This window comes from Pelobates fuscus, chromosome 13 (genome assembly GCF_036172605.1).
Source record: "Pelobates fuscus isolate aPelFus1 chromosome 13, aPelFus1.pri, whole genome shotgun sequence".
In the NCBI taxonomy this organism is placed as follows: Eukaryota; Metazoa; Chordata; class Amphibia; order Anura; family Pelobatidae; genus Pelobates; species Pelobates fuscus.
Window position 1 is genome coordinate 63,025,959 of NC_086329.1, and position 144,179 is coordinate 63,170,137.

General features: G+C 42.9%; 1 protein-coding gene across 1 annotated transcript; it reads right to left on the bottom strand.

Annotated features, from left to right (window-relative positions):
* Nucleotides 1-14,559: 14,559 nt before the first annotated feature.
* Nucleotides 14,560-97,070, bottom strand: MAX (MYC associated factor X). Its single transcript, XM_063439424.1, has 4 exons — nt 96,787-97,070; nt 53,365-53,472; nt 29,405-29,528; nt 14,560-15,840 (listed from the first exon to the last, which is right to left on the bottom strand). Exons 1-4 carry the CDS (start codon nt 96,820-96,822, stop codon nt 15,653-15,655), a joined length of 456 nt encoding a protein of 151 aa, XP_063295494.1. The 5' UTR covers nt 96,823-97,070; the 3' UTR covers nt 14,560-15,652.
* Between the last annotated feature and the right edge of the window lie 47,109 nt (nt 97,071-144,179).

Genomic DNA, 144,179 nt, shown 5'->3' on the forward strand with positions numbered 1-144,179 from the left:
TTTGCTTGTTTACATTGCTCATATAAACTTGCCCACAATTGACTATCTGTATAGCATCTATTAAACACAAAATCAAGTTTACTTTTCTCTGCAATTTCAGTAACAAAATCCATTATTACTCACCAGACAAGTTAATCTTTACTGCACGTCCGTCTGCTTTTAGTCTGCCTTTTACTCGTACAGCTGCGCAGTATTGGGCTTGATTCTGGATGCTTGCCAATCTCTGCCACGTGCTTGCTTCTAGAATACACGTTGTATCTTGTGCTGCTTTCTTTATAACACGTGCTATTGTCTGTTGTAGACTATAATCTTGGAACAGTCTTTGTGATTTGAAAATCTTTGTATTCTGATTAACACACAGAAATCTGCACACAGTTTTTTTTTCTGTATTTCTGGCTGCACACACTTTCAACCAGGGCCGGACTGGGAAAAAAATTCGGCCCGGGCATTTTTCAATCACAGCGGCCCCCTGAGAAGGGGGCGGGGCCAGAAAGGGTGTGTTTTGTCATCATTAATGACAAGCACACCCCCTTTCAAAGTTAGCATGTTAGTTCAATGCACAGAGCCCTGCTGAAGAGCTCTAGCATTAGAAAAAAGCCCTGTATTTGGTCTGCGCAGCGCAAGCACTTTAATAACATGCTTGCGCTGTGTTTGCTTTTCACTTGTCTCTGGTGTCTCAGTAAGTGGGATACCAGAGGACAAAAGGGCCAGGAAAGCGTATCATGCTAGGGGCTGTAGAGAGTGTGTGTATAGGGGGCATAGTGTGTATTGGGGATGTAGCGAGTGTGTGTAAGGGTTGTAGAGAGTGTGTGTTTAGAGAATGTAGCATGTGTTTGTTAACAAGGAATGTAGTGTGTGCATAGGGGATCCAGAGTTTGTATGACAGGAATGTAGTGTGTGTAGGTGGTGCAGTGTGTGTGTGTGTATGTAGGGGATCTAGTGTGTAAAGGACCCAGAGTGTGTATAGGAGATTGTGTGTGTGTGTGTAGAGGATTTAGAGTGTGTATAGGGATCTACTGTGTGTATGTGTGTGTAGATTAGATGATCCAGAGTTGGGTAAGGGATCTAGCGTGGAGCGTAATGTGTGTAGTGGTGCAGTGTGAGGGATGCTATAGTGTGTGTGTGTATATATATATATATATATATATATATATATATAGATAGACATAGCAGAAATGACCGCACTCCAAGGACATGATAGAGATTTTCAAATAAAATGTAACCTTTAATCAATCCATTTAATAAAAGTGAAATTTTATTCGAAAATCTCTATAAAGTCCTTGGAGTGCGGTCATTTCTGCTATGTCTACATGATCCTTGCCAGGCCAGCACCGGGCACCACAGTATTACACCAGGAGTGCTATATATATATATATATATATATATATATATATATATATATATATATCTCCAAATAGAAGGGGGGGGGGGGTGTTGTGTGCAGCATGTGTGTGTGAGGGGTGCAGCATGTTGGGTGTGCTGTGTGCAGCATGTGTGTGTGAGGGGTGCAGTGTGTGAGGGGTGCAGTGTGTTGGGTGTGCTGTGTGCAGCATGTGTGTGTGAGGGGTGCAGTGTGTTGTGTGTGTGTGTGGGTAAGTGTGCTGTGTGAGGGTGCTGTGTGTTTGTCTAAAGGTGCTGTGTTTGTGAGTGTGCTGTCTGTTTGAGTGTGCTGTGTGTTTGAGCATGCTGTGTGTGTGTGAGGGTGCTGTGTGGGTAAGTGTGCTGTTAGTGTGAGTGTGCTGTGTTTGAGGGTGATGTGTGTGTCTGAGGGTGCTGTTAGTGTACTGTGTAAGTGTCTAACGGTGCTGTGTGTGTCTAATGGTGCTGTGTGTGTCTGAGGGTTGCTGTGTGGATGAGTGTGCTGTGTGTGTGTGTGTGTGTGAATATGTCTGGAGGGATTGTGTGTGTGTGGGGGTGGGGGGCAAGGTGTAAAAGTATGATTCTTTTTTTTAAATTATTATTATGATTAAATAAATGTGTGATAAAAAAAGATTTTTAGAAATAGGGGATAAAAAAAAAATACAAATAATTAACTTCATATCCCCCCCCCCTCCCCCTCCCTTCTTACCTTTAGCTTGGGAGGGGAGGGAGCCGTGCGTCCATGGAGGAGTCCCTGGTGGTGCGTTCCCATGCTGCTGTCCCTGGTGGTCCTAGTGGAGTTAACTCTACCCTGCAGTTCCTGGGGTAGAGTTCACTCTCGCGAGATCTGAACGTTGCCGCGTTACCGCGGCAACGCTCCGACCTCGCGAGAGGAACCCGGCGGAGTTGCAGGGTAGAGTTCCGCCGGTCCTCTCCTCCCTCCCCAGCCGGCATAGCAATGTTATAGTGCCTCTGGGCCGGTGAGGGAGATCTTTGATCTCCCCACCGGCCCATGGAGGCACACAGCGGGGCCGGCGCTCGGATAGCGCAGGGGCTGGCAGGGGAGATCCTGTGATCTCCCCTGCCGGCCTCAGCCCCTGGCCATCGCGGCCCACCGGGCATTTGCCCGGTATGCCCGATGGCCAGTCCGGGCCTGCTTTCAACACAGAGTAATTCGATCCGTCCTCTCTCTCACTTCCTCTGCTCAATATCCCCCCTTAATGGAAGTGTGGAATGCCAGAAAAACAGTCTGGCTGGCTCGTCAATGTAATAACTGCCTGTGTGTTTATTTAGTTGAAAAATGCTCGCCACAATAATATATGTCTATATTATTGAAAAGTACTAATACGCAATCTGACGTTATTTATAAAAAATAAGTATTTATTCTACTTCAATAGCAAATCATAATATACTTAACAGATGGTATGTCTTAACGAAGTTACAGAGAGTCGTCTTGGTATCAGCAATTCAGGACATCAGAGAGTAGAACAAACAGGATCGTAGCAGGAAGGGCAAGAGAACGTGGTCCTTTGTCCTCTGCCCTTTATAGCCCAAATTACGTCATAACATTTAGTTTAGAATAGCCATATAAGGAAATTCCCCATATAAAGACCACCCCAAATCTCTTATACAGCAAATTCCAGAGACCTCATGGTACAGAATAGCAAACACCATCTGTTCTGTTTAACCCATTATACAGCCACACCTTAATATGTATTTGAATAGGAATATACAGAATATGCAATATTCTACACACAGACAGTCACTCACACACACAGACACACTCACACACATACACTCACACACAGTCACTCACACACACAGACACTCACACAGTCACTCACAGACATACAGACAGTCACTCACACACACACACACACACACACACAGACACTCACACACATATGACGTCATATTCCAGCTTCCGCGGTATCAGCAGAAAGCGCGCAAGGGAGCAGAGCGGTGAGATTAGAGCTCCCTCACCACGTCTGATCTCAGCACTGCCGCACGCCGCGCCGGGGGTCCAGAAGGTGGCCTGGCAGGAGGGAGAGCTTCCCTCCTGCCGGTCACTGAAATCTTGCTCCCCCAGAGCCGGTGCACCCTAAAGCGGCCGGCCCTGTTTGGAGTGTTCTTTTAAATTATTGTTTTGGTTTACCTATACATTGTGTAACACCAATGTTACATTTCTGCATGGATTTTTTTTTACATCCACTCATTTTTTACTTACCTGATTCCAGCTCCGATGTCCCTTGGCCCTGAGTCAAGGCTCTGCTTTCTCCAACATCACTCGACAAGGGGACACTAATGCGCATGCGTGGCGAGTGCGGTGTGCGCATTATGCCTCCCCATAGGAAAGTATTAAACCAAGGCTGTCCCGTGGGGAAATAGCTGATGCTGGATGTCCTCATGCAGAGCGTGAAGACATCCAGCGTCAGTTAGCGGATCAAAAGTCTGGTAACATTCCGGAAGCACCTCTAGTACCTGTCTGTCTCTAAAACTGCAATGTTATACATTGCAGCACTAAGTGCAATAGGGACACTGTTCTCAGACTACTTAAAGGGACTCTCCAGTGCCAGGAAAACAAACCGTTTTCCTGGCACTGCAGGTCCTCTCTCCCTCCCACCTCCCATCCCATGTTGCTGAAGGGGTTAAAACCCCTTCAGTGACTTACCTGTAACCAGCCCCGATGTTCCTCGGTGCTGGTTCAAGCTCCGCCTATGCTCATCCCCCGCCGACGTCAGTCGGTGGGGGAGACCAATTGAGCATGCGCGGCCGGCGGCGCACATGCATTAGACCTCCCCATTGTAAAGCATTAAATAATAATTTCAGTGCTTTCCGATGGAGATTTCGGCGACGCTGGAGGTCCTCACATAGCGTGAGGACGTCCAGCGTAGTTATAACACACAGACAGCCAGTAGAGGAGAACTTAACCCTTCAAGGTAAATATTGCAGTTTATGAAAACTGCAATAATTACATTTGCAGAGTTAAGGGTAGTGGGAGTTTGATTCCAGACCACTCCAATGGGCAGAAGTGGTCTGGGTGCCTGGAGTGTCCCTTTAAATGAGCTGAAGTGGTCTGGGTGCCTATAGTGTCCCTTTAAGCAAAGCTTGTTTTGATCCTCTTAATCAGGCTTCCCCAAACTCCGGCCCTCCAAATGTTGCTGAACTACAACCCCCATGATTCTCAGCCTATCTATTTCATTCATAGAATCATGGGAGTTGTAGTTCAGCAACATCTGGAGGGCCGGAGTTTGGGGAAGCCTGCTCTCAATGCTCTAACTCAAGGGTTCCCAACCCAATCCTCAAGTACACCCTACCAGGCCAGGATTTAGGAACTACCCTGTTGTGCCTATAGTGTTTTTTTTTTCTTTCTAAAAACACCTTAGACACAAACGGATAATCCCTAAATCCTGGACTGTTAAGGGGTACTTGACGACTGGGTTGGGAACCACTGCAACTCATACAGGCTCATACATACTCATACATGAAGTGAAAAAGAACATTATTTGTACACATCTCTTCAAGAATACATATATTAACAACTGTATGATATTTTGATTTGATTACAAATAATGAGATTTTAAAACAAACTGAGCTTTGTTGCCTTTTATCACTTTCCCTTGCAGGCTAGGAGATCTGAGAAAAATCATTTCTGATCATTTCTTGATACATTCCACGGTCAAGTTACCCTGCTTGTGCAGTACACAGAGCACATTCCTAATTTCCTATTGATTTGAATCTCCTGCCCCCTATTAGCTATAACAATCTGCACCATGTGCCCCCTACAATTACATAATTGCAGTAACATCACAGTGCCTACAACTGGGTGGGAAGTGGGAACTAGTCGCTACCTATAAATTCCAGGCTCAGTGGTGGCTTTAGCATTATTCTGGGATTGATTTCTTGGTAACATGTTTCTCCATAGAGCTGTGATTGCTTTTGGGGGCTCTGCTTTTGCAGTTTTTGCCTCTGTGGCTGTGGGAAAGAGTGGTGATGATTCTGGTTTTCTATGTCCACCTATAATCCCTGGGCGCTGGGACTGGAACTGGGATTGGTAAGTATAGTGCTGTAGACACCTGCTTTGAATAACACAGTAGGAATTAAAAGGGTTTTTATATATTTTACTCAGCTGGGGAGTTCCAGGAGCTGATCATATCATAGATGTGACTGTCAGGGTGGGGAGCGAAGAGACTTTATCGTAGGACGGTTTGCCTGGTTTATGACTGATACAAATTGTGATCCATTTCACATTAAAGCAGCGGTTCCCAATAGTCCTCAAGTACCCCCTTAACAGTTCAGGATTTAGGGATTACCCAGTTGTGCCTGAGAAGTTTTTTTTAGAAAAACCTTTACACACACAATAGGGTAATCCTGGACTGGTAGGGGGTTACTTGAGGACTGGGTTGGGAACCCCTGCATTAAAGGAACACTCAAGCATTGTAACCACTAGCATGTGCTGTAGTGATTATGGTGCCCTCAATTTGTAAGCAGTCAAACAAGACTGGTTTGACTTGTTTCATGTGGTCTGCTGGGTGCTGTTTACCGCCTTCACTACTTCTGATGGAAAGCTGGAAGCTTCTGTTGGCTGTCCTGAGCTCAACCCTGCATGGGCAGGCTTTCAGCTCTTTGCTGGAAACGGGGATCAGCATGTGGTGGACCCGGGGTAATTCAAACTGTTCTAAAATGTCTGACTACTTACGATAGGTTGGTTTCTGGGCACTCCTGATACCATAACAAATACAACATGCAGTTCATTTAACTGTTCCAGGGATAACTGCAGTTTATTTAAAGGGACACTATAGTCACCTGAACAACTTCAGCTTAATGAAGCAGTTTTGGTGTATAGAACATGCCCCTGCAGCCTCACTGCTCAATCCTCTGCCATTTAGGAGTTAAATCCCTTTGTTTATGAACCCTAGTCACCTAGACCCTACAAGAGCCTCCTGTATGTGATTAAAGTTCAATTTAGAGATTGAGATACAATTATCTAAGGTACCGTATTTTTCGCTCCATAAGACGCACCTCACCATAAGACGCACCTAGTTTTTAGAGGAAGAAACCCAGAAAAAAAATATTCTGAACAAACTGCCCCATAGTGTTTCTTACTATGGGACAGTTTGTTCAGAATATTTTTTTTCTCACCTGTCCCATAGTGTCCCCTCTCCCATAGTCTTCTCCCCTCTCCCATAGTCTTCTCCCCTCTCCCATAGTCTTCTCCCCTCTCCCATAGTCTTCTCCCCTCTCCCATAGTCTTCTCCTCTCTCCCATAGTCTTCATCCCCCCTCCCCATAGTCTTCATCCCCCCCCCTCCCCATAGTCTTCTCTCCCATATTCTCCTCTCCCATACTGTCCCCCTCCCCTTGTCCCATAATTACTTACCTGTCTTGAAGCGTGGGCCGGCAGCACAGGGCATACCGCGGTACTGGAACTTCAATTTCAGGTTCCGGCGGGACTGAAAGGAAGTGTGCACACTGAGCTGAGTGCGCACTTGCTTTCAGTCCCGCCGGAAACCGGAACCTGGAATTGAAGTTCCAGTACCGCGGTGCGCCCTGTGCTGCCGGCCAACGCTACAAGACAGGTGAGTAAAGCTTCATATTCGCTCCATAAGACGCACAGACATTTCCCCTCACTTTTGAGGGGAAAAAAAGTGCGTCTTATGGAGCGAAAAATACGGTAAATTACATGTGTTTGAAAGTGAAACCAGTTTTTTGTTTTCATGCAGGCTCTGTCAATCATAGCCAGGGGAGGTGGGGCTAGGACTGCATAAACAGAAACAAAGTGATTTAACTCTTAAATGAGAGTGAATTGAGCAGTGAGATTGCAGGGGAATGATCTATACACTAAAACTGCTTTATTTAGCTAAAGTAATTTAGGTGACTATAGTGTTCCTTTATCCTTTCTTCATAGCTGATATGTTCCATTCCTTTTATTATTTTTGTAGCCTGCCTCTGCACTTTTTCTAGTGCCATAATATCCTTCTTTAGAACAGGTGCCCAAAATTTCACAGCATATTCAATATGTGGTCTTACCAGTGATTTATAAAGAGGCACAATTATATTCTCGTCCAGAGAATGAATGCCCTTTTTCATGCATGACAATACCTTACTGACCTTGGCCACTGTGGATTGACATTGCACATTGCATAGTTTGTGGTCTATAACAATTCCCAAGTCCTTTTCGTGTGTTGTTATCCCGAATTCGATTCCATTCAAACAGTACTCAGTTTGACCATATTTCAGAACAAATTTAGTTCAAAACTTACTACTTCAAATGGTGAGTAGTAGGCTAACCCGTAGTTAGGCTTCATCAGTTACAATTTTATGGCAAGACAGGAGGCTTCATATTTGCTTTTTCTTTCTTTACTGAACCTCCCAGCAGCAAAGGCACAGTTAACAGTAATGTAAAAAGTTCAACCAATCAGATAGTATAACAGTATTATATGATGTCATCAAACTCCTCCCATATCCTCTTTCTTTGCTGCTTGCCTCCCAGGTGAGTCTACTCCAATTATATTGCTGTATCATTTAACCTTTAATACAATATTTCAATTAAAAAATGTCTTGCAATGGTCATATACCTTTAACACTTTATTCACTTATCACTTTAACAACACTTTCTGTGGAAACATTTATGCTCTATTTATTTTAATTTCATTCTATTCAATATTGGACTACTTTGTCAATTTCCTATTAAACTTTATTTAGGTGTTTCCCCTTTAAATCGCAGGAGGTTTTTCCTCCTGCGACTCATTTCTGCTTTTTACTATTCTCTGTTTGTTCGCTGCGCTTCTCCCCGCGTTTTCGAGGGAGACCGCGGTCTTAGCCGTTCAGGCTCAGTTTCGCGCCCTCGCGTTACCCCGTCCGTTCGCATCAGCACTTAGCAAGTGCATTGTTTCCCGCTCTTTTGCTGGCAGCAGCCATTTTATTCGCGTTCCAGTCACCAGAGCAGCGATCAACTCGCCTGACTTCGGATCTGGTAAGTACTTTTTTCCTCTTCTGTTTATAGCACCTTAAAGTGCTTATACCTTAATTTCTTTTAGTGATTTTTTTCCCCCCCTTTTATTTCCTTCTCAGGATTTTTTCCAACACCTGCTGTATTATCATTGTTGTTACTAAATAAAGGAAGGCCTTGTTGGTGACCCCCACCATTTTATCATCTGCCACTTCATTATATTGAGTGTCTTTAATATCAATTCTTAAGGTGTTTTTAACACCATTATTACTGTTAAGGGTGACCCCCTTATACAAATGCACTATAATTAAAGTGATACAGCACTTTAATATCAATTCTTAAGGTGTTTTAACACCAATATTACTGTTAAGGATGACCCCCTTATACAAATACACTCTAATTAAAGTGATACAAAACTTTATTACTACTCAGTGGTGAACCCCACTATCTATGGTTATAATTAAGTGGTTAACCCCACTGTTTAATATCATAGTGGTACAACCCCTGTGTACATTTTAGTGGACAACCCCACTAAATATTGAGTGCCGCCTACGTATTAAACTACACAAATATTTTGGGTGAACCCTATTCAACTCCATTCTTTCAAATTAATATACTTAACTGTTTGGCAACCGCTCTAAGACATACCATGTCTGACAATAATGAGCCCGCTATATCCCAGGTACTCAGAGCCTGGTTGGTTTCAACCATTGCAGATTCCATCCCCAAGGCGTTAGCAGCCTTTCATGAGAAGACTTCAGCCGAAGTCACCCCTACTGCACATCAACTCTCTGATTCCGAGGACTCTCAACCCTCGGATCAGGAGGTTACACGCAAACGCCCCTGGAAAGGCTCCTGCCAAGTCCCCAAAAAAAATTGCCACTCGCCCCGTTCAAGCTAACTTTAACCCCTTAGAGGGTTCTACTTCTCACATGTTAGACGGGTTGACGATTATTTCCTTGGATATTCTGATGAGGACCCCTCTGTGAATGCGCTAGGGGATACCCCATCGGAATTTGTCAAGGAAACCTTTCTCACACATAAAGATCTAGATGCTAAACTACCTAATCAAAAGGAGCCGATTCAGACATCCTTCTGGATGCTTCGGGTGTCCCTTTATTTGACCCAAGGGTCATCAGACACCCACAGTCGGCAGAATGGGCTTCACCAGAGCACATTTCCAACTTTTGTAAAATGTGGTTACGCAAACCACTGGACAAAGAAATTAGGGCAAAACTCAGAGCCGAGTGCCCTCGACCGACCATTCCAAACAAGTTAGCTCTCACGCCAGATTTGACCCAAACACAGTTAGAGAGTGGGCCCAGAGAGCCTTATGCTTACTAGGCAACGCTAATGTGGCCATGTCCACCGAGAGATGCTAGGCGGCACTGTACAAACTGGATGCAAAATTAGCCGATCTGAGCTCCCGAGAACTGGGACCAGAGGCAAATGGATTACTGTTTGGGGACTCGTTCATGAAAGACCTTTCCAAACATGTAGCGGTGTTCACCACACTAAATAAGGCCCAATCCTCCTTGCGCAGGGTTTTTTCGTTCTCAGTCAGGCCGTTTTTCTGGGAGAGCTGGACGTTATAGAGGCCGAACGAACAGCAGAATCGCCTTCACAGGCTACAGGCCTCGCCCCTCTGAAAACTATTGTCAATCGGGACAACCCCGACCCTACCACAGGCAACTATTCACTAATAGAGGGTCTATCCGGGGACGTGGATCTGCCTCCCTACGCGGAAGAGCTGCTCCAGGTAATCTCCCTTCTTTCAATGTACCTATAGCAGGTCGATTAACCAGTTTTTTCAAATCAAATAGATTTCCTTTCCACCCCCTTCCAGGACACCCCACCTACATTACTACAGATGTCTGCAGCAGACAACCTGACACTACAAACCGAACTGCGCAAGCTAGTAAAAAAAAGGGCCAATAGAGAAATCCCCTTTCCCGCATACTGTTCTAAGCAACATTTTTTTGGTCCACAAAAAACTGGAGACGTACGCCCAATTATCAACTTAAAAAACCTGAATCACTTTGTCAGGTATCGCCACTTCAAGATGGAGGGCATTCATCTACTCAGGGACCTCCTTTGCGTGGGAGATTGGTTCTCCAGATTCGATCTCAAAGACGCATACCTCACAGTTCCTATTGCTCGCAACCATCGAGCTTTCCTTCAATTCCTCTGGCAAGAGGAAATCTGGCAATTCACATGCCTCCCGTTCGGACTATGCTCCGCACCATGATGTTTCACGAAACTGATGAAACCAGTGATGGCGCTACTCCGATCACAGGGGATTCGATCCATCATATATTTGGACGACATACTGATAATGGCACAAGACATTCGCAAATTGTTATCAACCCATCAGATTCGCTTACGCGATCTGGCCCATACTATAGGCCTACTGTCCGCCTCTATCCAAGCCATTTACCCAGGACCTTTACACTACCGAGCCATGCAACAGCTCAAGACATACTACCTACACTGTTCCACCTCCTACGATCAGTACATCCAACTGACAGACGAAGTTCATATAGAACTTCACTGGTGGCTTCACAATATGGAAGCCTGGAATGGCAAAGCCATCTTCGGATCACAACCAGATTTCATTCTGGAATCCGATGCCAGTCTCCTGGGATGAGGCGCCACATGCGCCCAAGGGTCCACAGGGGGACTTTGGTCCCCATCCGAACAAGCACTGCACATCAATTGTTTGGAATGGATTACAGGATCTTTCGCGATTCGCAGTTTCGCGAAAGACTGTTTCAACTGTTCACTAGTACTGCGCATGGACAACGTCTCTGCAGTGCACTATGTGAATCGGTTAGGAGGCTCCCGATCCAAGCTACTATCCGATCTGACCAAAGATCTTTACCAATTCTGTCTAAAACGGAACTTCTCTATCAGAGCGGAATATCTCCGGGCACGGACAACCTAGTCGCAGATTGGTTCTCTCGCCATTGGAGGGATGTAAGCGACTGGCAATTAGACCCTCGCGTGTTCCACCAAATTCATTGCCTTCGCAGGCCCCTTACACTGGACCTGTTGCATCCCGTCTGAACCGCCAGACGGAAGCCTTTATCAGCTGGCTCCCAGACCCCAGTCATGGGCAGTCGACACCTTTCTACATCCTTGGCCGGAGACAGGAGCCTATGCGTTCCCACCTTTCTACATGATCCAACGCACCCTCTAACGGGTCAAAGCCCGAATAGTGATGATAGTGAACTATCCAATTCTTCTACCTCGATCACCCGACATCCTCAGGAACCCAACAGGGCACTTTCACCCACTCGCCCTTCAGGACCGGCTCCAGCTTGTAGCTTGGACCGTTTCAGGGGATCTTGGAACGTCTCAGGACTTTCGGAGACAACTCAGGCTCTCCTATGGGACTCCTGGGCCCCAGGCACTAGTCGAGCTTACATCGCTGCATGGAAGACATGGGTCAGCTGGTGTTTGGAAAGGGACACCGATCCCTTTTCAGCAACTCTGACGATCATCCTAAATTTTCTGTCTACCCTATTTGATCAAGGCAAATCCTATCGATCAATAATGTCTATAGATCCGCTATCTCTGCGGCCCATAATCTCATTGACAATGCGTCAATAGGGAAACATCCTTCAGTCTGTAGACTTTTACGAGGGATCAGGTTAGCCAGACCCCATCTTCCTAAGTACTCCTGTTTCTGGGATATCACTCAAGTCTTTTCCCTTTTAGAATCCTGGTCCGCTAATGAAAATGTGTTGCTACGTCAACTTTCGGCCAAACTGGCCTTACTCCTATGCCTGGTATCCTTCCGTAGGGTCTTGGATATTCGAGCATTTGATTCCCACGCAGTAGTCTTCTCGCCTGAAGACGTTAAGTTTCACATCACCAGACGTACAAAACTAATTCTTCCTCCGTATTCTACCCTTCCTTTCCTAATAGACAGTTCTGCGTGGCACTCTGCGTAGGGCATTATTTAGATGCCGCCACCACCACTCTACGCCCCCCTACGGGACCCCCCCCTCGTGTCTTATGTAAAACCACACAAACCGGTATCCACACCCACTGTCGCACGGTGGATCAGATGGATACTAGCGCAAGCAGGCATTGACTCAAATTTTGGCGCACATTCAGTCAGAGGAGCAGCCGCATCCTCAGCCTTTCGCGCGGGGAGCTCCCTCTCAGACATTTTGTCATCTGTAGATTGGTCCAGAGAGTCCACATTCCGTACATTTTATTCCAAACCTATGACACATGCTGCATCTTCTATCATATAGGAGCGTTAAAACAGCAAACATGAAGCCTCCTGTCTTGCCATAAAATTAGGGATTATTCTAGCTTTAGTGACTGAATAATCTAAATTTTATTAACGACAGGAGGCGAATATTTTCCCTCCCTTCTTTATTTTCACTTTCTAACACCCGCCCAGGTAAGTTACTATGCATTCCAGTCTACTGGTTACACACACTTTATACACCATCTGCCATAGGTTCACGCCCTAACATTTCTAATCTAGTGTTTGAAATATTCAATATTATATTCAAAGAGTAACTACAATTTGTTCTTAACATACATGCCATAAATTGCATTCACCTAGTATGAGAACCTATACTCTCACGTCTTTTCTCTATTCCCTTAGTGTGAAAAATACCTACCTTGTATATACGGCTCCTTCAAGCACGCTGAAGATTCCACATGTTGACTACTTCAGGACTCCAACTTAGTCCGCAGTTCATCGTTACAGTTTACACGGTTGACACAGACATATCGACCACAGCAAGAAAGAGGATATGGGAGGAGTTTGATGACATCATATAATACTGTTATACTCTGATTGGTTGAACTTTTTACATTACTGTTAACTGTGCCTTTGCTGCTGGGAGGTTCAGTAAAGAAAGAAAAAGCAAATTTTCGCCTCCTGTCGTTAATAAAATTTAGATTATTCAGTCACTAAAGCTAGAATAATCCCTAATTTAATTACAATGATTCATCAATCCTCACTCCTTTTACGGACGGCAAATCATGTTTTGGTATAACTATGTAAAGTTATGATGGGATGTTTTCTATTTCTGATTTTCAAAAAAAAAAAAAAGTTATCGCACAAAGGAACCAGAAAAGACACTGGTTTCAGCAACGATAAAATCTGCTGTGACATAATCTTTTTTACAAAATAGCACCAGCATACTAAGATATGAGAATAAATAAGATGTACCATAGGATACTGGAAGATAGCAATAAAGAAAACAAGGATAAAATAAGTCTTTATTTATAGTTTTATAGTAAAGGTGAGTGTTAACTTTGATATGACCATTGGGCTTATGTACATGGCAACATTTCATGGTGTACAAATGAGAATAAATAGAATGGATTATTTGCCAGGCAAATGGATTTTTGACAAGTAAAATTTAAATTCTGGTGAAGAGATGCATTGTATAAACCAAGAACTCATATCATATGCTAACATGCCCATTTTACACGATCTAATGCCTCGTTTCCACTGAGCGGATCGGTTCGGTTCAGTTCGGTACGGTTCGCTATTTTGGGTGTTTCCATTATGAAAGTGGTCCATACAAGCGAACCGTACCGATCCATTCAGGGTCCTGCTTCAGATGTAGGGCCATAAGAAATGGAACGGTTCGGTTAGGGCGGAGCTACTATACAATCCATTGATTGGTGGACAGGAAGAGCATTTTTTCTAAACCCTGCATGGCCCTGAAAGGTCTGACTTGCAGTGGAAACGCTCACCAGAATGGGCTGGTCCATTCTAAACCTTCCAAACTGTACCAACCCGAACCGATCCGCTCAGTGGAAACGAGGCACAAGTGAACTCAAGTGAGTTTCCAGTCTTTTAATCTTTGAAAATGAAAAATGAGGGAGGGAAAAAAAATGCATCATCACATACTTCATTTTTGTTTAAGCTATAAAAGGCTGTAAATCATTTCTGCACAACATTAATATCTTCTAGAAAATAAAATGGTTATGTTAACGCATTATTTGTATTCAGTGTAGTTATATCTGCTTCCTATAAAACACAATGTAAATATCCAATGTTTACTTGCCCTAACACTTCTAGAAAGTATTTGCAGGATATGTTTGTAAAATCTGTTTCCTTATTTTCTCCAGAAGATAGATTTAGTGGGAGAGAAACAAAAGAAGCACACCTCTAAATACTATCATCGGTTAGTCATAACTGGCAAAAAAAATAGTAATAAAGTAAACTTAAATTTTAAAAAAAAAACAATTAAATAAAATAAAAATCCGACAAATATAAAATAACTAAAACAAAAATATAAGAGCCACCACGATTATCTGCTTATCACATATATATATATATATTTTTTTTACAACAGGAAAACAAATAACTGGGGAGCACCAACAATAAAACAAGTACATCCCTAATATGAAGTGTGAACTGCTGGTATTCATTTGGCAAATACATACAAGAAAGGAAATATCTGCTTAAACAACTGGTCAAATTGCAGGTTTCTCTTGGTCAGTAGTAGAATAATAGTAACAGTTTTCAATATCAGTCCTTTACAAACGGATTTAAGGAAGATGTAGTTCTTGCATCTTGGCATTATTGAAAGGTGTGTCTGTGGGATCATGGGGAGAGGGGGGGGGGGGGGGGGGAGAAATAAACAAGGCCACCAGGTCACCCTGTTTTAAGAAGAGTGGAATTTATCAACACTCTACAATTGACTTTAAGTCACTATCCCCATGAGTTATTTTCAATTTCACATAAACAGATACACATACAAAATGTGCATATATAAACAAAGAATTTAAAGATAAAAATGCTGTGAAATTCATTATTGAATGCAAATTTGAGCCCAGAAAATCATACCAAAGTAAAGCACCAAATATGTACCTATTTAAAATCTCGTGGCACATATATGTTTCTTAGTAAAAATATCCAAATTGATTTTGTATCACAAAAAACAAAAATAATTAAATGAGTGCAGTTGCATGACTTTGATTTGCAGGCTCCAATGCCTGCTTCATTCATTCACTGTGGACACCTACCATACAGTTGCCATACTGTAGGCAAGGCGTATTGGGAAAATACATGCAACTCAACACACAAAATAGTTTTTTTTTTTTTTCCTTTTTTGTACTTCTATTGATATGAGATACAGACGTTGCCTTAAAATTTAAATAACAGAAGGGGGAAAAAAGTAGAGGAAAAAAAAAAAAAAAAAAAAAAAAAATTACAAAATTATAATTATTCAGTCCAAGAGCCTAATGGAATTGTAAACTAATAAAAAGAAGTCCTTAATCTGATGGATAGGGCCTAATTATAAACTATAACAAGGTTTAAGCTCGTAGAGGCTGTTCAATTATTGCTGGGTTCAGCTTAGCTTGCTTCCATCCGTATTTTCTTTCTGCTTTGTGGTTCTTCAGGTTCTGATTCAGAACTGGAGTCAGAACCACCATCAAAGGCTGAAATGGTGCTGCCCTTGGGATTGGTGTAGAGGCTGCTGTCAGAAGAAGAGTAGTTAGTCTGCAGCTGAGAGCTAGATCTTGCTTTCTCCAGTGCGCGAACTGTGAAAAGGAGGAAAATCAGGAGAAGATCATCAAGCTATGAAACAAACATATTACCAATGTCCATAAGCATACCAGAAAGACCTTTTGAAAAGCTTTACACACCTGGAGAACAATAGAAAGGTCAATTTGAAGCATATAGAACTTTGATATGTAGTCACCATATTCCCTACAGAAAATATGAGAACATTGAGAACAGATGTAAATACCTTGAAAAATATGTACACCTTGCCATCCAGATAGTCCCACTTAGGTCTCATGCAAGTCACTTGCGGCAAGGACCCCTCCCTCCTTTGGCATGGAGGAGTATCTGGAGTCCCTCACTAACAAAGTCCAAGAAAAACAAAATCACCTAAGATTTCAGATTTTTATGTGCACTGTATTTTGGTAGTGGATTGGGTTAGGAACAATCTGTTAAGGTTACCTCTGTAATAGCAAAAGTAAGCTAAAACTTGTGAGCGTAAACACAGTTCTGCTTAATTTAATAATAATGTGCACATTCCTTAGTAACCTCCTCTTTGCCACCATAGCAAAATAAAAAAATAATTTAAAAAGTTACTTGCGCACTAACCCAAATACCTATGCACATTTAAATAAGTGGAGATTTTTAGTATAACTCCAATGGCCATTTAAGTGTAAGCTCACCTGCCACATCAAGGTAAGCCCTCTTAGATGAGTCCTACACTAACAATTCACCTTGCTGTTTTCAGCTAAAATGTAAAATCTCTAATGAGACAGAGAAGGATATTTTTTTTTTTTTAAAAACCCTTATTAACCCTTAATAGGGAACACTCGGGGTGGGTGTCAGCACTGTAACATGGCTGTGTATACAAAAGCAAATACAAATCTACAAAATTAAGCACTGCACTCAAACTCCAAACTCCCCTCCCCGCAAAAAAAACACAAAAAAAAACCCCACTACACTGAACACTATTCAGTTATATTTTGATTTTCTAATAAATATTTGCAAAACACAACACTGTGATCTTAAAAGTGAAACATACAATATCTTTGAACCCTTTTGTTAGCATTAACCCCTTAAGTACCGTGGACGTATGAGGTACATCTGACAAAAAAAATGGTCCTTAAGGACGTACCTCATCTGTCGCTTTCAGCCGCTCTAAGGGTATTACTCAATATCGAGGCATCATGGAATACCCCCCCACACTGCCGGGCACCCGAGTGAGCGCTCCTCTCCGGAGCGATCACTTCCGGGTTGCCACACGTGGCGCCCGGCAGTTTAGGCAAGAGCATCGGAAGCCTTCAGGCAGGCTTCCGATGCTCTGCCTGTACTGAGTGCCTCGAGGGGTCGAGGCACTCAGTTAAATTTTTTTTTTGAAAAATGTAAAAAAAAAAAAAATTAACTGCTACCCCTCCCTCTCTCTTCCCATGTACTTACCGATCGCCGCCGTTCCCCCGCCGGCGATCGGTCTGCTTCTGAGGGGGACTGTGTTGGCTGAGCCCGGACAGCCCCCCCTCTGCAATTTAGGACCCCCAGGGGTCATCTGTCCACAGTGCAGCTAGCAGGGGGACTGTCTAAGCTGTCAGGCAGTCCCGCAGGCTGCTAAAAATTAAAAAAAATTATAATCAAATAAATATATTATACATATACAGGTGGTCCTCATTTAGCGACCTACCTGTTTTACGATGGCTCGCACTTACGACCAGGCATAAAGCGGGGGTGGGGAATTCCTTGCTCCGGGCCCCAAAAGTCTATGTTCGGGGTTTACGGCAAGGTAGGAAGGGGAAGTAGCGTTTATATAGGAACGCTAATTCCTCCCACAAATACAGGCCTTAAACATATATATATATATATATATATATATATATATATATATATATATTTTTTTTTTTTTAAACACATTTATAAAAAAACAAATAAAAACGCTAATTTTGGCTAGCATTTGTGACTAAGTGGCTACTACAAAAGACTGGACATACACCATTTTGAATACCCTGGGTTGTCAACATTTGAAAATGGTATGCCATCATGGGGTTATTTCACATTCCTGGGATACCATATGGTCTTAAAAGGCAACACAAACCCAGCAAACCAATCTGGCAAATTTCAATGTGCAAACATGGAAAAGCCCTACATTTGACCCCTGTAAGTTTGCAAAAACCCATAAAACCTGTACATTGGGGGCACTGTTGTACTCTGGAGATGTTGCTGAACACATATTGGGGTGTTCTTTGTCAGTAACACATAACAGGAACTGAGAATCCATGCCTAAAGTACAATGTGAGAGAAAAATGACAAAAACACGTCTATCCAAAAGTTTAACAAAGGCTGGTGGTAGACTTAGTGCATGGAAAGTGTTAACATACGACCATTTGAAATACCCTAAGGTGTCTACTTTTCAAAAATATATGGTTTGATGGGGGCAAATAACATTGGCTGGCTTTAAAAAAATTTCCCAAATGGGACATGGGTGCATGATGACAAGCTGTGAAAATTACAAGTTGGAAAACTGGAATTTGCACCCTCTAAATAAGGTCTTTTAGCCCCCAGAGAACCAGACACACCTATACATGGGTGATATCACTGTACTCATGAGATGTTGCTGAACACAAATTGGGGTGTCTAATGGCGAGAAAAACTGTATATAATATGTATTGGTACAGTAAATGAGTAAGAGGAAAATTACAGCTAAACACAAACAGAAATGTAAAAAGTGCACTGGTTCTTAACAGTAAGAAAATTGAAAAACGGTCTGTCACTAAGCTCTTTGGAGGATTATGCTACATGTATGCATCAACCCATAACACCTTAACCCCTTTAAGGACAGAGCTTCAGAAGCTTGCCTTTCACTTAATGACAACGGCATTTTTTGCATTTTTTGCTGTTTGCGTTCAACTGCAATTTACATTTTACTCATTTATTGCACCGACGCATATTATATACCGTTTTTTAAAGGACAGAAAGGGTTTTAATTTGATGTAACATATCTACATAAATGCTTATTTATTATAAAAAAAATACAGAAAAATGCAAAAAAAAAATTTTTTTTTTTTAAAGTTTTTGCAATAATGTTCACAATTAGTGCAGGTTAAGGAAAGTAATTAAAAATAAATTCATTTAGTTGTTCTGAATTACAGAATATATAATGTGTCTGGGATTTTAAGTTTTTTTTGGTAGTTACAGGTCACAAAGCACAAGGAGTAAAATAAACTTTAAATGTGGAGCGATTTTAGAATTTGGTATGTTTGTCGTGTAAGCTTAATAGCCATAAAAGAGAACAAAATTGCCACACAAAAGTATATATTTATATAAAGTAGACACCACAGGCTATTTACCTAAGGTTGTTTTGACACTTTCTACGTAGCCATTTCACCGCCAACCTCTGCTAAATATTCGAGTAAAATTGTGTTTTTTGGGGATTTTGGCACACAAACTTATAACAAAGAACTTCTGATGTGTATTTTTGTAAAGTTGGTGTGTGCTATTCCTGTACAAAGTTTTATTTTGTGTTCAGTTACATCTGCTGAGTAAAATGATATCCCCCATTGTATGTCTTTGGCACTATTTTGTGAAGCTACAGTGCCATATAGGAGACCTTTTCAGTATTCACAGTCAAATTTTTTATTTTTATTTTTTTTATTCTTTATTTTGTTGTGCTTAGGTTTCAAACAAGCACTTTGCTGCCATTTCAGTGGTAACAAGCTTATACATATGTATACAGATAATGTTAAACGAGATAAAACATGGCATAAGGTTAAAAGCACATTTTCAGATAAGGCGTAACAGGAATGGGTAACAGTGAAAATTAGTCACAGTGGGGTTGGTCTAGCTGTGTGTGGTAGTCGGTTAAGTAGGCTGTGTGATGCGTTGTAGTCTACTATGGGACTAGCTGTTTGTGGTACGGCTTGCATGCTGGGCAGTCTGTGTGGGTTACAGGCCCTACAGTAGCCTCTGTCAGCAGTGTAAGAAATGTGATAGGTTCTAGCGTGTTAGGGCTTTGGATGGTGTCGTGGTGGTGCGCTCTGCCTCGGCACGGGGACAAGACACCCCTGACCATGGGGGGGGTTGTGGGGGGGGGGGAGGGGGTTGTGTTTGTTGGACTATGTGTCCAGTTGGGTGCTTTTAAGGCAACCAGTCTTAGTGGTAGTATAACTCAAGTAGCGTCAGCGGAGTAATCCGTCCTACAGGTAACGATATAGTAACTTAAAGTAAAAGGCATAATAAACATCATAGAACTTAAAGTCCATCGTAATTAAATCTTGTGTTTTATCAACCGGTTAGTGTTCATGTGCCCAATGCCCCCAGTTCACTTGTTCCCGGGGTATCGGGAGAGGCGGTCATGCGTTCCGTGCGTTCTCCTTGCTGTTTCGGGGTCTGGTGCTGCAAGCCGAGGGGTTTTCAAAAATTTGGAGGCTTCCTCAGGCGATGAGAGGACGTGTGTTGTCCCTGCGCGGGTGACTTCCATAGACCCTCCTGCTCCCCACTTGTAGGCTATGCCTGCGGCACGTAGCTGTGTTGCTGTTGGGCCGTATGATTTGTGCCACAGTAGTGTGGCCCTAGATAAGTCCTGATAGAAGGTTAGCTCTGTGCCTTCAAAGGGCAGTGGCGTTCGGTCTTTAAGCGCTGCCATAATATGGAGCTTGTCCTGAACTGTGACGCACCTTAAGATGACGTCTCGTGCTGCCGGTGTTTTCAGATGAGTGTATGTCGGGAGCCGGTAGATGCCGTCTATGGCGATTTTCTTTGCAGCTGCGTGGGGGAGTATGCTGGCTAGAAGACGCCTTACGTAATGAGGCAGTTCTTCTGCAGTGATTGCATTTGGAATTCCCCTGATTTTGATGTGCATTCTCCTTTGTCTGTCTTCTATGGTCGCCATTTTAAGTGCCATAAGTTTTTGGTGATGCTGTATAGTGAGTACTTGTTCATCTAGTGTTGTCAGGTGTGTTTTAACCTCCCCTACTTCTTGCTCTGTGGTAGTTACCCTATCTGTAACCAGTTGTACCTCTGTCTTGAGGAGGGCAGTGTCAGCTGCTAAGAGCTTGTGAATGTCAGCAAGCAGGAGTTTAAGGTCCCCCTTAGTGGCTGGTGCTGCATCTGCAGGGGATTCAGGCTGCTGTACCTGCGCTGGCCGTGTGGCCTGGGGGGTCTCCTGTCCCCTCCACTCCTGGTGGGGAGCGTGAGCTGGCTCCTGTTCTCCGCCCACGGGCATGAGAGCGGGGCGCGGTGGCGCCGGGCGTTGCAGCAGCGCGCCGATATCCCCTCCATCAGGTGCTGGTTTTTGGGATCTGCGTCCCATTGCAGGTATGAGCGCTGGCGTTTCAGTGGGTGAGGGGGGTGCTGGAGGTCCTACCCTCTCTGCTCGCGGCCGGAACAGAAATTCCTCCAGGTCCCGGATCGCCGGCGAGGTGTAGGCCCCGGTTTTGCGTTTCCGCTTGGGGAGCTTGTGGGGCTGCAAAAAAGGCATCTGCCGGTGCCTCTTGCCTTGCTGGTTCCGATTATGTGGGTTGTTGGGCTGGATGGGTGCCCGTTTCGCGGATTTTGCCTGGATTAAGTTTTAGTATCGGGAGAGATGGAAAATGGCGTCTGGTGCCGTGTGCTAGCAGGCTCCGTCCCCCCTTCACAGTCGAATTTTGAGAGACAGATTTAATGAGCCTATGCTTCCATTTGGGGTATTATAGTAGTTTGACTGTTCAAAAAAAAACAAAAAAAAAAACAATGGCCTACCATTTGTAAAAGTAGACACTCCAGGGTATCTCATATGGTGCATATTGTGCCTTAACATGCCCCCATTTTTTCACCAATATATGCCAAAGTGTGTGGTAAAAAATAATTTTTTTAAATTTTTTTTTTTTTTTTTACATACGGATTGCATTTTTGCCGGGCATTTTGTATATTTCGTATGTGCCACTAAGTTCAAAACCCCCAAATTATGCTCAGCTAAGTCTTCTGAGTAAAAAGACATCCCCAATGAATGTCTTTGGCACTATTTTGTGAAGCTACAGTGCCATATAGGAGACCAAGCCATATCAGTTTTTACCGAACTTTGACGCTGGGCCTATGTGCAATTTCCAAGCATCTTCGCAGGTTTTAAATTCAAACTACCCCACCATTTCTTAAAGTAGACATATTTTGAACCTAAGCGTGGGATCATTTTTCCGCTAGCTTATACCAAGTGTAGTGGTAATAAGCGTTTTTTCTGCCTTTTTGACACACAAAGTGAGTTTGCACAGTATATTTTGCAAACCGTATGTGTACTACCACTGTATAATACTTCATATGCTGCTCAGCTATGTCTGCTGAGTACAAAAATACCCCCGTATGTACCTTTGCCAGGTATATGTGGACATTGGAGGGGAACATTTGGGACACAGCCATTCCATTTGTTTTCAAACTTACATTTTATACGCTGTGCCCATGTCCCATTTTAGAGTATTTTACCAGGCTATATAATCCAAATACCCCATAAAGCCATACCATTTCTTAAAGAAGACATCCCAGGGTTTTTCAAAAGGCATATTTTGAACCTTAGCATGGGATCATTTTTCCGCTAGCTTGTACCAGGTGTAGTGGTAATAAGCGTTTTTTCTGCCTTTTTTTTAATTTATTTTTTTAATTCTTTATTTTTGTAGTGCGTTAATAACAAACAGTTGAGAGGTACCCCAAAGACATTCCTCCAACGTAATGTTGACAGATGAACATAGAGGTACATGTGAAAGCGAACACAAATTTTAAATTTAAGGATTCTCTCTAGAGACAAGCTAGACATAGATTGAGGCTTATATCAAAGAGATGACACAGTGAACACATGTCAGTATTCAGTAATGAGACAATAGATTAAACTCTAACTATTCTACCTGACAGCATAGAGGTGTATGCATTTTAGGTTAAGGCATGTAACTGAGAACTTCAACAGAGGTATAATGCTATCACACACATCTCCATGTAAGTAGTTGGGTTGCAGGCTATTCGTGTATGTCTGATTATGTAGAACAATAGAGTCCACTTTGAGTTATCTAGACATGTGAGTGCGTAGGTGAACATAGGGTTAACAACGTGCTTTCAGGATGTGAGGTGAGTGTAGATAGTGTGAGACATAAGGTCATACGATTATATCTTACTAGGTAGAGTGGCCGCTGGAGGGCATTTTAAACTTTGCGGCATGGTATAGTATCAGGGTAATGTGGTGGCCATCAATATCAGTTAGGCAACTCAGGCAGTGTCCTTAGCTCAGCCGATCCCCTTATTTGGGAAGCTCTTGGGGCATATGAAGAGGTGGGCGGCTTCTCTATTCTCCTCCGTAGGGGGTCCCAGCGCTTGACGGGTGGCCCGTTGACAGGAGTGGTTGCTCAGATCTCTCTGCTTAGCCTCCGCTTGTTCTGGATGGTCAGAGGTAAGTTTGTAGGGTATTCTCCTGTGCCGGCTGCGTGCGGCTATTCTCCACCGCTTCTTAATTGCCCGCTGCTTTGTGGGGTGTCGCCTGGTTGGTTTGAGTGCGGCGGTTTTTAGCCCAGTGTGAGCCATGTCCCCTGGATTCCATGGTTTGCGAGCTGCCTTCCGACTGGAGGGGTGGCGGAGTGGGTGGACACCCACTTGGGTCCCTCGTCCGGGGTGGGTCGGGCGGGCCTCTGCCGGAGCGCTCTCCCGCTTCACATGTGAGACTCTGGGAGGAGGCCTGTGCTGTATGTTTCTCCAAAATGCTTGGCAGATTTGATTGAATCTGTTCTCGAAGCGCCATCTCCATTGCTGGAGCTCCAGATCCTCCTTAGTTTGCTCGGAGCTTGGCACGACGGCCATCTTGGGCGCCTCGCGTGGCTTGTCGTCGGACAGTGATTCTCCCCGTCGGGCAAGTATGCGTCTCCAGTGGGGACCGGGATATCCCCCACCGGTCCATAGGTGGGGGTAGCAGGGGAACACTAGCGCTGCCATGCGATGCTGGCCCTGAGCCAGATCGGCCGCCTCCTCCGGCGATCAGGTTGCTTGGCATGCTAGGCCTCAGATGAGGTTACCGGTCAGACGGCTGCGATTGCGTCTTGTGTGGTATCAAAACATTCAGCGTTGCTTCACCTTTCTGCCGGTGACCCGGTTTCTGGCTTCTCTGGTCTGTAACCTGTCGTTTGTCCGGTTTAAGTGTCGTGTAGAGCGGGAGCTATGCCTGCATGCGTCCGCTCCGCTCTGTGCTCAAACCCCGCCCTTTTTCTGCCTTTTTGACACACAAAGTGAGTTTGCACAGTATGTTTTGCAAATCTTATGTGTACTACCACTGTATAATACTTCATATGTTGCTCAGCTATGTGGTCTGAGTACAGAAATACCCCCGTATGTACCTTTGCCGGGTATATGTGGACATCGGAGGGGCACATTTGGGACACAGCCATTCCATTTTTTTTTTTCAAACTTTAAATTTTTAGAGTATTTTACCAGGCTATATAATCCAAATACCCCATAAAGCCATACCATTTCTTAAAGAAGACATTCCAGGGTATTTCAAAAGGCATATTTTGAACCTTAGCATGGGATCATTTTTCCGCTAGCTTGTACCAAGTGTAGTGGTAATAAGCGTTTTTTCTGCCTTTTTGACACACAAAGTGAGTTTGCACAGTATTTTTTGCAAATCTTATGTGTACTACCACTGTATAATACTTAATATGTTGCTCAGCTATGTGGTCTGAGTACAGAAATACCCCCGTATGTACCTTTGCCAGGTATATGTGGATGTTGAAGGGGCACATTTGAGACGCAGCCATTCAGTTTTTTTCTAACTTTGAAGTTTTACGCTGTGTCCATGTTCCAATGTGGAGTAGTTTAGATGGTTGGTTATTGAAACTTCCCCACAAACACATACTATTTATTGAAGAATACACCCTGGGGTAATTCAAAAGGCATATTTTGAACCTTGACGTGGGATAATTTTTTCTCTAGTTTGTTCCAGGTGTAGTGGTAATGAGCGTTTTTAAATGTATTTTTTTTACTTTCTAAAACTATTTTTTAAACTTTTGTTTTGCTTATTTTTTTTTTAAAGTTTCCTAAACTTTCTTAAAACTTAATTTTTTGTTTTTTTACAGATTTAACATTTTTCTAAGCTTTTTTTTTTTACCGTTAACCCATAACTAGCAGTAAGCAGCACTAACAGTAAATTCCCCATTTTCCCATAACTCCCACCCACCCCAGCTAGCAAAATAATTATACAATATTTAAATTAGTTAATTAAATAAATTGAACCCCTGAGGGTTAAAAAATAAATAAAAGTGAATCGTCAGGGGTTAAAAAAAAATTAGATCGCAGTATAATACTGTGATCTGTATTTTGATCACTGTAGGCAGTGATCGGCTGGCAGGGAAGGGGTTAATTTTTATTTGGACTGGGTAAAGGGTTTTTTTTTTTTTTAATTTTTTTACTTAAACATTATTAAAACTTTTTTAAACTTCATTTTGGAACTTTTTTAAACTTTTTTAAAAACTTTTTTTTAACGTGAACCCCTAGTTAGCCTAACACTAAATCCCCCAATTCCCCAAAAATCAGATCATAGTAAAATGGAATCTCTGCCAATTGATCACTGTAGTCCGTGGTCAATTGGCAGGGAAGGGGTTAATTTTTTTAAATTAAACTAGGTAAAGGGGGGTGGGATAATTTAACTTTATTTTTTATTTTTTTACAGGGGGCAGGATCAGTGAAGATCCGTCTCCCTGCACTTCACAGTGAACCCGGAAGTGCAGGGAGGCGGAAGGCAAGTATACACAGCACATGTGCTCGCTCTGACATGCTGTCAGAGCGGGCACATGTGCTGGGACAGCGCAAGTCGGTGCTCCCAGTCTGCCTCTAATACAGAGGCAGACTGGAGCACCATTAACCCCGCGATCGCGGCGATCTGGGGTTAATTTTAACGGGTGACGGACGAGGTCCGTCACTCGTCGTTAAGGGTTTCCCCTGAGTGACGGACCTCGTCCGTCACTCGTCGTTAAGGGGTTAAGGACAGAGACAACTGTACACTAAACAAAACAAAATGTAAAACCCTAGAATTTGAGCTATATATCTGTTCAACCATAATTTACCGCTTTCATATTAAGTGCACACACACTAATTATATGTCATTTTGTTCAGCAGTAACAGGGCTTTCATTTCACATCAAATATTTACATATTAAACATTTTAATACCTCAGGAGTACAACAGTACCACCCCATGTACAGGTTTATGGGGTTTTTGAAAGTTACAAGGTCAAATATAGGGCGTGCAAATGAAATTCTCTGGACTTTTTGCCCGGGTTGACAGGCAGGTCCCTTAACTTATAATTAATAAAATAAAAAGCACTCCTATGACTTATGTAACGGAGCTCCGTGTACTCCGACCGAGTACCCTCCGTTGATGGATGCTCCTAGCGCTTACAGAGGACTCCAAGCACTGCAGACGATACCACAACCACCGCAGGCTCCACAACCGCCGTAGCTTAACTGGAGCCTCGCCGTCTGCCTTCCACCCTGGATCGGATTCTGTCCTCCAGGACCGTGTGGAGAAGACCTCTCCTCCAGAGCTAAGTGATTAAGCTCAGGGGAATATGCAGAGCATAGCAATCCCCAGTGTGATAGCAGTTCCCTCCAATAACGAGACAAGGCTACGTATTGAGGGTCAGAAGAGGTCTGAGGTCTGGAACACCCAGCCTGCTTTTTATTACAGTCAGGTACAAACAGACCACACTCAGGGGGAGGTATAAAACAACCAATAACATAATAGTACAGCCCACAGTTTCCCTCCCCTCTGCTTGGGAGATAATTGAGTTTCCTACTATATCAACTCAATTATCTCCAAGCAAAAACGTATACATTTTTATGCACTTTTATAACTTTCCCATTTTACATAGTACATTAATAAAACTTACATTTTTATAATCAATCCATTCAGGGGAACAACATATTAAAAAATGGCACGAATCAGACCAGGGGTTCAAAAGTTAAGGGAAAGTCCCCTTTTACACATAACACACAGACATTTCACATATCCCCAGATAGCTGGGATCTGAGCGCACAAAACTACCGAATAGCGCGCAGATCCTATTCACACAGTTCAATTGCCATGGAGCCGAAGTCTTTAACTACACGAATGGGCTCCATGGCATAGCTATCTGCGTTAACACATTCCCATAAAGTCTGGTCCATAGTCCCAAGGCAAGAGGCGGGCACTCAGCCCCCTCCAAGGACACGTGGCGAGGTCGGTTTCGCCACACCCAAATGTAAGTTTTACAGGGCAATACAGTCCAGGGCCATAGTCACAGGGGAGGAGGCAGGCAAGCAGGCCTCTTAAGGACAAAGTGGCGATGGGCACTTCGTCACACATCTCCCCTTTTGGCGGAAGACTAACCAGGCACCTGACCTTCTGTCGGTCAGTGCCTCCGTTAGTCGATCCACCAACCCACAATAAACAGATGCCAGAGTAGCCCCCCACAACAACAAAGTACAAGAGCAGCCCACCCACAACAAACAGTTACTGCACCTGAGTATTTTGCTGTGCGATGGGGCAACACGCTGAGGGGACTGGAAGGGCAGAGGCCAGCGGCGCTCTACCCTGATGCCAGCTCTTCTGCTGGGATAGCCTGCAGGACATCAGGATCTGGACCAGGGACAAAGGTAGGGCAGAGGCCAAATGCACTCTGCCCAGCTGCCAGCTCTTCTGCTGGGGTGCTGGTAACATAGTCTGGCTCAGTAGCCAGGGAAACATAGGAGTCAGTGAGGGTTAATGTCGCCTCTGTTAACCCTGGTGCCACGCTAGGAGCTAGCTGGGGAGGGGAATTTGTACTTACCCCCTCCTCCTGTTGTCCCGGTGAGGGTAGTTGGGGACCTGGAAAGGCTGTCCAGAATCCCTGTAGGTCAGGCACAGAGACCACGGTCCCATCTGCGCCGTCTGGGAGATTGGTGTCTCCCCTTGTTAGGGTAAGCTGCCGCTGGGGAGAGGGGGTGCTGTGCTCCTCTCCCTTAAACACGGGCTGCCGCTGGAGAGGGAGACCACCTGTCTCCACTCCCGTTACATTGTCCTGCTGCTGGAGAGAGGGACCAACTGTCTCTGCTCTCTGTAGGACACACTGCTGCTGGGGGGGGGGGGGGGGGAAGGGCGACACCTTCGGCCCCCTGTAACTCACACTGCCGCTGGGGAGGAAGGACGACACCTCCAGCTGCCTGTAACACACACTGCCGCTGGGGAGGAAGGACAAAACTACCTAATAGCACGCAGATCCTATTCACACAGTTCAATTGCCATGGAGCCGAAGTCTTTAACTACACGAATGGGCTCCATGGCATAGCTATCTGCGTTAACACATTCCCATAAAGTCTGGTCCATAGTCCCAAGGCAAGAGGCGGGCACTCAGCCCCCTCCAAGGACACGTGGCGAGGTCGGTTTCGCCACACCCAAATGTAAGTTTTTATTGCTTCACATATAAACAAAAAACAACGTTTCAGTTTGACATTTTCAAACGTACATCACAATCACATTGCCTGCGAGGGCTGGTCTGGAAGCAGAGGGACTGCCTGGCTACACTTTGTGTAGTGTGGCTTGGAACATCCTAATGGTGTTAAAATCATCATGGTCAAGTGAAAAAAGTATCTGTAAACCCCCACTACATTGGGTTGTGTCCTGTATCTCCCCCCTTATCCAAAATCATATAGTCCATCACTTTTTCACACAACATTTCTTCAAGGACTAGTTTTTAAAAAAATATATATAGTTAGTCTTTCTTTGCACACTTTCAATTTGATCAATTAGGAGGCAGGACTATGCTAGAGAAAAGATTAATAAACAGTGGCATCTTACAGTCAACAGAATTTAGAGGAGCACCTGAAGAAGTTTAAAGGAAATAATGGATTGGCCACAAATCAATATCTAAGCAGATATAGCAATAAAAACAAAAAAAAAAAAAAAAAAAAAAACATTTTAGAGATAGATAGCGTATTATTAATGATGTGTTTTGGTTCTTTGCACGATAGTAACTCACCACTACGATATGAATTATGATGCTCTTTATCATAGAACTCACATTCATATACAGGACTAAAATAAATAAATCAAAACAAATGAAAACCCTACTGCAAAATTACAATTCTGACAAAGAAACAAATAGGCTTGGCAAGAATCACCATAGCTGTAATGAAGAAGCAGGAACAGCTTAGTGTTCGAAGATATAAAGTATAATAATGGTCATGTAGGTAGGGTAGTGAGGACAATGTCTACAAGTCTTTCTGGCCTCCCTATCTGAAGTCATCTTTCAAATGAACTGTCATAGTTAGAGGGAGAAAACCAAAATCCAAAAACAATAGTGCTTAGGTTAATAGTAGCTATTAATTACATGACTGGAGTTATATAAAGGCCAGGCTTTAGACAAACTCCTGAAGTAATTTTGAGAGCTTTATCATTTATCTGAGATAATTTATTGTTTCCTGGACATATTCTACTGGATTTCAGCCAAAGTCGAGATTTGTACACCCTCTGGAAAGTTAGCAGTTTCCTCTTGTTACTAGTCACAGGACTGGCTGTTTTTCCCACAATTAAACTGCAAAATGTATAGAAGCCAAGTACAAGTAACAATAGTTGATAAAAGAACAATTGCATTAGGTTTTACCTTGTTGTTCTAATAAAGCATTCTGTCTCTTTAGATCGTCAATATCTTGCTGGTGTGTGTGATTTTTCCTCCTCATGTACTGGATGTACTCTGTGGCTTTGTCCAGTATTTGAGCTCGTGACGCCTTTGATGGAAAAGATAAAGCAACCAAAGTCTTTTAAAAAGGACAATATAGCTAGAATCAAATAATAATGATACTTTATTGCAAAACAAGTCAAAGTAATTTAACGGTGCACTATAGGGGAAGGAACACAAACATGTATTCCTGACCCTTTAGTGCTAAAATCACTATCTAGCCCGCTGCCTCTCTTAAATAGGGTAACATCTCACCTCATTTATAGCACCGGCATTTGGCTCCGCCCCGGACCCACCTCCTTGGCTGTCATCATTAGAATTGATGATCTCAACAAATCACAATGCTTTCCTATAGGAAAGCATTGAATTGGCTGAGATACCTAAGGAGGCGGGCCAGTGGTGGGGCCAAAAGCTCCGCTGGCCAATCAGCATCTCCTCATAGAGATTAATTGAACCAATGCATTGTTATGAAGAAAGTTAAGTGTCTCCACGCAAAGTGTGGAGACGCTGAACGTCAGTGCTGCAGGACCACCTCCAGTTGCCATCACAGGAGTGGCCAATAGGTGTACCTAGGCACCAATGTAGACACGGTCTTTTCTTTAAAAAGACCGTGTTTACATTAAAATGCATAGAGGGACTGACTTCAACAGAACAACTACATCAAGCTGTAGTTGTTCTGGTGACTATAATGTCCCTTTAATTTTAGGTTACACCAGGGCTTGACAAATCCAGAGTAGTAAATCCCACCATAGCTGGGTGGCCATTACTAGGGTAAGAAAAAACTGAGCTTCTTTGAATGAAGTATGCATTGGCTACAAGTATAGAAGACACTAGCCTCCACTGTGCTTCTGGTAAATGGAGCAGACATCTGCCCTGGATGCAGGTCAAAGATATATTATGGGATTATATGACATCAAATCAACAATGTACGTACGGGCAGCTTCATTAGGAAAACATTCTCAAAATGTTGGTTCTGTTCAGCTTACCTGACTGGAGTTTCAAGAGTCCAGGTGCAGTTGGGGTCTTTAAAGTAGAGGTCTACTATTTAATTGATACCCTAAGCAACAAAACCACTACAGTGCTCTGTAGCAATCATGGTGCTAGTTGTCTCAAAGCAGCATCTGTTGATAACCTAGTATGCTGTTTACAAACAGTTGTACACACACCTGGTCGTCTGGCACCTGTAGTCCTTGAGTTGGTCTGATAAAGCAGAAGTATATGCTTCTGAGTTATCATACCAACTTTATATCACATTCTTTGTATGAGAACCAGTAGGTGACACAGTCAGCAAGTGAATACTGTAAAAAAATGAAATAAAACAAAGAAAAAGACAATACAAAATGTCTCAGTAATAGCAACTAAAATGATAACTATGTATCATTATATTTAAGTGGTTTTAGTAAGTGTTGTATCACCCCAAAATGGCCAGTAGATGGTAGTAAAGCCCTATTAATTTGTATGTGTGATACAGAATGAAATAAAGAGTAAGGGTAAAGTAAACCTACAAGTGCAGAAGTCCCTCCTGATAGTATTATGTACAAAGCAGACACAAAGACAAACGCAATTACCGTATATACTCGAATATAAATCGAGACCCCTAATTTTACCCCCAAAAACTGGGAAAACTTATTGACTCGAGTAGAAGACTAGGGTGGGAAATGCAGCAGCTACTGGTAAATTTCTAAATAAAATTAGATCCTAAAAAAATTATATTAATTGAATATTTATTTACAGTGTGTGTATATAATGAATGCAGTGTGTTTGTATGAATACAGTGTGTGTGTTTGTATGAATACAGTGTGTGTGTTTGTATGAATACAGTGTGTGTGTGTTTGTATGAATACAGTGTGTGTATATGAGTGCAGTGTGTGTGTGTGTGTGTGTGTGTATATATGTATGTATAAATGCAGTGTGTGTATGTGATGCAGAGCCTTGGTGGGAGTATGGCATTTTTATTGTTATTTTTAATTATTATTATTTTTGTTTTATATTATTAATATTTTTATTTTATATTATTTAAATTTTTATTTATTTATTTTCGTGCCCCCTCCCTGCTTGTTAGCTGGCCAGGGAGGGGGGCTCTCATTCGCTGATGGTCCAGTGGATGGGCTGTGTAGGAGGGGGGCTGGCAGCAAGCTATAACTTACCTTTCGTGCAGCTCCTGTCAGCTCCCTTCTCCTCCAGTCCGGTCAGCTCCCTTCTCCTCCACTGTAAGTCTCGCGGTCTGACTGCCACGCGTAACGTTGCCACGGTAACCCTCTGAGCCCCCGGCTCTCGAGAGATTTACAGTGGAGGAGAAGGGAGCTGACCAGAACGGAGGAGAAGGGAGCTGACGGAAAGGTAAGTTACAGCTTCCTGCGAGCCCCCAACAGGACCGCCGGGCTTGTAATGAGCCGGTGGTCCTTGTCTGTATTATGGCAATGTAATGACATTTGGAAAGATGAATAGCAGTCGACCTTGTTTGGTTTCAGCAGGGAATGTCATCTTTCATGCCAAAGCATGAGTTGGCATTTGATATATGCCAAGAGTTGTTTTTGTAAACGTTGGGATAACATTTATTGTAGGTTTTGAGTTAGAAACATAGAAACATAGAATGTGACGGCAGATAAGAACCATTCGGCCCATCTAGTCTGCCCAGTTTTCTAAATACTTTCATTAGTCCCTGGGCTTATCTTATAGTTAGGATAGCCTTATGCCTATCCCACGCATGCTTAAACTCCTTTACTGTGTTAACCTCTACCACTTCAGCAGGAAGGCTATTCCATGCATCCACTACCCTCTCAGTAAAGTAATACTTCCTGATATTATTTTTAAACCTTTGTCCCTCTAATTTAAGACTATGTCCTCTTGTTGTGGTAGTTTTTCTTCTTTTTAATATAGTCTCCTCCTTTACTGTGTTGATTCCCTTTATGTATTTAAATGTTTCTATCATATCCCCCCTGTCTCGTCTTTCCTCCAAGCTATACATATTAAGATCCTTTAACCTTTCCTGGTAAGTTTTATCCGGCAATCCATGAACCAGTTTAGTAGCCCTTCTTTGAACTCTCTCTAAGGTATCAATATCCTTTTGAAGATAGGGTCTCCAGTACTGTGTACAGTACTCCAAGTGAGGTCTCACCAGTGTTCTGTACAATGGCATGAGCACTTCCCTCTTTCTACTGCTAATACCTCTCCCTATACAACCAAGCATTCTGCTAGCATTTCCTGCTGCTCTATTACATTGTCTGCCTACCTTTAAGTCATCAGAAATAATCACCCCTAAATCCCTTTCCTCAGATGTTGAGGTTAGGACTCTATCAAATATTCTGTACTCTGCCCTTGGGTTTTTACGTCCAAGATGCATTATCTTGCACTTATCCACATTAAATGTCAGTTGCCACAACTCTGACCATTTTTCTAGTTTACCTAAATCATTTTCCATTTGGCTTATCCCTCCTGGAACATCAACCCTGTTACATATCTTAGTATCATCCGCAAAAAGACACACCTTACCATCAAGACCTTCTGCAATATCACTAATAAAAATATTAAAGAGAATGGGTCCAAGTACAGATCCCTGAGGTACCCCACTGGTGACAAGCCCAAGCTTCGAATATACTCCATTGACTACAACCCTCTGTTGCCTGTCACTCAGCCACTGCCTTACCCATTCAACAATATTGGAATCCAAACTCAAAGATTGTAGTTTGTTGATAAGCCTTCTATGTGCAACAGTGTCAAAAGCCTTACTGAAATCTAGGTAAGCAATGTCTACTGCACCACCCTGATCTATAATTTTAGTTACCCAATCAAAAAAATCAATAAGATTAGTTTGGCATGATCTCCCTGAAGTAAACCCATGTTGTCTCTGATCTTGAAATCCATGTCTTTTTAGATGTTCAACAATCCTATCCTTTAACATGGTTTCCATCACTTTCCCCACTACTGAAGTAAGGCTTACTGGCCTATAGTTGCCCGACTCCTCCCTATTACCTTTCTTGTGAATGGGCACAACATTCGCTAACTTCCAATCTAAATGACAGTTGACTAACACAGACAGTAACGTGAGTTTACAAAGTTCTCTGAGGAACAGAGTTTTGTAGAAAAGTCGACGAAGATGGGATTCAAACCCATGCGTGCAGAGCACAAGGGATTAGCAGTCCATCGCCTTAACCACTCGGCCACCTCGTCTGACAGTGGCGCACTAGTTGTTATTGGACATGTTAGGATAACATTTATTGTAGGCTTTGACCTTACACCAGGCCTAAGCCATAAAACTACTAGATAACCATCACCAGAGCTGGACATAGGGCATCGTAAAAGGTATTGGTGCATATGCTTGAACTTTGGGTTCTTCAAAGGACAACATAATTTAAGAAAATATGGAGTGGGCAATAAACTGCCAGGCCCCTCTGATCCACCCAGGGGTCTGCCCACTTAGAAACAAGACGTTTAAGGTATATACTGAGGATGTTGGACTATCCAGTGAGAGTTTTTATTTTTTCAACAACTACTTGGAGACGTGTAACAGCTCAATCTCCCACAAAAATTAAATATATGTAAGGATCTCGTGTTTTCTCCCATTTTATTTTATAGACTGTTTTGCAATTTGTGATCTGTATTTCTGTATGTCATTTATTTCTGTATTTTTGTACCCAGCAATGTGAATCCTTTTTGTCAGATTAAATGTTTACTTAAATCAGCTTGTGTCTTTGTTCTTTATGAGCTCACTCTTCTGAGGAAAGCTCAGGTAGACACGTTACAAATCATATATGTCTAATCAGTAAAGTAAGGTTGTGATACTAAAATTCTAGTGTGTGTGGGGTAACCTAAGAGGCCCCCGGATATAAAGTCTTGGTGGTGGCAGTAAAGTGTGTAGAAGGGATTGCAGGCGTTTATTTAGTGGATGCTGGGACTAACAATAGGTAACCAGGGGTCTGGTGTCATTAAACCTTTCATTTCCACACTCTGCCAACTGTCTCGGCTGGGCCAATAGCCCACGTACGTGACAGTATCCTTCCTAATACATTACATAGTAACATAGCTGAAAAGAGACTTGCGTCCATCAAGTTCAGCCTTCCTCACGGTGACAGATCCATCTGTATAGACTAGTATTGCTGGTTCGTCTGTTTGCCTTTATTTTCGCTGGATTTCCTGTCCGTATGATACCGATTGAAACTACCGAACAGACGGCCACCCAGGAGAGGAGTGTGCTGCTGGTTAACCTCTTGGCCCCAATTAGAACGTTGTGGTTAACCGCAGACACCTCTCAATTCCATTCGTACGGGTGGTTGTCGTTCGTATGCCGACCACGATGCGGCGGCCATTTTGGGACACGAGGAAGATCAGCGGTGTTCAATGTCAATCCTATGGAACTAAAAACGGACACTTTATCTACCGAACACCGCTGGAAGCTGCCGCCCGCCTTCTATTTCGTTGAAGCGTACGAACACCGGTCAGTTCGGAAGTTTTATAACATTCGTATGGACTTTACCCAGATAGCCGTCCCATGGAGTCATTCGTATACCGAAGGACTTGTGAAAGACTTTGACTCCATGGCGATTGAACTAGGTACATCGGATCTGTGCGCTATTCGGTAGAAATATGCACTCAGATCCAGGCTATCTGGGGATACGTTACACGAACCATATTTATTCTGTATTTCTTCATTTATGTATTTTAATGTATTTTTCTTACTGTATTTTAACCCCTTGAGGACGCAGGACGGTTCAGGACCGTCATCGGCATTTTTGCGTTGCCGACCGCCGACGGTCCTGAACCGTCCTAAATTTAAAATGTACTTACCCGATCGCCGTCGTTCCCCCGGCGGCGATCGGCGGTGCTCCCGGTGTGGGGAGACTGCCTGCAGCCCAGACAGTCTCCCCATGGCGGTTTAGGACCCCTGGGGCCATGTGATCGCCCAACAGGGCGACCACATGGTCACAATAGGTGTCCTAGACTCTGCCTGCAGGGGGACTGTCTGTGCTGACAGGCAGTCTCCCTGCAACTGTAAAATCATAAAAAAATGTAAAGTTAGTTAATAAAAAAAAATAATATTATTATATATGTGTATATATATGATATATAGACATATATTATACCTATATAATATATGTCTATATATCATATATATAATGTCATGCTAAGTGTATTTTTATATTAATATGTACATATTTTAATATAAAAATACACTTATAATTAATTTGCACACGTATATATATAATATATATAATAACTATATATATTGTATATATATATTATTATAAAATACGAATAATAAATAATTTAAATTAAATTAAAAAAATTAAAAATAATAATAAAAAATTGAAAAAAAATTATATATCTATACGAAATTTTATTCTAACTGTATTTTGATATTAATATATATATATTTATATCAAAATACACTTAGAATGAAATTGTATATATATCTATGTATATTTAAATAAATAAAAAGAATGCGAACTATTCATATGTCGATATACAAAATTACATAAATAATTATATAAATATACACGTAGACTTCAAATATATAAATATGCATATATATTTAAATTCTACGTGCGTATTTAGGTAATATTTTTACATAATTAAGTTATTTTATTGATTGCAATTTAGGGGACCTGCCTGCCAACCCAGGCCGAAAGACCAGAGAATTTAATTTGCTATCACTGTATTTTACCCTGTAACGTTCTACGACACCCTAAAACATGTACATGGGGGGTACTGTTTTACTCGGGAGACTTCGCTGAACACAAATATTAGTGATTCAAAACAGTAAAACATATCACAGCGATGATATTGTCAGTGAAAGTGACTTTTTTTGCATTTTTCACACACAAACAGCACTTTTACTGATGATATAATTGTTGTGATACATTTTCCAGTTTTGAAACACTAATATTTGTGTTCAGCAAAGTCTCCTGAGTAGAACAGGACCCCCCATGTACAGGTTTTATAGCGTTTTTGAAAGTTACAGGGTCAAATATATAGGTCAAATATTTTTACATTGAAAATGGCCAGGTTGGTTACGTTGCCTTTGAGAGCATATGGTAGCCCAGGAATGAGAATTACCCCCATGATGGCATACCATTTGCAAAAGAAGACAACCCAAGGTATTGCAAATGGGGTAAGTCCAGTCGTTTTTAGTAACCACTTAGTCACAAACACTGGCCAAAATTAGCGTTCAATTTAGTTTTTTACTTTTTTCACACACAAACAAATATGAACGCTAACTTTGGCCAGTGTTTGCGACTAAGTGGCTACTAAAAAAGTCTGGACATACCCCATATTGAATACCCTGGGTTGTCTACTTTTAAAAAAATATGTACATGTGGGGTGTTATTTAGCAATTTATGACAGATAACAGTGTTACAATGTCACTATTGATACATTTTAAAAATGTATGTTTTGAAACCGCAATATCCTACTTGTACTTATAGCCCTATAACATGCAAAAAAAAAGCAAAAAGCATGTAAACACTGGGTATTTTTGAACTCAGGACAACATTTAGAATCTATTTAGCAGTTTTTTTCATTCGCTTTTGTAGATGAGTAAAAGATTTTTCACATAAAATTCAAAAAACGTGTATTTTTTTCAATTTTTCATCATATTTTTTCATTTTTTTAAATTAAATTAGATGAGATTATATAAATAATGGTATGTAAAGAAAGCCCCTTTTGTCCTGAAAAAACCAATATATAATTTGTATGGGAACAGTAAATGAGAGAGCGGAAAATTACAGCTAAACACAAACACCACAAAAGTGTCAAAAAGATGCCTGGTCGCAAATGTACAACATCGCAAAAAAAGTCCAGTCCTTAAGGGGTTAAAATGGCGATTGTCTCTATCCTTGGAGATAATTAGGTTTCTTCCTAATTATCTCCGGGATAGAGAAGAAGGATTTATGGGTAAGATGGGAAGGGCTTATGTTGAAGCCACTGCGATTGGCTACTGTCCAATATGTTTTACAATCTTCCACAAGGTCCCCTAGGGGAGTGTCCACCTTGTGGAGACCTGCATAAATACCGGGCAGGTAGCCCCCATTAAACACATTCCTGTTTGACCCTCAAGACGGAGCTTGGTCTCGTTTGTGGGGGGAATTATTTTTGGGACAGCGCTTTTCTTTATGTCTAGCTGTGGAAGGAGTTCGACTGTTTTGCTGATCGGGAGTTGCCGCGTTCGTATTCTCCGTTCGGGAGTTTGACAATCGGCTGTATGAAATCTGTATTTCTGGAAAAGAGGATTATTTACTAAACGGCGGCTTCATCAAATTTTGCTGTTGATCCAAAAGAAGGAAAAAAAACCCAGTTTGAAACACTTTAAATTTTGCAACAAGCTAGGAAAAAATTCCTTCTTGACCCCAGAATGGCAGTCAGATTTATCCTTGGATCAAACAGTTATTACCCTACATTGAAAGATTATCAGTGCATAAAGTCATCTGGTTGCTGTTCCGTTTTAAATACACCGCTATTTTTGATTGCCGGTCACATGGGCGGAAGTTCGGGTGGCCGGCGTCTGACATCACTTCCGGTATTTCGGCGCTCATTTTCCAGTTTGATTGTGTTTAGTGCGGTTGCCCATTTGAGGCCGGAGACTCCATTTTGTGAAAGGGCATCTCTTATAGTTCTTAACATACTCATATAGGAAAAAACTTGCGATATTGGAAGTGGCACAGTAACATACAAAATAGCGGTACCAATGCAATGTTATACATGAAAGGACATTTATAAATACATAATGTGAATACACAAGGTGCAATATCAGTATGAAATTAGTTAATACATTTGTCCCGCTAGAAACATATCCTATTAAGGATGGACATCTATCATATCTTAAGAAAAGTATCCATATGGACAATAATTGCTGAGATACAATAAAAAATTATAAAAAATTGCTGAAATATAATAAAGTAGAAAATGTTAAAGCAACAGCAGTGGTATGGTAGTATATATACAAAAAGAAAGAAAACATGTATATACATAAAGCAGCATATGGGTATATGATACAGAATAATCCCATCTAAATGGTATGAATATAACCCATATAGAATAAGATTGGTGGGTGGAAAAAGGAGACTACAAAAAAGAGTCTTTATGAAAAACTTAAAAATATACGTATAAAAATATGAATATACGCATATGAAAATTAGAACATATGAAAAATAAAACAAGTAAAAATGTTTTATAAAAAATGTACCAACTCAAAATCTTAATTTAGGCCGTAGGGGGATAGAGTATTCAATTCAAAAATCCACCTACTTTCAATTTTACAGAGTTCTTTAAAATTATCTTCACCCCTCCAATCTTTTTTCTTTTGGGCAATAGCAGTGAAATTGACACATGAAGGGTCACTGTTGTGACATTGTGCGAAATGTGCAGAGACACTGTGTTTGGTATACCCCCTCTGTATATTGCCCAAGTGTTCCAGCATGCGGGTTTTTAAAGTCCTCGTGGTCATACCCACATACTGGAGTCCACAGGGGCATTTTTAAGTTTTTCATAAAGACTCTTTTTTGTAGTCTCCTTTTTCCACCCACCAATCTTATTCTATATGGGTTATATTCATACCATTTAGATGGGATTATTCTGTATCATATACCCATATGCTGCTTTATGTATATACATGTTTTCTTTCTTTTTGTATATATACTACCATACCACTGCTGTTGCTTTAACATTTTCTACTTTATTATATTTCAGCAATTTTTTATAATTTTTTATTGTATCTCAGCAATTATTGTCCATATGGATACTTTTCTTAAGATATGATAGATGTCCATCCTTAATAGGATATGTTTCTAGCGGGACAAATGTATTAACTAATTTCATACTGATATTGCACCTTGTGTATTCACATTATGTATTTATAAATGTCCTTTCATGTATAACATTGCATTGGTACCGCTATTTTGTATGTTACTGTGCCACTTCCAATATCGCAAGTTTTTTCCTATATGAGTATGTTAAGAACTATAAGAGATGCCCTTTCACAAAATGGAGTCTCCGGCCTCAAATGGGCAACCGCACTAAACACAATCAAACTGGAAAATGAGCGCCGAAATACCGGAAGTGATGTCAGACGCCGGCCACCCGAACTTCCGCCCATGTGACCGGCAATCAAAAATAGCGGTGTATTTAAAACGGAACAGCAACCAGATGACTTTATGCACTGATGAAAACTCGGACTGAGTTGAAACGCGTCTGCATGACTGATTTCGTGAGTCACCATATGGGACCTGCACAGTTATTATTTTAATTTATATTTATAATAAATCTACTTTTTTACCATCATTCTGCTGCTGTTCCTTCTACCCCTGGGGGATACCTTTCAGGACTCTCCAGTAAAGCCTTCTGAGGCACCCTTGGGCACTAAATACAGAGCCTGGCACGGCTCTGGAATCCGTGAGTGTATCTAATTACCTCTGTATTCCGTTTATTGTATATACAGTCTATACTATGTACCTTTTCTATTATTGTAGGTACTGACTACATGGGACATCCCTTACATATACCTGCATATGCATAAGTATTGTTTTATATCTCTATACACAGGGAGTGCTGTGTGTATTTTGGCACTTGTTGCTTTTAATACCTTCTGTACATTTTGTCTTTAGGGTGTTGGGGAACACCTTTCTCACTCCAGTACTGTGTTTTGATTTTTTCTGTGTAAGCGCCATTCACTTCTTTTGTTTTATTGTGTTTACTTACTATTCCCCACAAAGTGTAGGCTGCTCCAGCCCATCAAAAGATGAAATTATTTGAAAAGAGAAATAATTGGCAGGATAAATTGGCCAAGAAATTTCACTGTGAATCAGAACCAATCAAGTTTCGTGAATATGATTTTGACTATACTTGTGATTCATTGCAAAAATTACTAATTAAAGAAACAAAAATCAAATGGGAAATTTTCACCATGGAAAAATACCTAACAGAGAACATCACACCAAGGGGTTTAAGGTTTTTTAAGAAACCTACCTTTGATCAGGACGATGATGAATTCATGGAGATTTGGAATTCAGCATTGGAATCATTCTCCGCTCGTATGATGTCCATCATCGTCCAACAAAGAAAACGTAATCTTGTTAAATTGGATAGGGAAATCAATGAGATTAAAGAAAATCTCCAACCAATAATAGGCACCGAAGAGGTTAATGCCTCCCTTAAAAAAGTCCAAGAAAATATAGACAAACAAGAAGAAGAGGTGGTTGCCATCAAAAAAAGTAAATATATTAGGGATAAGCATGATTATGCTTACAATAGAGTTCGCTCATTCGCTAGGCATAAAAGAAATCAGTCTAACCCTAGATTTAAATCCAATGGGTATAATAGGAATCCCAATGTAGACAACCATAAAACAAATGTAAATACATATAAAAAACCCTACTATAAGGAAGGTAACAACCCAACCCTTAGAGATTCCCCCAAAACTAGCGGTACAAATAGGATCCAACTCCCTAAGCGAAACCAACAATATACCCCTAATTATGGAAGTAGATACAGATCCTTAACAGATGAGACTACTAACGATTATCCTACTAGAAGTAAACCCCATGCCTACCAATCATCCCATTCTTTTTTAGTCCAAGACCAACCCCCCCGCCCACAAAGGTCCAAAAGACCGTGGGATCAGGGAGAAGGGGATGCCGAGCAGGAAGACATTTGGACATTGAAAAAAAGAGGGAAAAACCACCACTAGGTATCTTCAACCTTTCCAATAAAGTATTAACGAATAAAGAATTGGAAGTCCTTGATAAGGGCCTAAAATTCGCACCAACTAACTCCAATAAACCATTTAATACTTTCATAGACATTCACAAGTTCATCCGGAAACTTTGTTTAAAGAAACATTTTTAAAAATTCCCCATTAATGAATCAAGAGAGACTAACAGTGACAATTTCATACACACAAATTTGAAAGACAAATCTCAGTTTTTTTCCCAAGAACCACATTAGCGGTGAAATGAAGGTTTTTGAGAAATTGGTCACAAATGATGTGAGACGGATATCCAAAAAGAAAAGAAATAACTTAAACTATTCCCAAACCAAAGCACTGAGAGATCTCCAACAAGATCACAACATTGTTATTAAGCCAGCAGACAAGGGTGGAGGCATCGTTGTGCTGAACGTTGCGGACTATATGGAGGAAGTATACAGACAGCTCAACGATGCCTCCACCTATACCAAACTTAAAGTGGACCCTACCCCAGAAATAAGAAAGAAATATACATCATTGCTAAGTAAGGGTATGGAAGATGGAATCCTCAATAAGCAGGAATACAAATATCTAAATGTCTCGGTATGCCGTATACCAGTTCTCTACATCCTCCCAAAAATCCACAAGGATACAAAAAAAACCCCTGGAAGGCCCATAGTATCCGGGATAGGCTCCCTACTAAGTAGGCTATCTGAATATGTAGATAAACTACTTCAACCCTTGGTGATATCCCAACCATCCTATCTCAGGGACTCTACACAACTAATAAAGACCTTACAGAATATCCAATGGGAAGGGGACTATTATCTGGTCACATGTGATGTGACCAGTTTATATACCATCATTTCCCACGAGTTGGGCTGTACGGCTGTCAAGCATTTTTTGACACATAGCAATAAGTTTGCTGAGAGTCAGATCAATTTCATCATAGACAGCATCCACTTGATTCTGACCAACAATTTTTTTTGGTTTGATGGTTCCTTTTTTTTACAGTTAGTCGGTACTGCGATGGGGACCAGATTCGCTCCCAGCTATGCTAATCTCTTTATGTCTCACTGGGAGGGGACCTTCCTCCCAGCTCGAGACATTATGGGAGCGGGTCTGGTCCTCTATCGCAGATATATCGACGACATCTTCTTTATATGGAAGGGGTCCAGAGTGTCCTTGGATCTCTTCCTGGAGGGTCTTAATGACAATCAGAACAATATCATTCTGACCAGTCAAATCAGCCAAACATCAGTTCAGTTTTTGGATTTGGATATTTATGTCTCACACAATCATATTTCCACCAGAACTTATTTCAAACCAGTTGATGTTAATGGGTACATTGACACCACGAGTTGTCACTATGATCCGTGGTTGCGCAATGTACCCAAGAGCCAATTCAACCGTATTTTTAAAAATTGTAGTGACATCAAAGAATATGAAGAACAGGCGGGACGCTTGAAAAATTTCTTCATTGAAAAGAAATATGATCCAAGTATTTTGGACCAACAAATTCAAGAAACCGGACAGTTAAATAGAGAGTCCCTGTTGGAATATAAGGATAAACAAATAATTAAACAAACAGAGGAGCCTCTTCTAATCTTAGACTATAGCGGTGACGCTAAACACATAAAATCTATTATCCAGAAGTACTGGCATATTCTGAGAACTGACGAGGGCCTCAATAACATCATTGGTGAAAAACCAAAAATTATATATAGGGGGACTAAAAATCTACAAACGCTGCTGGTTAGAAACCATATAAAAACATATACTGCTAATACCAACGTTTTTAACCAAAAATATGGTTTTTACCCATGCAAAATGTGCACAGCCTGTAAAAGAACTAATTTCAAGAAAGACACACAAACCAAATTTATCTCCAATACATCCAAAAAGGAGTATAAGATCAATTCTATTCTCACTTGTCATTCTAGTAATGTGGTATACCTCCTCTGGTGCCCCTGTGGACTCCAGTATGTGGGTATGACCACGAGGACTTTAAAAACCCGCATGCTGGAACACTTGGGCAATATACAGAGGGGGTATACCAAACACAGTGTCTCTGAACATTTCGCACAATGTCACAACAGTGACCCTTCATGTGTCAATTTCACTGCTATTGCCCAAAAGAAAAAAGATTGGAGGGGTGAAGATAATTTTAAAGAACTCTGTAAAATTGAAAGTAGGTGGATTTTTGAATTGAATACTCTATCCCCCTACGGCCTAAATTTAGATTTTGAGTTGGTACATTTTTTATAAAACATTTTTACTTGTTTTATTTTTCATATGTTCTAATTTTCATATGCGTATATTCATATTTTTATACGTATATTTTTAAGTTTTTCATAAAGACTCTTTTTTGTAGTCTCCTTTTTCCACCCACCAATCTTATTCTATATGGGTTATATTCATACCATTTAGATGGGATTATTCTGTATCATATACCCATATGCTGCTTTATGTATATACATGTTTTCTTTCTTTTTGTATATATACTACCATACCACTGCTGTTGCTTTAACATTTTCTACTTTATTATATTTCAGCAATTTTTTATAATTTTTTATTGTATCTCAGCAATTATTGTCCATATGGATACTTTTCTTAAGATATGATAGATGTCCATCCTTAATAGGATATGTTTCTAGCGGGACAAATGTATTAACTAATTTCATACTGATATTGCACCTTGTGTATTCACATTATGTATTTATAAATGTCCTTTCATGTATAACATTGCATTGGTACCGCTATTTTGTATGTTACTGTGCCACTTCCAATATCGCAAGTTTTTTCCTATATGAGTATGTTAAGAACTATAAGAGATGCCCTTTCACAAAATGGAGTCTCCGGCCTCAAATGGGCAACCGCACTAAACACAATCAAACTGGAAAATGAGCGCCGAAATACCGGAAGTGATGTCAGACGCCGGCCACCCGAACTTCCGCCCATGTGACCGGCAATCAAAAATAGCGGTGTATTTAAAACGGAACAGCAACCAGATGACTTTATGCACTGATGAAAACTCGGACTGAGTTGAAACGCGTCTGCATGACTGTGATTTCGTGAGTCACCATATGGGACCTGCACAGTTATTATTTTAATTTATATTTATAATAAATCTACTTTTTTACCATCATTCTGCTGCTGTTCCTTCTACCCCTGGGGGATACCTTTCAGGACTCTCCAGTAAAGCCTTCTGAGGCACCCTTGGGCACTAAATACAGAGCCTGGCACGGCTCTGGAATCCGTGAGTGTATCTAATTACCTCTGTATTCCGTTTATTGTATATACAGTCTATACTATGTACCTTTTCTATTATTGTAGGTACTGACTACATGGGACATCCCTTACATATACCTGCATATGCATAAGTATTGTTTTATATCTCTATACACAGGGAGTGCTGTGTGTATTTTGGCACTTGTTGCTTTTAATACCTTCTGTACATTTTGTCTTTAGGGTGTTGGGGAACACCTTTCTCACTCCAGTACTGTGTTTTGATTTTTTCTGTGTAAGCGCCATTCACTTCTTTTGTTTTATTGAAAGATTATATCCTTGAATATTCTGTTTTTGCAAGTATGCATCTAGTAGCTGTTTGAACATCTGTATGGACTCTGATAAAACCACTTCTTCAGGCAGAGAATTCCACATCCTTATTGTTCTTCTAGTAAAAAAAAAAAAACACACCTTTCCTTTGCCTTAGACGAAATCTTCTTTCTTCCAGTCTAAACGCATGACCTCGTGTCCTATGTAAAGTCCGATTTGTGAATAGATTTCCACACAATGGTTTGTATTGGCCCCAAATATATTTGTATAATGTTATCATATCCCCTCTCAGGCGACGTTTTTCTAAACTAAATAGGTTTACATTTGTTAACCTTTCTTCATAGCGGATATGTTCCATTCCTTTTATTAATTTTGTAGCCCGCCTCTGCACTTTTTCTAGTGCCATAATATCCTTCTTTAGAACAGGTGCCCAAAATTGCACAGCATATTCAATATGTGGTCTTACCAGTGATTTATAAAGAGACAAAATTATATTCTCATCCTGAGAATGAATGCCCTTTTTCATGCATGACAATACCTTACTGGCCTTGGCCACTGCGGATTGACATTGCACATTGTTGCATAGTTTGTTGTCTATAACAATTCCCAAGTCCTTTTCGTGTGTTGTTATCCCTAATTCGCTTCCATTCAAACAGTACCCAGTTTGACCATATTTCAGAACAAATTTAGTTCAAAAAACGTAGTAGGCTAAACCGTAGTTAGGCTTCATCAGTTCCAATTTAATTACAATGATTCATCAATCCTCACTCATTTTACGGACGGCAAATCATGTTTTGGTATAACTATGTAAAGTTATGATAGGATGTTTTCTATTCCTGATTTTCAGTGAAGGGGTGTCAATGGAGGGGGGAGGGGGGGCTATTAGCAATGCTTAATTGTTGATCAATATGAGATTTTAATAGCAATCATATATGCACTCAAATTTGAAGGAAGGTCTGTTTATCTTCAAATCCACTGTTGTTGTATGGTCTTTTCGAATGTTATATTGGCAATTCATGCAAGTTGTTGTAGAACAGGTGAAGGGAGGGGATCAGATCTGGGTTTTCTATACAACCTATTTATAATGTATTACAATTCAACACTTAAAATGTTTGGGAATGTAAGAAGTGCGGTTTATCATATTTACTAGCTTCTCACTATTCCTAAAAAAAAAAAAAAAAAAAAAAAAAACAGGACAGTGACATGATGAGAGTGTGGAAACCAAACATTAATAACTATATGCAGGAGGGTGCTCATATCATCAGAACAACCACAGCTTAATGTAGTTGTTCTTTAGTTTAGAAAAAAATGCTCCCAAGAAGGCATATGATAGCTATAAACAAATATATTTGAGGCCAATACAAACCATTGCCTGGAAATCTATTCATAAACAAAGCATTGGGTCACACATGAAGACTGGAAGAAAGGAGATTTGGTCTAAGGAAAGGGTTATTTTTTACAGTAAGAACAATAAGGATGTGGAATTCTCTGTCTAAAGAGGTGGTTTTATCAGTCTATACAGATGTTTAAACAGCAATTGGATGAGTATTTGCGAATTATAATATTAAGGAATCTAATTTTTAAATTGTGGGGTAATAGCTTCTTGAACCAAGGAAAGATTTGACTGCCATTCTGAAGCCAGGAAGAATGTTTTTAACTAATTGTTGCAAAATTGGAATCCTTGTAAAAAAAAAATTGGATCAGCAGCAAAAACAGATGTGAGAAAGGCTGACCTTATGTACAAATGTCTCTTTTAAACTATGTAACTATATTAAGCAAGTGGTATGTGGTGATGAAAATGTTAAAGACCTATTGGTAGAGATCTGCTCGGGGCAAAAGAAGAAAAATCCATTATTGGTTGGATTATAGGTTATAAGCCACCTAATATTGATAATGAAGAAAAACATCAAATTAGGTAACATTTTAATTATTGCAGATTTTAATTAACTGGACATATATTTATGATAGAGGGACTTTTGTGCGTGAATAGGTTATGTGGTTTAAAAAAAAAAAAAAAAAGGACATGCAATACAAGTTGCACAATTGACATGCAGGTCCACAGGCAGGAGCAGGTGGAGACTGAACGAAAAGCAGTTTGCAATATTAACATAAGCTGGGTCACACAAATCCCATATATAACAATCATATGTTGCTAGTAGTCATATTGTAGGATTGTAGGCCTGGCTACCTTAGTGATAAATGCGGACCTAGTTACGAGGCCAGGTTATTACTCCAACCCCAACAATTACCAAGGTTCAAAAGCACCATAACAGGGAAAGAGTTCAATATAAAATCTAATATAAATTGTGAAACATAAAATGTAGTAGTATATGTCCTGCAGTGTCCCTGCAGGAAACAGTACGTAGGTCGGACCTGCAGGAAATTAAAAGAGCGTATCTTGGAACATCAGAGTAATAGCCGGAAAAAAATCAAACAAAACATATAGTTCCAATTCATTGTAAAACATGTAACAAATTTAATTGGAAAGATTTTATCATCTAGGTATAGAAAAGTTACAAAATCATTGGAGAGGGAGTAACCTAATTAAAAAGTTAGCCCAACAGGAAACCTATTGGATTACTACACTGAAAACCCTACGCAAGAATCACAACAATATTGGAGAAATCCTGTGGAACACAGGTGAAACGCACGCCCGGTTTTATGAACGGAACGTGATGACGTCACACACACGAAACCAGGAAGTGATCGTAATTTGACCGGGAACAGCTGCAATTCAACTGAGGAACATATTAAAAGACTTGATGTATTGATTGTGGGGTGTATTTTTAAGAGGGAGGGAAGGGGGGATAGTTTTTATTAATTTGTATACCTGTTTCACTGCTGCAAAGTCCCTGTTGTGGAAGGAAATGCGTTGGACAGATTTAACTTGTTTTTATGCTGATTGATCCTCACCTATGTGTAAGTAATAAATGCTTTTTATACTTTATGCACATCTTTCTATATTTCATTCTGGATATACTTTTTTTTTTCCCATGTAATTGAGATCTGGAAGACCAGACATTGGAAGCAGAGAATTACCTGAAAGCTACACCGACTTCTGATACGCCCTGTTTTAACAGTGAAAGTGTGAGTGACCCATTGGCACACATCACTATTATATTATTATTATACAGAGTTGCACTATGTTATTTTCTATTCCCCTATAGTTGGATTGACCCTAATATTTGTATCTATGTTTTTATATCTGTGGAAGATTTGAGGAGATCTTCGGGAAGTTCTTTTCTAAGTACACCTTTTTTATCAAACACTTGGTGTTTAATTAAACACTACTAAGTATTGTTGATGTAAATTGTAATATCACTAAGTGAGATAGTGAAAGAGTTTGCACTTTAATCTATATTTGTGAATGCTCAAGGTAGGAATAAAGCTGTAAAAAGGCCACATAGCTATCATAACAATCATATTGGTTTGTGGTTCGAAAGTGCAAGGAACTTATTTCAATCTATTGGTAGCCATTTAAGGGCCTCGGGCATATGGTATTGCACATCCATGAGGTACAATTTTATAGTATTAGGAGATGGCAAATATATCTAACAGTTGGTATTCTGAGGTGAATTTTTTATTTTTTTTTTGTAAATATGATTTTTATTTCAAAATTATGTGAATCATTCCGAGACGTGCAAGTCTCCTCGTACAGTTGTTAGCAATATTTAGGACTCAACGTGAGTCCAACCATAGGAAAACAGTAAAGCACAAATATAAACTTGTGGGCGCGCAGGCCCCATGTAGAAGTGGACTCGCAGGTCCTCGTCAGTGATCAAAACTGCTGTGTCGTACTTCACATAACCATAGTATCAGTAAACAAAAAACAATAACAAATTCTTGTGGGCGCGCAGGCCCTATAAAGCTCAGAGCTCACAGGTGTACTTCAGAAATCTGCAAGCAATATTCGTCTGGCCAGATCCGTAGCTATCGTGAGTTAGGTCTGGTGGCATGTAAGATCGCAATGGGCATTGCGGGTTCGGCTACCGACCAGGTCTTCAGGTGTGTAGGTCGGTGAGGCCGATGGGCATAGTTGTGTACGTTAGTCGTCAGTGCCCAATGCTCGTGTTCATGCAGCCTAAAGTGTCTGCTTGCTCTTGGTTACGGGTTTCCGTCTCTCTAGTCGGTCCGAAGTAAGGGAGTCAGGGAAAAAGGGGGCAGGGTCCAGGTAGGGAAGAGGGGATAGGGTTAGTCTACTGTCTCCGCTGTTGTTAGTCTTGGGGTATCGGTCGTGTAGTCCGTTAGCATGGACTGGAGTTCCGGTTTCGTTGTCGTCAGTATCCACTGCGTCCATATGTCTAGGTAAGTCTGCTGTTGTTTTTGCGGGCCAGCCGCGTACATGATAAGTTCCTCAACTGCTCTGAGGTCCTCCATTTGGGCAAACCACTGAGATAAGGGCGGGGCCGTTTTATTCTTCCAAAACTGTGGGATTAATTGTTTTGCTACATTAACGATTCGGATCGTGAGTGTCTTTTTATATTTGGACGTGGGGGTGGGCGTGTGGTGGAGCAGCATAGCTGCCGGTTCAAGGGGTGGGGGGTTATCTGAGAAGCGGGCTATGATTTGGTGGATAGTGCGCCAGAACGGTTGAATCAGTTCGCAATTCCACCAAATGTGTAAGAGTGTGCCTATCTCCTTCTCACACCTCTAGCATAGGCGGGAGTCTTGAGAGTTTATGTGGTGCGCAGTAGCTGGTGTGTGGTACCATCTCGTGAGCAGTTTATAGGCAGTCTCCTGACTCTTGCTGAATGTTGAGCAGTGGTGGACAGTATTGCAGATCTTTTCCCATTCAAGGGCGCTAAACGTCCTATTTAGGGAGTCCTCCCATTTCCCCATAAAGTTAGGTGTCTCTACTGGAGTTTGCATTTGGAGGAGGGAGTAGAGGTGTGAAATTCCATGTGGTAGTGGGTCAGGGGCTGAGCATAGTCTCTCAAAAGTTGTGAGATCTCTGCCCAAAGCCTGTCCCTGAGGGAGGAGTTTTATGTAGTTGCGTACCTGTGCATAGCGAAAACGCGTCAGGAAGGACTGAGGGGTCACCCCACGTAACTCTGTCAGGTCTTTCAGTCCCCGGTTGGAACAGACATGTCTCAGTCGGGGTAGGGGGTCGTCCACTAAAATTTGCAAGGCCTTCGGGTCCAGGCCTGGTTGGAAGTCCGGGTTATGGGTGAGGGGCAGAAGGGGGGAGGGGTGCGTACTGAGAGCATGACGCCCTATACTCCTTCTCCATACCGTCAGAGTCGCTTTTGTGTAGGGTGTGTAACGGGCTTCCCTCCCAGAACCTCCCGCTGGGAGCCATGGGAGTAGGGCGGCGGGGACCCCCGCTGCGTGTCCCTCTAAGGACTTCCACAGCTTGTGTACCCCTAGTTTGGACCATTCCACTACTCGTTGTAAGTGACACGCTTTGTAGTATAGCAGAAAGTCTGGGAGGGCTAGTCCTCCTTTGTCTTTGGGCCGTGTGAGCAGTGAGTATTTCAGTCTGGGTCTCCTCCCGTTCCACACATAGGACCCCAGTGCTCCCCGGAGTGTCGTGAAGAAAGAGGTTGGGATCAGGATAGGCAAAGCCTGGAAAAGGTAGAGCAGACGTGGCAAAACATAGAAACATAGAATGTGACGGCAGATAAGAACCATTCGGCCCATCTAGTCTGCCCAGTTTTCTAAATACTTTCATTAGTCCCTGGCCTTATCTTATAGTTAGGATAGCCTTATGCCTATCCCACACATGCTTAAACTCCTTTACTGTGTTAACCTCTACCACTTCAGCTGGAAGGCTATTCCATGCATCCACTACCCTCTCAGTAAAGTAATACTTCCTGATAAAAAATTCATCTTCACCACCTGCACCCTACCCAACCAGGATATGTGGGGGAAGGCCCATTCCCTCATCTCTTTCCGAAATTGGGTCAGTAATGGGGTGAAGTTTGTCGCATACAGGGTGGTTGCGCTCCCTGTCAGCCAAGTACCCAGGTAGCGTATCTTGTCCGAGGCCCATTGGAATTTGTAGCTCCTGCGCAGTTGGTCTGCGCGAGGTGTAGGTACACTAATGTTTAAGACATAGGATTTCGAGAAATTAATCTTCAATCCCGAGAGGAGTCCGAATGTGTGGAAGGCCTGAACTAGGTTGGGCAGGGAGACCTCTGGATGTGTGAGGAAAAACAGTAGGTCATCCGCGTAGGCGGCAATTTTGTGGTGCGTGTCTCCTGTGTGAATGCCGGTAATGTCGGGATGATGTCTGATGGTGTTCAGGAATGGCTCCAACGCTAGGACAAAAAGTAGCGGGGAGAGGGGACATCCCTGACGCGTACCGTTATATATAGGGAACAGGTCTGTTAGGGCCCCATTGACCAGTACGTGTGCTGTCGGTTTGGAGTACAGGGCTTTAATCCAGCCCAAAAGGTGTGGTCCCATTCCCAGGTGTGTTAAAGTCCGGAACATGTATTCCCAATTGACCCTATCAAAGGCCTTCTCCGCGTCTGTGGAGAGTAGGAGAAGGCCCGTGTGCGTCTCGGTGTTTCTATGCATTAGTGTCAGGGCCCTGATAGTGTTGTCTCTAGCCTCTCGACCCAGCACAAACCCAACCTGGTCTGCGTGGACCAGACCGGGAACGTGCGTCTGGAGTCTAGTCGCCAGGAGTTTAATGTCCGTATTGATGAGGGATATGGGTCGGTAGCCGCCACAGTGCTCTCGATCCTTCCCCTCTTTGGGGATGATAGTGTGAATTATTAAATATTTGAAAAGCCCTGTTGTAAGATCTCCTGGTGTTTTCAGATATTGCTGCTTGTGCCAGTGTTCCGCTATCAGTTTATGAAATTCTGTAGCCTGATTCGATGCTGTGAGGTATAGTTTGAAATTTATTTTCCTGAAAAGTAAAGCGTGATAATGCATCAGCAGCTGCATTAGGAACCCCTAGAACATAACTACAAGTAATATAGAACTGGTCTGTTACCTGACCAAGTCAGTTTCCTAATACACCTCCAATTAATGAGGGATGGTTAATGACCCTATTTAAAGAGGTTGCATGCCACTCGATTATCCGACAAGCATCTAACTGGTCGACCTTCCCATAAATGAGCAGTAGCAGGCATGTCTATGGAACAGCATCACTTAGGAATAATTCTCATAGCAAAATTTAGCAAAACCAGCAGAGACTGGAGCTCCTGCCAGGTGCAGTACCACTGCTTCAGACATTGATGGATACATTAGAAGGTTTGCTGATTGTTTTATTGTATTTTTTGCCCTTGCGAGGCTGGCTTCCATGTTGACTGAATTCCATCAGAAAACTAGGAGTTTCTGCTTAATCTTTGGATGTTGTAACCCCTACCAGAAACGGAGCTGTAGTTGCTTCGATACTATGGGGAGTCAACTTGTCCTTTTTGATTGTAAGGAAGGCATTCAGGTATGCAGCATTAAGAGCCAGTACAGGTTTTCTGAAAAGAGATCAAAATGTTTTGGAGTGCTCCTGGTCCCAAATGTGTGTCTGACAGTGAAATAGTACTGGTCCTGACACTTCACTGCATGCAGGCGCCAATATGAAAGTAAAATAGGAAGTAATTTTCTGCAACCTTTTTCGCTGGTACCAGGACATGGTGGTTTCTGACTGCAATTTCAGCCAGAATAGCTCATGGGTATAGTTGGAAATGGAATAGTACAACGTGGCAATTCTGCAGTACTATTAGGGATTTGGTAGCAAGAGATGTTCTATGATTTGGACATGGAGCAGTGAGGCCATGAGAACTGTGGCGCGGTCATAGCCTCTCAGAGAAAACTATAAGCTACAAGATAAAATGTCTGTGACTGGTGAGGGATACCTGTGCCACTGAGCGAGGCTCTAGTTTGGATTGTGTCTATAGATTAAATACCTCCAAGTGGGAGAACGAGAGTTGACCTCGTAGGACGGCTATCTAAGCAAAGAGGCCTGGAACCCCTTATTAGGTGCCCTGGCTTCCAGAATACCCATCTCTGTGCTTATGCATCGATTTGTGAGGATCATGTGGTCGAACAGAGTTCAAAAATCGCAATTAAGAAATATTCATACGTGGAGACTACGTACTAAATGTGTATCTGATTGAGTGTAGGTGAGCAAGAGTCTGTGCGGGAGATTGTAAATGTATTAATCTAGGAATGTAATTACCTGGAACCATAGGCAAGATACTACTTCCTCTAGCAAGTGGGTCTACACATATAATATAGTAGTTGTGGAGAGCAGCCTAGGATGGTTCTCCTGCTCTCTGAGTTTAAAAAGGGCAGCCTACGCACCATAACCACTGTCCCAGTTTTTTGTCAAACCCATGGACAAAAAAACAAGGCTCTTCCTGGCACACACAGTCCATTCTGTTTCCTGCCAAGTAGGTAATGCTGAATTTACACTTACCATTATCAATTTGTCAAACCTGGATGGCAATCACTGGCAGACAGTGGTGGAATTTAGCCCAGCTTTTTCAACAAGTATGCATGAAACATTTAGCAGTTAGATGAATATTATTATACGGTATTAATTACCGTGTTCCCATATACTTATTTTGCAGACATCAGAAAAGTAAGCTGGAAGGAAATTGAATAGAGCATTTATTCAAAATCTTTGCATTACTGTTGACGAATGTAATTTAGTGCTGCAAGTTAAGACATAGCTCTAATTTCATGAATTTGTACCAACCTTTTCTCCTTGGAGTGAAGGTACTGAGTCTCTTAGACTGTGGAAGCTGTCTTTGATATGATCTCTGCGCTTGCGCTCCAGTGCATTATGATGAGCTCTTTTATCTGCCTGTAATTAAAAGATAAAACAGCCAAAAAATAATAATTAAAGTGTAACACATTTAAGTATGTATATATATATATATATATATATAAACAAATGAAAAAACCCCTGCACTCCAACTTTTCCCAGTGTTACTGCCAGGTGCCAAGTCCCAAATTTATAAAAAATCAAAAAATTACCGGCACTCATGGGCTTCTTTCATCCAATTTATTAATAGGTGAAGATAGTCAGGTCAACGTTTCAGCTCCCGATCGGAGCTTTCATCAGGACACCAAAGGCCTTTGGTGTCCTGATGAAAGCTCCGATCGGGAGCTGAAACGTTGACCTGACTATCTTCACCTATTAATAAATTGGATGAAAGAAGCCCATGAGTGCCGGTAATTTTTTGATTTTTTATATATATATATATATATATAAATATTTAGTTATATTATGTATGTATCTGCAAGAGCCAAGCACATTGATCTCTTATTGTATGTTCCCGGTCCTACACTCAGGGCTAAGATTTACAAAACGAAATGAGGCACATAAATAAATAAATCAACTAAATTCTATTTTAATTAATCCAAAGATGAATTTACAATCAACATTTCAGTCTCATATGGAGAACTTTATCAAAACATTAGCCACGTGAAAGATGACAGAAAGTGATCTATATTAGTTTATATACATGTTCTTAGGAACGGTCGAATATGTAATTTTGAAATTCAATAAAGGTAGAATTTTAAAGAATCCAGAAGTGCTGGCTCAATACCGACACATATATTTTTGTGACAGTAATAGACAAATCCGTTAGAGCAGGGCTTGACAAATTTGCTTTCAATCTAGGAGCCAGCTAAAAAAGTTAGGAGCCAGCTTCTGGTTAGTTTCCTTCTGTTTATTTTTGGAAAACTTGCTAGACTAAGCTTGAAGGAGGAAAACAAGTAATTGTCACAGTGCCTGGTAAGAAATTATTGAAAGAATTGAAAGTAAACTACAAATTTAAGGCCAGAATAGATTAAATGGAATTTGCTGGCGATATATAAATAATATAATAGAAAAATTGTGTAAAAAAAAATTGATCTGATCTGGAACAATTATCCAACTCTGCTATATTATTAATCTTTTCCTTCAGTGTTTTCATTTGGATTTAATTTGTGATTTTTTTTTCTGAATAACTCAGAGTATCTCATACTCTGCCCCCAAAAGTCTCTCATTCTGTTTTATCCTATAGGGTGTGTGACAATATGTGTGCTGGCTGTCTCTTCTAAGTGTGGATGTAGTGTGCGTGCTCTGGCTTGGCTCACTCTCTCCAGAAAGCGGGAAGGAGTCAAAATACAGCGCAAACACACACACAAACAGTGTCAAATGTTGGCCAATTGGGGTTAAAGTCCATGGTGGTTCAGTGTGGGAGAGTCTGGTCTGCACTCTGCACCTTTGGCAGGTGCAAACCACAGTAATTTCTACCTCACGGTTGGGCACTCAGCAAAACAGAGAACAGATAATGTGAGTCCCAGTCTGCGCAATTGGTAAATGCTGGACCGCAAGGGACAAATTACAGGACATGCATTTATTGCACTCGTCCTTAAACAAATTGATTAGTTTGACAATTAATCAATGTTTGTCTGAAACAAAGCCTTTTAATTTGTTCCTATTGGAAATTGTTTTGAGACTTTGATTTAGAATTCTCAGTCGTTTGCCTGAATCATTTGATTTGTTGTCAAACAAACGCACAATGAATGAACATGTTTAGCAGTTGCCTAGTGCTTACTGCGGTCTGCACCCATGACATGTGCAGACCACAAGTTCTCTGCATGCACCAATTCTCTACAGACAGCCCTGCAGTTTACCTGCAACAGAGCTTAAACCTAAGAAAAAAATAAATAAATAAAAATCTGCCTGTCTAGACCTGCATGTCCTGGGCATCAAGCAATAGGAGTAACTCTGATCTATATCATACAATATGCCATTGATTTTTAATTTAGACAGACCAAAGGGCTGCACGAGTCATTTATAAAATAATTTTTTATAATCCAATAAACAAATTAATGTTTTTCTTGAGTTTTACATTGGCCAAACCAACATTTTGTAATGGTCTCATTTATTGTTATATTTCCCCATTTAGAATATTGTAAACATATATATTTTATAGGTTGTTGCTATATAAATTATCGTAACACCAATGTTCTGCATAAAAAGGGGCATTCATTTTCGGGATAAAAATTATAGCATTATACAATTGTATCTAAGGCCAATACAAACCATCACCTGGAAATCTACTCATAAACAAAACTATATATAAGGCACAAAGTCAAACAGACTAAATCACCTTTCTTACAGTCTAAGACAAAAGAAAGGATATTTTACAAGCATAAGGATGTGAAATTCTCTGCCTCAAGAGATTATTATCTGTACAGATATTTACACAGTAATTGGATGAATACTTGCAAAAAATAATAATTTTCAGAGATATACATTTTAACACGTGGGGTACCAGCTTCTTGATCCACGGAGAAATTTGACGGCTGTTCTGGGGTGGAAAGGGATTTTATTTTCTCGTTTGTTGGAAAATTGGAAGACACTTCACACTAGCTTTTTTTGGCCTTCTTTTGGATCAACAGCAAAACAAAATGCAACAAAGTCTGTATGTATACATGTAACCAATCTTTATTAGCCACGCTACTAAAAATTTTTACTTTAGGCTTCTTACACTTGCCCAGCCTTAGCTGACATGACTTGCAAAAACAGCAATAAACCTGGGTTTCACTTTCAATTGACCCCTTAAGACCGCAGCCAAATGTACAAGTTGTGATCCAAAAAAAACGTAAACAAAACCTGGCATTTGCGCTATATGTCTGTCCAGCCGTAATTCACCTCTTTCATATTAAATGCACCCACAATTATTATATATAATATTATTTAGGGGAAACAGGGCTTTCGTTTAACATCAAATATTTAGGTATGGAACATAATTTAATATGAAAAAAAATATTAAAAAATGGGAGAAAATAAGAATTTTTAAAATTGTTTTAGTTCTACGTGACATTTTAACTGTGGATGTCAAAATACTGTTTGCTTTTACTGCAATACAATACATTTGTATTCAGCAATGTCTCACGTGTAAAACAGTACCCCCTATGTACAGGTTTTATGGTGTTTTGGGAAGTTACAGGGTCAAATATAACGTGTTACATATTTCATTTTTTTCACATTGAAATTCGCCAGATTGGTTACGTTGCCTTTGAGACTGTATAGTAGCCCAGGAATAAGAATTACCCACATGATGGCATACCATTTGCAAAAGTAGACAACCCAAGGTATTGCAAATGGAGTATGTCCAGTCTTTTTTTAGTAGCCACATGGTCACAAACACTGGCCAAAGTTAGTGTTAATATTTGAAAATGCAAAAAACTAATTTGAACGCAAATTTTGGCCAGTGTTTGTGACTAAGTGGCTACTAAAAAAAACTGAAATACCCAGGATTGTCTACTATTGCAAATGGTATGCCATCATGGGGATAATTTTCATTCCTGGGCTACCATATGGTCTCAAAGGCAACCTGGCGAATTTTAATGTAAAAAAACTGAAACGCAAACCTTATATTTCACTCTAACTTTTGAAAACACCATAAAACCTGTAAATAAGGGGTACTGTTATACTCAGGAGACTTCGCTGAACACAAATATTAGTGTTTCAAAACAGTAAAACGTATCACAACAATTATATCGTCAGTGTAAGTGCCATTTGTGTGAGAAAAATTCAAAAAATGTCACTGTCACTGACGATATCGTCGTTGTAATATATTTTACTGTTTTGAAACACTAATATTTGTGTTCAGCGAAGTCTTCCGAGTACAACAGTACCCCTCATGTACAGGTTTTATGGTGTCTTGGAAAGTTACAGGGCAAAATATAGTGCTAGAAAATTTAATTCCCTGAACTTTCGGCCTGGGTTGTCAGGCAGGTCCTGCAAATTGTAATTAATGAAATGACCTAATTATGCAAAATTATTACATAAATATATACCGTATATACTCGAGTATAAGCCGAGTTTTTCAGCACATTTTTTGTGCTGAAAAAACACAACTCGGCTTATACTCGAGTCATAGTCTGTATTATGGCAATTTACATTGCCATAATACAGACTGGGGGGAGAGGGGTGCTGGCAGAGCTGTACTTACCTTTCCTGCAGCTCCTGTCAGCTCTCTCCTCCTCCGCGCCGTCCGTTCAGCACCTCGGTCAGCTCCCAGTGTAAGTCTCGCGAGAGCCGCGGCTCTCGCGAGACTTACACTGTGAGCTGACAGAGGGAGCTGCACAGACCGCGCGGAGGAGGAGGGAGCTGACAGGAGCTGCAGGAAAGGTAAGTACAGCTCTGCCAGCCCCCCTCTCCCCCCCACTGAACTACCAATGACACTGGACCACCAGGGAAGGAGCCCCCCTCCCTGCTATGTATCAAGCAGGGAGGGGGGACGAAAAAAAAATATAATAAAAAAAAATAATAATAATTAAATAATTAATAATACAAAAAAATAATATAAAAAAATAATAATAATTAATAATATATTAAATGCCCACCCCCACCAACACATACACAAGCACACACTGCATCACACACACACACACTTCATTCATATACACACACTTCATTCATATACACACACTGCACTCACACACACTGCACTCACACACACACACTGCACTCACACACACACACTGCACTCACACACACACACACACTGCACTCACACACACACACACACTGCACTCACACACACACACACACTGCACTCACACACACACACACACACTGCACTCACACACACTGCACTCACACACACACACACACACTGCACTCACACACACACACACACTGCACTCACACACACACACACTGCACTCACACACACACACACACTGCACTCACACACACACACACTGCACTCATATACACACACTGTAAATAAATATTAAATTAATATATACGCACACACACACTGCACTCATACACACACACACTGCACTCATACGCGCACTGCACTCATACGCGCACTGCACTCATACGCGCACTGCATTCATACGCACACACTGCATTCATTATATACACACACTGTAAATAAATATTCAATTAATATAATTTTTTTGGGATCTAATTTTATTTAGAAATTTACCAGTAGCTGCTGCATTTCCCACCCTAGTCTTATACTCGAGTCAATAAGTTTTCCCAGTTTTTTGGGGTAAAATTAGGGGCCTCGGCTTATATTCGGGTCGGCTTATACTCGAGTATATACGGTACGTAGAATTATTATATATATATATACACGCATGTGTAACGGACCGTTTCACTTACAAGAGGATAAAAACCGTTTAGGCGATAATCCCCTTCCAGATAGACAAGCAGCTACTGCAAGCACCAATCTCCCGAACTGCAAATTGTACGAATCTTCTAACTCCCGAACTGGAAACACACGAACCCTGGAATAGCTGAACAGGAAAAGCATACAATCCGCTTACACTCCTGGCAGTCAGCATACAATCCAATTCCCCCAATAACGAGACGACACTTCGTTTTGAGGGTCAAGCAGAATCTGAGGTGCTGGCCCACCCAGCCTGGTTTTTATTGCAGGTCCGCCCACAGGGAGGTATAAAACAACCACTCACACATCAATTACATCCCACATATTCCCTCCCCCTGAGAGGAAACTCAATTATACATACAGTTAAAACATACTTCCTACCCAACTTTCATAACTATAAAACCATACATCACATTCACATAAAAATACATATCCACAATCAATCCATTCAGGGGAACAACATATTAAAAAAATGGCATGAATCAGAACAGGGGTTCAAAAGTTAGTAAAGTATCTTTTAAAACCCCTGCCAGCATGGCTTTCCGGCTCAGACCGGTTTTACAGAGCCCTCTCTCCTGGAGAAGTAATTCAATTACCTCCCAGGGCAGAGACAGACTCCATTGAGCACATGGTTGCAAAAATACATAAAACACTTTAAAATACATAAAGTCCCCTTTTACACATAACACACAGACATTTCACATATCCCCAGATAGCTGGGATCTGAGCGCACAAAACTACCGAATAGCACGCAGATCCTATTCACACAGTTCAATTGCCATGGAGCCGAAGTCTTTAACTACACGAATGGGCTCCATGGCATAGCTATCTGGGTTAACACATTCACATAAAGTCTGGTCCATAGTCCAAAGGCAAGAGGCGGGCAAGCAGCCCCCTCCAAGGACACGTGGCGAGGTCGGTTTCGCCACAGTATGTATATAGATATCTATATCTATAATATAAATATATATATATATATATATATATAATTTTAAAATACAGTTAGAACGAAATGACGCATGTTTATATATTTTTTATCTATTTTTTTATTTCATTTTTTTAACATTTATTTTTTATTATATATATATATATATATATATATATATAATGACAATTATATATATATTTAATCAATATCATTGCACGTGTATTTTGATATTAATATATATATAATTATGTATATATTAATATTAAAATACACGTAGACAGTGTATGTATATTTATGTGTATATGTGTATATATATATACTTAGATCATATATATAATAAATATATATATGATCTAAGTATATATTATTTAATTTTACACTTATTTAACATCTTTTTATTTTATTTCCAGGCAGCAGAGGGAGTACCTATGCCGTCCATGTGATCGCGGGGTCCTCGCAAGGACCTAGCGATCACATGGCCCTGGGGGGCCGAAGAGGACAGAGACTTCCTGGGCTCCCAGGTAAGTCCCCCATACCGCGATCGCCGGCGTGGGATCGCCGGCGACCGGGTAAGTACAAAAGATTGCAGGACGTTCTATGCCGTCCTGGGGCGTTTAGAGTCACCAAAATAAGGACGGCATAGAACGGCTTAAGGGGTTAATTCAAGACAGTTTAATTTTTATCTGCATAAGTCTGATAAAACTCTCTTTCCACCAACTCTCACGTTCTGTCGTACCAACTCTCACGTTCTGTCGTACCTCCTCGGACCTACACGGTCTTCCAACCCTGTTCGAGAATCTATGCATGTTGAAGATTTATCCAACCATTCAGTAACAGGATTATTAAAGTGATACACAAGATATGTGGAGTGCTCCCGAGCGTCTCACCCAAACGCTAACCCTAGTACAACAAACGCTAATGCTCCTCTCTGAGTAAAAATCGGTCTCAAACATCTCCTAGATTCCCTGATCCCAAGACATTGGCACTCAAACTTAATTTCAGGGGCTGGTCGAAGTAGTCTGTCACACTAATATTATGGAAAGTCCTGTGGGATTCAATGAAGCGCAAAAGGAGAGTGAGCATCGCTAGCCACCAGCTAGTTTACGTGGACCTTTTCCTGAAGCCCCTACAATCTTCCAGCATCAGGAGTGGGGTTAAACATTAATAACGCAATGGGGTGGGTAATTAATGGGGCACCGAGCTTCAGCCACATTTCTGGTATATGGCCTGGTCCAGGTTAAGTTATCACCTTATAAGGTAATCACTCTAATCCTAAATCAAAGCATGAAACTAACTTGCTGGGGGAGTGTATGTAATGGAAAGCAGAACCAGATGCTCTTCCTGGTTACTCAATATATGTATCCTGTCATGAAGTTGAGACTTGAACACTCAGTTGTTACCTAAGCTACTAGGTTCAGAGAGACTTATGAAGTCAAGTACAGCTGGCAACTACAGAAGGTGAATATTTTATTCAGATGGGCATGATAGTGAGAAGGAGTAACGGAGCAACATCACATAGAAGAAGTGTGTGTGGAAGATACCAATTACAGGTAGAGCAAGCCACAATTCTACAAAGACCCAAATACTTACCTTTGGTCATCTGTAGAACTGGCTTCCGCAGCATGAAAGTCCACCCCTTTTTAACCGTACTTCCTTGTTTGTCCTGACCACTGTCCAGGAACTATACCCATTCCAAAGCCTCTCATAAAATGGTGATGTAGAATTATTAAAAAATCTTTATTGAACTTGTATTGAATTATTGCACTAACTCCATTTTAACCTGATACTGTGACAAATCCTCCATTTTGTCCTCATAACCTGACTTCTCCAGATGAAAACTACATTACATGACAGAATTTCTCAGCGCATCTAACACAATAGACAAAGACTGTATTCTCCATAAGGATATGACTAACCCAGGAACTGCTGAATTTCCCCTAACTCGCAACATAGTATAATTTGAAGGCCATGAGAACACTGTAGTAATGAAATGTTCTATTCATAAGAGACCTTGCACCTGACCACAAGACCTGACATCACTGACCGTGTAAAATGACGCTCAAGACCCCCTTGCCCCCACCCGTGTCCAAAACAATACCACCTCTTGGTGGGTGGACACGGAGCTAACCACTTAGTTTTTGAGCCACTTAATTATATTGATAGGAGGACACTAATCCAGACACTTAACAATTAATCCAATTAATGATGTTTATTCACTGATATCTTGATAATCAATGATGACGAAAATGCCTCTTAAAAGGGCCTGCGCGCCCGCTCTTTCTGCACTTGCCAATAAATTTCCTCGAAGTTATTTTAACCTGAACTCCGTGTGTCAGACTGAATTACTTCAGCGTATATACGCAATTCAATTCTCTTTAATTTGGACAGGAACAGATAGACATTTAAACATTTTGGTTTACTGAAAAAGTACCATAACAACGGTAACTTGATATATGTGTCAGGATTATAATTGATCCAGCACGTAGAACAGTATCACACCTAGGACTAAGGATAACATTAAACCGGACCTTAGAATGGCCGGATTTAACGTACCGGAGAATAGTAAAAAATACTTGCCGAGGTCAGGGACACAGAAAGACACACAACCATGATGAAAGCCAGAAGTCAAGAATACCAGAAATCTGGGAAGTCAAAACAAAGCCAAAGCCAGCTGAGAGTTGTCAGCCAATGAGTGTGGCTTTGCATGGCCCGGCTAAGTGGTAGAGATTCTAGCTGCAGTGGAGGTAGCAGAAGGCACCCAGCAAACCTCAGATGCCAAACCGTACTTTAAAGAACACTACATTAGTTATACAAATATCTATTCCCAACGATACAGTGTCCCTCTCCCAGTTTCCCATGAAAAAAAAATAAAAAAAATTGTACACAGCGCTGAGGCGCTTTCTGTCTCCTGTGACCTTGTGGTCCAATCCAGTTCTCTTCACAGGAGAGCACTGGTGACCCACACCTGTGAAGGTGTGGTCCAATGCAATGCTCCTCATAGGTGAGCCATGGTGACCTGATGCACATGCATTCAGATTTTTACACATGAAAAATTAAATGTAAACACTGCAATTTATTGAAACCTGACCGATTTGCCCCAATTAAATCAATACTGATGACAATTCCCCAATTAAATCAATACTGATGACAATTCCTGTCGCGGAGATCCCCCAACAATGCTTCTCACATGCAAGTCACTCACTTCCACTTTGAAGTACAGTTCAAGCACGAGAAGCAGGATATATTCCAGTGTTGCTAAGGGAATTTGTAAAAGTGTCTTGAAATCTGTACTTCTATAAAATAAGCCAGAAAAGTAGTGACACTGTAGTGTCCCTTTACACAACTTTCCAGTGACAATCTTCTTAGTCACAACATACATGCAAAAACAGAATATTCAAGGATATAATCTTTCAATGTAGGGTAATAACTGCTTGATCCAAGGATAAATCTGACTGCCATTCTGGGGTCAAGAAGGAATTTTTTTCCTAGCTTGTTGCAAAATTGGAAGTGCTTCAAACTGGTTTTTTTTGCCTTCTTTTGGATCAACAGCAAAAAACATATGTGAGGAAGGCTGAACTTGATGGACGCAAGTCTCTTTTCAGCTATGTAACAGCAGACTCATTAAAGGGACACCCTAGGCACCCAGGCCACTTCTGCTCATTGGAGTGGTCTGGGTGCCAACTCCCACTACTCTTAACCCTGCAACTGTAATTATTGCAGTTTTTTTTATAAACAGCAATAATTACATTGCAGGGTTAACTCCACCTCTAGTGGCTGTCTATTAGACAGCCACTAGAGGTCACTTCCTGGGTTCTAGCACAGGAAACCTGTGCTAGAGCGTCGCTGGACGTCCTCACGCTGTGTGAGGACCTCCAGCTTCGCTCAAAACCCCATAGGAAAGCATTGAAATTATTTTTCAATGCTTTCCTATGGGGAGACGTAATGCGCATGCGCATTAGGTCCCCTCGGCCGGTGGGCGAGATCAGTCTCGCCCACCGGCCGACGCAATGAAGAGGAGGAGCGTCGCGGAGGCGGAGACAGCAACGAGGGACATCGCCGCTGCCTCAGGTAAGTCACTGAAGGAGTTTTCACCCCTTCAGTAACCGGGGATTGGGGGGTGGGAGGGAGAGGGACCCTCCAGTGCCAGGAAAACGGATTGTTTTCCTGGCACTGGAGTTTCCCTTTAAGAGGTTGTTGTAACAATGACTGCATGACGTGCCTGCATTCCATTCCTCATTAAATCAGTTTACTTGCAGGGAGGTGCAGTAATAACAGGGTTGGTACAAAAATGGGGCAAACTGAAAAATTGCAAAAATATATGCATTACTAGCCAAACCAGTTAAGTATTTTGGAAACAAGAAGGATGATATCATAATGAATTCATAATGCACCAAACGCAAAGCTGTTCTTACAAAACCAGGAACATTTGCATAACAATCTTTTATATATGTTAAGCCAACCAGACCAACATTATGGTCATGTAGAACTGACCAAAGCAACATCAGGCAGGCATACATCAGTTTAAAGTGGAGCATTCATAACATTTTACTTTATTTTTTTTAAATTTGCATCCAACAGATAACTAGTTCTATAATATTTGTAAACAAATAGTAAATGTCCTCAAAACTCAGCCAACAAAATGAATGGGCAACATCTCGACACGTATGTGTCTTTCACAAGCTATTTATTATAATATTTGTGCTCTGTTTTTTTTTTTTTTTTTTTTTATTCTGCATGGGTGCCCAAGTCATCCTGGGAGAGCCAGAACATATCAAACTACTCTAATCCCAAAGGCACTATGCGTATGTAGGGCAATAACATAGGCGTGTACATGGGGTGTGTTGAGGCACACCCCAATACACCCACTACATGAGCGGTGCCTGTGCCCCCTCTCTGTTGTGAGGGAGCTTTCCCAGTGGGTTCGCCACCACTGCCAGTAATGGATTGGTGGGAAGGCGAGAGGAGTGACAACAGCAAGCTGCCCCTCTGAATAATTTAGGCAGCTAAAAGGCTGCCAGGATACAAATTGATTTCATATCTCGGGAAGTCATTATTCTAGGACATGGAGACCAGGCTAGGGACATGGAGGATAGGTATCAGCAGATGTTTCCCAGCACAGTGAAGCTTCCAGGCAGAATCTGGTAAGGGACAACTTAAATGAGAGAGAGTTGAGTGTGTCTCAGTGGCTTTTTACGGATCACTATGCATCTCGGTATGTTTGTAAGGGTCACTGTGCGTGTCAGGATGTTTGAAGGGGCCAGTGTCAGTGAGTGTAACTGTAAATTGTAACCAATTTTAATGTGCACTCAACACACATCACTCACAGATACCCACATCATGCACTGCCATACAAATCACACACAAACTGTCACCTTACAAACATGTACTTAAAACAATGCTACCACGGGGGGGGGTGGGCCGGACCGCCGACGGGATCAGACACGCTTTGTCTGAGCTCCCGCCTTGGGACCGGGAAAACGGCACAAACTGGAGGAAAAAATCTTCACAATCGCCCGCAACGACACTCACCCGGATCCCCAGATCCTGAGGTACGAGGGGATACCCTTCATGAAGCGATACGTTACCCGAAGCTGGCCCGGGGGGGTCATCCCGGACTGTAAGGGAGCTGAACAGCTCACCAAACCAGGCTCAAGTAACCACCCGGGCGCGAGGTGACCACCGCATGGCGCTTCTCAAGATGGCCGCCGCACGACAGCCATGTGCACGAACAGCCGGCGCAACAACCATGACAGACTGCCCCAGGGCTATGCTGGCAGACTGCACTGAGCAAATGAAGGTACAGGCCAGGGGCATCACGCAGGGGGGCAATAGGGTGAAGAGATCCTATGGAGGACAATATGACAAGCAATCCCACAGGTGTGAGCAGACCTTGGCATAACCTGCCCCACGGGGACCGGAACATCAAGCCACCCACCCTGTACCCATCCAGCAATAACCTACCCTGCCAGCCTGGACCTAAGCCAGCTCTAGCTTGACCCCACGATAACCGTCAAACACACGCTTGCGAAGCACATATAATGAACAGCATCAATGGACTCACTTATCCATACCAAGCATGCTCCTGGACCTCACAATAAAAGTCTGCCCAGTTTACCCAGCGGACTACGCCCAAAGAGTTGCATAGACAGTTAAGCATATTCTGTTCACTGCATCACTATCCACTACCACTATCCACTACCACTACCTACTATGTCTGCAAAGAAAGTGTGAAGGGATACTACACCAGCACTATAGTTAACTGAACAGGTTTTGCCGTGGCTTCTGCTGCGGCCGTCTTGTGATAAAGCTATATTTAAAGTTATATTTGACTTTTGTAATGCGATAACATTCTGAGGTAGTATTATACCATCTGTGTGAACGCCTAGGTGAGAGGTTTGGTGCCGTAAAAGCAACAATGCATAAGCCTTAGTATTACACAGCAACGTTTAAATGTAGCGGAAAGATATAGATGAGTAAGCAATGATATCTGACATAAAAATGTATATTAACTTTAAGCGACTGTCACTACTTACTTAGGCAATTCATTATGCTAGCTGTAGCTATAGCGTGTACCTAGCTTGTAAGGATCATTTTGACATTTCCTCGGGGCCTACTGTGTGATACCTACCGTGTGCCCCAACAGAATTGACGTGAAAAGTCGCAGTAGGACCCGGTCTAACATGTAACCTAACCCTAATAATAACTTAAGCAATGTTTAGCCTATTTTGCATGATAGCAACCACAAAAAAAACGCTGAAAACGCTTTAATTAATACCTTACCTACCCTAATTGTGGTATTTGATGCATTTATGTTCTCAGTTTAAACTAAAATATTTGTTAATATGTCTATATATAACGGCAGGCTCAAAACGACATTGTTTAGAACAACTTAACAGTCCTAGCAAACTCTTTTATGCCGTTTATATAAATAGCAGCAGACAGTCAAATACCAGGTTATATACGGGCGGAAACAGATAGACCAGAGTTAACTCAATCTTTTCTGTCTTGGCCATTAGCATGTCCCGTTTAGTCACGCATACCTTAGCAGATTAACACAATTTTATTTTATTTTGTTTGCATGTTTACGCTCTAAGCATTCATGACACCTCACTAAGTCTCTATATTCGGTAAACTTGCTGCTAGTCTCGCTAACCAGCATACAGTGTTTATTGTTTTTTTTTTTTTTTTTTGGTTTTTAAGCTACTGCAAACCATACTACTGGATATTATGTCAAAGCTCAACATGTATAACCTCCCCAGCTTGTACCTACTTAACGTAACCCTAGCAACGGTTAACTCTTGTTATAATAACCCCTTAATATTGTACATGTCAGACGGGAAAACTCACATGTAAATCTACTGTCTACGCTTTTTCTCAACAAAACCTAAAAATTGTGCCGTCTATTCATATGCCATGTTTTTGATTATTGTATATTACCGCTTACGACTGCTATCGTGGCTAAGTAAGCCTATTGTTATATCTTGCACAACAGAAAATAAAGAATTAAAAAAAAAAAAAAAAAAACAATGCTACCACAATTACAGTCACTACACAACACACAATTTTTAAACACACACACAAGATAAACTCATCCCTACATTTTAGGACAGCAGCCATAGACATGCACCTTGGGTCAGACAGTGTTTAAAAATGGCCAGTCTCTATAATCTTCCCCGTTTCTGTGCAGGGAGTGAAGCAGGTAAGACCACAGAGACAAACTGCCAGTTTGCAAACACCCAAGGTGAATATGCTGTGCAATTGTGGGCACCTGTTCTAAAGAAGGATATCATGGTACTAGAAAAAGTGCAGACAAGCTACACAATTGATAAAAGGAATGGAGCATTTTAGTTACAAAAAAAATGTTAAAAACAGTAATTTTACTTACCGTAAATTCCTTTTTTCTTAGTATAGTGGCAGTACTTACAAGTGGGATGTTCCTTCCGGTGTTGGACAAGAAGCTCCCCCTTCTTTGAATAATATAGCTGTGCTCCACCTGCTGCCTCCATATAACCTGCAAGATTTAATCACCCGCCAGTAATATAAAAGAACCAAACGGAGACAGACTAATGCAAAAACCATTTAATCCAAATGAAAGAGGAGGGAAACCCAGTACTGCCACTATACTAAGAAAAAAGGAATTTACGGTAAGTAAAATTACTGTTTTTCCCTCCGTATAGTGGCAGTACTTACAAGTGGGATATAGCAAGAACCCTGCATACAACAAAGGGTGGGGACTCAGCAGGCCACAGCTTGCAGCACCTTACGCCCAAAAGAAGCCTCAGAAGATGAAAATATGTCCAGCCTATAATGCTTGATGAATGTATGCAAGGAAGACCAAGTAGCCGCTTTGCAGATGTCTTCAGGTGATGATGCTGCTCTTTCAGCCCAGGAGGTTGCCATAGCCCTAGTGGAATGAGCTTTCAACGGGAATCTGAGAGGAATCCCTTTGGAGTGATAAGCCAACTTGATGGTATCTGTAAGCCACCTAGCCAGAGAGGGTCCGGAAACAGCACGACCCTTGTACTTGCCTTGAAAGTAGACAAAGAGATGATCTGAGGATCTAAACCCTTGAGTCCTCTGAAGGTAGATCTTCAGGGATCTTCTAACATCCAGGAAATGCCACTTTCTTTCCAGATCCGATGTAGGAGATTGACAAAAGGACGGCAGAATAATAGGTTGGTTAATCGCAGCCCTAGAGATAACTTTAGGCAAAAAAGAAGGCCTGGGGTGCAGGACCACCTTTTCCTGATGGAATATGGTGAACTCCGGAGAAGATGATAGAGCTCGGATCTCACCAATTCTCCTAGCGGAGGTGATAGCCACCAGGAAAGCCGTCTTGAAGGTTAGTAGCTCGATGGGGACCTTAATCAATGGTTCAAACGGTGGTTCACTAAGGGCTTGAAGAACCAGAGACAAATCCCAGGTAGGAAAATACACTAATCTGGGAGGCCTCTTTAACCGTATGGACTTAACAAACCTTCGGACAAGTATGTTTGAGGCAATGTTCAAGGATATAATCTTTCAATGTAGGGTAATAACTGCTTGATTCAGGGATAAATATGACTGCCATTCTGGGGTCAAGAAGGAATTTTTTGTCCTAGCTTGTTGCAAAATTGTGCTTCAAACTGGGGTTTTTTTTTTTTTTTTTTGCCTTTTGGATCAACAGCAAAAAACAGGTGTGAGGAAGGCTGAACTTGATGGACGCAAGTCTCTTTTCAGCTATCTAACTATGTAACTATGTAATGTCACGAACCAGGAAGTGACTTAGAGCCGAAATTTGGCCCTTGAGTGTAGAGACCCCTAGGCCGGCTTCAAAACCATCCTGTAAAAAAGAAAGGATTTCCGGGATAGACGTTCTGGCAGGATCCGAACCTCGAAGAGAACACCAGGTTCTGAATTTCACCCAGACTCTGAAATAGATTTTCGAAGTGGACAAGCGGACAGAGGATAACAAAACGTCACATAAGTGTTCTGAGAGACCATGACCCTGAAGGATCATCCTTGCAGCAACCATGCTGTCAGGCGAAACATTTCCAGGGTTTCTACTAGAAGAGTCACATTCTCTAATATGGTGGAAGAGATCGGGAGAGACCAACATGATATGGTCATATTTTCCACTTCTGAGAACCAACTTCTGTTTGGCCAGAAGGGCAGGACTGCTAGAATTCTTGCCTTCTCCCATCTTATCTTCTGAACAATCCGGGGAATAAGAGCGACAGGCGGGAAAATATAAGCCATGTTGAAGTTCCAAGGGATCGACAGACCGTCTAGGACATCTGGGTAGTCTCCTGCTTGGAGAGACGCGAATCTCTGCACTTTCCGGTTTCTCCTTGTCGCCAACAAGTCTATCTCTGGCCTGCCGAAGCGGGAAACTAGCTCCAAGAAAACCTGGTTTGATAGCGCCCAGTCTGCCTGAGACCAATGACTTCTGCTGAGGTCGTCTGCAATAATGTTTAGAGACCCTTTGATATGGGTAGCTGAGATTGCGAGAAGATTGGTTTGGGCCCAAGACATTATACGGTAGCAGAGATTTTGGAGAGCTTTTACCTTCGTGCCTCCTTGGCGATTTAAATAAGCCACAGTGGTGGCGTTGTCCGACTGAATCCTCACCGTCCGATTGGCGATGACTGAATCGAAAGACACCAGTGCCTTCCAGACCGCTAGTAATTCCCTGAAATTTGAGGAAGCGCCTGCCTCTTCCTTGTTCCAAAGACCTTGATGGAATTGAGAACCGAGATGGGCGCCCCAACCAGTCTGGGAAGCATCTGTGGTTATCGTAATCCACTGTTTTTGTGCAAAAGATAGGCCTTTTGAAATGTTGCTCCTGTCTCTCCACCAGTTTAGCTGTTTTTTCACCTTTTCGGATAAGTGGAAGGGAGAGTCTAGATCTTCCTGTTTTCGAGTCCATTGTGAAAGAATGTCCCATTGCAATGGTTTTGATTCTGCTTTTGCCCAAGCCACTGCTGGGATTGCAGAAGTGAGGAGGCCTAGCAAACTCATAGCATCCCTGATTGAGCTTAGGTTTTTCTGCAGCTTTAATACGGCTTTTAAGATCCACCTTTGTTTCTCTATTGGTAAAAACAGAGACAGGGACTGTGATTCTACCTGAAGACCCAAGAATTCCAGACTCCGTGACGGATTCAACTTGGATTTTTCCAGGTTCAGGATCCAACCGTGATCTTTTAAAACCTTCATCATAATCCTGAGATGATATTTTATCAGTTGTTTCGATTTGGCTTTCAAGAACCAATCGTCCAGGTATGGAACAATCGAGATACCTTTCAGACGTAAGACTGCTGCTACGGGTGCCAGGATCTTCGTAAAAACTCGAGGAGCTGAAGACAGGCCAAAGGGTAGAGCCTTGAATTGCAAATGGAGAATCCTTCGCTTTCTTGTAAGAACCGCAAACCTGAGAAACTTCCGGGAAGATTCTGAAACCGGTACATGTAGATAAGCATCTTTTAAATCTAATTTTGCCATGTGATCTCCTTTTTGTAAAATGTGCGTTACAGACAGAATACTTTCCATGCGGAACTTCTGGTACGGTATGCAGGTGTTGACTTGTTTTAGGTCTAGTATTGGCCGAAAGGATCCGTCTGGTTGCTGAACCAGGAACAGGCGGGAGTAAACCCCCTGAAATTCCCAACGTTTGGGTACCTTCTCTACCACATCTTTTCTTAAAAGAAGAAGAGCTTCTGTTAGGAGTGCTTCTGTTTTTTTCTTTGAAGGATAGTCTGATAGTAGGAAGGAAGGTTGTGGTTTTGTTGAAAACTTTATTCTGTAACCTTCTGAAATTGTTCTTATAATCCACCCATTTGATGTACTCTTTTTCCACTCTTGGGCGAAGAACCGAAGGCGTCCTCCCACTCTTTTGGCGTCAAAACTTCCTCTTTTTGTCTTGCCTGTTGGATTCATGTCTAGACCACTGGCTGCTGTTTCCACCCTGTTTTTGAAACCTTCGAAACCGCCCTTGGTAACGAAAGGACCGCTGACCCTTATACTGAAAACGTTTATATCCCTGTGATCTTGATTCCAGAGGTAGGGCTTTCTTTGTGTCCGACATTTGTTTAATAAGGTCTTCCAAAGGTGTTCCAAATAGTTTGTTCCTCTCAAAGGGTAATTCACACAAGGCAGCCTTGGATGCTGAATCTGCTGTCCATGTACGTAGCCAAAGAGCTCTTCTGGCCACTGACGACAATCCCATGATTCTTGCTGCTAAACGCATAGACTCATCAGAGGCATCCAAAAGAAATTCATTAGATAATTTCAGTAGGAACATAAGATGGGAAGGATCTGCATCTGATTTTCCCATAAGAGATTCTTCCAGGGATTATAGCCAAACGCTCTGAGCCCTGAGAACCGCTGAACCTGCAATTGGTACCCTGCGGCCTGAAATATTCTTCTACATGAAGTTTCGGCTCGTTTATCCATTGGGTCTTTGAGTCCTGAGACTTCGCCAATGGGTATAGTGGTTTTCTTAGATAGCTGGGCAATCTGAATATCTACTTTAGGAAGATCTTCCCACTTTTCTTCCGACTGTAGTTTGAACAGCAGTTTAAATTGTTTGGAAATAAATGCACGTCTTTCAGGATTCTTCCATTCTCTATGAAGGAGATCCAAGATTTTAGGCGACATCGGGAAACCTTTAACCTTACCCTTGGTAGGTTGCGTTTCTTGTATAGCTGATGTTACTTCCTGAATACATTTTTTCAGCTCTTCTGGTGGGAAGCCCTCCTCCACACTGGAAGCTAGGCTGGAAATATCCGAAGGCGAAGAAATAGAGCATTCTCCTGAAGACACGTCAGACACCGAAGGAGATCTATTCCTTCTACGTTTCTTAGGCTTCTCTTGTATAGCCGGCTCTTGCTTCACAGAATCTTTAAAAGACTCAAACGTCTGGGACAAATTTTCCTGGAACCAGCCCAGGAAGGATGCCATATCAGTCTGCTTAGCTTTCTCTAGCAATTCCACAGAGCACTGATTACACGTCTTTTTGCGACATCCGTCAGGCAGAGGTACAGCACATTCCAGACAACATAAGTGCTTAGATTTGCTTGTGGCTTTTTTAGGGACAGATGCTGACATCTTGTCCTTATCCGCTTTGTCCGGGGGAATAGGACTGGACATATCTGTGGATCAAACAACAAAAAATGTTTCAATAGAAATCGAAATAGACATATAAATAGACTCATGCAAAATAATAGATTAATGAAAGGAGAGATTCATAAAATCTCACCTTAAATCAACTAATGTCCGTGTAGGAGGGCTGGTGACACGGAGAACCAGAGCTGTACACCCACCCTTGGGGTCAGCAAGGTTCTGCACAGTTTATATACCAAAATGTAAAAAAAAAAAAAAAAATTCAAAATTTTTAAAATTTGGCGCCAAAAAAACCCCGGTTTCGCGCATGCGCAGTTGCGCGATTCCGTGTTTGGTGGAACGCAACGCCTCCCGGCGTGCATTCCACCACTGTGCGCATGCGAAAAGCAATCGAGGAGGACCGCCCGGGAACTCATCTTAGCAGCCACAAAAGGGAAGTACCCGGTCGCGTTCCATAACGCTAGACCGGAAGTACTGCGCCACTCAGTTCCCACCCGGGGAACCATCGGGCAATTACCTCCCCGATCAGCAGCCTGTGCTGATCGCACCTCTCCACCTGAACTGGGGAACCTGTCCGTCCCGTTGCCGGGACAAGAAGAACTGGCGGGTGATTCAATCTTGCAGGTTATATGGAGGCAGCAGGCGGAGCACAGCTATATTATTCAAAGAAGGGGGAGCTTCTTGTCCAACACCGGAAGGAACATCCCACTTGTAAGTACTGCCACTATACGGAGGGAAAAATAAAAATTTAAATCTCTTTAGTTTGGAAAAAACGGCGCCTCAGAGGGGATATGATAACATTATACAAATATATTCGGGGACAGTACAAACCATTATCTAAAAATCTATTCATAAACAGGGCTATACAAAGGACACGAGGTCACACATTTAGGCTGGAAGAAAGGAGATTTCATCTAAGGCAAAGAGAAGGTTTTTTTTTTTACAGTAAGAGCAATAAGGATATGGAATTCTCTGCCTGAAGATGTGGTGTTATCAGAGTTCATACAGATGTTTAAACTGCAATTGGATAAATAGTTCCAAAAACTTAATTTCTAATTAGTGGGGTAATAGCTGCTTGATCCAAGGAGATATCGGACTGCTATTTTGGGGTGAAGAAGGACATTTTCCCTAGTTTGTTGCAAAATTGAAAGCACTTCAGACTGGATTTTTTGCCTTCTTTTGGATCAACAGCAAAAACATATGTGAGGAAGGCTGAACTTGATGGACGCAAGTCTCTTTTAAGCTATGTAACTATGTAAGGTGCATGCATATGGCCGAAAGATCCTGTCATTTTATTTATTATTTACACATACTTCATTTGATAAAACAAATTTATTTTCAAAACGTGCTAAATTAGAAAAGCTTTAGTAACACAAACCTGTATTTTTAATGCTATAGTACCCTAGTCTACAATTCGTTCCGAGGTGCACCCCCCACACCAACAGCAATAAATATATATAAATGGGTGTTTCCTTTTCTCCAGCGAAAAGACTCCCTTGATGCTTCCGTCCACTCTGCCCCCTGCAATGTCATTCGGCAAGTGTCGTTCTCAATCTAATTTTATAACATGACAGGAGGCTTCGTATTTGCTTAAGTCTCTCTTTACTAGAACTCCACAGCAGCACAGAAAAACAACCAATCAGAAAAAAGTTAAGTACTATAAAACTCCCCTTCCCATGCATCATTTCCTCTTTATTTGCTGCTCCGCATCAGTACAGGTCAGAGTACCACTGCCTCCTGCTTATAGTGGGTGGCTTTGGGATTTATTTATATTTCTGTGTTTTACATGTTTGGTATAACTAGCTTGCCCCACTGCCTTATGTGGCACTGGGCTTGGTGGGGAGTTTTGTTTTCCTTCTGGCTCCCTTTTCCCTTTGGGGTTCTTTCCTCTGTGTCTGTCCCCTTATTATTTATATTTCCATTATATCAGTATTACATGCTGTGCCATAACTCTGCAATGCTGGACAGTTTGTGACTGTCTTATTGTCAGGGTACCTGAGGTCTCTACCTCCGAGAGAGGTAGAGACTTAGACGCTTATCCGTCCGGACGCCATGTTTCTCCTGTTCCTCGAGGTCGACCCGTTCACATAAACGCCGGCCGCGAGGGAGTTACTTGCTTATGTAGCATGGTGCCCGGAGACCGACGTCATGACGCCAATCCGGAACGACCTGTCACTCAATCCGTTGGAGACCAATCAGGACTCGTCGGAGGCGTGTCTATCCTCTCTAGCCAGGGTATTTAAACATACTTCGCCCTGTTGCTCATTGCCCTGTCGTGGTTCTAGCCTGTCTAGTCACACAGTGCTCTGGTGTTTTTCAGTTATCCTTTTGGTTACGACCCGGCTTGTTTGACTTACTCTGTTTACCTCTGTTATCCTTGACCCGGCTTGTTACTCGCTTACCTGTCCTCTCGTTCCCTCGACCTCGGCTTGTCTCTGACCATTCTCTATACTCTCTGTACGTTAGTCCGGCCATTCTAAGGTCCGGTATACGTACCCTGTACCTGTTTGTACTTTGCGTGTTGGATCCCTGACCCGATCCTGACACTTATATAGTGTGCTGCACTATACTTTATATCAGTATCACATGCTGTGACATAACTGCATTGCTGGACAGTTTGAGTTTGTCTCATATAGTGTGCTGCACTATGCATTAAGTCAGTATTACATGCTGTGACATTGATCGGCATTGCTGAACGGCTTGAGACTGTCTCATATAGTGTGCTGCATTATACATCATATCAGTATTACATGCTGTGACAGTTTGGGGTCTGTCCCACATAGTGTGCTGCACTTTACATTATATTGTTACCTGGACGCTGTCCCTTTATCTCTACATTACTGGACAGATTGGGACCGTCCCACATAGTGTGCTGCACTATACATGATATACCTGATTCACAGGAATTCGGATCATTGGACATTATATATTACCAGGAGTTATATTTCACATATAGGGAAAGCTTCCCTAGCACTGACCCTTAGGGCTATTCTCTTACTACATTTATATATGACCTAGGCTTCTAGGTCTGTGCCCTCTGTCTGGCCTGCCTTACCAGTGCTCTATTGAAAAGCCGACTCCTGGACGTACATAAATCCCCTTCGGCCGCGAGCCTAGAAAGTTTACGGGGATTTGGATACTGTGGGGGATTTCACGGTACTCCATGGATTGGCCTGCTAGGCCTGCGCCCATCTAGACGGCCTGCGCCCATCTAGACGGCCTGCGCCCATCTAGACGGCCTGCGCCCATCTAGACGGCCTGCGCCCATCTAGACGGCCTGCGCCCATCTAGACGGCCTGCGCCCATCTAGACGGCCTGCGCCCATCTAGACGGCCTGCGCCCATCTAGACGGTCTGTGCCCCACTGATTGGCCTGCTATGTCTGTGCCCCACTGATTGGCCTGCTATGTCTGTGCCCCACTGATTGGCCTGCTATGTCTGTGCCCCACTGATTGGCCTGCTATGTCTGTGCCCCACTGATTGGCCTGCTATGTCTGTGCCCCACTGATTGGCCTGCTATGTCTGTGCCCCACTGATTGGCCTGCTATGTCTGTGCCCCACTGATTGGCCTGCTATGTCTGTGCCCCACTGATTGGCCTGCTATGTCTGTGCCCCACTGATTGGCCTGCTATGTCTGTGCCCCACTGATTGGCCTGCTATGTCTGTGCCCCACTGATTGGCCTGCTATGTCTGTGCCCCACTGATTGGCCTGCTATGTCTGTGCCCCACTGATTGGCCTGCTATGTCTGTGCCCCACTGATTGGCCTGCTATGTCTGTGCCCCACTGATTGGCCTGCTATGTCTGTGCCCCACTGATTGGCCTGCTATGTCTGTGCCCCACTGATTGGCCTGCTATGTCTGTGCCCCACTGATTGGCCTGCTATGTCTGTGCCCCACTGATTGGCCTGCTATGTCTGTGCCCCACTGATTGGCCTGCTATGTCTGTGCCCCACTGATTGGCCTGCTATGTCTGTGCCCCACTGATTGGCCTGCTATGTCTGTGCCCCACTGATTGGCCTGCTATGTCTGTGCCCCACTGATTGGCCTGCTATGTCTGTGCCCCACTGATTGGCCTGCTATGTCTGTGCCCCACTGATTGGCCTGCTATGTCTGTGCCCCACTGATTGGCCTGCTATGTCTGTGCCCCACTGATTGGCCTGCTATGTCTGTGCCCCACTGATTGGCCTGCTATGTCTGTGCCCCACTGATTGGCCTGCTATGTCTGTGCCCCACTGATTGGCCTGCTATGTCTGTGCCCCACTGATTGGCCTGCTATGTCTGTGCCCCACTGATTGGCCTGCTATGTCTGTGCCCCACTGATTGGCCTGCTATGTCTGTGCCCCACTGATTGGCCTGCTATGTCTGTGCCCCACTGATTGGCCTGCTATGTCTGTGCCCCACTGATTGGCCTGCTATGTCTGTGCCCCACTGATTGGCCTGCTATGTCTGTGCCTATTTGCTTGGCCAACTATTCTGTGTCCATTCGTTTGGCCTGCTGGGCCTGTACCCTACTGACGGGCCTGCACTATTGGTGCCGAACCCCTTTTTGGCCGCAGGCCTGGGGGAATATCACTGAGGAAAACCCAGTGCCCACCAGTGACATGGAGATAGGCAGGTGTCCGGACAAGCACCATTGCCATACTATCCAAGAGGACACCAGTATATGGCCATCTGAATATGGTGGGAAGGGTGAAAGCCCTAAACCTTATGCCTGAAGGGCAAGGTTTCTTATGAAGACCCCGGACACATCCACAGTTTACTCCAAACCGGCGACGGCACATCTCCAAGGAGAACTTCGCACAGGCAAGGACTGGTACTCAGACACCTACAGGAGAAAGCTGTGTTTTTCCTCGTCTTTAACATCTACTCCGTATCTGCCTCCCGGAATCCTTATAGGTGTCGGTAGTTTTTTCCCGCGTTAGGTTAGCTCCTGGCCCTGTCCAGTGGGGCTTACTTTTATTACCTTCCAGCCTGCTATTTGCCTTCTATCTGAGATAGAATTGGTGTATTTACTCTTATCTACGTTAATTGTTGCTTTTTTGTTCTTTCATGACTTCCTTATCCTTTTCGCTCGGGTTGTCGAGGCCTGACTTGACCTCCTCTGACCTCCCGGGCACTCGTGGATTGCAGAGAACGTCTCCAGCTTTCCTCAGACTACCAACGGTCTTCCTGGACCCCGCGCACAGGATCTGGATAGTCGGTTGATAGTTTTCCATCGTTGTTTCCGAAGATTGCCCTCAGCCTTATGCTGACATTAATAAGTGGTGTGCCCTGCAGTTGGTCACCCTGAGTCTCTAGGGACTCTAGCTTGGATCACAGCAGGGTGCGGCCCTCCATCACCTCGATCCGAGTATATTTATTTTCAGGAACAGAGGGCGAACCCCTCTCATATACAGAACCGGATACTGATTTGTTATTAGAGGGCGCAGACCCTCCCTCGACCTCAACAAGATACTGGGCTGGATACAGAGGACAGGTTTGGAGGACACATTCTCATAGAGAGAACTGGTCACGGATGTAGACTCTGCTGTTGGTTATTAACGGGTGCGGCCGGCTCAGGCTAGCAGCCGGACACTATCACGGTATGCGATCACATTAGTAGAGAGCGCGGCTCTCTCATACACTCGACGCTCTACAGTACCGGCCATTTGTTCATCACACAGGCTTGTACCTGTGCAAGACATTGATGACTACATAGAGGGTTGTCCCTCCTGCATTCAATTAGAGCTGACGTCCATGCTACTGATTTCGTTATAGAGGACTGCCTGGTGATGCAAGATATACATATTTAGACTGGATCCCTCTATTCTATCTCCTGTAATGGATCTACTGGATCCGGACCGCTGTAACACACGCAAGAAATACTCAGAGGTATAACGGGGGGAGACTCCCACTTATTTACACACACTCCCAGAGATGGTACGGCTAACGGATGGACCTCCGGTATTACAAGAGTGCAGGTTTTGGTATATTCTGCACCATATAATACAGAGAATTGCTTTCTGTTTTGGATATCCAGTTGAGACATGGTGTCAGTTTCTTCTCGCGGCCCTACGTCCGCAAACGGCCTTCGATATTTTACAACTACAGGATACTGGCAGATAGGTCAGCTTGCCAGCTCATGGAACGTCTGCTAGGAAACTGGTCGCAACACCACGTACAATGGATCTATCGGCGGATGGTGTTTTTCCGTGTTTGAGACGCTGCGTCGACTGGCATCTTCATTGATCCGTCTTCTGTCATTTATCGCAGTTGGTAAGTCCTATGAGGATTGCTCTGATATCTCCTGGAATGGGTACCAGCGACACAAACAGCGTTGGATTGGTGAATTGAGCATTGAAACAGCAAATACGAAGCCGCCTGTCATGTTATAAAATTGTAGATTATGCTAGCTTTAGTGTACCTATAACCTTAATTTTATTAATGACAGGAGGCGAGTATTTCCCACCCATTCTTATCCCTCCCTTGTTTAATTTTATAGTTTGAGTTCATCAGGTACGTATGCAACTCTGCTTGTTGTCTCTGCTACCTGTCAATTGTTTCTTGTATTTGTTTTTTTTCATAAGTAGGGCTGGGATATTCTGCATAATAGTGTAATTTTGGTTGCTACATTGGGTACCTATATGTTTGTTCAGAGTACATTTCATTGGATAATCAACCTGTTGGATTCTTCTTGTTTTTCTGTGCTGCTGTGGAGTTCTAGTAAAGAGAGACTTAAGCAAATACTCGCCTCCTGTCATTAATAAAATTAAGATTATAGGTACACTAAAGCTAGCATAATCTACAATTGTCAAAGCCAATGCCATTCCTACATCCAAATGCTTCTCATAAGAAAACATTGAATTCAATGCTTTCCTATGAGCTGCAGTATATCAGATGACCAGGTTTACTCGGTAGATCGGGAGGAACCACTAGAAGGCAGCCACTAGGTGTGTTTGGCCCTGCAATGTTTTACAATGCGGTGACAAAATGGCATGACCACTGTACCCAGACCACCTACTGTTGTGGGTGAAGTTAGTGGTTCTTTAATGAGGCCTTGCTGCTCATTAGCCATCCAAAACAGAATAGTAATGTCAAGCTATGAGCACTGCTGGTATCCTAATCCAGCAATAACAGTTTATCACTGCTATCTATATATGGACAGAAAGAAAGGAAATTAAAGAATGCAATGCTAGTAAACTAAACAGTGGTTGAGCAAGTTTTTTGTGTGTGTTTTAAAGGGACACTATAGGCACCCAGACAGCTTCAGCTCATTGAAATGGTCTGGGTGCAGTGTCCCAGGTCCCTTACCCCTACAAAGGTAGTTATTGCAATTTTAAATAAACTGCATTAATTACCTTTGTGGGTTAACTCCACCTGTAGTGGATGTCTACCAGAGCAGCCACTACAGGGACTCAGGGAACTTTTGGTCGCCTGACGCTGGATGTCCTCACGCTATAAAATGCTTTTCTATGGGAGAAGTCCTAATGGAAGCGAGGCCATTGCCGCGCATGAGCATTATGTCTCCCCTACCGGCTAAGGGACATCTGCGCTGGAATCAGGTAAGTTGCAGAAGGGTTTTTTAGATCGTCCCTACCTATATTGTTAGCAGCAAACAGACGTGGGCAATCATTTGATCAATATAATGCAACGATAAACTTGTGATTTTAAAATGGATGAGCATGGGGTGTTACAGACCGTGACTATATGCAACACAAGCTTCTATCTCACTTAAGAGTTTTAGTAGAGAAGTCTGGCGCATCCCAGGTCACTTTATCACTCAAAGAGAAAATGGTGAGTTATGAACAATTATAGGAGGGAGAATGAGAAGATGCACCTATGTTTGTACCTATTTATAACTGATTAATATGGGTGAAAAGCAGGCAGACTGCATCTATAGATAAAAAGGCAAACTGGCAGTGACCACGGTGCCCATGAGAGCTCTGCAATCAATTCAACCCCTTAAGTCATAGCAATGCAAAGTCCATAACTATAAACAAACACACAGGCACAAAAGCCATACATGTAAGGAAAAGCTACAATTTTGCCTCGGATCGAAATATATGTACAAATAAGTTCTTAAGTCAGATGTCAGACATTGGTGAAACGTGGGTCGTAGTATGCGCACCTGGAATTAGCAATGTTTTTAACATAAGTTTCCAAGATTTAAGGATCACTATAGGGTCAGGAACACAAACATGTATTCCTGACCCTATAGTGTAAAGCCACCATCTAGCCCCCGTGGGTCCATCATGCCTCCATAAATATAGCAAAATCTTACTGTATTCAAGCCTGAAGCTGTAGATCTGCATGCTGTTTGCCTCAGAAAAACAAGCTGTCTGCTGACATCATCAGAAGTGGTAGCTGATCCAATCACAATGCTTCCCCATAGGATTGGCTTAAACTGACAAAGAGGCAGATCAGGGGCAGAGCCAGCATGATTCAAACACAGCCCTGGCCAATCAGCATCTCCTCATAGAGATTAATTAAATCAATGAATCTCTATGAGGAAAGTTCAGTATCTGCATGCAGAGGGTGGAGACACTGAATGCTTGGATGCATTTTAGGCAGCCATGACCCAGGAAGGATCTCCAACAGCTATCTGGGCTGTAATGTAAACACTGCATTTTCTCTGAAAATACATTCTACACACCAGGACAAATTCAATAAGCTGTAGTTGTTCTGTTGACTTGAGTGTCCCTTAATATGAAAACAATAATAGCCAATTTAAATTTAAAATGGAAACTGTCACTTTTCTGGGATTCACATAATTGAATAAAACAAGTCACCTAAACCTTCAGATAATCTCAAACTACATCATAACCCAGTTCAGACAAAGCAAATACTTTGCAGGACAATCATTTCAAATGAAGAGGAGAAATAGAAACATTGTTTAATTCCATTCTCTGTTTATTTTTTTCCTTTATGCTCATTGCCAGCTGCAAAGGACAAGCTTCTAACAATGACAGGCAGGGAACCAAAAAGGAGGAGCCCAGTTACATAGCTGAAAAGAGACTTGTGTCAATCAAGCTCAGCCTTCCTCACATATGTTTTTGATGTAGATCCAAAAGAAGGCAAATAACCTAGTCCGTAGCACTTCCAATTTTGCAACAAACTAGGAAAAAATTCCTTCTTGACCCCAAAATAGTCAGATGTCTCCTTGGATCAAGGACCCCACTAATTAAAAATTATACCCCTGTATGTTATGTTTTTGCAAGTATTTATCCAATTGCAGTTTAAACATCTGTATGGACTCTGATAAAACCACATCTACAGGGAAAGAATTCCATATCCTTATTGCTCTTACTGTAAAAAAAAAAAACAACTTTTCATTGCCTTAGATGAAATCTCCTTTCTTCCAGCCTAAATGTGTGACCGCGTGTCCTACCGTGTTTCTCCGAAAATAAGACCGGGTCTTATATTAAATTTTAGTCACAAAAAACACACTAGGGCTTATTTTCAGGGTAGGGCTTATTTATTTACGGTACCGGTATGTACATTGAACCCCCCCCCCCTTTAATTAATCCACCCCCCCCCCCTTTAATTATTATTATTATTATTATTATTATTGCCATTTATATAGCGCCAACAGATTCCGTAGCGCTTTACAATATTTTGAGAGGGGGGATGTAACAATAAATAAGACAATTACAAGAAAACTTACAGGAATAATAGGTTGAAGAGGACCCTGCTCAAATAAGCTTACAGTCTATACGAGGTGGGGTATTAGAAACATTAGGATAGGAAATATCAAGTAGGAGTGAAGCAGAGCTGGAGGAGAGAGCAAAGCACTATCCCATAGGAGAGCAAGAGACAGGTATGTAAGGGAGAGATTACTCTGGGAGGCCATACGCTTTCCTGAAGAGATGGGTTTTAAGGCCCTTCTTAAATGATTGAAGACTAGGGGAGAGTCTGATGGCAGTAGGCAAGTTATTCCATAGGAGAGGAGCCGCCCGTGAGAGGTCCTGCAAGCGTGAGTTGGCCGTACGGGTGCGAGCAGCAGTCAGGAGGTGGTCGCGGGCAGAGCGGAGGGTACGAGGAGGGGCATACCTCTGGATCAGTGAAGAGATATAAGAGGGGCTGGAATTGTTCAGTGCTTTAAATGTATGGGTTAGCACTTTGAATTGACTCCTATAGGATACAGGGAGCCAATGTAAGGACTGGCAGAGGGGCGAGGTGTGAGAGGACCGACTGGATAGGAAAATCAGTAAATCCACCCCCTCTAATTAATCCACCCCCTCTAATTAATCCACCTCTCCTTTAATTAATCCACCACCCCTTTAATTAATCCACCCCCCCTCTAATTAATCCACCCCCCCTCTAATTAATCCACCCCCCCTCTAATTAATCCACCCCCCCTCTAATTAATCCACCCCCCCTCTAATTAATCCACCCCCCCTCTAATTAATGCACCCCCCCTTTAATTAATCCACCCCCCCTCTAATTAATCCACCCCCCCTTTAATTAATCCACCCCCCCTTTAATTAATCCACCCCCCCTTTAATTAATCCACCCCCCTTTAATTAATCCACCCCCCCTTTAATTAATCCACCCCCCCTTTAATTAATCCACCCCCCCTTTAATTAATCCACCCCCCCTTTAATTAATCCACCCCCCCCTTAATTAATCCACCCCCCCTTTAATTAATTAAGTCACAGACATAAAATACCGGTATCTACTCACAGTTCAAAGAGTCCGACCACTGGGTGCCTCACCGCCCGGAATGGATCCTTCCGCTGAAGATCCGTGAAGGCAGACTGACGGCGCTGCGCACGTCGTCATCACGCTGCCGCGGCCCGCAACGCTCCTCCCCCTTCCTAGAAGAAGGAAGTCCCGCCGGGCCGCAAAGGTAAAATGCCTAGGTCTTATTTTCGGGGTAGGGCTTATATTGCAGCCCACCGCGAAAATTCAGCTAGGGCTTATTTTCGGGATAGGTCTTATTTTCGGGGAAACACGGTATGTATAGCCCTGTTTATGAATAGATTTCCAGATAATGGTTTGTACTGGCCCTGAATATATTTGTTTAATGTTATCATTTCCCCTCTGAGACGCCGTTTTCCCAAACTAAAAGAGATTTAAATTTTGTAACCTTTCTTTGTAACTAAAATGCTCCATTCCTTTTATCAAATTTTGTAGCTCGTCTCTGCACTTTTTCTAGTGCCATGATATCCTTCTTTAGAACAGGTGCCCAAAATTGCACAGCATATTCAAGGTGTGGTTTTACCAGCAATTTATAAAGAGGCAAAATTATATTTTCATCCCGAGAATTTATGCCCCTATTAGTTGCAGGATATAGAGATCTAGATATCTACATTTAATATTAATGGGACAACTGTCACCTCAAAATCATTTAATATAATAATCTTTTCATCTTGTATTGAAAGAAAATATATATTTTTTTTAAATTAAAGGTATATGTAATAAAAAAATAACACGCGTAAACATACATTTAGTATACAACATGATCCTACAGCCATATACATGTACTTTTAATCGGACAGTGTTTGAAAATCGACAGTCTCTATAGTTTTCCCTGGTTCTATGTAGGGAGTGAATCATAGAGACACATAAATTGTATACATATACACACAGACACAACAAAAGGCAAACCCTTTGTAAAACTGTATAATTGCACTAGGGATCGTCCGATATTGATTTTTTTAGAGCAGATACTGATAATTTGAACTTTCAGGCCGATAGCTTACCAATTAAAAAAATATATATATTTCTACACAAATCTGTTAACATGTTTATTTTTTTGCAAGGCTTTTTTTTTTTTTTTTTTTTTTAAATCAATGTAAATGCACAAAATATACATGCCAGTCAGAATTTTTTGTGTTTTCAAGAATATGTGTGTGTGTAGTGGATGCAGTGAGAGTATTTAATTAGTGAATGCAGTGTGTTTGTGTGGTGTGTTTGTGTGGTGTATATAGTGGATATAGTTTGTGTGTGTGTTTGTATATAATGAATGCAGAGTGTGTGTGTTTGTGTAGGTATGTAATGTGTGCAAAATCGGGGGGGGGGGGTGGGGGAGGCATTTTAATTTCTATAAAAAAAATTTTTTACACTTTGTTTTAGTCCCCCTCCCTGCTTCTTACCTGGCCAGGGAGGGGGACTTGGGGACCCAGCACACTCGGACTTACCTTTCCAGCAGCTCCCCTGTCTAACTCTTGTGGCATGTGTGCCGCGCGGAGCATTGCCATGGTAACACGTGGCAACGCTCTGACGGTCGCGGGACTCGCAAGAGTTAGACAGGGGAGCTGAAGTGAGCTGCTGGGAAGGTAAGTACGTGCATGCTGGGCCCCCCAGGGACCTGATGATGGCCCTGGTCTGCATTATTGGCAGATACCAATATTGCTGAAAATGCAGAATATCGTCCGATACCCAATTGCACACCATATCAAAATATGGCTAATTTTCCTACTTCATCCTCTATTCAGTAGAACACATCAAACATTTGGAGCAAACACTTTTCCTTTTAAATACAATTTTTATGGCAATCTTGCTGTCTTGGTTACAAAATCAACAACAGTACTAAACAACAATATAGTAACAGCCTCAAAGATCAACCGGTGTAGAGAAGTCCCATAGCTTTCAGGAAGTATACACAGAATTTACTATTTTGCCTTTTTTTCCCTCCAGGTTTAGGATTTAACTCTTTTTATCCCCTTAAGGACCGGCCTGTTTTTGCGATGTTGTACGTTAAGGACCAGGGCGGTCTTAACACTTTTGTGGTGTTTGTGTTTAGCTGTAATTTTCTTCTCTCTCATTTACTGTTCCCATACAAATTCTATATAAATTTTTTTCAGGACAAGAAGGGCTTTCTTTACATACCATTATTTGTATCATGTCATATAATTTACTTTAAACAAAAATAAATTAAAAATAAGATATGGTGAAAAATAAAAAATAAAAGTTTTTTGGCTTTTACTTTAAAATTATTTTACTTAAAGGGACACTATAGTCACCTGAACAACTTTAGCTTAATGAAGCAGTTGTGGTGTATAGAACATGCCCCTACAGCCTCACTGCTCAATCCTCTGCCATTTAGGAGTTAAATCCCTTTGTTTATGAACCCTAGTCACACCTCCCTGCATGTGACTTGCACAGCCTTCCATAAACACTTCCTGTAAAGAGAGCCCTATTTAAGGTTTCTTTATTGCAAGTTCTGTTTAATTAAGATGTTCTTATCCTCTGCTATGTTAATAGCTTGCTAGAGCCTGCAAGAGCCTCCTGTATGTGATTAAAGTTCAATTTAGAGATTGAGATACAATTATCTAAGGTAAATTACATGTGTTTGAAAGTGAAACCAGTTTTTTTTTTTCCATGCAGGCTCTGTCAATCATAACCAGGGGAGGTGTGGCTAGGGCTGCATAAACAGAAACATAGTGATTTAACTCCTAAATGACAGTGAATTGAGCAGTGAAATTGCAGGGGGTGATCTATATACTAAAACTGCTTTATTTAGCTAAAGTAATTTAGGTGACTATAATGTTCTTTTAACTTCAAAAGCTAATGAAAAAAAAAATGCTAAATAGATTCAAAATGTTGTCCTGAGTTTAAAAACACCAACTGTTTACATGCTTTTTTGCAAGTTATAGGGCTATAAATACAAGTAGGAAATTGCGGTTTCAAAATATATATATTTTTAAAATGTATCAATAGTGACACTGTAATACTTATCTGCAGAGGCGGCTCTCTAATTAGGCGGTTTAGGCGGCCGCCTAAGGCCTCGCGCTGGCTGGGGCCTCGCGGCCGCCTAAACCGCCTGTTGGCAGAGTGTGTCAGGTCCTCGGTCACTGACCGAGGACCTGACACCAGGAGGGGGCCCGGCGGCTTGCCCGGTATGCCGCCGGGTGCGAGGCCCCTCCTGGCTGCCCGGCCACCGCAGACACCGGTCTGCAGCTCCGCAGTCAGCAGAGCTGCAGACCATGTGTCTCGCGAGAACCGGCCAATCAGAGCGTTGCCGCGGTTTACCACGGCAACGCTCTGACATCTTGCGAGATTACATGGTCTGCAGCTCTGTGGAGCTGCAGACCGGAAGGCAGCAATGGCCACCAGACCACCAGGGAGCCCACACTGGACCACCAGGGAAGGGTGACCACCAGGAAAGGTAGGCTCTCACCCCCCTCAGCCTTACCCTCAGCCTCACCACCCTCAGCCTCACTACCCCTCAGCCTCACTACCCCCCACCCTCAGCCTCACTACCCCCACCACCCTCAGCCTCACCCTCCCACCACCCTCAGTCTCACTACCCCCACCAACCTCAGCCTCACTACCCCCACCACCCTCAGCCTCACTACCCCCACCACCCTCAGCCTTACTAACCCCACCAGCCTCACCATCCCCCCACCCTCAGCCTCACTACCCCCACCACCCTCAGCCTCACTACCCCCACCACCCTCAGCCTCAATACCCCACCACCCTCAGCCTCACTAACCCCACCACCCTCAGCCTCACTACCCCCACCACCCTCAGCCTCATTCCCCCTACCACCCTCAGCCTCACTACCCCCCCACCACCCTCAGCCTCACTATCCCTCACACCAGCCTCACTACCCCCCACACCAACCTCAGCCTCACTACCCCCCCACCACCCTCAGCCTCACTACCCCCCCACCACCCTCAGCCTCACTACCCCCACCACCCTCAGCCTCACTACCCCCACCACCCTCAGCCTCACTACCCCCACCACCCTCAGCCTCACTACCCCCACCAGCCTCAGCCTTACTAACCCCACCAGCCTCAGCCTCACTACCCCTCAGCCTCACTACCCACCACCCTCAGCCTCACTACCCCCCACACCACCCCCCACACCACCCTCAGCCTCACTACCCCCCAAACCACCCTCAGCCTCACCCCCCACCACCCCCCAAACCACCCTCAGCCTCACCCCCCACCACCCCCCAAACCACCCTCAGCCTCACCCCCCACCACCCTCAGCCTCACCCCCCACCACCCTCAGCCTCACTACCCCCCCACCACCCTCAGCCTCACTACCGCCCACAGCACCCTCAGCATCACAACCCCCAACCACCCTCAGCCTCACTACCCCCACCACCCTCAGCCTCACTACCCCCCACACCACCCTCAGTCTCACTACCCCCCACACCACCCTCAGTCTCACTACCCCCCACACCACCCTCAGCCTCACTACCCCCCACACCACCCTCAGCCTCACTACCCCCCACACCACCCTCAGCCTTACTACCCCCCACACCACCCTCAGCCTTACTGCCCCCCACACCACCCTCAGCATCAGGCACCACCATCCCCCACCACCCTCAGCCTCACCATCCCCCACCACCCTCAGCCTCACCATCCCCCACCACCCTCAGCATCACCCCTCACCACCCTCAGCATCACCCCTCACCACCCTCAGCATCACCCCTCACCACCCCTCACCACCCTCAGCATCAACCCCCCTCACCATCAACCCTCACATCACCCCCCTCCCTCTCACATCACCCCCCCTCCCTCTCACATCACCCCCCCTCCCTCTCACATCACCCCCCCTCCCTCTCACATCACCCCCCCTCCCTCTCTTATCACCCCCTCCCTCTCACATCACCCCCCCTCCCTCTCACATCACCCCCCCTCCCTCTCACATCACCCCCCCTCCCTCTCACATCACCCCCCCTCCCTCTCACATCACCCCCCCTCCCTCTCACATCACCCCCCCTCCCTCTCACATCACCCCCCCTCCCTCTCACATCACCCCCCCTCCCTCTCACATCACCCCCCCTCCCTCTCACATCACCCCCCTCCCTCTCACATCACCCCCCCTCCCTCTCACATCACCCCCCCTCCCTCTCACATCACCCCCCCTCCCTCTCACATCACCCCCCCTCCTTCTCACATCACCCCCCCTCCTTCTCACATCACCCCCCTCCTTCTCACATCACCCCCCTCCTTCTGACATCACCCCCCTCCTTCTGACATCACCCCCCTCCTTCTGACATCACCCCCCTCCTTCTGACATCACCCCCTCCTTCTGACATCACCCCCTCCTTCTGACATCACCCCCCTCCTTCTCACATCACCCCCCCCTCCTTCTCACATCACCCCCCCCTCCTTCTCACATCACCCCCCCCTCCTTCTCACATCACCCCCCCCTCCTTCTCACATCACCCCCCCCTCCTTCTCACATCACCCCCCCCTCCTTCTCACATCACCCCCCCTCCTTCTCACATCACCCCCCCTCCTTCTCACATCACCCCCCCTCCTTCTCACATCACCCCCCTCCTTCTCACATCACCCCCCCTCCTTCTCACATCACCCCCCCTCCTTCTCACATCACCCCCCCTCCTTCTCACATCACCCCCCCCTCCTTCTCACATCACCCCCCCCTCCTTCTCACATCACCCCCCCTCCTTCTCACATCACCCCCCCTCCTTCTCACATCACCCCCCCCCTCCTTCTCACATCACCCCCCCCTCCTTCTCACATCACCATCACCCCCCACACCATCACCTTCCTGTCACCATCACCCCCTCTCACCATCACCCGCCTCTCCTTCTCACCATCACCCTCCTATACACACACAACACACTTCAAGCAGCTACCCCATACACATAGGGTCTCAGACAAAAATGCAAACATGCTCACAGAGACATACATTCACACACAAGGATACTCCGTCAGACACACTCTCAGGCACATACACAGGTAAACTGTGCATCAATGTGTATATGTGACACTTTTTTGTTAGTGGGGCCTCATGTTTGAGTTTCGCCTAAGGCCTCATAAAGTCTAGAGCCGCCTCTGCTTATCTGTCATAAATCGCTGAATCACACCTCACATGTACATTTTTTTTTTGTCATTTTTTTTTTAAAGTAGACAACCCAGGTTATTCAATATGGGGTATGTCCAGTTTTTTTTTTTTTAGTAGCCACTTAGTCACAAACACTGGCCAAAGTTAGCATTTATATGTGTGTGTTAAAAATGCAAAAAACAATTATGAACACTAATTTTGTTTGTGACTAAGTGGCTACTAAAAAAGACTGGACAAGCCCCATTTGCGATACTGTAGGTTGTCTTCTTTTGCAAATGATATGCCATCATGTGGGTAATTCTCATTCTTGGGCTACCATACGCTCTCAAAGGCAACATAACCAACCAGGCAAATTTCAATTTAATTTTTTTTTTTTTTAAATCAAGCCTTATATCTGACCCAGTAACTTTCAAAAACACTATAAAAGCTGTACATGGGGAGGGGTACAGTTATACTTGTGAGACTTCGCTGAATACAAATATTAGTGTTTCAAAATGTAAAAATAAAAAAAATAAAAAGGAGGTGAGGGTTGCATCAAAGTTAGAAATAAACAATAGTAAACAGACCAATTGGTCTACATGATTATACAACAGATAAAATGGTCTCACTAAAATAACAGTGCAATCCTCAGGAGTTGATCCGTCTGTTAGAGTAGGCAACCTTTAGCACGCCAGATGTTGTGGACTACATCTCTCTTGATGCTTTGCCAGCATTATGGCAATAAAAGCATTATTGGAGATGATGGCTGAAAATAGACATATGTCCATCAAGTTCAGTATTAATAAGTTGAGTCCACAACATCAGAAGGGCCAAAGGTTGCCTAACCCTGTAAGTCCCCACTCATAATAAAATAAGACAGACTTACCTTTAGTCCCCCGGCGCACCAGTCTTGTTACAGTTTGCAACATCTCCCCATCTTAGATTATCACTACGGATTAATCTCAGCCAATCCAGTATCAGAACCACTACATTAAGCTGTAGTGGTTCTGGTGCTTAGAGTCCCTTTAAAGATTTAGCAAATGACAATACAATCTAGTGCACACAAGGAAAAACCAGGGTAAACATTGCATATATGGAAGAAAATTAGAAGCATTGTTTTATTTCACCTTTGTATGTTTTCTCTATGCCAAATTAAAATTACAGGCCTTTGCACAGTGATTGACGGGATACACATCTGTAATACCTCACAGATACATATATTTGTGAAAGGAACACTCAGCCCTTCATCCTTCCGAGATAGATAAAATGAGTACCATTAAATTGGGTAATAGTAACAACCCCTCGATGTTGAGCTTAAAGGACCACTATAGTGCCAGGAAAACATAGAAACTGTCACGTTCACAGTAAATGATGTGAAACACAACTGCAGATTTGTTAGGACTTTGATCTTTTATTAAGACACTTAGATGGAACTGAAACTTCAGTTCCAGAATTACAGTTACTGTTTCTTTAAATAATAAACGGTTTGTTTCAATTAGCATTGACAAGGTTCAGAATTCATTAGCATCCGTTATTCTTGTTAACAGTTCAAATTATAAGAGATTATATACATTGGAATTATCAGTAGCAAGACTGGTGCAGTATAACTTAAATAATACTTGTTTTGAGGGATGCTGTAGCAGGCTTGCTGAACAACTTGATAGAAGACTTTAGTATGAAGAAATAAGATAATCTGTAGCAAGACAGGTACAGCTGAACTTGAATAATACTTGATTTGAGGGAAGCTGTAGCAGGGTTGCTGGAGAACTTGATAGCAGACTTTAGTAAGTTGAAATAAAGCTTTAACATTGTTAGCTCTTAACTCAGAGACTATAAATTACTTAACTTCTGGAAGTAGAGGGATTGTGTCCCCAGCTCTCCTCTGAGGCGGTTGCTTCAGTGAATGGTTGCCGAGAGTGCTGGTAGTTGTCTGTGATGAAGAGAGATGTTGGGGACTTGAATATTCCTCCAGTCCGGTCTAGTAGCGAGTGGTCGTCTCACCGAGGTATGTGAGCCGGTGAGTTTGGCGCGGTACGCGTTTCAATAATCCAGCGTCTATCAGCTGGTGCGGTCGCATTAAATAGCAGACCGCGGCAATGGGGGTTTGGCTAAGCTCCGTCAAACCCGGAAGCATGAGGAGACATCGGGAGGCCTAAGGCCTGACAGAAACATAGAATGTGACGGCAGATAAGAACCATTCGGCCCATCTAGTCTGCCCAATTTTCTAAATACTTTCATTAGTCCCTGGCCTTATCTTATAGTTAGGATAGCCTTATGCCTATCCCACGCATGCTTAAACTCCTTTACTGTGTTAACCTCTACCACTTCAGCTGGAAGGCTATTCCATGCATCCACTACCCTCTCAGTAAAGTAATACTTCCTGATATTATTTTTAAACCGGTCTCTCTAATTTAAGACTATGTCCACTTGTGGTAGTTTTTCTTCTTTTAAATATAGTCTCCTCCTTTACTGTGTTGATTCCCTTTATGTATTTAAATGTTTCTATCATATTCCCCCTGTCTCGTCTTTCTTCCAAGCTAGACATGTTAAGATCCTTTAACCTTTCCTGGTAAGTTTTATCCTGCAATCCATGAACCAGTTTAGTAGCCCTTCTCTGAACTCTCTCTAAGGTATCAATATCCTTCTGAAGATACCGTCTCCAGTACTGCGTACAATACTTTAAGTGAGGTCTCACCAGTGTTCTGTACAATGGCATGAGCACTTCCCTCTTTCTACTGCTAATACCTCTCCCTATACAACCAAGCATTCTGCTAGCGTTTCCTGCTGCTCTATTACAATGTCTGCCTACCTTTAAAACAAACTCGTTTTCCTGGCACTATAGGGTCTTTGGGTCCCCCCACCCTCCCGGTGGGCTGAAGGGGAGGAAGGGGTTAAACACTTGCCTTTCTCCAGCGCCGGGCTCCCGGGGCGCTTGGGAACTCTTCTTCCTCTTCCGACGTCAGCGATGAATGCGCATGCGCGGCAAGAGCCATGCGCGCATTCAATCAGTCCATAGGAAAGCATTTCTCAATGCTTTCCTATTGACGGCAGCGTCTTCTCACTGATTTTCATAGTGAGAAGCGCCTCTAGCGGCTGGATTAACCCTAATGTAAACATAGCAGTTTCTCTGAAACTGCTAGGTTTACAGCTGCAGGGTTAACCCTAGATAGGCCTGGCACCCAGACCACATAATTGAGCTGAAGTGGTCTGGGTGCCTATAGTAGTCCTTTAAGGCAACATCCCAGGACGTACTTGAAAACCAGAGTAATCTGAATGTGCCTACCCTGGTTAAATACTGTTATTATTATAGTCACCTAAACAACTTTAGCTTAACCCCTTAAGGACACAACTTATGGAATAAAAGGGAATCGGGACAGAATATTTCCGTCATGTGTCCTTAAGGGGGTTAATGAAGCAGTTTTAGTGTATAAAACATGGCTTTCAGGTTTTACTGCTCAATTCACTGCCAGAAACTTTGTTTCTGTTTATGCAGCCCTTGCCTTGCCCTGGGTATGATTGACACAGCTGGATGAAAGAAAGAAAAAAACTGGTTTCACTTTCAATAAGATGTAATTTACCTTAAACAATTGTATCTCTTGCTCTGTAAATTGAACTTTAATCACATAGCAGGGGATAAGAATCTAAATTAAACAGAACATGCAATAAAGAAAGGATACATTTTAAATGACTCTTTACATGAAGTGTTTAGGAAGGCTGAGCAAATCACATGCAGGGAGGTGTGACTAGGGTTCATAAACAAAGAGATTTAACTCCTAAATGGCAGAGAATTGAGCAGTGAGGCTTCAGGGGCATGTTCTATACACCACAACTGCTTCATTAAGCTAAAGTTGTTTTGGTGACTATAGTGTCCCTTTAACCCCTTAAGGACACATGACATGTGTGACATGTCATGATTCCCTTTTATTCCACTTTAACATTGAACAACTTTTGTTCTATGTATCCTACTAACCAAACATACACACAACACGTTTCCGCAATCAGCAAATAAATGGCAGCTCTCAGTCATCCTCCACTTACCTTTCCTGGTGGTCTAGTGACAGAGTAGTGTCTTTTCTGCTCGCATGCAGACCAGTATAATGCTTCCTTGCAGTCCACATGGAGGTTACTGAGGAAGTATTACTTTACTGAGAGGGTAGTGGATGCATGGAACAGCCTTCCAGCTGAAGTGGTAGAGGTTAACACAGTAAAGGAGTTTAAGCATGCGTGGGATAGGCATAAGGCTATCCTAACTATAAGATAAGGCCAGGGACTAATTAAAGTATTTAGAAAATTGGGCAGACTAGATGAGCCGAATGGTTCTTATCTGCCGTCACATTCTATGTTTCTATGTTTTCCTGGCACTATAGTGGCCCTTTAAGCTCAACATCGAGGGGTTGTTACTATTACCCAAGCATGCCAAACTCGCGGCCCGGGGAGCACCTGCTTTCTCCACATTGCAGATGCCTACTCTGCTAAAAGCTACCCGGCTGGGGAGTAGAGGTTCCTGCCGGCAGCGAGGGAGCTCAGCCTTCCTGCTCCTGCGCGCTCCGTCTGTAATGATGCCTGGCGCCGGAATATGACGCCATATTCCAGCACTAAACTGCGTGCGAGGGGTCAGTGAAGAACAGGAAGGCTGAGCTCAAGATAGAAGAGGGCTCACACCAGCTCCCAAAAGGTAGGGAGCAATAAATTAAATGATGAGAGTGCAAGAATGTGTTAATGTGTGTGTGTGTGTGTGTGTGTGTGATTGGCTACGACTGGATAGTGGAGTACCTGCAGGTGCATGGAGGAGCGCTACGCAACGTCACATTCCGACATGACATCAACGTGCTCCCCCTTCACAGGGTTTCAAGAAGTAGCAGGAAGATTCGCTTTGGCACAGGGTGTGGACGGCGCCATTTGGGGTATACCAGAGGCCGGACTCTCGAGTCGCATTCTGGCAGCGGCAACGTGAGTGGAGTCTGCTTGTTGGCTAGAGGGGGGTACTGTACACACACACATACATACACACTGTACGTTTCAAAATAAACCTACGTTTCTATGAAAAAAAAAAAATTTGCGGCCCACATAAACTTAAACCTTGTTTATGTGGCCCATGCTAGAGTTTGACATGCTTGTTGTAGGCGGTTTTCCTGGTGCTTTTCATAAAAGTGCATATTTCCCTTATTTGAGCAATAATATATCTTACTGCACCCCTTCCATCATTCTATTTTCCTGTTCCATACTGGTTCACAAATTTGTTGCTTCCAATGTTAAAAAAATAAATAAAATGCAAAACTCTGCCTCTTCTTTCAGAGTGACGTGCTTTCTGTGACCAGTAATCAGATTTTATTTTTAAACAAAAAAAAAAATAACTTTCAAACTGCACTTATTACTCATTTGGCTTATTTTGCAAATGTAACCAAAAGGTAAAATAACCACAAAACAATTTTGTGGACATAAGTCACCAGTGACATAACAGAAAAGGCAGGAAAAAAATCCAATTTAGGAAGGACATGAAAAAAAATAAATAGTTTTATGAATAAGAAAATGGTGCACTTGCACAATACTGGCATGCAAATATGAAAGAACGTGACGGTTTTATACATAACCCTTAAGAACCAAACTCCTGGAATAAAAGGGAATCATGACATGTCACACATGTCATGTGTCCTTAAGGGGTTAAAGGGTTACTTCAACTATTATAAACACTACAGCACTATTCCCTGGAGCAAACAATTGTTTGCCCTAAATCCTTGTCCCACCAGGCGCCATTGGTCTTATGATGGCAGCTGCAAAGTGGACAAGCTCAGTATGTGCAGATCTTTAGTACATATGCCTGTATAACCTGCCGTCCAGTGATTGGCTGATGGAAATTACACTCATAATTGCATAAATGTATAACCAGCATTATCAGTTTGTCTGAAATGGGGCGGAAGGATCCCGGTTATGTCAAGCATTCCTAAACAGATATTAAAGGAACACCAATAAATATTATAAAAAAAATAAAAAAAAAAAGCACAGAGGACATACTGCACATGCACAGCAATTATCGCAATCTGTCAATCAATGCATTTATACAAAAAGCATTCAATCCAAGGCTTCATACACAAATAAAAAAAAATAATGCACTGGATGCACATATATAGTTGGCACCAACAAAATTTGCATTTGATTATTGAAACTGTAGTCCAAAGCTCCTAGAGGCTGTCTGACCCACAAGGTGCATGGGATTTGCAAAACTTAAATAGTGCAGTTTCTCAGAAATGGCACTAGTTACAAACAGCAAGAAGTTTGGTCCTTAAGTGGTTAAACCATGCAATGATGCCAAGACATTCAAAGCAACATAACCATTACAGGGAACTGTAGTGCTTATTTTGTAATTAGTGAATTCTTAAATATTTTGGTAAAATTTAGAATGTGGAGTACAGTTTTAATACAAGGTTAGATTTTGGGCTGATTATGGTTTCTTTTCATCATACGGCATTACCTACAATTTACAGAACCAGTGTGGGCACCACAACAACTTAATAAAACAAAAGTTGTTATGGTGCCAATTAGTTCCTGGCACTGGCTCACCTTAAAGGGCTAAACTGTTCTTGAACCCCAAAGTCTGTGTTCCAAAGCCGAATCTCCCAGCCTCTCTGTCCTTCTGTTTTCTCAAAATTAGGAAACCAAAAGTCTCTTGCAGAATTGAGCTGTGCCGCCACTGATTTTCTGAGAGCAGTCAGCTGACACTTTCAGGCAGTCACTTGTCATTCAGTAGAACTGTCTTGAAAAGGAACGTACCTTTTTCAAGACATTTTATGAATGGGGATTCACTGGTTGGCTGAGAGCGCCAGCTGACCACTTGCAGGCAATCAGCTGCGTTGCTGATCAAATCTGAAAGTGCCTTCTGGTTTCCTGATTTTGAGAAAACAGAAGGACAGAGAGGCTAGAAGATTCAGCGCTGGAATTTAGCCATTTGGGGGGTTAAAACGTTTAACAATGGTTTCAACCCTTAAAAGGTGAGCCAGCACCAGGGAGCTCCTGGCACCATAACAACTTAATTTCTATGAAGATGTAATGGTGACGGCAACGTTCCTTCAAGTTTTAAAAAACAAAAGCCTTAAAAAAAGGATAATTTATACTATGAAGAAAAAAAATTGCTTATAACTCCACAGCATTCAATTAAAGAATCAAGTCAAGGCCGTACTGATGACTTTAAACGACCGAAATATTGTGGAGTACCACATTTCCTTGAGTAGTCTCTCGTATTAAATTAAAAAGTGAACTATTACAACATAGAATATTTAATTATCCCACATATTTAACAAAATGTATTTGTGAGGTCTAAAATATAATAAATTAAAACATAGAAATTCATAACGCTGTATTTAGCGTTCTCCATGGCGGTTATATCTCCTGCCCCGTTCTGTCGTAGAACATACAACGTGAAGAATCAGAAAGAATGTTTCCAACTGATCATCTCCCAAAATAATGTGTGCCCTGGCCGTGCCAGGACAGAACTGGACTGTGATGTCAGTTTTCTACATGTACTATACATTTAAAAAGGAAAATTTGGCTATGGAATAAGGTTTGATTAAAGCAATTTATAGGGGATTTTATGTATTTGTGCAATTCCCAGACAAGTGATCACTGTCCTTTTAAATTATTTCCCCCAACTTAGTTCTGTCAAGACATGAACCGCCCTCACCTCAATTGAAACCACCCCCCACCCCAGTTAAAAAGGAAAATAATCGAGAACTCACGTCGCTTTCAACCTCAATGTCATCGTTATCGCTCATGCTTTCATATACCAACAGGAAGGATGGGATCTGATAATTACAGGACGGACCCAACGCGCCGGCAATCCGGAGTGAATCCGAATTCACAGGAAGGCGGCGAGGACAAAACAATCCGAAATGAATATAAGGAGGAGGAAGAGGTAGACCCTCTCTGTGTCCAGAAAAACAGATAAACGGAAACCACACGTGACTTTGCACAGCTAGGGCTCATCAGACACTGCTGTTCTCCTCTGACCCAGGAAGCGAGGGTGCTGCCGGGAAACCAAGTCCGCGACGCGCTTCATTCCAGCGTCGGTGAGAGAAAAGGAGCGAAAGAAAAAACTACAGCTCACGAAAGCCTTAGCGGTTGCGAGTAGAATAGAACGCAGGCGCAGGATACGCGGGTGTTGCCGGGACTTGTAGTGCGTGGGAGGTCATATCCCGGAAGGATTGTGGAGACACGTGGATACTGGGGAGAAGTGTATACATGGGGTTGTGCTGGGGGCTATTACCGCTTAGAGGCAGTGCCAGGGATTGCTCTGGTGGAATGGTGGCGATACTTGCTCTTAAATCAAATAATTGATGCTATATTTATGTAAAATGGAATTTGAAATTAAATTTACATTGCAAAATGGAAAGTGAATATTGCTGGTATGTGTTTGTTTCTGTCGCCAAGCTGCACCGATTAACCTAGCTGTGTAGGCCATCAGAAATCAACAATAATGTAGTTGTTGTATTTCTGTCCGTAGTAAAACAGGTCATGCTTGATAAATTAATTAAAATTATTTGCTATATAGAATTGTTACATGCCCACCAGGAAATTCTAGAAAACGAGAAAAAAAAAATAATAAATTAAATTTATGTTACATTAAATTTGGCTCTAGGACATAAAGTAGAACTGTGAATAGTTTAAGCCAAAACGTCTCTATACATTGGATTATTTAATAAAACCGGTTTGGGTTGTTTTTGTCAGTGCAAATAACATCGTTTTGGTCGCCTAAATTAAATTTGCCTCAGTTTTGGACAAAATAATAGCACCCATAAAATAAGACTTAAGCTGGATCCAAGTGGTAGGTGTAACATATAGTTATATTAAGGTAAATGCTTTTGTTTTTCTGTGTTTAAAAAAAAATGGAATAACATTGGTACCCTGGTGCTGAAAATGATCATCTATTTGGAGATGTTAAATGTTTTTAATCAATTTCCAAATAAAACTTTCATCACTGTTTTATTCATAAAATAATTTAACCAGAGCTATACATATTTTCAAAGGGGTGTTAGGTTCAATGTGCAAGTTTTTTACACCTGTTTTAAGCTGGCCTTTTATTATTTTTATTTTATTTAAACAAAATCTCCTTTAAATCCCACTTTGTCTTGCATGATTGTGAGTGTCCCAAAAACAATAACAAGGGAGGACCGGTCTAGTACACCAGGAGGACAGTGAGCTGTCAATCTAATATTCTCTCTCCAAGCTCCTCCCATGTGTAATGGCAGATGGGGACCCTAGCATGTAAAACTAAAACCCAAGTAGCAACAGAATTAGTCCTTATTACGGATTCTTAAAGTGGACAGGCTTAACGGTTAAGATATAGAGTACAAGTTCAGGGGCAACATTAGATTGAGCATAAGATTTTGTCTATACGTTTTGCTGAAGATTTTGTTTTATTGCAGATTGATAATTCCCTAGCCTATTTGGGGCTCACTTTATGTGTCAAAGTCTTAATCATATGGTAATGGGGCACCTAGCCATATTTTTGGTCAGCACTGGACTGTTCCATATGGTTCTTGCCTTATAACCTACCAGAGAAAATGTACATTTATACACAAATCGCTGATTGCTTTGTGGACCCTGGATGGCTGCTTGTACTCTCAGCACTCATTTTACAATACAGTCTCCTGTGTAGAGCACCCAGGGGCATCATTATTGGTAAATGCGTCAAAATTACTTACCTGTCCTTTTGATACGTGAGCATGTCCAATGCTGCTAACTCCCATAATGCTCCCTTAAATAAGGAGTACAAACCACACCAATTTGGCCATGTTGAATCTAGCATCTAAATTAATCCTGCAGTCTAACAGTAATTTTTATTAGCTTATTAAAACAGGTATTGTTATACTTGGAGCATGGCAGCCTTTAATTGGACGATACAATAAAAGTGTAATATTTACTAATCTGAAACCCTTTTATACATGAGAGAACACCCAAGGCTACACAGAAAAAGGCAACCTTATGCGATGAGAATTACAGAGAAATGTGCAGATTGGATAGCTCCCCTTTAAAAAGAGAAAGGGGGAACGCTCCTAATCAACCTGGTATTTGGGAAAGAACACTAATTTATTGGACAAGTACCTTAGATATGTCCAAAATATGAGGAGAGGTATCGTTAAGGACAAAGCATACAAATATTGGGAAACACTAGATAGACTTGTATCCTAACATAAACAGTGAAACACTGTAACTTTATTGAACAAACTGTAGAGAGGATACAATGTATCAGTGTCCCATAAATGCTTGAATCTTAAAAAATCTCCTCAGTGGATAGGTCTCAATACCCCAATATCAATCAAGGCAAATTATGCTCAAGTATAAATTGTATGGTGGTAGAGTGGTCCGCAGAGGAGAAAAAAGAAAATGGAGCGTTCCCCCTTTCTCTTTTTAAAGGGGAGCTATCCAATCTGCACATTTCTCTGTAATTCTTATATAAATATTAGGGTCCAAGCCCAATCTAGGTGGAACTGGTACCACCACCCTGACCCCCCTTTTTTCCCAAGTCTCTAATCCAACAGTTTGTGGATCAGGGACGACGGGATTAAAAACCTAGCTCTCTCACTTAAGTACACAAGGGTTCAAGACCCACATTTTGGTCAGAAGAGAGGCCTCTTTTTCAAATTAAAAACTAATGGCAGGTTTCCTAGCAAACAAACCTAACGCTACTAATTGGTGCCAAGACGCCGAGCTAATTTTCTCAGAATCTGATTTTCAACCTGAGGATTTAAACTATTCATTGACAGCAGGCTTTAACTCCCTCACACATCTATATAAGCAACAAATCAGGACAAGTTGGGAAATAGCCTCCTTGGAGAACTATTTAAAAAAAAGTTTAATACCAAGGGGACTAAGAATTCCAACAACCCCCAGTTCACATATAGATGAAGAGGAATTTATAAAGGAGTGGGAGGAAGCGGCAAGTCAATGTTCCGCACGATTTATGCAAATCATTTGTAAATTTGAGAATAAGAAATTAACAGAACTTGAAAAAAAGATCGAAGTTGAAGTAGAAAAAATACAACAACTCAAAACAGATCCAGCGTTTGGTCCCAGTGAAAGCAAACTGCAAACTAACTTAGACAAATACCAGTCCATAATAAAACAAAGAAAACACCAAAAGTTCCTAAGAGACCATAGGGATTTCAAAACGGGTAACGTGTATAAAAGGTTTAACAACAATAAAAAACGAAGGGTTGACAGTGACCAGATTTCAACCTCGGAATATGAGTCCAGCGAATCCGAGACAGATCTGACAGCAACCCCCTCCACCTCCAGTGATAGTAACAGGGGGATTCTCAAAAAAGGGGTCACTTTTTTAGACCACACGCAGGGGGAAAATCGCCCCTTCCTGAGACCGAGACCCAAAAGACAGTACAACAGAAGGAATCGGTACTAAAGGACAGACAAATCGTCAATCTATCCAGTTATATTCCAACCCAATCAGAACTGGATCTATTGGCGAAAGGCCTGTCCTATATCCCTACATCGCGCTTTGATAAATTTACTTGGGTCAAAGATATCCATCTTTTTGCCCGTAAACTGATCTTGCATAAGAATTACCTCTTAAATGAAGAGAAAAAAGCAAAGAATTTAGGTCTGGAACTAAGGGACTATCGCCTAACTATGATTTTAGCCGAATTGCTAGAAGAGAACGATATGACTGAACTAGCCAAATATCCCCAAACAACTCTGAGGAATAAAAGCCGTTTCTGCCCCAGATTGGGAGACTCAAAATATGTCGAAACCTTTGTAGAACTCGTCTGCGAGGAAATTGACAAGATCTCACCATGTGAAACCAGTCATAAACCAAATTCCAATCTAACGGCAATAGAGTACAAAGCCCTGAAGGACTTACAGGAGAACCAGGCAATAACAATCAAACCCTCTGACAAGGGAGGCAATATTGTCATAATGGATACTCCAAATTATGTCGAGATGAACAAACGGATTCTCGAAGACCAGACCACCTACAAAACCTTAAAACAAGATCCCACTCAACTATTTCTAGAAAAACTAAAAAATATTTTAGTACAAGGTCTAGATGATAATATCATTTCGAAAGATGAATTTAACTACATGGTCATTGGTAGTCCTCGCATTTCTACTTTTTACAGTTTGCCCAAAATTCACAAACTGTACAAAGTTTTAACAGGCAGACCCATTGTCTCAGGAAACGATAATATGACCCAAAATGTCAGTGTTTATTTGGACTATGTTCTGAAACCCCTGGTAACCAAACTCCCTTCATACTTAAGGGATACTAAGCAGACGCTATCAGTCCTAACTCAGGTTCAACTACCGGCTAACTCTCTGATCTGCAGTTTGGACGTTGAGTCCTTGTATAGCTCAATTCCACATCCTCTAGGCATAAAACATACAGAACATTTCCTGAGAAAGAGAGGGGCACATTTGGACAAACATACAGAACTTGTACTGAATCTTCTCAAATTTGTGTTAACACACAATTTTTTCCTATTTGATGGGGTGTTCTACCACCAGGTGCAGGGGACGGCTATGGGGACATCTTGCGCGCCCTCATATGCCAACCTGCACCTGGGCTGGTGGGAGGAACAAATAGTCTTCTCATCTCCCCCTAAGAATCCCCTGACCCAGTACATCTACCTTTGGAAAAGATACATCGATGACATTATAATCATCTGGACTGGGTCAGGGGATCAATTCCTCCTCTTCGTGCAAGACCTAAACATCAATGATTTAAACCTTCGATTCACTGCAGAAATTGGCACTCCCTCATTAAGCTTTTTAGATCTTGTTGTATCTCCAGGTCAACAAGGCAGAATCAAAACCAATCTGTTTAGGAAGAGTACAGCAACCAATAGCTTGCTAAATTGGAAAAGTTACCATCCGACTCAACAGAAAAATGGGATTCCAATTGGCCAATACCTGCGCCTAAGACGCAATTGCTCTGATATAGATGATTTTAAGATAAAAGCAAAAGAATTGCGTCAGATGTTTAGGTCCAAGGGATACCCCAATAAGTGCCTGAAGAGGGCATATCACAGGGCTCTCTTAACAGAACAAGAGAGCCTCCTCAGAGAAAAAACAACCTCCTCGACTACTAAGGAATCTGAACAGAAACAACTTAGATGCATTGCCACTTTCGATGCTGGCTGGGAGCAGGTCAAGACAATTATGAACCGTTTCTGGCCCCTCTTAAAACAAGACGCACAGTTGAAAGACGCCCTTCCTGCATATGCCTCCCTAACAGCCAGAAGAGGTAGGAACCTAAAAGACATGCTAGTGCACAGTCATTTCCAACCTAAGAAACCACCAACACATTGGCTGTCAAATAAAATCAAGGGCACCTACAGATGTGGAAGGTGTAAAGCCTGTAGCTATATAAGTACGAGCTCAAAACACTTTAGCGACAGCACCCATACTGAAGATTTCAACTCTCTATCTTTTTTCAACTGCAATTCAAAAGGGGTGGTTTACCTGATTACATGTCAATGCCAACTCATGTATGTTGGTAAAACTTTTAGACCCCTTAAGAAAAGGATACTGGAACACATTAATTCAGTTAAAACAGCCAGGAACATTGAAACCCCTGTCTCCAGACATGTCAAGATAGCCCATAATGGGGACCCTAATGTCCTCAGATTTATGGGCATTGAATTAATCAAACCAGACCAAAGAAAAGGCAATTGGGACCAACGTCTGAGAAGACGTGAATGTTACTGGATATACCGCCTAAAAACATTGTCCCCCAGGGGACTTAATGAAGGTTTTTCATACTCTCCTTTTATTTGAAAAATAAGGTCTCTAAAACACCAACTTCTAGAACATTGATTAATAGCGACGGGTATACCTTAGCAAGTCTACTTATTTTGCAACCATCTTTTTCCTTAACGTATAGGTTATTTAATTTTTTAATCACAAATAGCACATTTAGTTGAACATTCTTATTGTCCTTACTCCCCTCCCCCCCTCCCCCTCCTTTTCTCTCCCCCCCCCCTTTTACCCCTCAGTCTGTTTCATTCTAATACGGAAGATCAAATAGTAATGAAAGTATACACTCACTGTATTGATCTGAATATATTTCATCAAATGATAATAAATCACAGAAGATACTTCCCTTTAATGATTGAGACATAAAAAGTATCAGTGGGTCTACATCTTTAAATGATAATAGACAATTCAGAAGACATTCTTCTCTAATCAAAAATTGATGTATAAGAATTGGTGGGTACATATCTTTACTAAATATATCTTTACAAATACATACCACTACAAAATAAGAGATATTAAATGATATTCCTCTCTAATTAGAATTGACACAACAGAATGGGGGATTTTACACCTTCAATTAAAGACTTTACTTTGTACATAACAAAAAGCGATCGAGAAGTACATTAAGAATTATGGGCAGATCTCCAAATGTATTCATTTAACATTGACAGTAAGAGAGATCTCTAATGCTCCCCTGTCCAAAAAAGGGAAGCTCAAATATAATGTCACAACTTCTTTATAGATCGCCGTTATTCTGGGGATAGAGGGAGGTAAACTAGCTGCCAATCACTCTGACGCGGTGGCTTAGACCCCGCCCACTGTAATCCCACGTGGTCGCACAGCGACACGTCATTAATGACGATACTCATCTTCCTATTTGCCAGCTCAGATTTAAATACGGGGGGGATTGGGCGGCAATTTTCAGCCCCTGACGAAGGAGTCTTGCACTCTGAAACGCGCGTCGGGTCTTTCGCACTGGATCTCCCTCACTCACTGAGCACATCACGATGCACGAGGGAATCCTCTATTGACACTTATTTCATTTTTTATTTTGTCCTATTTTCGTTAACAGAATGTTTGTTCATCTCTCAATAGAAGCTGGACTATGTGGCAAACCTAGCCACTTCTGAACTATATTCATTGCAGGTTGTCCGTAGGCTGAATGTATAACGTGTCCCGTTGACTGTATGTGTATTGTACTGTGACCGTTCGCATGCTGGCAGCCGTATGCCGCCAGCATACAAAGCATTCGTACGACGAAACACGGCTATCCTGGCCGTTCGCCGTACGAATGTGGACTCCCCAGGTAGACCACACATTCACAGGTCGTGTGGCACCAATTAACCGATTGCAACATTGTTGCAATCGGTAATTAAGGGCTCTCCTAGGTGGCCGTCGATCCACTACCGACCATGCGGCGGTCGGCCATCTTGGATCCTTTGTCTCTGCAGCGGTGTTCGGTCGTCGAGAGCCTGGAACTGAAAACGGCTACTCAGTGATCCGAACACCGCTGGACTTCCAGAGCGTTCGGGAGTACCGCGTTCGGTACATTATGTGTCCCGTACTTATTCGGTACTTTTAAACTCATCTTGATGTTTAAATGTATTATGTGCGGCATTCGGTCAATTCAGCTGGGATCGGAGCGGTATTCTCACAAAGTGTGCGCCCCGACCCCAGCTATCTACCGAACGTTCGGTTATTCTAAAGTACCGAATATTACGGGAATTATGTATTTTAATGTCAATTGTCGGTTTTGCTGCACGAGGGGATAATCCACTTAATCGTCCATTTTAGTGGGAGTATCCTTCTCGTGCAGCGATGCCTGTTGGGAAAGTCACAATGCATGTTGGGAGAAATCCCCTGGAATATCTGTATGGAAACCCCTTGCATGGGGAACTGCATAAATACGCTGCTTGTGAATAAACCGAGTTAGTTGACTCCCAAACTTTGTTTCGTCCGGTTATTGGGAGGATTGGGGATATTGCCTTGCTTTCTACTCTGACTGTGGATTTCCTGAAGATACCAACGGATATCGTGGACTAATACACTGCATTCCGTTACAATTGGTGGCAAGCGACGGGATCCGAACCTTACAGCCGAAAAGCAGCGTTCGTGTAAACTGGAACTACCGAACAAGGAAAGCAAGGGCAATTCGTATGGAGATTGATTATACCATACTGAAACGACAGACTTTAAAAGAACTATTGGAAGCCAGGGGTAAGATAGCCAGCAACAAATCTAAGGCTGTGCTGATCGCAGAACTGATGGAGGGAGACCAAGCCCGCAGCGCTACACCCCCACCAGCCATGGAAGAGACCCCATTCCAAAAAGAGCTACGAACCAGGTTGGCGTTCCTACCACAACCATTACCGCTGGAAATAATGACCGTGATGATATCGGATGTACAGGATTATCTGATGGCAACCAGCGCACCAGCAACACCGCCTAGGGCAGAGTCTGTTACTGCCTCCACCTACGGACAGGTAAAGCCCAAAGTCCCACATCCCGCATTTAAAGCGTTTTGTGAAGAAAAGGACGAAATTGATGGATATTTGCAGGATTTTGAGCGGCTGTGCGATTTGCACGATTTGGAACCCGCCACATGGGTGCCGCTGCTGGCAGGCAAATTATCGGGTAGGGCAGCTGAAGCCTACCGTGCTGTACCCCGAGAGGACAGCAAAGATTACCCTAAGGTAAAGAGGGCGATCTTAGAGAGGTATGCTATTACCCCAGAGGCGTACCGGCGGAAATTCCGGGGCTTGCGCAAGCCTGAGAAAGATTCACATGCAGAATGGGCGCACAAACAGACCAAGCAGGGCTAGAGGGGGAGCGGTTCATCTGGGAGAAAGAGTTGCTATACCGTGTCACGGCAAAAGATGTGGGGGGGTCTGTCACCTTAACTAATAAACAGCTAGTGGTACCCCAGAAATATAGACAGGAGCTGCTGAGAATTGCGCATGACATTCCCTTGTCAGGACACCTAGGGATGACCCGTACCCGATACCGTTTGACCCATGCCTTCTTCTGGCCCAGGATCTCTCAGGATGTGCGCCAGTATTGCACCTCCTGCGACGTCTGCCAGCGTGTAGGTAAACGAGGGGATCGCCACAAGGCCAGGCTATGTCCCCTACCCATCATTGCAGAACCCTTCAGCCGAGTAGCGGTGGATATCGTAGGGCCCTTGCCAAAACCCAGTCCCTCTGGCAAAAGATATATCCTAACTATAGTGGACTACGCCACCAGGTACCCCGAAGCTGTAGCTCTCTCTAATATCCACGCTGAGACCGTAGCGGAAGCCTTAATGAAGGTATTTTCCCGAGTAGGGTTTCCCCAAGAGATCATCTCAGACCGAGGTACCCAATTTACGGCCGAAGTTACCCAACATCTGTGGAAGGTGTGTGGCATCAAGCCAATAGTTAATTCCGCCTACCACCCCCAGTCCAATGGGCTATGTGAGCGGTTCAACGGGACGCTGAAGCAGATGCTTCGGACGTTCGGGGAGACCCACAAAGACTGGGAGAGGTTTCTGCCTCACCTACTCTTTGCTTATAGAGAGGTTCCCCAGGAGTCAACAGGATTCTCCCCGTTTGAGCTACTATTTGGGAGGAGGGTGCGGGGACCCTTGAATTTGATTAGGGAACACTGGGAGGGGGAGAGTCCTACTAACGAAACCCCTATCATATCATACGTCCTGGAGTTCAGGGACCGTCTGGAGGCGCTAACTCAGGCTGTACACACCAACCTCCAGGCGGCCCAGCAACGCCAGCGACGCTGGTACGATAGAGGAGCCAGGGACCGCAGCTTTCAGGTGGGACAGAAGGTCTTGATCTTAAAGCCCGTCCGCACCGATAAGCTGCAGGCCATCTGGCAAGGCCCATACCAGGTAGTGGAGCAGCGATGCGACACTACCTATGTGATCGGCCCCTGCTCAGGGGTAGGGAAGAGACGCATGCTCCACGTGAACATGCTCAAACCCTACCATGAGAGGATCGAGGATGTGACGGCAATCTGTGCCTCCTCCTTAGAGGATCAGGAGAACCTACCCTTACCTGACCTACTAGAACCCGAGGAACAGATAGAGCCTTCCCGGGGAGTCCAGCTGGGGGAGCGGCTAAGCCCCCAGGAGCGTGCCCAGGTACAGGCGCTGATTGTAGCCAAAGGGACTACCTTCTCCAATTTACCTGGGTACACTCCGTTAGCCACCCACCGAGTAGAGACCCCGGGACAGCTACCTATGCGCCAGGCTCCATATAGGGTTCCGGAATCAGTCCGTACCCATATGAAAGCCGAACTAGACGAAATGCTGCAGCTAGGGGTTATCGAACCCTCCGATAGCCCCTGGGCATCGCCGGTAGTCCTGGTACCTAAAAAGGATGGCACCACCCGATTCTGTGTCGACTACCGGAGGCTAAATGACAAAACGGTGTCTGATGCCTACCCGATGTCCCGGATAGACGAGCTGTTAGATAAGATGGCCCGGGGCCAGTACCTCACTACCATTGATTTGTGTAAGGGGTACTGGCAGATTCCTCTAGCCGATGACGCCATCCCCAAGTCGGCGTTTGTCACCCCGTTTGGCCTGTACCAATTCAAGGTCATGCCTTTCGGGATGAAAAACGCTCCGGCTACCTTTCAGCGGATGGTAGATCGGCTACTGGACGGTTTTCAGGAGTATGCCTGTGCTTATCTAGATGATATAGCCATCTTTAGCCAGACCTGGGAAGACCACCTACACCACATAGGGGCGATCCTAGATCGCATTGGGGAGGCTGGGTTAACACTAAAACCCAGCAAGTGCCACATAGGTATGGCCGAGGTACAGTATCTGGGCCACCGTGTAGGATGTGGGCAGCAGAGGCCTGAGCCAGCCAAGATTGACGCCGTAGCAAAGTGGCCTACCCCCAGGACTAAGACCCAGGTGCTGGCGTTCTTAGGGACGGCAGGCTATTACAGGAAGTTTGTCCCCGACTATAGCACCCTGGCCAAACCCCTAACGGACCTGACCAAAAAGAACCTTCCCCGACTGGTTGTCTGGGCCCCAGAGTGTGAGCAGGCATTCCAACAACTCAAAACAGCTCTCACCAATGCTCCTGTGTTAACTGCTCCTGATCCAACTAAAAGATTTCTTGTTCACACAGACGCTTCCATGTTTGGATTGGGGGCAGTACTGAGCCAAGTGGGAGCCGATGGCGGAGAACACCCCGTAGCCTATCTAAGCCGCAAGCTACTACCCCGGGAAGTGAGCTACGCCGCCATCGAGAAAGAATGCCTGGCCGTGGTGTGGGCCCTTAAAAAGTTGCAGCCATATCTGTACGGACAACCTTTTTCCTTACTCACAGATCACAACCCGTTAGTGTGGCTAAACCGTGTGTCTGGAGACAATGCCCGGCTGCTGCGCTGGAGTTTGGCGCTGCAGCCCTTTGACTTTACTATCCATTACCGGCCAGGAAAACAAAACGGTAACGCTGACGGGTTATCCAGACAGACTGAACTCGAGAAGTGATCTGTGAGTACTCTCCCGGACATCCCCAAGCCGATCCGTTGGGATCAGACTGTGTATGCCGGCTTGGTTCTGGGGGAGCATTGTGGCAAACCTAGCCACTTCTGAACTATATTCATTGCAGGTTGTCCGTAGGCTGAATGTATAACGTGTCCCGTTGACTGTATGTGTATTGTACTGTGACCGTTCGCATGCTGGCAGCCGTATGCCGCCAGCATACAAAGCATTCGTACGACGAAACACGGCTATCCTGGCCGTTCGCCGTACGAATGTGGACTCCCCAGGTAGACCACACATTCACAGGTCGTGTGGCACCAATTAACCGATTGCAACATTGTTGCAATCGGTAATTAAGGGCTCTCCTAGGTGGCCGTCGATCCACTACCGACCATGCGGCGGTCGGCCATCTTGGATCCTTTGTCTCTGCAGCGGTGTTCGGTCGTCGAGAGCCTGGAACTGAAAACGGCTACTCAGTGATCCGAACACCGCTGGACTTCCAGAGCGTTCGGGAGTACCGCGTTCGGTACATTATGTGTCCCGTACTTATTCGGTACTTTTAAACTCATCTTGATGTTTAAATGTATTATGTGCGGCGTTCGGTCAATTCAGCTGGGATCGGAGCGGTATTCTCACAAAGTGTGCGCCCCGACCCCAGCTATCTACCGAACGTTCGGTTATTCTAAAGTACCGAATATTACGGGAATTATGTATTTTAATGTCAATTGTCGGTTTTGCTGCACGAGGGGATAATCCACTTAATCGTCCATTTTAGTGGGAGTATCCTTCTCGTGCAGCGATGCCTGTTGGGAAAGTCACAATGCATGTTGGGAGAAATCCCCTGGAATATCTGTATGGAAACCCCTTGCATGGGGAACTGCATAAATACGCTGCTTGTGAATAAACCGAGTTAGTTGACTCCCAAACTGTGTTTCGTCCGGTTATTGGGAGGATTGGGGATATTGCCTTGCTTTCTACTCTGACTGTGGATTTCCTGAAGATACCAACGGATATCGTGGACTAATACACTGCATTCCGTTACAGACTAGTCCAATGATATTAGTGGAAGGGGACAGAGCATAGCGTTCTACAAAGGATAGAACACCCACGAAGGTGTTGGGGGGAGTTTATAGGAGCGTAGAAAAGTGGATCTACAGGGGATTTTTTGTACCTTATTTAATTTACTATCTTACTCTACTATTCCTAATATTTAACTAACTCCTCTAGGCAACTTTCAAATTCTGTTCAAACGGACAGCTTGTGTCCCTCCCTATATTGTGTGGACTAGCCTGATGACAGCAGTGGAAGGGGACATAGCACAGTATTCTACCACGGATAGAACACCCACGAAGGTGTTGGGGGGAGTTTACAGGAGCCTAGAATAGTGGACCAACAGGGGATTTCTGTACCTTATTTGATTTACCACTTTATTCTATTACTCCCAAACATTTAACTAACCACTCCAGGCAACTTTAAATTTCTGTTCAAACGGACAGCCTGTGTCCCTCCTTATTTTGTGCAATACTGTCTCCATTACTCCATCTGTACAACTTCTATTAAGATTGAAAGGTATCACATTTTCTTTTTTCTCCTCTGCGGACCACTCTACCACCATACAATTTATACTTGAGCATAATTTGCCTTGATTGATATTGGGGTATTGAGACCTATCCACTGAGGAGATTTTTTAAGATTCAAGCATTTATGGGACACTGATACATTGTATCCTCTCTACAGTTTGTTCAATAAAGTTACAGTGTTTCACTGTTTATGTTAGGATACAAGTCTATCTAGTGTTTCCCAATATTTGTATGCTTTGTCCTTAACGATACCTCTCCTCATATTTTGGACATATCTAAGGTACTTGTCCAATAAATTAGTGTTCTTTCCCAAATACCAGGTTGATTAGGAGCGTTCCCCCTTTCTCTTTTTAAAGGGGAGCTATCCAATCTGCACATTTCTCTGTAATTCTTATATAAATATTAGGGTCCAAGCCCAATCTAGGTGGAACTGGTACCACCACCCTGACCCCCCTTTTTTCCCAAGTCTCTAATCCAACAGTTTGTGGATCAGGGACGACGGGATTAAAAACCTAGCTCTCTCACTCAACCTTATGCGATGACACTGACGTTACCATGACAAAGTTAAATGCTGACCTGGTTATTTGTAAGGGCTTATGCTTTTTATTCTATACTTTAAATAGAAAAAGTATTCAGGATTAATAGAGGAGTTCAAACAGGAGCACTATTTCTGAATCTTTTAGACAATTTTTAACATTATAAATGTTTATTATTCATTTTTGCTGTGCTATAATTTTAGGAGTTATATAAATATGTTAATATTTGAAAAAGCAGTTAGGGTCCAAAGGTTTTAAAAAAAAATAAAAAAAATAAGACCATTTTGCCACTTATTTTTCAAATGTTTTTTTCCGATAAGATATACCAATTCATAATTTTGTTCTTCTATGAAGCTGAGCTAATCCCAATCATAAAAATATAGCACATTTTTTCAATCTCAGTTGAATATTGGGCCTCTAAGAGATAAGCCAAACTTTATAATTTAAAGCCAAAGTTTATTCTTCGAGACACCTCTGCCGAAAATGGTGTTTTACTGAACACACAAAAATGACATTTAAGCTCAGCAGCAAAGAGGTTAAAGCAAAAGAAAATCTCGGAATCTCTGACAAGCCCCATTCATTTTAGAGAAATAATTATAATGCTGTTATATAAACTGCTGAGCAATTGGAATCGTTTGGGAAACCACTCTCAGCTCATGGAAGTCAGGTTACATCAGTCATGGTTTGCATCGATGAAGTGCACAAAAATGTGTTAATAGTGATGTGGGATTATTTAAAAAATCCTTATTGTACTCGTATTGAATTATTGCACTAACTCCATTTTAACCTTATACTGTGAATCCTCCATTTTGTCCTCCTAACCTGACTTCTTCATCCCTCCATTTTGTCCTCATAACCTAACTTGTTCATTTTAAAACTACCTTACATGACAGAATTTCCCAGCACATCTAATACAATAGACAAAGACTGTATTTTCTATAAAGACATGATTAACACAGGAATTGCTGACTTTTCCTTAACTTGCAACATAGTATAATTTGAAGGCCATGAGAACACAGTAGTAATGAAATGTTCTATTCATAAGAGACCTTGCACCTGGCCACGAGGCCTGAGATCACCGACCGTGTAAAATGACGCTCAAGACCCCCTTGTCCCCACCCGTGTCCAAAACAATCCCACCTCTTGGTGGGTGGGCACGGGACTAACCACTTAGTTTTTGAGCCAATTAATAATATTGATAGGTGGACACTAATCCCGACACTTAACAATTAATCCAATTAATGATGTTTATTCTCTGATATTCTAATAATCAATGATGACGTAAAATGCCTCTTAAAAGGGCCTGCGCGCCCGCTTTTTAATCACTTGCCAATAAATTTTCTCGAAGTTATTTTAACCTGAACCTTGTGTGTCAGACTTAATTACTTCAGCGTATATACGCAATTCAATTTTATTAATTTGGACAGGAACAGATAGACATTTAAACATTTTGGTTTACTGCTAAAAAGTACCATAACAACTTGGCGCCCAACGTGGGGCATCGGGCTATGTCCGGCCGGTGAGCCGTCCTAAGGAAGACAAGGGTGGACGGAGGAATCCAGGGGGAAGGAAAGGAGATTGATCACCTCCAGGTACACGGTAGAGACTTCTGCAGAGCCACCGGTATGTTCCGGCCCCTTTGATTGACCCGTCCACGTGTCTGTGACTGCTTCCCGGGAGGACATCAAAGACAGGTAATATCTTGCCCGGTGTCTCGTTACTCACTTGTTTACCTGCATTTTTAGTCTATCTGTTGCCTGGGTGTGTTTGAATTGTTTGCCTGTTTCCCCATTTTGAGATAAAGGGGGGTGGACCTGCAGGGGATTTGCCTGGGGTTCTCTGTTTTGCTTGTTTTCCCCTTTTTGGGATAAAGGGGGGTGGACCTGAGGGGACTTGCCTGGGTCTTCAGTTTGTGTGTCTATCTGTTTGTATTTTCCCCTTTTTGGGATAAAGGGGGGTGGACCTGAGGGGATTTGCCTGGGTCTTCTGTTGCCTGTTTCACTCCTTTTAGGAACCACGGTGCTGTGGTTGTAAGGAAAAAGGGGGGTTGACCTGTGGATGCGTTCCTGGGGGTCTTCTTTGCCTGTTTACCTCTTTTAGGAGCCTCGTGGCTGTGGCTGTAAGGAAAAGAGGATTGTTGGAACTGTGGATTTTGTGTAGACTCATAATTTCCTGTGATCCTTCTTGTGTCACTTTGAGAGCCTAGCTAGCTTCTTTGTGCACGTGGTAACCCGCAGCTTCAAGTGTGGAGGCTGAGGGAATTCCAGTTTTCTTTTGGTAACCACAACCTCGAGCGCTGGGGCTGGTGGAATTCCAGTTTTCTGTTTATTTGTGGTAGGGGACTTAGTCTTGTGGCAGGGGACTCTGTTTCCTGGGGGGATTCAAGTAGGCATTGCTTGTTTTCCGCATCACGTGGTAGTGAGACTTATAAGTGGGTTTTATAGGGGCACTACGGGAGTGAGGATAGAGGTGGCCACATTCTTGTGGACTGCTGTGTAGAGGGAGGCTGACGGAACTCGGACCGGTGTCAGTTGTTTTCCGTGGCCGCTGGTAGTGAGACTTGAGGAAGTCGTTCTCCGAGCGGAGACACTACGGGGTTGAGGGAGGTGACTTTGGAGTAAGCACACGAGTAAAGGAAAGGGATTATTGTTGATTTTATTTGAACTGTGATGCATGCACTGTATTTCAATTGTATTATTGTCTTGTTTGTCTAATTAGGAGTCTCATGAACTCCTGTGTCTGTCTCTAAGGATTTTCCTTGCCTTTCATCTTTTCTACACTTCCTATATTATTATACTATCCACTCCCATTTCTCTTAAAAGAGAAGTGATTGGTCACACACTTCTCACCTCGCTCCAATCCGTATCTACCACCCAGGGTAGGCGGATTCAGTGACTAGTCTACGTTTTGGGAAGACGCACCTGAGAAAGTCCCACGGTTCTCAGGTGGCAGTCGAGCATTGTAGACGTTCCTGTTCAGTTTTCCTTCTCTCTCCCTATATCTAGGACGCTGGTATAGGGGAAAAGGGATTATGGGGCAGGATTTAAGCAAGCCCAGTAAGGGCTGGTTAGCATGTGATTTAGTTGAGGACAGAGAGGGCGAGGAGATGGTTAAAGGTGTTGAAAAGATTGCAAAAGTATGTAAAATTGCTGTACCGACATGTGGAAGATTGCAACCAGAAAGTTGGCGTAGGTTACTGACAGAGAAGAAAGGCAAGCTTACAGATAATGGTTTGTTAAAGACTGCTGAAGCATGGTACAGAGTAGCGAAGGCTATTCAGCTAAAAGGTTGGGTTGAGGAAGAAATAAATCACAAAGGTGTGAAATTGTTTGTGTATCATAATAATTGTGTTGCTGGGGTTTACCCTCAGCCAGCGCCCCAAAATGGCGCCCAGGGAATGTCTATCCCCAAGGTTCAGTCAGCAATAGGTGATAGCCGGCTGACTATGTTCCCCACTCCCAATCCTCCCGAAACCCATCCCATCACCTCCCCTGTCTGCCCGGTCCTGAATTCTGATGGATCTTTCTTTTCCCCTTCCCCGTCTCTAACATTCCCATCATCCTCATCCATCCCTACGCTACCTGCTGTACCTACTCCTAACATTTCATCTGCCATTCCTTCCCTGCATTCTCTCTCCGTTAATGATCCCCTCCCCTCTTCATCCGCCCAGCTAACCACCTCCTCCACCCTTGCCCCGGCTCCTCCTTCTGCACCCACCACTACCAATCCCTCTCCGTCCCCTCCCGTCTCCACCCCAGTCCAATACCCCACCTCCTTAAATGTAAATACCCACCCTACTCTCCTCCCCTCCCCAGCCTGGCCCTACCCCTTCCCATATCCCATGGCCCTGTCCTATCCCGGCTACCCACAACCCCTTCCCCAAGCCACTCCCCAGGTTCCGGTCATGCCCAGTCCGGCACAGTCTGCCCCGGATGTGCCCACATCCAACATGGCCGCCACTTCTTCCCTTAACCCTAATGCAGTTCCCTTTCCGGCCACCAATATGGCGGCCCCCAGTACAACCCTGATGCCGGTAATTCCCGGTGACTACCTATCTGGTTATGACCCGCTAACCACCCCTGCATCTGGGACCCCCTCTCATCCCCCGATCCTGTCACCTCACCCGGGCCCTGCACGCAAGAGAGCCCAGATCATAGAATTAGATGAGGAAGAGGAGGATAGGGTATCCCAGGACTCATTGGAGGCTGCAGGAGCCGCTGCAGGAGCCTCAGCTCATCGTTCTATCGATGATCCCTTTGGACACAAGGGTCGGGGAGAACGGGCCCCTCCTAAGTATGTTGCTTTTAACCCCACTCAAGCTAGTGCATTAATGAAATCGCTCCCTGACCCAGAAAAACAGCCTATGCCTTTTTACCGAGGGATAGTTCAAATTCAAAAGACTTATTCCGCCGCATGGCGTGATCTACTGAGCATTTGTGCTATTAAAGCAGGGGATGCATATTGGCCGAGCATGGCCCGTCACCTCAGTACAGATCTGCTTTCCAGTGATGTTGATTACCCCTCCGGGGTAACCTTTTGCAACCAATTAAGAGAATGGGCTAAGGACAAACCTGCAGATCAGGCTGCTGGCCTTACTGATGTTATTCAAGATAAAGGAGAATCAGTGGAAAGGTTTCATGCAAGACTGTATCAAATGTTTACAGATTTGGGGTTTGATCTTACTGACAAGATTCATTCACAAATGCTGTCAGGTGCGTTTGTCCAAGGTGTTAAAGACTCTATACGCAAGGGAATCATTGCTGCACGCCCTGAATATAAGGTTGTTCCCCTGGATACCCTGCTTTTAGTTGCTAGAGGTTTGGAATCCGCTCAGACCCCAAGAAGACCCACTTCAGCTCCTCTCATGGTATCCCGCTCCACTCCAGTCCCAAGAGGTACCAGACCGGAGGAGGGGGGACATTGCTTTAATTGTGGGGCAAAGGGGCACTTTAGAAGTGACTGTCCAGAACCAAAAAAGGAGCCAAGGGAGCCCAGAAAACCATCCAAGCCTGCCCCGGCTCCCAAAGCCACCAAACAGGTTCCAATAGTTGAGGAACCCGATGAATAGGAAATTGGCAAGCCTGTGTCCGTAACCCCTGTCATGGCAGTGTCTACAGGGGATAAGGGGGGGCCACTTGCCACAGTGACTTTGCCCATTGAAGGCCACCCTACCACATTTCTAGTTGACACAGGTGCAGCCCGTAGTGTTCTGCGAGAACAAGACCTGCCAGACCCATCCTTCCTGTCAAATATTGATGTCTCTTGTGTTGGAGTGGATGGCCAGCCAAGACATAGCCCTTTAACAACTCCACTACGAGTTGGCTCTAGCCTGCTTGCTCGCTTTGTGGTATCCTCCACATGCCAAATTAACCTGTTAGGTGCTGATGTTCTCTCACGCCTGCAAGCATCCATCACCTTCACCCCAGACGGGCAGGTAGAAATGTCTACACCTCTATCTGAATCAGACACCTCAGCCCTGTGCTCCTTGCCTCTGATGCTGCATTTAGAAAAGCCCCGGGAGGAAGCAGCTGAATTAAGGTCCAATTTCCCAGAGGTATTAAAAACACAGGTGCCCGCCAAATTATGGTCCTCAGGCCCAGAGGACATAGGTCACCTAAATGTTCCCCCTGTGGTGGTAAAGCTTATTCCAGGAGCTAAGTTACCAAGAAAGCCACAATATCCATTAAAACCAGCACAGGCTGCAGCCATTTCTACCCAAATCAAGGCACTCTTGGAGAAGGGTGCGCTGGTAAAATGTAAATCTGAGTGCAACACCCCATTATTCCCTGTGAAAAAGAAAACTCCAAAAGGTGAGCCAGAGAAGTACAGGATGGTTCAGGATCTCCGTGCTGTCAATGAAGCTACCGTCCTGGACACCCCTCTTGTACCAAATCCCCATACTCTGCTCTCTGGAGTCCCACCATCTGCAACATTTTTCACAGTCATTGACCTGGCCAATGCCTTTTTCAGTGTCCCGCTGGACCCATCCTGTCAATACCTGTTTGCTTTCACCCATGAGATGCAACAGTATACCTGGACTGTCATGCCCCAAGGGGCACAAAATTCTCCGAGTCAATTTGCAAAAGCCATGGGTACCATCCTTGACCCATGGCAAGCTGAGCACCCAGAAGTTGTTTTGCTCCAGTATGTGGATGATTTACTGCTCTGTGGAGATGATATACCCACTACTGAAAAGTGTTCAATTAGTCTTCTTTCCTATTTGGCAGAACAAGGATGCAAAGCTTCACTCATCAAGCTGCAATTCTGCCAATCTTCAGTGATTTTCCTTGGACATTGCCTATCCCAAGGCACCAGACATCTTACTCGGGACCGGGTAAGAGCTGTACTGGACATTCCACCTCCAAGGACTTCAAAGTCTCTTCATGCCTTCCTAGGCCTCATTTCCTACTGCAGAGCATGGATCCCAGAAGCCTCTCTGCTTATGCAACCTCTCTATGATGCACTTAAGTCTGACCCATTCTGTTTGACCAATGAAGCTCTGGACAATTTCAATGCTCTCAAGCGTGCCATTGCTTCTGCTCCTGCCTTGGGCCTACCTGACTACACCAAACCTTTCAAATTATTTGTCCTTGAAAGACAAGGCCACGCTACAGGAGTTCTCACCCAAACTAATGACTTAAGAGGCCGTCAGAGGCCTATTGGATATTTCTCATGCCAACTGGACATTGTGGCCAGAGGGACTCCCTCCTGTCTCAGGGCAGTTTTTGCTGCAAGAGAGCTCATAGAAAGAACCTCAGACCTGGTCCTTGTCCACCCTCTGGTTGTTTTGGCCCCTCATGACATTTCTGCCATCATCAACCAAGTCCAGCTCAAGCACGTGTCTCCAGCCAGACACCTGCGCCTACAGTGTCATCTCCTTTTGCCTGACAACATTTCCATTCAGAGATGTCAAGTGCTTAATCCATCCATCCTTCTTCCACTCCCTGAGGGGGGTATCTACTATGGATTCATCACGGATGAGACCTACATTTACCTGCTCTGTGGGTGTATCAAGAAGATCATGCACCCACATTTGACATTTCAAGAAAATGAGAATCCTCTCTGTGAAGGCCCAGATTACGCCTTCTGTACCATGTGGTACAAACCAAACATTACTCCCGAACCTTGCTATGAAGATGAGCTTTACCACTGGACTGATGTGAAGCTCACTGCTCAAGATTTCTATTGTGACTCTGAAGGCAATAGCATGGTCTTGGTCCAACTACCTCAACAACTTAACTACCTCTACCGCCATTGGGATACTGCTATCCCACATATTCCTGTTACCAAGTTAAAAACAAGGTCATGGAATGATCTTGGGCCCATGGCAAAGTTATGGGCCACCATGGATGAAGAACAGCTACAGGAGAATGGTATTGCCAAATACCCAACAACTGACCTTCTAGAAGCATGGCCACGCCATTTCCTGGAAAAGGAATTTCAAGATCTGGTCATAAAGAATGATTATGACCCAGAAACACCTCATGACTGTTTCGAACAGATGAAAATGGAAACAGTGCACTTACCAACTGTACATGAGAATCCATTACCAGATCCAGATTTTACCCTGTTTGTGGACGGTTCAAGATATGCTGATGAAGAAGGAAGATACCATACAGGATATGCCGTAACCACAACAGATGAAGTTATCAAATCATCATCTTTACCACCAGCAATGTCTGCACAAGAAGCTGAATTACAGGCTCTGACTTCAGCATGCAAAATTTCCGAAGGAAAACGTGCCAACATCTATACAGATTCAAGATATGCTCTGGGTGTGGCACATGACTTCGGCCTAATTTGGAAGACAAGAGGATTTCTTACCACCGCCGGTACACCAGTCAAACACAGCACTGCAATCAAGGAGCTAATGGATGCCCTCCTACTCCCTAAAGAAGTGGCCGTTTTAAAAGTCAAGGCCCATGGGAAATTGGATACAGATGAAGCAAAGGGCAACCATTTAGCTGATCAGGCTGCTAAGCTAGCGGCCAGGGATCTGCAGGAAGTGGATGAAGAAGTGTCCGGACAAGAAGAAGAAGAAGTTCCTATTTTTGCTCTGCAAACTCTTCCTACTGATTTGCGAATTTTGCAAGAACAGCAAGCTGCAGTCACTCCTGAAGAAATCCAGAAATGGAAAAAGAAAGGAGCTGTCCAAAAGGACGGAGTATATTACAACAACTTCAAATTTTGTCTTCCCAGGAATTTATATCCAGCAGTTGTCCAATGGGCACATGGGCCTGCACACCTGTCAAAAGAATTAATGGCCGCCCTCATACAGAAGTATTATGAAGCACCTGGAATTACAACATTGATCAATAGTTTCTGCAAGGCCTGTGTCATTTGTGCAAAATGCAATCCAGGAAAACCAATCAAGGTGCCTGCAAAACACCTGGCAAAGCCCATGTACCCCTTCCAAAGAATTCAAATTGACCACATCCAAATGCCCAAGAGTGGGCCCCATGAATATGCACTAGTCATAGTGGACATGTTCTCAGGATGGCCAGAGGCCTACCCAGTGACCAATATCACTGCAAAAACAACCGCAAGATGCCTACTTACAGAGATAGTATGTAGGTTCGGACTCCCAGAAGTCATTGAAAGTGATCAAGGCCCAGCTTTTACAGCAACAGTGACTAAAGAAATTTGGACTGCTCTAGGGGTGACCCTAGCCTTCCACACCCCTTACCACCCACAAAGTAGTGGTAAAGTAGAGCGCATGAATGGCACTCTAAAAGCCAGAATGTTAAAAATGTCACAAGAAACAAAAATGCCCTGGCCAGAAAGCCTGTCAATAGCTTTATTTAGTGTTAGGCACACACCTAGAGGGAAGCATTCACTGTCCCCATATGAGATTTTATTTGGGACAGCACCCAGACTAGGTTGTTATTATCCGCAGCAGTTACAGCTCCAATCAGATGTTTTAGTAGACTATGTAACTGAACTTGCAAGTGCCTTAAACAAAATACATGCCCAAGTTTTCTCTTCAATTCCAGATCCCGATTTGGATACAGGTACCCATAACCTGCTTCCCGGAGATTGGGTTCTGGTCAAGAAGTTTGTGCGGAAAAATACCCTGGAACCAAGATTTGACGGTCCATTCCAAGTTCTCCTGATTACCGCAACCTCCGTCAAACTGGCCGGTAGGCCACATTGGATCCACGCTTCCCACTGCAAGAAGTCTCCTGCCCCGGAGGAAGCAAACACCGCACAAACATGTACCTCTGGTACACCTTCTCCCTAATTAGCCTAATAAAGGCCCAGCAAGTAGCCATCACCAAAGATGTTAGTGGGTACACCTTTTGGTATAATTCATCGTGCACCCATGTGGCTACTTATACCTTTGATTACTGTGATATTGTAGAATGCCCATTTCCCACATCACAAATCCAGAGTATCTATAGAGATATCCCTCATTCAAAAGACCCATATGTTTGTGTAGTTGACAAGCAATGGGGGCACAATTGTGACCATTGGGGGGCGGCGGGATGGAATGCCGGGCCTGCCTGGGGTTACAAACCAAAAAGTGCCTTATCTAAAGTAGATGATCATGGTAGAACCCTTCTCCAGAGAATGACTTTGAGAAAGCCTGGGGGAGGTACACCAATGAAATTAATCCTTAACATTGAGCATCCAAGCCCAACGGATGCAGACCAGTATGTGATGGGAATGTATTGGAAAAAGGGTTCCTACCGTAAATTAGGACATTTCTACCTCAAAGATATGTGCAACTCTTCTGAGTGGCAAGGGGCCACCCATATGGTCCCCAACCCATTAAAACCTCACATCCAGACCTTTCAAGACATGATGGCCATTGCTAACCCCACCTTTGAAGATACCATGGCCGCTGAAACAGGTTTTAATGATGTTAACTTATGGTTAGAATGGATGAAATACAATGCTAATAAGCATAACAAGACCGCATGCTATGTGTGTGGCGGTGCCCGGCCTCACCTGGGTACTGTGCCTTTAATCCTGCCAGTAGATATAGAAGAATGTGTTTTAAGCCTTTTTGCCTATCACTATGATTTTAACAGGTCCATATGTATAGCATGGACAAAGGAGTATCCTCTCCTAACCAAGGATGTCAAACCCCCAGATGGTATTACCGTGTATAAAGGTAATTACACCTGTTATGCTAACTATGATGGAATTGGTAAATTCTTGGGTAACTTCTCTAAGGGGTATTGTGCTACCTACAGAAATGTCTCTATGAACTTGTTGCAGTTTCACACCAGGTCATTAGGGGATATTTACTGGTTGTGTGGGGATTTACAGCTAAGATCCAGAATGGACAAAGAGTGGTGGGGGGAGTGTACTCTGGCCAAAGCTATTATGCCTATACATATCATCTCTGACACACACCTCGTCACCCATGAGTCCAGGCACACTAAGGTTAAGCGTGACGCCCCAGTGAAAGGAAGTTTTGACCCTCATGTTTATATTGATGCCATTGGAGTACCTAGGGGGGTGCCCAATGAGTTTAAAGCAAGAGATGAAGTTGCTGCAGGATTTGAATCACTTTTTGCCATAGTTACCACAAACAAGAATTTAAATTGGATAAATTACATTTATTATAATCAACAACGTTTTGTTAATTATACCAGAGACGCCCTCCAGGGGTTGGCCGAACAGTTGCAGGCCACATCCCAAATGGCTTTCCAGAATAGAATGGCCTTAGATATGATCTTAGCCGAAAAAGGAGGGGTTTGTAAAATTTTGCCTGACACCATGACATGTTGTACCTATATCCCAGAAAACACAGGCCCTAATGGTAAAGTTACATTAGCCATAGAAAAATTAAATGACCTGTCTGAAGAGTTAAAAAGGAATTCTGGGATAAAAGATCCCTGGGAAAGATGGTTTGGTTGGATGACAGGATGGCAAAAGGCTTTAATGCATATTGGTATGGCAATACTAATTTTTCTTTTTCTCTTTGCTCTTCTCTTTTGTTGTATCCTCCCATGTCTGAGAAAATCCCTCATGAAGACTGTTGACCAAGCGGCACCCACTTTCACTCATCTCGAAGTTGATGACCAAGATCTCCAAGATATCAACTCACCCTGTATACCGCTGCAAACAATCCCTTTTGTTGATAAAGTGCAGGAATTCTAGGAAGGGACCAGCTTAGGGACAGCATCTGTCAGTGAATGGTAAAGGCCCCGTGTGGAGAAGTGGTGGGTTAGCTGCCATGGGACACCCATGGGTGTGAAGTGTTCGAGAGCCATGCTGACGGATGAGTTAGCCTATCAGGGTCAGATCTAGGGACAGTCTTGCACTTTGCATTAACACCTAGCTAGCGGCCACGGGGTTTCTGTGCCTTTGGGTTAACACGTCTTCCTGGTACTAACTTAATAAAGTTTTATCTCTTAGAATCTAACATTTCATAGGGGGGACTGATGTGGGATTATTTAAAAAATCCTTATTGTACTCGTATTGAATTATTGCACTAACTCCATTTTAACCTTATACTGTGAATCCTCCATTTTGTCCTCCTAACCTGACTTCTTCATCCCTCCATTTTGTCCTCATAACCTAACTTGTTCATTTTAAAACTACCTTACATGACAGAATTTCCCAGCACATCTAATACAATAGACAAAGACTGCATTTTCTATAAAGACATGATTAACACAGGAATTGCTGACTTTTCCTTAACTTGCAACATAGTATAATTTGAAGGCCATGAGAACACAGTAGTAATGAAATGTTCTATTCATAAGAGACCTTGCACCTGGCCACGAGGCCTGAGATCACCGACCGTGTAAAATGACGCTCAAGACCCCCTTGTCCCCACCCGTGTCCAGAACAATCCCACCTCTTGGTGGGTGGGCACGGGACTAACCACTTAGTTTTTGAGCCAATTAATAATATTGATAGGTGGACACTAATCCCGACACTTAACAATTAATCCAATTAATGATGTTTATTCTCTGATATTCTAATAATCAATGATGACGTAAAATGCCTCTTAAAAGGGCCTGCGCGCCCGCTTTTTAATCACTTGCCAATAAATTTTCTCGAAGTTATTTTAACCTGAACCTTGTGTGTCAGACTTAATTACTTCAGCGTATATACGCAATTCAATTTTATTAATTTGGACAGGAACAGATAGACATTTAAACATTTTGGTTTACTGCTAAAAAGTACCATAACAATAGCATACAGGAAAAAAAATATTTATGTGGAGATCAGGATGCAGCATGTATTTGGTCATCTGTCCAGAGCCAGACTAAGGTTTCGCAGTGCTTAGCACCAAAATGTAATCCCCACGGCATTGCTTCGGTGTGTGTGTGTGTGTCGCAGCTGAATTATATGTGTATGTTTAGCCCATCTTGATCCAGTGGAGAGTGACCTGGATCCCTGGTGCTCTAGTGGGTGAACTACATACTCTGCACCAATACCAAGTACAGACCACTATAAGAGTGCAGTTCTGGTGCTCAGTAGATGACTTAGAGTGGCAGCCCAGAGAGAGGACTTCACAGCCAGTGGGGAGATCAAAGATCTACCTCACCAGCCAGGCCACTCTTATGCCTCTTGTGGATACAGATTTAGTTCTCAGCTGCTTCTACTGTATCAGAGTATAATTTATTTAATTTTTTAAAGTTACCTGTGCTCTTTCCTTAATCCCTATGTATATTTAAACAAATGGAGGTCATTTAGTTACTCCAATGTCCAGAAAGGTGTATTTATAAACACCCCTATTTACTTATTAACCCTTAATAGGGAACACATGAGATGGGCGGCAGCAACTAAATGACCTCCATTTGTTTAAAAGAACACTATAGTCACCTAAATTACTTTAGCTAAATAAAGCCGTTTTAGTGTATAGATCATTCCCCTGCAATTTCACTGCTCAATTCACTGTCATTTAGGAGCTAAATCACTTTGTTTCTGTTTATGCAGCCCTAGCCACACCTCCCCTGGCTATGATTGACAAAGCCTGCATGAAAAAAAAACTGGTTTCACTTTCAAACACATGTAATTTACCTTAAATAATTGTATCTCAATCTCTTAATTGAACTTTAATCACACACAGGAGGCTCTAGCAGGGTCTAGCAAGCTATTAACATAGCAGGGGATAAGAAAATCTTAATTAAACAGAACTTGCAATAAAGAAACCTTAAATAGGGCTCTCTTTACAGGAAGTGTTTATGGAAGGCTGTGCAAGTCACATGCAGGGAGGTGTGACTAGGGTTCATAAACAAGGGGATTTAACTCCTAAATGGCAGAGGATTGAGCAGTCAGGCTGTAGGGGCATGTTCTATACACCAAAACTGCTTCAATAAGCTAAAGTTGTTCAGGTGACTATAGTGTCCCTTAAATATACATAGGGATTGAGGAGAGAGCGCAGGTAACATTTTTTTTTGTTTGTTTTTACCATATGTATTAGCTGATGTGTACTGTGGTCGTTGCTGCTGCCCAGGAGTGATGGGAGTGAGCGCAGGACTTTTCTTTTTGTATTTGTATTCACTTTTTGTATCACACAGCTTTGTTACAATGCTGCCGCCCATCCCATGTGTTCCCTATTAAGGGTTAATAAGTATATAGGGGTGTATATATAAAAAAAAAAAAATACCCCTTTCTGTCTCATTCGATATCTGTGCCAAGGAAGCAGGGTGAAGGGTCAGAGTAGGACCCGTCTAGGGGGGGGGTCTGCCTTGACTTTGGCAGGCGGGCATTCCCTCCAGTGGACATTGGAGTAACTAAATGACCTCCATTTGTTTAAATATACATAGGGATTAAGGAGAGAGCGCAGGTAACTTTTTTTTTTTTTTTTTTTTGGTTGTTACTATATGTATTGAAACTGATGTGTACTGTGGTCGTTGCTGCCGCCCAGGAGTGATGGGAGTGAGTGCAGGACTTTTCTCTTTGTATTTGTATCAGAGTATTGCCGCGGCACAGCTTTGATACTTTCCCTGGCGCCCAGCTACCCGGCCACTCTCAGGTCGTGCTAGGAGAAAGTGAGAGCAGAGCACTTCCTCCCAGTTAACAGAGAGCCAAGCAAGGAGGACTGGATACAGAAAGGAGGAGGCACACCAAGGAAGGAGCCACAGACTCTCATTATACTCAGCCAGCAGGGTCTACTGAGTTTGAAGTTTGTGTTTGTGTAGTGAATGCAGAGTGTGTGCATGTTGTGCAAAAGGAGCATTTTGTTTTTCCACATTAATTTTAATAAATGTTATTCCCCCCTTCCTGCTTCTTACCTGTTCCAGGACGGGGGGAGATTCTTAATTTTTTGCGCCAACTTATCTACTGCACATTTTTATATATGTATTAAGGCCTTTTTGCCTGTAATTGTGGGAGGGGCGTATGACACACCTCTTCCCTACTTAAGGGACACCCCTTACCTGGCTCCATATCGTTTGAGGTCAGCGCTGCATCATTTCCACTTCCGGGTCATCCAGACGCCATTTTACCTGATTACTCCATGAGGTTTTTTAAGCAGAGCTGTGTCAGGAATCCAGCCACAGGCTTTTCCGGCCTACCACCTTCTTTCTTCAATCCATCGCCGTGGATGGTGTCCAAGTGACTCACAAACTGTAAGTCAACCTACCCGTTATGCCAGGCATCAGTCCCACGGCACCATGCACAGGTCAGGTCCTCACTTTACGGCTGCATTTTGTCTAAGTCTGTTCTAAAACCATTGCATGTTCATGCATATCATTCGTTTAAACCCCCTACCGGTCTTTGGGTGTACTACAGGCTTCTTAGACATTATCGCATTTCATGTACAAACCAACGAACCACTACATTTTCGCCTACACACTGACCCCTACCGGTCATTCAGTGTACTACAGGCTTCTCAGACATTATTGCATTTCATGTACAAACCATCGAACCACTGCATTTTCGCCTACACACTGACCCCTACCGGTCATTCAGTGTACTACAGGCTTCTCAGACATTATTGCATTTCATGTAAAAACCAACCTTGCTTCATTTAAACGATTGTCATTTCGGTTTGTGTTTTCTGGTCGGCACTTATTCATAGTATATTCTATGCACGATTGCTGTTCGCATTAAAATGCATACGGTTAAGCTATTCATGCTAACTTCTGTTTCCCTTCATTCTAAGATTCGGTTATTCTGCTATGTATTCACATAGATCTTTTTCGTGAGTTACATTTCATCATTTCATGTATTTACATTTGGTTAAAACGTTGCTTGGTTAAATAGACAGACCATTTTCATGCTATTTTTAAGGTATCACTTATTACATCAAGGGTATAAAACCAGCTAACATTTCTGTATAGACATTGGACTCCCACGCTTACTGGAGTTTTTTTTTATAATTATCCATTTCATTACAATTAAATCAGCCTACGTTACAGGCCTCATTTCTTTGTTGTTAACCATGACACAAGGATTTAATTCCTTTTCATGCATACTCGGGTTGAATCACACGTACTGATCCAACCAATCATACGTTTCCTGCACAGTAATCGGTTAAACTTTCAAATACTTACTTTACACGATCTTAGGTTGTCTATTTTGTTTCAGTTTGCTTATTATATATATATATATATGGTTTTAATAATAATTGTTGTTTTATTTTACAATGCAGATATTACATGTATATTACTGTTATGGTTAGCCTACATTACGGCTCCTTTTTCTGTCATGCTCGTACGACATACCACGAGTTCAAGGACACGGTCCTATTTTCAAAGAGTATAATGGAGATATGTTATTACAACCATGTACATTACGATTACATGGCACTAACTATTCAGGCCATTTCTTATCATACTCATACGATATACCACGAGTATATAAGAACACGGTCCTACCTTCCACAGAGGGTTTCGGGTTGAATCACACGCATTGGTTCAACCACTCATACGTCACGTTACAACATTTTCTGCATAGATTGTCATTTCACATAAATTCACATGGCATTTACAAACTCAGGCCTTTTCTTGACACACTCAGACGACGTAACACGAGTATTCAAGAACACGGCATATACGTCTCACAAGACTTTCGGTTTTGAATCACACGTTCTGGTTCATACATTCATACGTCACTTTACAGCAACATTTATGATTCTGCATATTGTCACTTCACATTAAAAAGTCCCTTGCATTCCCAGATCAGTTTAGTGACATGCATATCATCTGATCACCTTCCATATATACACATTACACGGCCAATCCCCTGCTGCCAGGTATCGGACTCAGCGTAACGCTTGTCACCAAGCATGGGCAGTCATGTCACTATCATACTCATAGATTTTACACCTCCCACACATACTGCTAGAAGCCCTAATCCCAGCCTATACAGATTACACAGGTCTCACAGGATCCATTCTCACTCTATCCCTTTTTAGGTTTATCCAGGTTTTCATACCTGTCGAATCTCAAAACTTCATACATACTACCAGGTACGTAAGCCTGCTCACGTTGTAGTTCACATACGTTTCATTCTTCTAGGCCATAGAGTACTGGCAAGTTAGGGGTATAGGCCCAAATAGGTACCTCCCTTCTTGGCATTTCTGCCTATCGTTTAGTGGTCCGCGAGGCCAACACCCTTCCTCAACGTTTCAGAGGCAAACGCCATCGGGCCACACGTGAGTTAGCCGCCTCGCAATATTATAGAGAGGGCCTCACCTGTCACTCCCTCCCCCTGTTTTCTTTTACTATCACCGAGAGGCCTACGATTCCTGCCACTACAACGGGTGGCCTCAATAACCCCTCGCGCCAACTCATAGACAGAGCCTCTCATAGCCACTTGGCAACTAGCAGGGCCTCACCTGTCACAAAACAAGATTAATTTTTCGCCTTTCAGGCCTAGTTAGCCTGCCAGTATCACCCCTGGGGAATCGGTCACTACACCCCTTACCATGGCTGGGTCGGCCACTGCGACCCCTCCAGCACTGGTTGAGTTGCATTCACTTTCTCCAGCCATCTGTTTCAGGGCACATGCTAAATCTGTGTCCAAATAAAATGTATCCCAAACTATACTTAACATCAATAAACATTTCTGTACTTACGACATTACTGCCACATCATCCATCTAGACATTTGGTGGAATTCATTATCTCGGGTCTATCAGAAGGATTCACACAGGCCTCATACACATGCCTTCCGGAATCCTGGAATGTCCTAATTTACAATCCGCACAACAAACCCTACAGCGGTGGAGACACTCACAGCCAGGAAGTGGCAGAGGACTTCCTATGGGGGCCCTTCCAGTCCCCTCCGTTCACCACATGGCGGACAAACCCCATCGGTATTGTCACAGGGAAATCTTCTCACAAACAGAGACTTCTCATTGATCTATCAACACCTCACACCTCTGCCACTCCTAGTCTGAACTCCCTCATACCCTCTGAGGAATTTTCACTGCAATATTCCACCATAGATCACGCCATTACGGCTATCATGCAGGCAGGGGCCGGAGCATGGCTCAGTAAGACTGATATCACAATGCTTTCAAGTTACTGCCTATCCACCCTACACTGTGTCACCTGCATGGTATCAAGTGGGCAGGGAACTACTATTTTGCTCACGTTTAACTTTTAGGTTCCAAAGTAGTCCGGCCATTTTCGACGTATTCGCCGAAACCCTATGCTGGTTTTATTAAATATAGCCAGATGCCCTACAGTTATACATTATCTGGATGATTTCTTACTGGTCGAGGAGAATATTTCCCCTCCCAGTAGCCTAAAAGAAACCATCAGTCTATTCGAACAGGTGGGTGTCCCAGTCTCCTCCACCAAGACTGAAGGACCAGATACCTTCATCACATTCCTGGGTATCATACTAGACTAGACACCATGCAAGCTAGCCTGCCACGCCCAAGGTAGAAAACATTCTGATCAACATAATCTCTACATACAACTCGGTACTTGCAACTGCAAGAATAAGTCTCTGCTTGGGTCACTGAATTTTGCCATTCGCATCATACCTCAAGGCCGGGCTTTCATCTCACAACTCCTTTACATGTTTCCCACTTTTAGACATGATGGACACAGGTCACCCCTGGATACCCAAGCCACGGCAGGCGTAATTATGTGGAGAAAATTTTTAACCACCTTGAATGGTAAAAGCATGTTCCTTCCAAAATTGTCTGACTCCTCACCTACCATTTGGTCAGACGCGGCGTCTACCACAGGTTTTGCAGCAATTTTTCAGGAACGAATGGCTTTGGGGCAGCTGGCCTTCAGAAGTTCAGGACCTGGAGGGTTTTTCCACTACCTCAGCTCTGTTTGAGATATACCCATCGTGACGGTTGCCGTGGCATGGGTGCATTTATGTGCAGGTTCGTCTGTACGTTGCTACTCAGACAACCAAGTAACTTGTCACATTATAAACAAGGCCGATCCAAATCACTGACTATTATGAGATTCTTGAGGAAACTCACCTGGCTGGCTGCATGTCATAATTTTCTCTTGTTTTGTATTCATGTTCCAGGTGTATGTAACACTGCTGCTGACAATTTGTCTCGCTTTAATTTCCAGGCTTTTCGTCAAATACTCCCGTCAGCCGCACTCACAGCCACGAACACCCCACTATTCCACCATCTAGTAATGGACTAGATGCTATTATGCAACATAGCAGAACATTGTCCCAATTAGCACTGTCTACTAATACCCGGGAAACTTACGATAGAGCTTTCATTTGATTTAAAGATTCCTTTCTGAACACAACATCTTACAACCTTTCATCGTGACATCCTGGTTGGACTTTGCTTCTTTTTGCCACCTCAAACTCAAACTATCATACAACACAATCAAACCATATCTGACAGGCATCCAACATCACATGCTAACTTTACAACCAGACAAATCAAGTGTCCTCCTACCAATTAAGAACATCCTTAGGGGTATTCAGAGATCCGAACCCCCACGTACGGCCCAGAGGCTACCCATAGATTTCCATATTTTAAAGACTTATACAATTCACTAGATTTAAACCCTTTGCCAACAACACAAACCTCATTGTTAAAACCGCCATATACGGTAAACCATAAACATAGCCTTGTTTATGGTTTCTTGAGACCAAGAGAATTTACCGCCATCAGCACAACACAGTCCACTCACCTCCTACTTAATTCACACTTAACAAAACACATGGACTATTATATCTTGACTCTGCCTCACTCCAAAACCAGTCAACATGCACTTTCAGTAGAGGTTAAGTACTATCCTACTCACAACAGGTGGAGCCCCGTCAAACCACTGGACTCATATACCCAGCATAACAACGAACCACCATCTCAACCACTTTCAGTCTACAAGGTTCGGTACTCACTACCACCACCTTTATGACACACGTCAGGTCTTTACTTACACAGCTGGGCCTCAAATCAGCTAACTATTCGGGCCACTCCTTCCGCATAGGAGCGGCCTCCACAGCATCCAGTGCAAACATTCCAGTTCATGTTATCAAGTCACTAGGGCGCTGGAAATCATCGGCTTACTCTAGATACATACCTAACCCGGTACAAGAAGTAAGAAATGCCTTTCAAGACATGTCTGGTTAAAGTATGTATATTGCTGGTATGTAATAAATTTGATTTTCTACTTTTGCCCTCTTTATTTACAGGCCTACCTCATCGTCGGTTCCGGCACACCACAACCGACTTGCTCTTTTAATACCATCCTACACTTATCAGTGTTTGTATCTTCTGTACTATCATGAGCCCTTAACACAAGTATTAAGGCCTTTTGGCCTGTAATTGTGGGAGGGGCGTATGACACACCTCTTCCCTACTTAAGGGACACCCCTTACCTGGCTCCATATCGTTTGAGGTCAGCGCTGCATCACCCTCCCACCCACTCCTCATTATTAACTCCTTTTTCTCTTTACATTTCTTCTTGGTGGGCCCTCTTTATTTACAGGCCTACCTCATCGTCGGTTCTGGCACACCACAACCGACTTGCTCTTTTAATACCATCCTACACTTATCAGTGTTTGTATCTTCTGTACTATCATGAGCCCTTAACACAAATATATATATATATATATATATATATATATATATATATATATATATATATATGTGTGTGTGCAGCTGCGGGCCCCCGGCTACCTGTTACTGCATAGGGGGCCCAGCGCACTGCGTCTGTACATTACAGCTCTTCGCTCTCATAAACTCTTGCGAGCATGGTTTGCGTGCCTCGCGGAGTGTTGCCATGGTAAACCATGGCAGCGTTATGTCAGCTGCGCATCTCGTGAGAATTAATGAGAGCGAAGAACTGTAATGTACCGCTGCAGGACCGGTAGCCAGGGGCCCGCAGCTGCACACACACATATATATATATTGTGCAGTAGATAAGTTGGCGCAAAAAATTAAGATAAAATATAAATAGGTTTGCAGCACCCACAATATACCCAGGTAATAAGGTACAGAAACGATCACAAAACAGAAAAGTGCTGGTGCGCATAAATATGTATAGAACCCCTTATATATAATTTATTTATATATATATATATATATATATATATATATATATATATATATATATATATATATATATATATATATATATATATATAGAGAGAGAGAGAGCGAGCTAATGTGTGTGTGCACATAGGCAATGTGGGGCCCGGGACTGCCAAAGCAGTCCAGACACCCCCAGGATCGCCAGGCCCATGACAGCTGTCATGGTTGTCACCCCCTGATGGCGGCCCTGTGTGTATCTCTGTCAGTATTTGTGTTTGTCAGTGTGCATGTGTATCTGTGTCAGTTTGCATGTGTCATTGTCTCTGTGTATTTGTCAGGATTCGTAGTAACCAAAACTCACAGCCAAATCACAAAAAATAGACTTTCTGTATACCGGTCCTTAGAATGGCCGGGCAAATGGAAAACAGAGTCATGGAGGACAGCCAACATCAAAGAGATGCAGAGATCAGGATAAACGATACACAAGCCAAAGTCAAAAGATTACAGAAGACCGAAAATACGATAAACCAGAAATGAATACTACAGTAACGCGCAACTGAACAAACAAGAACCACAATAGGGCAACAAAGAGTGGGAAAGGTGAGTATAAACAGGCTGGTCTTAACTCCCATTGATCCAATTTAATTTGGAATTACATATGATTTGTGCAAAATACTTGACCTCTTCATGTTGACCCTTAATGTCATATGTGTGTGCCAATTTTGGTCCCAAATTCAGTCGCACATAAAAACACGCTGTATGCAAGCATGCAGTGTCAGAACGAACACCGGATGATCGTGGGAAGCAGGCGGCGATCCTGACAGCATCTGTGTTACTGTGTGTGGATACACATATGTAATGACACACACATACTGATGTATGTGAGTGTGTATGTGTATCTGTGTGGGGGGGTGGGCGGGTGGGCGGGGGGGTTGTGTGTCAGTGTGTATGTGTATCTATGCCCCTCCCCCACATTATCCTGTACTGTGTCAGGTCCCAGTTTAAATTAAAAAAATTATGGTAAGCCTATAATGTTTATTTCACTAAATCACGTGTAGTTTGCCACCTGCTGTTGCAGTACTGCAACTTCCATGTTGCTCTGACAGCTTTACCAATGCTATAGCATCATGGTTGTAGTATTGCAAAAGCTGTGAATCTACCATTTTTTTTTACGTCTGCCATATTGTGGTGGAAGCTCGGTAGAAATTAAGTTTAGTAGGCCGAGATTTCCACGTGGCATATGTGTAAATGTTGGTGTATCAGTTAGTCAGTTACATGTAGCTAAGATACAATCAACACTGTACTGAGCAAGTGCAGGAATGCAGAAACTGAAAACACTTCCCCTCCTCCATTGTTCTGGGTGAGCCATGTGGTCTAACAGGTAAGGGAAGTTAGGCTTTGTTCAGCTGATTGGGTAAAGAGTATATGTGGGTAGAGTTAACTATAGGAGGAGTCTATATCATGCATTTACACAGTCAGTTCTGGACTCAGACTTTGCTGTTTTTTGGTGACATTAGTCATTCTGAGTCCCGGTCGGTGAATCGAATAAAGAATCTCTTCCTTCCTGAAGAAACCTGTGTCCATCTCTCTGTGCTTGGCTTCCGTCAGTTTCTCCGGTATCATTTGGTGCAATTGGCCGGGAAGCTCATCGTTCAACGGTAGCTGAGAAGCAGAGGCGTGAGACGGTCTATCTTTGCCCACGCTCCCTACGGCTGCACCCCTGAACTTCTGCGTGGACCTCCCTTCGTCTCGGCGCCACTGGTCTGTTGTCCAGGAGATCATCGGCCTCTACGTAGTAAGTGCTGGGGTGTCCCCGTCGATGAATGTGAACTCAGGTTCAGGAATGAGGAGGTAAGACGACTACTGTTTTAGACGGTGGACCCACTAGGGGTATTGGATACCGATTGTGCGGTAGGCCCATAAGGGGTTATTTGTGTATGGAATCTGCCCCCTCCAGTGGAGGGAAGGAGCGAAGGCGCACCGCTCAATTAAACGCCCTGTAGTCAGCCCGTTTAATTTTGGTTTGGAGTCAGGCTGGGTTCTGTGTAAATAGCCCAAGCCGGACACCGGTGTCTTGTCTAGACTAGTGTTCTAGGGTGTATATTACGTTCGCTAGGTCGGAGGGACCGAGAGACTAAGCGGCGTCTGTGTAAATTCGGTCCGCTAGATCTCAACCTATCTTGGCTAAGTGGGAAGGCGTGTAAATTTGGAACCCACTAGATTTTTGATAGAGTATATAGACTAAGAGGGTTCTGTGTAAATTCCGCCCTCTAGTTCGCTATATGTGGAGCTTGGGCAGCGTGGCTAACCAAAACGGATGTAGATAGTTTTAGGTAGTCCATCAAGGTACTGGCCAATAGATTAGTTGGGAATTGTAAATGTGTTAAAGATTGTTGTAGTAGCGTGTATATCTTGCTAGATAGCGTGAGCTCTGCCGTCTAGCGAGAGTGTGAATAGTGTGTAACTGTATTATAGCGCACGGTACCATAACCATGTATAATTACTGATACTGTAAATAACTACTAATAACTGTCGTCTATGTTGTATGTTTAACACCATAACCACTACTAAGTGAACTGTGACTTTAAATTGTACTCTAACCAATGCTAACCGTACTATAACTACTGTTTGTAAAGACGATGTTACTGGGGTATGTTATAGACGGGTAATTCAGATATAGGGAATTATAGCGTGGGTGACTGTATAGTTTCGCCAAAGGGCACAGTATTAGTTATTTAGTGACTGGTGTAACAGCTGTGTGTGTACGGGAATTCCCTGTATGTTTTGTTGTATGAGTTTGACCTAGTAACTGTGCCACATTGTGCTGTTGCCAAGGAAACGAGTGTGACTGTTGGAGGTGTGTTTCTTGTGTTTCTTTGAATTACACGCTCCGTTGCGCCGGATTCAAAGATTGTTGATCCCTTAGAATGTATGCTAAATAACTTTAAAAAGGGATATAATGTGTGTGATTTTGGGGTTAAATTGGCTCCAAATCACCTGACTGTAGTAGAGAATGGCCTCTGTGGTAATCTGTCTTGATTTAAATCTAGTGCAGCGTGTACATGTGGCCGTATCTATTATGCTTGAATTCTATGACCAGTTTCCATATTTTGACTGTTAAAACAGTTTGTGTTACTAGATGGTTACCAAAACTGTTTTTTCCATCCCCAATGGAATCTGACCCATCTGACCATCCCTCAACTAAATTCTTTAGCAAGAACTGGTGCAGCTGGTATGTCCACCTGTGCTCTAATTGTCTCTGGCTCTCAGATGCCTGTCCCCTCCTATTTCTGTGCCTACCTACCCCCCCAACTGGTTCTTTGTATTCAGTTTTATTATTAGCAGTCAAAAATGTGAGGAGAATTCTTAATAACAGTAACTGAATCCACTGAATCAGATAATTCTCAGCAATTACACAATACCATAACCACTGATAATACCATAATCACTGAAAACACAATAACCACTGACATAACACTATAATTACTGAGCCTTGTGTGCCTTTAGTAAACAGTAAATTACTTTTGAAATACAACTGGATGAAATGGTCAATGGTATAGGACGCTGGAATACACTTTTACCATTTTTGGTTACTGGTCAGGCTCCTCCTAGCCCTGTCCGAAACATTTTGTTAACCGAGTTACTGACCAGTAAAATTAATTTATCCATTTCCACCTATCTCACCACTCCCCGACCGGAACCTATGATTAAACAACCCTATCTAAGTCCCACCCTAACCTGACAAATGACCGGTGCCCTCCAACTTTGACATTTAGAAATGCCACTGCAGCTTACCCCTTGTCCACCACACATTGATATTAATGGTCAATTACAGTTGGCAGACCCTGTATTTGTTTATGTCCCTTTTACCATGACTGACCTGTTTAATTGGAAGACCCATAATTCCTTTATGAAAGCCGACGAGTCACCTAGTGCTTTCTATGAGAGATTGCTGGAGTCATATAGATTATATACTCCTTTTAATCCAGAGGCCCCTGAGAACTCTCGAATGAACAACTCAGCATTTGTCAGCCAGACCCAAGGTGATATCAAAAGAAAATTGCTAAAGTTAAAGGGATTTGTAGGAATGTCCATATCACAGTTAATGGAAATTGCAAGTCAGGTGTATATGAACAGGGAGATTGAAACAAAGCAGGAGGAAGAACGTAAAATGAGGATGAAGGCAGATATGCTAGCTGTAGCTATCATAAGTGTAGAGAGACAGGGAAGGGAGGTGAATAGAGGAGTTGAGAATAGGCTGAGTAAGGGAGGAAGTAGGAATTACTGTGCGTATTGTAGAGAGGAAGGATATTGGAAAAGTGACTGCCCACAGAGGGAATATAAAGCAAGTTATAGATAAGACAAGAGAGAAGGTTACGAGATGGTTACAGAGGTGGCTATAGAGAAAGTCTTGTAGGGAATGACAGTAGTAACAGAGGAGGTGTTCAGGGAAGTAGATACTATGCCCCTACCCAGAGATTAAGGGATAGAGAAGATAGAGATTTTGTCGGTCTGGCTGACACTGTCATGGAAGACTATTGATACCGACTGGGCTCCATCCCCCTTTAGCCGAGTGCAGCCTATGGTCGATGTATCAATAGAGGGAAAGAGGAGCTCTTTCATGATTGACACTGGTGCTGAGTACTCTGTGGTAATTAACCTAGTTGCTCCTCCTTCAGGAAGACTATAATTTTGATAGGAGCTACTGGGAAAAGCGCTGCTAGACCAATTCTCAGGAGTCATACTTGTATTCTAGGAGGCCATTTTGTTAAGTACCAGTTCCTATATATGCTGGAGTGTCCAGTTCAGCTTCTAGGACGAGATCTATTATCAAAGCTTCAAGCCCAGATAACTTTTAAACCCAACGGATCAACGTCTCTGAAGTTTAATAGATCACCAGGCATAATATCAGTATCGGTGCAAAGGGAAGAAGAATGGCACTTCTACTCTATAATAACAAATACAGACCCTAAGAGTGATGAATCCTTACTTGACATTTCAAGAATATGGACAGAGAATAATCCTCCAGGACTTGCTCGCAATATTCCACCAATACACATTGAATTAAAGCTTGGAGCGTATCCTGTTAGCCTTAGTTAGTACCATATATTATAGAGGGCTAAGAAAAATATACAAACCTATGTGGATAAGTGTGTAAAGTATGACATCCTAAAATTCTGTACCTCCCCTTGGAACACTCCATTATTACCTGTTCAGAAGCCGGGATCAGATGAGTATCGTCCTGTGCACGATCTAAAAGCAGTTAATAATGCAGTAGTCAATATACACCCATTGGTACCCATCCCCTATAATCTGCTTGCTTTAATACCAGGTGGGGCAACCTACTATACCTTCCTAGACCTCGAAGATGCTTTCTTTTGTTTCTGGGTTACTGCTGAAAAATTATGTATGGGCATCTACCTTCCATACTTGGTAACTTGAGGGGGGATTTGAGTCAGTTGGGAGAAGGAATTACCCGGCAGCAGGTTGTAGAGTTGGGTAAAACTATGGAGGAGGTACAGAAATGGGTACAAGATAGATTACCTGTGAATATTTATCCACCTGTTCATTCTTACCATCCAGGGGATCAAGTGTGGATAAAAGAATGGAACACTGTTCCATTAGGTTGTAAGTGGAGAGGTCCCTATGTTGTTCTTTTATCTACCCCAACAGTTGTAAAGGTTGTAGAAGTGACTCCGTGGATTCATCACTCTAGGGTAAAAAAAACAGCGGCAGATTCCTGACAAGCTACCATAGATCCAGAGAATCCTTGCAAGATCCGGTTGAAGCGTGTGACCGAGTTGGATTAAAAGTGTTTTTTGCGAAGAGAATATTGTTAAAAGGGAACATCAACAAAGATCTACAAGTAGGTGTTTTGACGGCCACAATAAAGCCTGACCTCCTACCAACGTTAAGCCAGAGGAAAAACCTCTGTGAAGAAAAGTGAGGATCAGGAAGGACTCCATTCCCTGCAGCCCTCACATCCTGGAAGCTGAGGTGCCATCGCACGGTCGAAGAGTCAGGACAAAGATGTCAGGAGTGATGTGTTTGATAATGTGTATATTTGTGTTTTTAATTATTCAGGAAGAATACCGACACACCAGGCTGTGAGGTTTGCATTAAGACTACGAAAACAGGTAATCACATTTCCCAGACTCTTATTTGGCATTCACAATATGAGTGTAAAGGACATGTATCTAAGTGTAGATACTTGAGTATAGATTATAGTGTATGCCATCTAAGAGCAGAAGAACCTAGGTGTTTTAGTCCAGAGTATCAACCCCGTACAATTTGGTTGACTATTCGGAATGGAGACTCACAGGGGACCCTGATAAATAAGACCATACTAGAAACTGTACATTCTTCAGGTGTTCTGCTATATGATGCATGTAAGGCGATATCAGGTGGTAGGAAACCGTAGAATGTATGTGGTGATCTTAAATGGGAAAGAACGTATGGGTCTAATGATAAATATATTTGCCCCAGTAGTAAGTACAAAAATATGGATCCGAAGTGCCCAAATAAAGATATAATTATTGTCCGTATTGGTCCTGTGTAGGGTGGGCAACTTGGGGACAGACAGTAGATAAGGATATGATCGTCACTAAGTTGCCTACCAAGCCATATTGTAAGTCTAGGGCGTGTAACCCAGTCCATATACTTATCAATGACCCAGAACGATTCATAGATAGGTTTGGGAACTTATTTGGGTTCCAGATATATGGAACAGGTTTGGATCTTGGGACAATATTATCTATATGAATAGAGACCGATACTGTAGCAACCCAGACTCATCAGGTCTTTCATTCCTTCTATGAGGAGATGAGTGTGGAAAATAAGATCCCCCATAATGCGAAAAACTTATTTATAGATATAGCCGAAAGCCTTGCTGGTAGTCTTAATGTAACCAACTGCTATGTGTGTGGAGGTACTAACATGGGAGACCAATGGCCATGGGAAGCAAAGGAGGTAATGTATTCCGGTTCTGAGACAGTTGAACAGTTAATATCTTCTCAAACTGATTATCAAATGAGTGTTAGAGGTAAATCTGAGTGGCGATTAAAGACCTCCATTATAGGTTATGTTTGCATAGCAAGGAAAGGAATAATGTTTAATACATCTGTAGGAGAATTGACTTGTCTAGGGCAAAAAGCTTATAACGATAGTACAAAAGATACAACTTGGTGGTCAGCTTCAAATGTCTCAGAACCACCTAATCCGTTTGCAATTTATACCAATTTAAAGGATGTGTGGTTTGACCTATCTGCTACATCTAGTTGGAAAGCCCCAGCAAATTTGTACTGGATCTGTGGTAAGAAAGCCTATTCGGAGTTACCTCAGGACTGGGAAGGGGCATGTGTATTAGGTATGCTCAAACCATCCTTCTTCTTGTTGCCAATTAAAACAGGAGAGACCTTGAGAGTTAAGGTTTATGATGTGAATCATAAAAAGAAGCTAGCATCCTTGAATGTAGGTAGCTGGGAAGATAATGAGTGGCACGGGCTACCTTAGCGCGCTTCATTGCCAATCGGAGGGATGTAATATGTGAGGGAACTGGTTAACAGCCAAACTGTATGCCCATGAAGTGTTATTGTATTCTAATACAGGGATTCAAGCCTCATTCTACCATTAGGCAATTATGGATTCCTCTGTAAAGCACATAGCCTTCTTACCAGGTAAACCAGTTGGGCTGTTGATAAAGTCCTCCATTCACTTCCAGTGCAAATAGAAGGAAGTGTATGTGGAAAGTTCAATCTCAGCAACTGTTGTCTGCACATAGATGATGCAGGGCAGGCAGTGGCTGATCTCACAAGCCACTTGGCTAAACTGACGCATGTACCGACTTAAGCCTGGAACGGGTACAATTCTAGTAGTTGGTTTGGAAGTAGGTACGAGCAGCTTGGAGGGATTAAGACATTGGTAGGAGGAGTCATGTTGATTATAGTGTTGTGTCTCTTTCTACCATGTTTGGTTCCATTGGTAATTAGGTCAATACAGAGTATCATAGAGAGCACGACAGAAAGGAAAACAGCTGCGCATGTAATGGCTGTTTGCAAGTATGAACCCTTAGCCCAGAGAGAATATATTCAGGATGAGGAGTGCTGAAGGAATTTGTAATGATGCTAAGATGCTTACGAGGTCTGTTCTGATTCATGGCAACCTGAGGTGTAAGCAAACTATGGTTAAGTGATGCATCTGGAATTATTATATATATCAGAAGCATCAAAGGGGGGAATGTGGTGGAAGCTAGGTAGAAATTAAATTTAGTAGGCCGAGATTTCCACGTGGCATATGTGTAAATGTTGGTGTATCAGTTACACGTAGCTAAGATACAATCAACACTGTACTGAGCAAGTGCAGGACTGCAGAAACTGAAAACACTTCCCCTCCTCCATTGTTCTGGGTGAGCCATGTGGTCTAACAGGTAAGGGAAGTTAGGCTTTGTTCAGCTGATTGGGTAAAGAGTATATGTGGGTAGAGTTAACTATAGGAGGAGTCTATATCATGCATTTACACAGTCAGTTCTGGACTCAGACTTCTATGTTTTTTGGTAACATTAGTCCCTCTGAGTCCCGGTCGGTGAATCGAATAAAGAATCTCTTCCTTCCTGAAGAAACCTGTGTCCATCTCTCTGTGCTTGGCTTCCGTCAGTTTCTCCGGTATCAATATAACATTTATCATGCCCATATGGACTGCAGTGTGTGGCTATGACATGCAGCGTATCAATCCAACTAAATCCTACTGGTAATAATTCACATTCATTCACTGGTAAAACTCACAGGTTTATAGGGTAGAGAATGACAGGGGTCGAGGGGTAATTTTAACAGAGTAGTAAAAGAGGAAGTCAAGTGGATTTTGTAAACTTCAAACCCTATCTCTACTGGGTTTCAAGCAGAACTGTCACTTATTTGGAAATTACAGTTCCTTGTTCCCTTACCCCATTACATACTATTGTTCTCATATTCTTAAAGAATATAATTTTATTTTTATTTTCAAAGAGAGGGAACGGTGCTATTAGGATACAAATACAACCACTTTCATTGTTATATCACCGATTCCTCAGGTTATTTCAGCTTTGATCTCCATAAATGTAGCTCCTACTTGTGTAAATTTGTTTGTGACGTACTGCAGAAAAAAATCTATATCTGTGAAGATTATGTTTTTGTAGTGTTTTTTTGTGCATAGACTCTGTCTTTGCAATCTGACACATGTAAACATTGCTCTTTTTGAGAATGTTTGATTTGTCAGTCAGGCAATCATTAAATCAGACAGCTACTAGAGACACTTACTTGTGAATAATTATTCACTGGATTCCTTATTTTGGTATGATAAATATCTGATTGGCTGTTGTGCCTAATCATTAAATTCATGAAGCACCAATATCCAAAAAGTAATAATCAATAACTAATAAGGTTTATAGCGATATTGGCGGGCACACAACCCAGTTCGGATAGAGTATATTGAGTTATAGGAAAGAAATCACACAAAGACCAAGTTGAATATAAGAATTCACATTACACTTTATTATTCACAAAGGGATCTAAGCAAAGTAAGTTATACTCTCATTTAAGTAGTTGCATGCATTTACTTCAAACAGCTTAATATCTAGATATATCAGCTTAAGTATACATCACCATTAGAGAAGCTTGGTTGTCTCCTTGCCACACATGACTGGGGAGAACTCAGGCAGTCACTCGGAGAGACCCTCTCTTCTGGGAACAGCAGAAACCAGTAACACACGTCCGCATTACAGGTGGGTAGTTCTCCAAGTGAGCGCAAGATTCCCTTAGTCTTATATACCTGTCTTCAAGGACAGACAGTAGTTCCTTATCAGTGCAGCACAGCAAAAGACCTTGATACAAGCAGCTGGATGGACCTGGCAGTTGTCCAGACTGTTCGGGACCACCAGAACGTATGCCAAGTCTTGTGCGGTTAATTATCGCTTATCTACAAGCTTTCTTTGTACTACTCTAGAGATGGCAACATAAGTTTTTGATGGCAACAGAAGTTTCTCAAACTGCTGAAGTGCTGTGTCAGCTTATAGTGCTGTGTCAGCGTAGTTGTCATGCCTTAATTATGATATCCTCTTACTTCCTGGTTCCACGGAGCTTAGCCACACCTCTTTATGACACGGTCTTCCTATTTAATCTGACCGCACCAGCTGATCGACGCTGGATTATTGAACTACGTTCCGTACTCACGAACCGGCTGCAACATCGTTGTGAAAGCCCTCTGTTACCGGACCGGACTGGAAGACTTCAAGTTCCCTTCACCTTTCCTCATCCACGACTAAAGCTGAACTCTCACCATTCAGGATAAACCGCCTCTGAGGAGATCTCGGGAACCAGTGTTCTATGTGCCGGAAGCTAAGTAAAACCTCTGTGATAAGCGTTGCATCACAAAGCTGTTATTTCCTGTCTCCAAAGTCCTTCGTTAAAACAAACCCGTTACAGCTAACTTCAACTCATACTTTGTCTCAGTTAGCTGCATCTATCTTACTTCAGTTAAAGTCTATGGAACAGCTAATGTAACTTCTTATCACCTAATTAATTACTACTTCTAAAGGACTCTATCTGATTCAGTTATCGTTTACTACTTAAAGCTACAGTACATATAATTGTGGACTTCAGTTATCGTTTACTACTTAAAGCTACAGTACCTGTAAATTGGAATTAAAGTCAATACCTTTTACTTTTTATAATAAATATTCAAACTATACGAAATCTGCAGTTGTGTTCCTTCATAACAAATGTTTAGACGTGACAGTAGTAAACAGCTGTAGTGCTGTGTCAGCTCTTAATAGCTGTGGCATAAGGCCTTCAAGCCTGCATCTAGTAATATGTGCTACGTGTGCTTAAATGCTTACCGGTGCCATCTTAACTATCTATAAATGTTTGAGTTGCTCAATAGTGATCAATCAATCATACTTAATTAATATGAAATATTATTATCACATTGGCTAAGCAAGGTAATTGCCTTGCAGGAAGCATAGGTCCCCATAGCTTTTTACACTGGAAGGAAAACCTGTACATCTGTAACAGAGGACCAGTGCTTCTCGTAATTGGATTGGGCCAGTGATCAATTGTCAAGTTGATTTCAGGAGTGGAAGAGTGGCTACCCAACAGAGACTGCCCGGCACTGGATTTTTTTTTTTGTGAGCAAAAAAAAAATAAAGGTGGCTTATAATCTAAAATGACAGAACACTAACATTACAGATAGGTAAATTTATGTTTAATGTTAGTGTTCCATTTACATTACGCTATCATGTAGGTAGTTCTCCTGTAAGTAATCATTTTACTGTCCTGACATCCCAAAAGAAAGAATAGTGATAGACTGAGCGCATAGAGCCCCACTAGCATGGAGAACAGAGGGCCAAGTGCCAAGGGACATTATCCTAAACTTCCATTACTATGCCACCAAGGAAGCCATCTTGCGCTACAACAGAGATCATGAGCTCACATATCAAGGTACCACGATCGCTCTGTACCAAGATCTCTCTCCAGGCATCTTACAACGTAGACACGACTGGAAACCGATGGCAGATGTGCTACGACACAATGGGATCCGATTTACCTGGGGACACCCGTTTAAAATAGTGGCCTTTAAGGCGGGAAAAACATACACCTACTTACCTGGGCACGACCCGAAGAAGTTCCTCTACGAACTATCCATCACACCACCGGCAGATTTCACCTTGCTGGGTCCAACCAGACTGGGCCCCCAGGCACTCCCGAGAGAGTGCTATGCAGGGCCGGACTGGCCCACCAGGATAACGGGAATTTTCCCGGTGGGCCACAGCACTTGAGGGCCGGGGAGAAAGACTAATACCTAATTATAAACAGTAGTAAAGGGTCAGTGCTGATAGAATAAACTGGGAAAAGTGAAATTAAGGCAGCTTTCTTCCAAAAGGAAGGGAATCCCTCCAGCTATAATTAACTGTACATACTTTCTCAGTTTTATTGCTTTATGTTTCTACAGTCTTATATAAAACTTGATTTTATATTTATTTTAAGGTCAAATAAGAAGCCATTTTCAATTTGCTGATTGTTTGGAGCCTATATAAACCCACATGTGCCGGGCTAATATTGTGTACACTTAAAGAAGCCCCTTGTGGCGAAACGCGTTGTGGACTTTTAATTTGTTTTACTACTGTGTTAATAAAAGTAGTTTGGCTACTTTTACATTGAGTTTGCCATTTTACTCTTTTTACTCCGTTATTATTCTTTCATTATTTTATTGCCTGGTATCCTGATTTTACTCCCAGCAAGAACAACCCAAGAAATCCTTAGGTGGGGATTATTCCACCCATGCCCTATCCAAAGAGCAGTTTGTCTGCTCTTTCAAATGTGAGTAATATTCTCTTATTTACACCCTGTTCCAAATTATTATGCAAATTATATTTTTCTCATTTACCTAAATAATTAATGTAAAAAACAGTCAGCATAATTCTCATGTTATCAACTATTAAGAGTACAATTACAATTTTATTGAACAAACCTCCTAATGATAACAGTATTTTTTTTAAACATAAACTTACAATGCACTGTTCCAAATTTTACCACATGACAGGAGGCTTCATATTTGCATATCTTTCTTTACTGAAAACTCCAGCAGCATAGAAACATAACAACCAATCAGAGACAAGTTAAGATGCCCATATAAGGCCCTGTCTCATCACTTCCTCTTTCTTTGCTGCTCCAGCCTACAGGTCAGAGTATTTTTTACCTCTCTGGTATATGTTATGATTTACTCTATTTTCAACCTTATACCTAAAATCTTTATCCCTACTACTCCTGGCTGTCTATTCCTGTCTTCCTGTTCCCCCTTATTCTGTGTTTTCTCTACTTGCTACTCCTATATCGTTCATTGTCTGACGGTCCGCGGGCGTCACGGCTGCCCGTGCCGCGCTCGCCACGCGGACCTATCCTATTTATGCTCAGGGGACGGGTAGAGGGAGACCGGGTAGATTATTGTTGTTTCTCTCGCTGCGTATTCCACCTGCGACCGCGAGCGGGTACTCACGCGGTCGGCGGTACACGCGGCCGGCGGCCATCTTGGATCTCGCGACTCGCGAGATCCTCGACGCCCGCCTTCCCTACTGAAAGAATATTAGTTAATTTCTCTTATATCATTTTATAAGATGTATGATCAATATTGCTGACTGAAGGGATATGAAACAGTTAAACTACTTTTTGCTTTGTATGCTAAATTTAATGTACGTCATAGATATGCTGACTGTGACAGACTTACAATTCTATAGGATGTAAGACAATGCTAAATACTCAGGATGTCTTGCCCAGGATCCAGACATATTCAAGAAAGTCTTATCTTTACATTGCCAGAATAACATGTGA

What these genes read in the sequence shown, in the direction of transcription:
- MAX (XM_063439424.1), bottom strand. Translation starts at nt 96,822, where the DNA reads ATGAGCGATAACGATGACATTGAGGTTGAAAGCGAC. An exon ending in ACATTGAGGTTGAAAGCGAC is followed by an intron (nt 53,473 to 96,786) that starts GTGAGTTCTCGA and finishes TTTTAATTACAG; the next exon opens with GCAGATAAAAGAGCTCATCA. An exon ending in TGCTTTATTAGAACAACAAG is followed by an intron (nt 15,841 to 29,404) that starts GTAAAACCTAAT and finishes TCCTTTTCACAG; the next exon opens with TTCGCGCACTGGAGAAAGCA.